Source organism: Heliconius melpomene, chromosome 11, assembly GCF_056956725.1.
Source record: "Heliconius melpomene rosina isolate 202511_hmr_F chromosome 11, ASM5695672v1, whole genome shotgun sequence".
Lineage (NCBI taxonomy): Eukaryota > Metazoa > Arthropoda > Insecta > Lepidoptera > Nymphalidae > Heliconius > Heliconius melpomene.
Window position 1 is genome coordinate 8,136,534 of NC_140399.1, and position 105,758 is coordinate 8,242,291.

Genomic DNA, 105,758 nt, shown 5'->3' on the forward strand with positions numbered 1-105,758 from the left:
GGTCTTCAATGTCAACTTCGACATTCGGTGACAGGACTTTCAAATATTCGTTTTATGCTGTCCATAAAATGCTAATACAACTCGTTTGGAATTTGTTCTCGCTAAATTTATGGCCCGCGGCGTTTAGAGACGTAAGCTAAGCGTACGTAATTAACACTAATTAGCACCTTATAAAACTTTTATAGGAGACACCAGTGTGACATTTTTTAAAAGTATACGCTGTTTTTTTTTAAATTTTGGTACGATGATTAAAAAATAATTAGTTGACAATTTTGTGGCGTAGGAGCATAAGGATGTGACAGTAAGGCGTAATGGGTTCGATCTCCATTCGAGGGAATTATTTATTATTTATTAACATTTTCATTTTTTTGCTCTGGCACCAAGGCAAAAGCTTGTTATTGCTGCAGAGTTTTTACGAGTATAAAATAAATGTAATCTAAAACGAACCACACCATCTTACATACAATCAAAGATAACATAAATAAACTTTTTTCAACTTTTAATTTATTTCTTAATCACAAGCAAAGAACTCATAAGCAAAGGCCATCTTTTTGCTTAAGACAACATGCCTATCTAATGACGTTTAAATGTATTCTTTTGCCTACATAAGGTGTTAATGGATTCGAACCCATTTTCTCTTGGACTTAATCAATCTATAGAAGACAAAGCTATATGACAGTAAAATAGAAAACGGATATTCAAATTGATACAATAAAACGATTAGGCCGAATAGTTTTATCACGTCCACTTCCTAAAGCGCTAATAACCAAAACAAACAATCACGACGGACAAAGGGAGGCCAAATAAGCCTAAAAAGCGCTTATATAAAAAAGTGTGCCCGTTTTTATGAGGTCTCGTGTAAGTGTGAGGTCGAGGCGAGGAATGTTGGCGCCGGTCTGAGTACGTATACCTGTCCTTTTATCAATGGACCGTGGGCAATAAGATGGAAAAGAAACAAGAAGTATCAAAAAAGCACTTCATCAATCCAGCGCAGCGGCCGGAAAGACTTGTCCCGTACACTTGCTGGTATGATAGCTTTATCTCCTTTGCACGTTACTCTCTTATCATCCAATACAATACGGAGAGTCAAAACTTACCGTTAATGTTCACTTTGAACACATTGTTATTATAAATACTTTTTTTACTGTCATGCTATAGAAGGGTTGGCAGAGGGAATCTAGTGTTAATACACTCCGCTCCAAGTTTTTCAACAAATTTTGGAGGCATTGCGTGTTAAATGGCGGAATTCAACACCGCGCTTTGAACGACATGACAGTGAAGAAATATTAATATAAATTTAAATAAGTATTTAATTTCCTCAAGTGGGGATCGAATTTACAACCAATCCATTTTACATTCATATTATGTACCTCTGCTCCACGACTGGACTCTAAAGTTTTTATAATTGTTATTAATACATAAATTGAAAATATTAAGAACAAAATTTTATTTTCCAATTCTGCAATGCTAATACAACATGCTAATAACAAATATACTTATTCCATATTAAAACAGCATCAAAATGGGCATACCACCAGTTAAAGCAATAAGTTTCCGACATTGTCACACGTAGGCCCACCACCCAGCCACGGTGGGACGTAAATATCCCGACTAAAGCCTAACAACTCAAGATGAACACGACAAAACTGATAAGAACCGCCGCGCCTCGCCCGAGACATCCCAATTTAGTGCCGGGCCTCAGATAAGGCTATTATACAGCTTTTAACTATACTGACGATACGCTAAATGTGCTTAAAATCATCTCATTGTTGGGTTTTTACGATAAAAGAATGTGTTTGTGGGCTTCAATATGACGTGGTTAGTCATTTAATTTCAATTTTCATATGTTTTTGTATTAACTCGTAATATATTTATTAAAGACTAGGATTTGAGTTTTGTATTGAAAATATTTTATGTCACACCAATATGTTTGTTTCTTTCAATAGTAATCCACAGATAATAAAAAAAAATCATATATTAGAAACACTTAGGTACTTATTTATAAGTTTAATTTAAAATAAATTCTTTATTTTAATATTTTTAAATTAATAAACCGATTCAATATTTAATAAATATGTTACTTATTTTGAATATAGAATGTATTTTATAATTATATAATCTGTATGTAGCATACAAATCTCTTGATAAGCTATATATTTTTTTTATACTTTGCTATAAGATATATAAATTATAAAATTGATATAGATTTGATAGCAAAAGTTACTGTATTTGTGAAAATTATAAACTTGCAGCTGTCAGTAATAATATCTGATCTGATCGCCTACATGCTGTAACTACAAGGTCTGAACATGCATCCTCTACACTGTAAGGATATTTATGAGAAAATAAATATCCATATTTATTATATTCTTGTTAAAATTCAGCTAACAGTAAAGTGAAACATAATGTATATATAATATATTTTTTAAAATAATAAAGTTGTTTATCTATTACAAAGCTTAGTAGACATTTAAATACATTAATTCTTAAATTTAATATTAGATAATCATATATAAAAATTAAAAGGTTGACCTCATGTTACCTATAAAAATATGAGATCAATTATAAATATAATACTTAAATAATTAATTTAAAAAGTTTTCTGTTTTATATAATTTTACTAAAAAATGTTTAAAAATATAAGAAGTCAGATTATACAATCTGTGGGTTAAATTGGAGTACATGTTACATACTGTAGTAGTGTAGTACATGCTTGGTACCGGATGATCGGCCCGTACAGTACGGACAACAAGTCGTGGCCACTTTAAGTTAACTATAGATAGCTCCTCAGATATAATTTTAGTGGTTTTCTTACTTGTGATTATTATCTTTCCGACTGACCAATACGCAAAAGTTATGAAAACCTAAGTTCAAGCGGCCACAACTTACCATCCGTACTGTACAACGCACTCGCAGGTTAGACGCCACACCGTGTGCGACCCCAGCCCGATTTCCGTTTAACTAATTGAGCGAAAACGACACAACACACCATTCAGCGTCGAACTAATGAATGGTCCACGAAAAAGCCAATTTGTAGTTTTTTTAACTCTTCAATTTGTGCCTCAAAACCCAAAAAGGTCTGGACCGAAACCACAATCGAATTAGTGTCCCTTGTTCCGGAGATTACAGCACTGTCCGTCTGTTATCTCGGTCGTTCGTTATTTTATTGGCTTGTAGAGAGTAAGACGATAAACACGACGCATAATGGCCCATAATGAATCGTCCGCTAGAGGTTTGACTAATCATAAAGGTTTTATGGGTGACGTTTCCGAATACTCGCCGTGTCAACTATTAAATGCTTTTTAATCTATTAAAGGATGTGGCGAACATCGTTTTTTTTTCTATAGTGATGTGAATATAATAATGTTTTGGTGACTTTATTAATCTGTGGTAATGTTAAAATATTTGTTCATATTTGATGACAATTACAACTTACGTGGTAATTAGATACTAATGCATAAAAAAACATAGATATATCAAATTTTTAATCTGTGTGTGGAACCAGTGGTGGCGCAGGGAAACATGCGCGCAAATGTAAATGCAACAGGTTGTAGGTTCGATTTCAACTCATGGAATTGATATATTTAATAGTTTCATTTCTCTGCTCTGGTAACGAGGCTAAGCGCGAAAATGAGTTCCACTAGTCCACATACATTAGTTCCAGAATTCGGTGGAAAGAGAGAATCCGTCTGTCTATGTCTTAACACTAAGTTTCCTCTGGGTACCCTGCTATGTGCGTGAAACTAAAAATCTACAAAGTTGTTTGCAATTGTTTTTTACGAGATATACAGATACCACACGTCATATATGACATAATACACAAAATTAATCTTTTTCCATTTAAATAGTAATATAAATTCAAATATTGTATTCAATTATTAACAATGGAAGCCACTTATAATTCCCATTCTTATTGTATAACGGATTATAGATATTAAACTAATAAATGAAATAACACAAACTACGTAAAAAGCAAAAGCGAATTAAAAGTAAATTAAAATGTCTAAAATGTCAAATTGCGAGGACAAGTGCCGCATTAGCAGTAACTATTACGGACGCCTATTACACCAATGTGTAATATGTATATGCATTGTTCGTTCGTACAAATATATTTATTTGTCACGCTGTATCCCGCACACAGCAGAGTGAGAGGTTACCTAGAGTTAAGACACTCCGTTCTCTATTTTCCGCCGAATTCTATTGGGATTGAGTGGCGGAACTCTACGCCGGGCTTTGCCTGTACAATGATACACCAATAAATTTATACCAGTATTTTAAATTTAGATATTTTTAGATGTTGAGGGATGACAACACCGCGCTACATAGAACCATCTATCTCTATCTCTCTGTCTCATCTAAATCTATTTTTTTTTTATTTATTAAATAAGACAGTGTAACAAGCAATTTGTGCCATGAAAACATTCCGCTGTTGTGACATAGACGCTAGTCGTTTTGCCACTAATGACTTCCTGTATTTTTCTATAAGCCAATTATATTTCCTATGAGTGAGCATATTATGTACAAGACAGAAAAAATTACTGTCAACTTTAATTTTTAATAAAACGTCCTTATTATGTATATTTAAGAATATTTACGCTATATTGTAATAACTGCTAGTAACAGAATTCTTTTGATAGTAGCAGGTAAAAATGTAATTAAGATATGTAAGTTATCCTACACATCTTACCGTTATCGGTTTAATAGTTTTTACGACATAAATAAATAGTTAACGGCCATTTTCTTTTTATTTTGAATGAGAGAGGTTTTAGTCCATCGACTATACGCTAATCGGTGTTATAATTATGTTAAATAAGAATCTTTTTGAGCTGATGCTATGCTCTATATGTCCCGCACATAATAGAGTAGGCAGAGGGAACCTGGGGACCTTCTGTTCCCCGCTTTCCGTCAAATTTTTGAGGCATTGTGTATTTAGTGGTTGACGTTAAATTTCCTATAACAAAATTTCTACATTCATATATACAACCCAACTCTATCCAATTATAAACTAATCGCGTGTTAATTTTAAATGCCATCCTACCGATACTTTAATGCCTTACTTATGATATTATTTGCAGTACACTGTCTCGTGTTGGTACAAGCTAAATGAATTATAATAAACCGCGCAAGACGTCACCTCAACAAATGGGCTGGACGTGTCGCCGCCCACGCCGCCTGCGCCTGCGCAGCTCGCGCGACCCGCTCTCCGAGTTTCAACGATGCTAAAAGATAAAACTTTTGAACAAACATTTATATTAAATTATTTGTATGTAGTACTGTCTATAGGTGAATCATTTTATTTTATTTTTTCATTGTTTTGATTTGAATGATTTTTTTTTAATTTTAAAGATTAAAATGCTTATGATTATATATTTTGTTTTAAATAACAATCCAAGAAAAACGTATCCTATTGTAAGCTTCAATACGTATTTTTTTCTATTTTTAAATAATGTAAATATTCTTATGACCATTCTCTAATGTACCTAATACCCCTGGTTCATCCCCATAAATAGTAAATTTCATACATAAGTACTTTATCCTATAATAACCGTGTCTATCAAATATTTTATAAATCAGGTTAATGTAAAAGAGACCGTAGTTCAACCCCGCGCTCGACACCAGAGCGAAGAATTGAAATATAACTTTTAAATAAATATTTAATTTTTTCGAGTGGGGATTCAACTCAGAATTAGTTTTAAATGTAGTTTCCACAAAAACCGAACTACATTTAAAGCTAAATTGGTAATCTTTTGAGTGTAAAGAAGAGAAATGAGTCGTAGTCATAGCTCGTAAACACGATGAAAGTAGATCTAATATGAATTTTATTTTCTCCCATATTTAAGAATAATATTATTATTTTCAAATCTCACTTTATCTAAATAAAAAGACCGTACCCACCTAAAAAAATTGCTTATATCTATGACCAATGTAATAAAGAATCTTTAAGGAACCGTAGATCTAGAAGCTTTTACAGTAATAACTATTGCCAAAAAGAATGCGCGCGTTTCGCTAACCATTTAAAGTGGATGGAAACCACAGACAATTACGTTTTATTGTTGCGAAATGGGAAAATAATCATGCAGTTAATTTAAATTGCTTCGCCAAATGACACATACGTACTAACATGTGTTTATATTTATACTAAAATGCTTAAGGTAAACGAACTAAGCATAATGATGATAAAATTTTATACTTATTATATTTAATAATAGAAATTCTGTGACAGTTGTCTATGGTATTTATTTTAAATGTTATAAACTGTGCTAGCTATGTATAATTTATTTTACGTTTATAAGATGAGCAGTCTAACACTTTGAAGCATTTTTGTCTCTAGAATTAGACGGCGTTAAGCGCTAAACTCAGCACGCGTTAGATCAAGAAATTGTAAACTAACAAAATATAAATACACAGATTGTATTTATAAAACGATTTTTTTTACATTAGAAATCCCTATCAGTGCGCTGCAAAAATATATTTTATTTTTTAGTAGATATGACACTGGTCCCCTGGCATAACCAGAGATTTTTTGATAGTCGCGGCTTAATAATGTAATATTTATTTATATTTCCTTTTTTCGCTCTGGTGTCGAAGCAAAGTGCGACGTTGAAAACCGCCACTCTACACGCAATGCTTCCTGAATTCGGCGGAAAGTGGAGAACGAAAGATTTCCTCTACCTATCCTGGTGTGGGCGAGATGCAGCGTGAAGCTGCCTTTTAATTTATAACAGTAAACTAAAATTATAATAAAAATAATATGTGTTTTAATTTGTAAAAAAACCTGTTTAAAAAATTTAAACAATGACTTATATAATAATTATTTTTAAAAAAATGTTACAGCCTACACATATGTATATATGTAATGCATGTCCTACTTGTGCGCAAGCGCATGTGACATTTGGTGCGACAGTTCTGGGACGCATTTAAATTGAGACTAATACCACAATAATGCCAGCAATTACGGTGACATGTATTTCCTTCTTATTATGTAATGCTTAAAATCTACCTATAATATTTTCTCATGGGTTCTTGGACAAAGCGTCGTTAATAATTTAAAAGAATAATTAAAACTTGTGACGACTGCATCGCTAACTTTCTACAGTATTATTTCGTAAGCTTTTTCATAGATTTTTAGTGTGAATTATTTTGTTTAAAATAATGTTAGGTCTTAATTATTATATAGATATTGACATCAAAAATACATCATCTAAACGGTAGAAATTACCTATGCATAACGTGACCAGACGTCACGTTTTGAACGGGACTATCCCAATTTCGCTTGTGTACCGGGACACAAATATGCTACCGGGACGTACAAATGTTCCGTTTTTTCCAAATGGTATGTTAATGTGATCAGTCGAAAAAAGTTTCTCCGTGATTATCGCAGTACGCTAGTTTTCAAAGTATTAAATTATTTATTAAAGTATCTATTATACCTAAAAAACCAAAGCACCATGAGATATCGAGAAGAATGAAAGTTATCCTTAAAAAAACGGAAATACACCCTTCAATATCCCGTTTTTAGTCGACCGAAAAATGGTCACGTTATCTATGCACCTTGTTAAAATAAAACAGCTAAAATTAAGAAATACACTTGCCATAGCTTCGGCGACAAGAATACCTCTTGGGATTCGTAAGTTTGTAATGAAATCGGTGTACACCTACACAGTTGGTAAAGGATAAATTTGCATGTGCTTACATACTTACAACATAATTAACGGGGGAACGATATGCCCATAAACTATAAAGAATGAGTACCAACATTGCCAGATTTTGTCTCGGTGAAAAGCGGGATTTTTGAACATTCTAACTAAAAATCTTTCAAAAGCGGGACAAAATATAATGAGGATTTAATGAATTACTTATCCATAGTGAAATTTAATAAAGCTCTCAAAGGTGGTAGATATCAACATAAAATGTTTTTTTAATGAAAAACGTCAATATAATTAAACTATATTATTTTAGTTTACCATATCTAAGGCAGCTAAGTCTTCAGAATAATTATATCTACGTAACTTACGCATATTCTTATTTATATTTCTATAAAATGATTACTAAGTAATTAAAATATTAAAGTAATAAAAAAATTCTCACAGTATGTGGAATAATCCGTGATAAGTGGGATCATGCGTATCCCGATAGGGGCACTTAAGTTAAGGGGTAAAAGGCGAGACATCCCGCCAAAATCGGGAGATCTGCAACGCCGATGAGTGCCTACTAATATCAGAATGCTAGAAATTCTTTTTAAAGAAAAGTGTTTATAAATTATTAATATACCGCTATCAATAATTATTATTATTTAGCTATCTGTGAATAAATTAACCTACAATTCTAATTAGGTCTGTAACGAAAAAATACCCGCCGTTCGTTTTCCAGTCAAGCGGTAATCATTATTATAAAGTGAATTACCTTACCCATGTTTCTCTTAACTTCACGCAGTATCTTGCACATAACAGTCCTAGTGTCAAGACACTCCGTTCCCATTAAGACACTTTTGTTCTCCACTTCCCGCCGAATTCTGGAGGCATAGTGTGTTAAGTAGCGGACTCAACCATACGTAGGTAATTTCCCCCAGTGGAAATCGGGCGCAGCGTTGGGTACCGCCTTCAAACACGCAATGCCTCGAAAATTCGGCAAGTGCTTTATTGGGAACAGAGTGTCTGAACACTAGGTTTCCTCTCGTTTAGTTCCCTCTGCCTATCCTAAAAAAATGTTCATTTACATAAGTATAAAGCAATTTACACAAGTATACAGATATATAGTTACATAGGCAGCATTTGTTCGATCACTCATTATTTTAATGCATTAGGTGCATTAAAATAATGAGTGATCGAACACATGGCGCATTTAATGCCCTTATCTTTAAAGGATACGAAGAATCACGTACGAATAAATGAATAAAATCGAGCTAGGCAAGATTGGTGGTACGTGACCACGTACCCACAATCTAGGAAACACTGTACCTGGTACTCAGGTGGACCTTCGAGAGTGACACATCGCCTTAATAGCCGAACTATACTTATTTACATATAATAACAATGCTAATAATACACAATGCTATGGATAACTTCCTATACCTAATATGATATTAGATTAAATTTTATAAGACATAAACAAATAAAACGAAAGAAATTCTAAATAGTCGCCCTAGAAGTCAGTTCTGGCGCTGTTCTGACTGGATCGGGATAATGAAATATTTAATGTGTATATTTCTTCGCTCGGGTATCAAAGTGCGACGTTGAGTTCTCCCACTCAACAGGCAATACCTTCAGAATTCGGTAGAAAATAGGAAACGAAGTGTCTTAACACTAGGTTATCTTTATCTTTCACTTATCAAAACCTTGTTATACCGTTTTCTTATATAGTAGTAAAGTTCAGCAATTATTCCATACTACATATACATAGTGTATCATAAGATTTTTGATAGCTGAATAACCACTCCTTTTGGATTCGAATCGACATTATAATAACAACCGTGAAGTTTCCGAACAAATCGTAGCTTAAGTGAAATTTAAAGCTTAATTTTTGAAAATTAGAGGATTAGGGCACAGCAATCATTGCTTGCCATAGCAATATAATTAGCTTATCGTCTGCAGATCGCCTAACAACGTTTGGGTCGTGCGCGCGCGCATTGGTGAGCGTTGCACCAATCGCAACGCAGCTATCGTTAGACCACTGATTCTTTTTGGTTATTACAATAATTCCAACACGATTGCCTCTAATTGCGCTGGTTTCCAACGATCGTGGAAGACAAAGCTGATCTGATACGGCTACATGTACATGGCTAAAACCATGAATCCTCGATTGAAATTATAATACTTCGCAATTATTGAGAAATCGATTCTTGTTGTGGAAATTACATCACGTCAATAATATTAACTTCGTTGCTTTGTTAGATGTTATTTTGCGCGTGTTTTCCGTACATCATTTGTTATGGGTGTCTAAATGATTAGCTACTAGAAGCGTGAGGGAAGCTTATACGGAGAAGTCGGTAATTGCTATTGATGCAAACTTCCGAGATTATCCAGCGTCAAAGGAGTCAAGAACGCGGTTGTTAATTAAGTATGGGCGGCGGGCTTGTGAACTTTCAAAGTGCCATCAGCTTCTCATAGCAGTTTGCGACGATCTATGATGCAACTATTAAAACTATAATGAACGTTTCATGCTTCTTACTATATATTACTTAAATTACACACGTCATATAAATAAGAAATACTTGCCCAAAAAAAACTACCGACAATCATCTAGCTAAGATTATAACAATAGCTCTTAATATTATCGTCAATTTAGCAACAGAAGCTTATAAACTACCGTCGACGAAGGTTTCAGTAATGTTTTTATTCACGTTTTATAGCCACACCGGTAGATGGAATGGAACCGTCGTACATAATCAAGCCACATGCGGTGCAGTAATTGCCTCCACATTCAAAGACCCGCTCACATCACGCCGTATAATGACAAAAATAGTCCAAAAAATACCTCATGCCGTATATGAGATATTTTTTTCTTTCAAGACTTCGCGCGCTCGCACGGAGCTAAATTACGAAATAAAAGATTAACTTAAAAGATCAATAAACTTAATAAATGATCTCAATAATTGTTGTATTACGGACACAATGGTGCGGCGTCGTGAAACGTCATTAAGGCGCGAACATCATTAATTTTATTCGCGGCCTCTCTGACGTGAAGGCAATGGCGTCTGTCAGATTTGAAAAGCGGTACCCCTGCCACCTGTTGGTAGCGCGGTGAATTAGACGTTGGACCCCGCTGGGTTCCACTTGATACTGCCACTGGAATGACTGGCCCAAATTTCTTTTGAATCGCTTTAATAAATGTGGCTTTGGATAAATCACTAATTAAAGAAATCGATGTGATGCGATTGATTATATTGGTGCCAGCCAGTCGGTAGATTGTGGGTTCTATTCCCACACGAGGAATACCTCCAGATTTCGCCGAAAACTGGAGAACGGGAACGAGTATCTTGACACTAGGTTCTCAGGTTCCCTATTGTATGAGTGAAACAGTAATTAATCCATACAAAAAAAAAATATATTCGTCTTACAAGTTTGCTTATAACTCGTTATAATTAATCTATAGTCCAATTAAAAGGTCCTTTTTAGTTTCTGATATGAAACAATCACAAAAATGACATGTCGCCTGATATATATACATTCGTAGACATGTCACTTCTATCGTAAGATAAAAGGCCTTTAATAACCTTCGCTCCAAATTTCCATCATATGAGCCGTCAAAGTGGAACGTATACCCAAAAAATGGGGGCTGCCAAAAAAATATTAGCTGCCTCTCGAGATTAGATTTCTTTTTGGTAGCTAATTGCGTTTTATCAAATTAAGGCAATTCCGCCCGCGGCGCGCCGCCGTGATTGATAATGTTTGACGTAGCATCGTTCCCACTAGTTTTACAGAATAAACTGTTTGAATTTATAGTAATGCTGGTCATTTATCTAATATGACTGGTAATTACATTTATTTGTAATATTTAATGTGGATGCTGAACAACGTCGGGTGTTAAAACATGTCTTATTACATGAAGTGATTGTAGAAATATTCGTTCTATTTGATTAGACTAGATAGGCAAAGAGAAACTAGTGTTGAGACGCTTTATACTCCATTTTCCGCCAAATTCTGGAGGCATTAGCTGATGAGTAGCGAAACTCAACGCCGCACACAGTCACACAGACTACGGCCCCATTACGGTCGATTAGACTAAGTGCGTTTGTAATTTCTGATGCTTGACAAAATAAAATTTATTCAGGAAAATTAGTTACATCCATCAAGTTGATTTTACATATTTAAGAAAAAATATTGTTATTAAAGAACTGAAACTGTTTTTCATTGATTTAGATACCTCGCGCCAGTTGTGGCGCAGGGGCACAAAGCGTGACTGTAAGCCGATTGGTTATGGGTTCGACTCCCACTAGAAAAATGAAATATTTAGTTATATTTATATTTCCATACGTTCCCCATTCTCGATCGTTCCCCACCTTCCGCCGATTTTTTTGAGGCATTGCGTGTTGAATGGCAGACCTCAATACCGACTTCTTGCCTTAGTTCCATAGCGAAGAAATGAAAATATTAATAAATAATAATTGATTATAACGCCGTCGTGGCGCAGCTTTACAAGGGTGTGACTGTAACGCGACGGTTGTGGGTTCGATCCCCACTCGGGGAAGTGAAATATTTATTTACGTTTATATTTCAATTTCTTCGCTCTGGTGTCGAGGCAAAGCGCGGCGTTGAGATCTGCCCCTCAACACGCAATACCTCCAGAATTGGCAGAAAGTGGGGAACGGAGTGTCCTAACACTAGGTTCCCTCTGCCTACCTGGCTGTGTGCGGGATACAGCGTGAAGCTGTATTTTTTTTTAATAATGAATTCCCCCGAGTGGCGATCCACAAGCACAACCCACAACCATCGCGTTACATTCACACCCTTGCACCACGACCTCAAACCAGCACTGAAACAATTTCCAAACCCCCATCCCACACTGCAGTCATCATTTCAATCATTAAGAATCCGGCGGCAGCTCAAAGAAGTGATTGATGCAGCGTTTACCGGCCGCAGTGGCATCGTACAAAAAAGCGAACGCTTAATTAACTCGTTTGGCACCGACGCTCATTAGAATTATTAATCGAAGCGAGGCGAAGCGAGGCGGAGCGATAGCGGGTATGATGTATCGAACTTTGATTACATTAATATATTCGGATCCAGTAATTAAAAACCACGCCGGGATGTCTAAGTCGGGGCACAAAGCTAGGCTCTACCACTTCGACGTTTCGACAACGTTAATAGCCATTAGCGTAGCCTATGAAATATTGTTTCGCTAATTTCTTATGGTTGGTATTGGGTGGGATGAGATTGAATGTGGTGTTAGATAAAAAATGAGCACCTGCAGTTTTATTATTATAACTAGGTCTAAATTATCGATAAAAATTATTTGAATATTTAAGTAAAACATTCAGAAATCGTTTTTGAAAATTTCACAAGGATAATGAGGAAACATCGATGCTTAGATGGTCGAGAAGAAAAGCTAATAATATGGCATGAATATTATAGTCTAAAAACTCTTGCAAAAAGAAACAATAAGATAGAACAAGCACCTTATGGATCAATTTTCTTTTTTTTTTATCTTCACGCATGAAGCAGGATAAGCTGGGGGTGCCTGGTATAAAAACACTCGGTCCTCCATTTTCTGCCTATTTCTGGAACTCGACGCCACGCTTTTCCTCGACACCAGAGCGAAGAAATTAAAATATTAAACACGCTTGGGACACCACTAGCTTTAACTAAAACATTTTTATAAAAGACTAACAAAATATAAGAAATCTATAAACTTTTTTTAAGCAAGATCAACCCTGGATTCTCATCTATATAAAACAAACAAAATAAATAATGGTTAAACCCGTACTACCTATAGGTGTAGTTCGGCGCATGTAAGGCCAGCGGTGGGCGTGCGCTGACGTACTGCACGATCTAATCTGGAAAGATAGCACTTTCGCATAAACTAAAAGCAACACACCAACTGAATATTTTTAAGATACTCAAAATATATTAACATTTCTACCTATTCTTGAAATATTTTTTTGTTTAAAAATTAATAAAATAAAAAGGTATAAATTGTAATAAAAAAATATGAAATAAATGGGGAAGCGGGGCGTTTAATCCCGCCACTGAACTGGCAATGCCTTAGGAATTCGTCGGAAAGTGGAGAACGGAAGTGTCCTAACACTAAGTCTGCAGGTTGCCTCGCCTACCCTATGTGCGGGATAAAGCGTGAATCAAAAAAAAACAAATATACTTGATTTTTATTGCGCTTCATACAAAACCAGCATCTTTATTATTTTTATTACTTCATAACTAATATAATTATATACATATTATAAATAAATATATATTTTTTTTACTCGAACGTGCTTTGGCTAAATCGTGTATATTTCCTTGAAGTAATTACAATTATTTACAAAACTTAAGATGGTTCTTCAATCTATCATTAATGGAAAAACCTACCATAAATTTAACATAACTCCACATAATATTGATAATTATAAAATATATTTATATACATTCAGTATGATTACTAATTATACTGTAACAATACTGTATATAAGTACCTACTTCATACTAATTTCAATCTAAACATCAATTTATTTTTAGCTTCCTGTTTTATCCCACACATAGCAAGGAAGGCAGAGGGTACCTGAGAACCTAACACATTCCGTTTCCCATAAAGGCTCTTTCGTTCCCAACTTTCCGTTGAATTTTTGAGGCCTCTTTTTTGCCAATGAGTCCATAATTCAGCGGAAAGTGAGGAGCGGAGTGTCTTGACACTGGGCTCCCACTGTCTATCCTGTTATATTGGGGATACAGCGTGAAGCTAAAATAAAAAAATGTTCAAGCAGACGAAGCCGCGTTAAGTTTGCAATATTTTGCAAAAAATATATTAAATACTAGCGGACGCGCGCAGCTTCGCTTGCGTAATTAGGGATGAATTAATGAATTCTAATAAACCACGAAACATGTGTTCAATGAAATATTTAAAAGAGTCTAAATTTCAAATTTTATAAAAATCGGTGGCGATTTAAAGATTTTTCCATACAAACTTTCAACCCCTTATTTGCACCCTTAGGGGGTGAATTCTGGAAAATCATGAAACACATGTTCAATTAAATATATTTAGGAGTCTAAATTTAAAATTTTATAATAATCGGTGGCGTTTTAAAGATCTTTCCATACAAACTTTCAACCCCTTATTTGCACCCTTAGGGGGTGAATTCTAGAAAACCATGAAACATGTGTTCAATTAAATACTTTTAAGAGTCTGAATTTCAAATTTTATAAAAATTGGTGTAGATTTAAAAAAAGTTCTATACAAACATTCAACCCCTTATTTGCACCCTTAGGGGGAGAATGCTAGAAAACGACGAAACACGTGTTCAATTAAATACTTTTAAAAATCTAAATTTCAAATTTTATAAAAATCGGTGAAGATTTAATTTTTTTTCCATACAAACTTTCAACCCCTATTTCACCCCTTTAGGGTAAAAATTTTTCAAAATCCCTTCTTAGTGGATGTCCAGATTACGAAAGTAAACACCTGTCCAACTTTCATGTTTCTACTGCGTGTGCGTCTTACCTCAGTCAGTGAGGACAAGTCCTTTTATATATATAGATTATTGCCACTAAACTTATTACATTTGCCATAGCTTTTATAAGTACAAAGCTTGATTACACAAAGATTACTTATATTACTCCTTTGATAATTAAAATTTCAAGATAGTTTAAGGGTTGCCATATAGATAAATAGATATAAGGTATTTAAAACCAATTTATAAGTTTAGACATCTATATATATAAAAGGACTTGTCCTCACTGACTGAGGTAAGACGCACGCACAGCCGTAACCGCTGTGCGTAGAAATGTAACATTTGGACAGATGTTTACTTTCATAATCTGGACATCCACTAAGAAGGGATTTTGAAAAATTTTAACCCTAAAGGGGTGATATAAGGGTTGAAAGTTTGTATGGAAAAAAAATTAAATCTACACCGATTTTTGTAAAATTGTAAATTCAGACTCTTAAAAATATTTAATTGAACCCGTGTTTCACGGTTTTTTAGAATTCATCCCTAAATAAGCAAGAGAAGCTGCGAGCGTCCGCTAGTTATCTATATATCTACAAAAAAGAGACATAAACAACAGATTTAATAGCAGGTAATGTTTATTGAGGAAAGACATTTACTTGTAAATCAAATTAACAACAGGTGCGTTCAAAATAAAAACCTGCAATAACATATCCTTATCCCTAACAATAAACACGAGGAGCGCGTGCGCCGCAAACCACAGTTCCTTATTTATTATCAACAGACTCAAAGAAAATCCAACTTTATATCTTTCTCATAAAGTTAATTTCGCAATTGTTGAAATTATTGTAAAAATTAAACATTTAATACTTAAAACAAAGACAAGAGTCACCCTTAACCGCACAGGACGTCTAAAAAATTGTGGTCCGAACGTACGTACATATGTAACGCGATACCTGCGCTGTGCACATCGATCCCATATTATAATGAAGTTAAGTTTAAATTTTTAAACCTGAAAAATTATTAATATTATGTTTATATTTTTTTAAAGTTGTAAAGTGTTAAGATAATATCTGTACCGTGAGGCAAATGAGTGTGCCTCGAACGCGTTGTGAGTTCGATCCCCACTCGAGAAATTAAATTATTAGTTATTGATATTTTTATTAAATCAGCCAAAGTAATTCTTTTAAGATAGATTTTATGCATTAAGATCTAAGTAAATAATAAGCAATTGCTTTCAATTTACTACTGCTTTCGATTCAATCGCAATAATAATTAATCAAAGAAAACATTAATAATAATAATGCCAAATCATAATTGAATTAATTATAGAGGGTAGGTACGTATTTTTTCAATTGCAGAAGGACATCTTGCAGGATGTTGCAGATTATTCAGTTATCGTGCACTTGTCTTCTACTCCAACGCATTATTCGTGGAGTCGCGAAATATGGATATGTTTTATATTTTGTAGATATATATATTACTAGCGGACCCGCACGCGGCTACGCCTGCTTGAAATATAAGAATATAATTTCTATAAAAATATAATTTCAATCTAGATGAAATGCTAAAAGTGACTATTATATTTATTTTCATAAGGATGAATATCAAAATGACGTGGTAACGAACGCGGTCGCGTAGCGACGACGGTTGTTATTAACATGGCAGAATAAATTGCATGTCAAATTAGAAAGTATTTTAATTTATTAGTACATATTTGTAATGTAATGTTATATAGCCTATAGCACTTCTGAAGAATGCAGCTTTCATACAAAACAAAAACAAAGTAAATCGATCCAGTAGATCCAGAGATCTTAGCGTTCAAACAAACAAACAAACAAACTCTTCCGCTTTATTATATTAGTATAGATTGATATTTTTTTAATAAACATTTTATAATAAGTAAATTTCATCATTAGAAACGGCAAATATCATGAAATGGCAATATTGTTTAGTGATAAAAAATTCAGGGTGATTGAATTAATATTTTGTTTTGTCACTATTATTATTATATCAACAGAATCTTTAAAAAAAATAAAAGTTTTCTAATGATATACTTACTTAATTCTAAAGCCCGTATTTATAAGCAAAATATTGATCTTGAGATGCCGTTTTCATTCATAACTTACGTATATGTGATTGAAAACAGCACCTCAAGATCGATCTCAGGAGTCTAAGTCTGGAAATATATAGTTGATTCCAAAAAATACCTACGTGAAAAATAATTACAGCATTATCATACCCATCAATTTCCTTCTCTTTTATATGCAGAAAATATTTATTTATGAAAAAAAATTGCCATCTCCAATATTTACGTTTTTTATAATAACCGTTTAATACAGTTATCCTTTCGACACAGTTAATCAAGTCGTTCAGTTTATTACCGCAAGTCATACTGTGGACCTCGAGATGTTGTCATTTTGGCGTCTTTTCTTTTTTGGTAAGAATCTTTCCTTTTTTCCTTTTTTTATTTTTATCTTTTGTTATATATTTATTAGATATGTTATATCACTAGCAATATTACACCAGTCAGTATACATTGTCTCTAAAATGTGATAGATATGGACTATAAAATTGCTTCTTTATGTTTTATTTAACACAATAATAATAATAAAATTTTATTTTTTATTTCTTTTTTTAAATATCACATTGTATCCCGCACACAGAAGGGTGGGCAGAGGGAACCTATTGTTAATCCGCGTGTTAATCCGTTACCCACTTTCCGCCGAATTTTGGAGGCGTTTTACTTTTAAATTGAATTAATATTTAATATTTGATTTCCTCGAACAGAATTCGAACTCACAATATGTCACATTAAAACTCACACGCTTGTGCGCAACGACTGACCTCGAATCCACACATTAACTTATATTTTACAGCTTTACTACACATGCTGGTCGTAGTAAACGCCAAATCAACCGCCAAGACTACGAGCGGTCCTAATTGCCAGAGCTTCTCCCAAGGAGTAACCTTTAATGAGTCCCAGGCAGTTGGCGCGTGGCATCTGCTGCATTTCAGAACAGAACAAACAAAGGGTACCGGTGACCCCCACTGTGTTGAGTTCACTAATGTTAATGAAAAGGTAATTTGACTATTGATGATAATTTTTTTTTTATTATCTAAGGGATAATTGAGGCGAAAGTTCTTTTTTCAGCTTCACGCACTTTTAGGTAGGGTGGGCGAGAGGGAACCTGCTAGTGTTAAGAAACGCGGTTTCTATTAAAACAATTCCGTTGCTCAGTTTCCACAGAATTCTTAAGGTATTTTTGATTGACAGAACTCGACGGAATGCTTTGCCTCGTTATAAATGAAAATATTAATTATTTTGTTTCCTCGAGTAGGGATTGAATCTAAAAAATATTTAATGTCTTAGGGAACACCAGAACAAATATAAAAACAACAAATATTTAAAAAAATAAAAAATAAGTCTAGTCTACTCTTAATAACCACAAAAACAAAAAAAATATTAACAATTTATTCTATAGGTAGGTCAAATGTCCAAATTCATAAAAATGTACTTTGTACTGTGTATTTACGATAATTTAAATTTTAGGAAAGAAAAGATCTACAAGATCAAATCGGCAAATATGTAGAGAATCTGAATTGGGAAACTCTTTCATTGAAAATGCAAATTCCTTGTAAAACCGTAAACTCGAATAGAACAAGAAATTATTTTTTAGAAAGATTACAGGATAATGGTTCTTACAGAACACTGCAGATGCCGGCACCTACAGGTAAGATTTTATACTTCCAGGCTCACTATCTTTTTACTCTCGTTTATTTTGAAAGGATAATTATTTAAGTATTTAGTTAATTATCAGATATGAATCAACAAAACTAAAGTAAAAATTTCAAAACTTCTTTTTGAGGTTCCAACGTTTATTTTATGCAATACTAAATGTATACCTAGTGCCTAATCTATATATATAAAATCGAAAGGATATATAAAATCTCATCACGAAATCTCAGAAACTACAGGTGCTAGGAATCTCAAATTTTGCATAGGAGTTACTTATAGGACGTAGGTGCTCGCTAAGACGGGAATTTGCAATATTCGATTTTTGGGGTCGAAAGTTTGTATGAAACTTGGTTACTACAAATGCTAGGAGTCTCAAATTTTGCATAGACGTCACTAGGACGTAGTCATGGAGACAGAAATGAATAATAACATAGTTCACGCGGGTGAAACCGCGAGCGGGCCGCTAGTTCTTCTATATAGATCATTTGTAATAATTATTTGTATTTGTTTATTTCCCAGCAAAATTAGACTTAGCAGAGTTTCACCGTTATCCAATGCGTTTAAAGATCATAGAAGGCCAGTACCTAGGCATGATGGATTGTCATGAAAAGTTTGTGTTCTTGCTAGGAAAACAACCGCCAGAAGGAAAGGAAATTGATGAACGCCTTGAAAAAATGATCGAGACGTATTGGCCCGAAGAGTAAAAGTGTAATACCTTCCTGTGTGAACTAATTATAATATAACAATTTGTTAACAATAAAATCAGCAATTTTGTTCAGTGATATCTTTGAAAATCAATTAATAAAAGAATTTTTATACAACTTTACTTTAATTCTCAGTTTGGATTTTATCGTATGTAAATTTATTAATTTATATAACTCTTCATTTATCCAGTTGTTTCTGACAATTTCAGAAACATTGCAAAAGATTACCTAAAAATATGTAATATGTCCATTTTGGGTGAGGGACTTGAGTAAACGAAATCAACACATATATATTCAGAAATGTACACAATATATATACTTCAAAAATATGCCAAAATTGCAAATTTCAAGCACGATTACATAAGATTTTAGCTGAGAGGGATGTTTCGATATCAATTTTGGTCGCATATGACACTTTTATTCCTTAAAATTAAACTCGTAAAATATATTTTTTTAATAATAATCTGTATAATGTATCTTAGCAACACGTTAAAACAAACAATAAACACTCAAATTGTCATCATTTGTAATATTACGTATTCCACAAAGTTAAATGACGCAAATGAGCAATTAAAGTGTAATTTTCCCTCTATACATTAAATAAAGGGAAGGGTGTGAATGTAAACTAAGGGTGTGGTATTCAATAGGGCAAAACTATTAACAGTTTTGATTATTTTAATGTTATACGAATTCCTATTGTTGAAAGTTTATAGCTAAAGTTATAACTTTAGATTAAACGTTCAAATTCAAATTTTCTAATAAATATATTATATTTTCAAACTAATAAACTTTGAGGACTTTGAAATAAATAATTTATATCTATATATTTTAGTAGCCAGTCATGGTGCAAGGGCACAACCGTAAACGAGACGGTTGTGGGTTCGAATCCCGCTCGAACTCGAAATGAACTATTTAATATTTTCATTTCTTCACACTGCTATCGAGGCAAACCGCGTCGTTGAGTTCCGCCACGCCACTCACGCGCACTGCCTCCAGAACTTGGAGTGGTTTAACACAAGGTTCCCTCTGCCTACACTGCTGTCTGCGGGATACAACGTGAAGCTGATTTAATTTTATTTATAAGTCTTATAGAAAATCAATATTTGTAATATTGAACAAAAGTGGTAATAATTGCCATAGCTTTTCAATTAATATTTGTATAATTCTAACAAACAAGTAGTAGGTATATAGAAAAAGAATAACACTTAATAAATAAGCCAAACATACCTTAAGTAAATGGATTTTGTTGTCGACATCTTACGTCACTTGGGGTCCCTACGTCACTAGAGTGCCTTTAACATGAAACACCTATTGCAAGCATAATTGCGAATTAATTTTGTCTTATTAAAAAAAATGCAACTAAATTACGAAATTCACTCTCAAATAAATATTTAATTAAATCAAATATATGAAAAAAAAATCAAACCAATTGCAACAAAATGTTAATTATAATAATATAACAATCCAATTACTCCATATCCTGTATACAATATATATACAAATATCAAATAATCATAGAATGAAGTGAACCATTTCTTTTCACCCCATCGAAGCAGCCCCTACTACGAGTAAACCACTAGAATTAAGTGTGGTTCGATCAACAGTAATTTTCGGTTACAATTAACCACACATTTGAGTGAAAAGTCAACTACCCACTCCAATTGATTTATTGTGTTCAAAGTTCCGCTATTGTACGGCAAAAGTTTTATTGTATTTAACTCAGACGTAGCTTACTGGAAGAACCATTGAGTGTTTAGTTAGTAAGTTAATTGTAAAATTAAAATCAGCTTCACGCTGTATCCCGCACCCCGCACTGTAGGCAGAGGGAATCTAGTGTTTAGACACTCCGTGCCCCACTTTTCGCTGAATGCTGGAGGGATAGGGTGTTGAGTGGCGAAACTCAACGCTGCGGTTTTTTCTCGACACCAGAGCGGAGAATTGGAAATATTAATTCATTCTCTCGTTTGGATATCGAACCTACAACCGTCGCGTTACAGCCACACCCTTGTGCCGCTGCGCCACTACGCCCTTAACATAATTTAGTTTCGCAAAAAGCTTTTTATTTCAATCCTACACGTGTCGTGATGTTATTCTGTGGGTGTACTTTGAGTGGTTAATGTTAGACGATAAGAAATTCTACCTGTTTAACGATTTCTGTGTGAGACGTGGTTTTAGAGATATTTTTTGTTTAAAATTTGAGACCTTTCTAATGATAAATAATAATAATAATGATATAAGAAATTATTTTCCTTATAATAATAATTAACGTTCACGTTAACGTAACGTTCTTGAGTTTTTCCCGCCACCCAATAAACGATGCCACGAAAAATTTGGCGGAAAGTTTAGAACGGAGTGTTTTACCACTAGAATTCCTCTGCCTACCGTGAAGCTAATTTAAATTATATCATAGTTTACAGATTTAAACTTATTTTATTTTATATAGAAAACATTTCTAGTTCTCGATATATCGACGTTCAATGGCGTGTGCCATCAAGGGTGTAGCGTTGTTCATTTGTCTAAACGCAGTACATGTTTGAAGCACCCTCCAAAGACTGGGAAAGTGTTGCACTACACAAAAAGTTAAAACGGATCTCGAGTACTAAAGTATTCGCCGACCATTTCGTTAACCGCTGCCGGCCTTTCCTTTGTTTTTAACCTACAATTGATGATTTCACGATTGACAAGTACCTATATAATTAACTTTCAGATATATTTATAATAAGTGGTTATTACATACATTGTCAATGCTGCCCTCAATGCTAGTCATTTGTTTTTTTTTAAATAATCTATATATATAAAATCGAAAGGTCACTCATCACGAAATCTCAGAAACTACATGTGCTAGGAATCTCAAATTTTGCATAGAAGTTATTTACAGGACGTAGGTGCTCGCTTAGACGGGAATTTGCAATATTCGACTTCTAAGGGGTTGTTTTTGGAGTTAAAAGTTTGTATGAAACTTCGTTACTACAAATGCTAGGAGTGTCAAATTTTGCATAGACGTCACTAGGACGTAGTCATGGAGACAGAAATTAATAATAACATAGTTCACGCGGGTGAAACCGCGAGCGGGCCGCTAGTAAATGTATAAAAATCACAATATACATACAATGTAATAATTTTGTAACTTTTCGAATTATGTTTTCGACTGTCATTACCTACCTACTGTGTCGAGAATTTCACGTAATTACAAAAAACTTCATGGCCGCGTCGTGTTAATACTTGGAACTGCTTTAACCGCTCAAGTAAGCCGATACGAATCTATGAAAGGAGAAAATATCAAAGCTAGTGGTAATTTTGGCATCTTGATGACTTTCGATAAAAACTTTTTCAATTAGAATCGTATTTACTGAAACGTGTTTTCTTTTTTTTGTTTTTGCTGGTAACTGTGCACTGCAGTGCATGTTATTATTATTAGAAATATGTACATTATACATATGAAGAAAACTTGATAATATTGTACTTCTAATTCCACTTCTATAATATCTTGTAGATATTTCCGTTCCGATAATAAGTCAACGGAACGGATGGTAATAAGTCTACGGAACGGAAATATTTACTTATTACCATAGTCGTGTAAAAAATTTGTATATTTTACTTAATCTTGTGTAAATATGTGGGGCCCAACCCGGCGGCACTGCGATGCCAGGGCGACCCGCGACAGGAGTGAAGCTGGGGCGAACCCTGCTCTTCCCGTCAGCTTTCAAAAATCGGCACCTAGTTCGGCAGGAAAATGAGGAGCAGAGTATCTTAACACTACGCCCTCTCTGCCTACCCTGCTACATGCGGGATGCAACAAGAAGCCCAAAAAAAACCAAAAAATCCTTAATTATCCATCAAACACCATACAAACTTAGCAAAAGCAAAAAAAATTAAACAGCTGTCCTCAACGATTGAAATGATTAAGTCGACGTTTACAACCTACACCTGTAATTACATATATATGTGGAGTTTGCATGTTAATTGCTGGGAGAGTTCCACTTCCACGCAACCAGCTAGGGTGACTTTTTGACTTGTGGGAACCTGCCTGTTGCTAATTAAATTAGACAAATGCTTAATTATACAGAAAGAGAGGGAACACCAATTTTTGTTAGCACCTACCTAATTAAAGATATATTGGAGAAAATTAAAAAGCATTTTTTTTACGTTTCAACTGTAATAAGTGGCGTGATTTATTTGAAATTGTTAGTTAGGTAATAATTATTGTATAATACTTACTTGTTTAATTAGACACCTGGTATATCTTTTGAATGTATTGAAATTATTTCTTAAATAACTTTATTATACTTTTTCCAAAATTTAATTATAAAGTAAGAACATTATTCACTCTGCTTTCACACGTCGGATGTTATAAATAAAATAAATAATTATAGGTACTTTTTAATTAAACATTGTTTCAAATATATTCGCTCTCATTGTTATTTATACAATAAAAACATATATAATCCATACCTATATTATAAGTTCGAAAGTAACTCTGTCTGTCTGTCTGTCTGTCTGTCTTTTACGCAATCAGGGCCAAACCGCTAATTTAATTGTGATAAAATACTCATATAGCGATACTTGAGGGTCTCGGGATGAACATAGGATATTTTTTTTCTCATATTTGTAATATTATCGATATAACCAATATATTAAAATACTTATTAATTTAACATGCAATTTATTCTGCCATGTTAATAACATTAACCGACGGTCCGGTGTCGAGGGAAAGCGCGGCGTTGAGTTCCGCCGCTCAACACACAATGCCTCCAAAAATTCTTCGGGAAGTGGGGAACGGAGTGTCTTAACACAAGGTTCCCTCTGCCTATCATGCTGTGTGCGTGATACAGCGTGAAGCTCATTTCATTTGATTTGATTTCATATAAAAAAAATATCTAATATTTTAAAATATATTTTTTTATTTAAATTATTAAGACTCAAGTTCCTTTGTCTCGTTCTCTTCTGAAATATTCTTAAATAGCGGTTCAGCGTCTAGCTGTAAACGTAACGGCTGCGGGGTCGATTCCCACTCAGGGCAATGAATTATTTTCAAATGAAACCAGGCAACTAGGCTAAGCACGTCGTTGAGTTACACCACCAAGCATGCAACGTCTCGAGAAAAGTGGAGAAAGGTAGCCCTAACACTAGGTTCCCCTGTCTAACGTGCCACGCGGGATACAGTGTGAAACAAAAAAAAAAGAAAATTTAACTAAGAAATTTGCATAGAACTAGCAATTTAATGCACGTTAGGATACGGAAAATGTGTTCAAATGATTTATGCACGAAATTACACCTATTAACTTTATTAACCCTATAGGAGGAAGTAAATCGTTCGTTAGGCGGTAGGAAACCTCGATTAATGTAAGAACAGTTAATGTAGTGAAGAATGGCCGCAATTCGGCTTACCGTTACCCAGGTACTTATATTACAAACTAGTGGACGCGCGCAGCTTCGCTTGCGTATTTAAGGGTGAATTCTAATAACCCATGAAACATGTGTTCAATGAAATGTTTTTAAGAGTCTAAATTTCAAATTTTATAAAAATTGGTGGCGATTTAAAGATTTTTCCATAAAAACTTTCAACCCCTTATGCACTCTTAGGGGGTGAATTCCAGAAAACCATGAAACATATGTTCAATTAAATATTTTTAAGAGTCTAAATTTTAAATTTTATAAAAATCGGTGGCGATTTAAGAATTTTCCCATACAAACTTTCAACCCCTTATTTGCACCCTTAGGGGGTGAATTCTACAAAACCATGAAACATGTGTTTAATTATATACATTTAAGAGTCTGAATTACAAATTTTATAAAAATTGGTGACAATTTAAAAAAAACCTATACAAACTTTCAACCCCTTATTTGCACCCTTAGGGGGTAAATTCTAGAAAACGATGAAACACGTATTCAATTAAATACTTTTAAAAATCTAAATTTCAAATTTTATAAAAATCGGTGCCGATTTAAATGTTTTTCCATACAAACTTTGAACCCCTATTTCACTCCTTTAGGGTTAAAATTTTTCAAAATCCCTTCTTAGTGGATGTCCAGATTACGAAAGTAAACTTTTGTCCAAATTTAACGTTTGTACTATCAGCGGTTACGGCTGTGCGTGCGTCTTACCTCAGTCAGTGAGGACAAGTCCTTTTATTTATATAGATTAGGTATTTATAATTCCACGCTATAATATATCTGTGAACGAAATTTAGATCTATTTAAAAGTAAAATAATTAAAAATCAGGTTCACGCTGAATTAATGAAAATAGGACATATCTATGACACTGTATAACGTTTTTAGCGCGACCATGGACTATGGTTTACCATCAGGTGTGAGAATCATCAAAATTAATTATAGAATAGATCCTTTCCAGACCTAATAAAAAGTTTTACAATATAAAATTTCATTCCAATCGGTCCAGATTCGATATGGTAGGATTTCATTATCAAAAACTGGTAGGAGATTATAAGTGACAAAAAAAAATAATAAAAAATTGAGGTTACAATTATTATATTCAAATTGTTTTTTTTTTTTTATTTCTCCGCTCCCGTAACACAGAGCGTGACTCTCAACTCTACGTTATCTGTGCTTAAATTCTTCTGTCTTATTATTTGTTTTTTATTTTATTTTTTTATTTTATTTATTTTTATTATACTATAAATATTGCTGAATTAATTTTATATTTTTATCATAATACACTATTATTATCATACAATTTCAAGCAATCGAGAAACGTATCCCCAAAATTTCCGCCGCCAATTCCAGTAATAGCATATGAATTACAATCCATAGAGTAACAAACCGAGACTAAGTGCCCAAATAGACTCCTTACTACATACTTGTCTAACATCATTAAGAAGCGTACGAAGGCGATATAAGAACGGGCCACCGAATAATTTAATATTAGAAATGATTGATACAACAATCACGTGTAATCAGAGTCGTGCGGCGGCCATTAGGCGAAGCGAAGCGACAGAGGACCCAGCAATTGTTCGCCCGACCGACGATTTAATCAAGATTCACTTCCTAATAGCCTCTTCTCTTCATTAAATTGTAATAATGGGCATTGTTTTTGTGGACGTAGGTACGGGGCGTGGTGGTAGATTAATGCTCGCTGTATATATTATTTAAACCAAAGAAATAATATCAGCTACGTCCATTAATGAGTTATAAAATAAGTTTTAAATCATTATTACTGTTGTTGCTTTTCTATAAATCGTTTTTTTTTTTGAATTTGAGGTTAATGAAGTTGGTCCTATTGACTTTTATAGCTACGCCTGGTGGGAAGGTAAGAGGGTACTCTGCCCCTATCAGGGACTGAGAGTGTCATCAGGGGCAAGAGTGTCTTCTGCGGGATTCGAATCTAAGCTTACGGTCGTCGATCAAACCGGAATTCTATAAGTCATCCGCTACTAGCACTACATGTAGAAATCTTTGTAGATATCATTGCCTAAGCAATTCTATTTTAGATAAACTCTTCAGTATTCAAATTATTAGATTCCTTTTTTAATGTCACCATTTTTATTTTAATACTTACTAATTGATAAAAATTGACATAACTCCTACAGCATTGACCCCTACGGTACCTTCAGCTCCAGAGTAAATGAAGGATATTTAAAAGATAATATTGATTGATTCTTCATGATACAAACAACAAGAACCTAAGCCTAACCTACCTATTGAAATTATTCAATCAACCTCTTATTTGCTAGAATAATAATATAAAGGTATGATTTATTCAAGAATATTAGAATAACATTGCCTATAATGATCTTAATGTATGGAATTAAGGATTGTTGATACTCACGCCGCGGAATTATGCAATTATTTTAGAAATATAGAATAAATAAGAGCTAGATATATTTTTCAAAAACTTTTAAAGCTTGTAAGTTATTAGACGAGTAGGTATAATGTCTTGTCAGAAATATCCAACCGAACCGGATTGGCAGAGGGAACCTAGTGTTAAGACACTCCTTTCCCCACTTTCTGCCGAATTCTGGAGGTATTGCGTGTTGAGTGGCAGAACTCAACGCCGCGCTTTGCCTCGACACCAGAGGGATGAAATGGAAATCTATATATATAAAAGGACTTGTCCTCACTGCCTGAGGTAAGACGCAAAGTGAAATTTGGACAGATGTTTACTTTCGTAATCTGGACATCCACTAAGAAGGGATTTTGAAAAAATTTAACCCTAAAGGGGTGAAATAGGGGTTGAAAGTTTGTATGGAAAAAAAATTAAATCTGCACCGATTTTTATAAAATTGTAAATTCAGACTCTTAAAAATATTTAATTGAACAACTGTTTCACGGTTTTTTAGAATTTACCCCCTAAGAGAATAAGGGGTTGAAAGTTTGTATGGAAAAATCTTTAAATCGCCACCGATTTTTATAAAATTTGATATTTAGACTCTTAAAAATATTTAATTGAACATGTGTTTCATGGTTTTCTAGAATTCACCCCCAAGGGTGCAAATAAGGGGTTGAAAATTTGTATGGAAAAATCTTTAAATCGTCACCGATTTTTATAAAATTTGAAATTTAGACTCTTAAAAATATTTCATCGAATACATGTTTCATGGGTTATTGGAATTCACCCCTAAATACGCAAGCGAAGCTGCGCGCGTCCGCTAGTATAATATAAACGTAAAAAAATATTTCACTTCCTCGAGTGGGGATCGAACCCACAACCGTCGCGTTACAGTCACACCCTTGTGCCGCTGCGACGCGACGAACTAAGTAACATAAGAATATTACCTATAATTTTTTGGGTACCAAATTGACTTCAAACATTTGTTATGTATAAAATCTCAATTAATATTAACTTTTACAATTAATGTTTAATATAAAGCTGACATAATTAGTTACTTACTGGTTGTTATAGTTAATTCGCTGAGAAAAATGAGCTTGTTTTCGGAAACGTTTTCACATTGTTAACCGCTCTCCATGTGTCATGCAATATAACAATTACCTAGTGGCGAGGGGTCCCGCCGATAATGTCCATTAACGTAATATTATACTTACATACTAGTAAAACCACCCAGCACTTATATTAAAGTGTAAGTGACATTTGATTTATCTTATTGATTATACCATGAAATGTAAGATGGAGTTATCTATATATATTAAATCGAAAGGTCACTCACTCATCACGAAATCTCAGACTACAAGTGCTAGGAATATCAAATTTTGCATAGGAGTTATTTATAGGACGTAGGTGCTCGCTAAGACGGGAATTCGCAATATTCGACTTCTAAGGGGTTGTTTTTGGGGTTGAAAGTTTGTATGAAACTTCGCTACTACAAATGCTGGGAGTCTCAAATTTTCCATGGACGTCACTTATAGGACGTATGTTAGGTACTCATGGAGACAGAAATTAATAATAACGTAGTACACGCAGGCGAAGCCGCGGGCGGACGCTAGTATAGAAATAAAGATTCTGATTACACTAATTAGCATTAACATTTTTGAATTAAGTACCTTATTTCGTTTCGTGCGTGGGCGTTTATGATCCTTGCCATGGTATTTAAATTTGCCACCCGTTGTTATTGAAATTAGCAAAAAGCAGGCAAAGAGTGTAACCAGTGTCCAGTCTTTCCGTTCTCCGCTTCGCACCGCAATTCGATACGTACTTTACGTTGAGTTACAGCTCAATATCATGCTGTCTTACTGAACTGGGGGGACAAAAATCAGTTTATAGGTGCTATTAAACGTTTCCTTAGTAATTAACCTTTTCCTAGAGTAGAGGTTTACTAGTTATTTTTTTTTATTGTTTTATATATTTTAGTTAGAAAATTATAGTCCTTGATCTGATGTTCCAGACTGTTTGTCTTTTATATCAATGGAAATGCCTATCACGCTGAACAACTTTAGCTAAGCTTTTACTTTTACTCCGTACAATATCGGTGATAACGTATCAATACTTACTCTTCTAGACTTTTTTTGTAAAATTTTATTTTATTTATTTAAAATTTTATTAATACGAAAATATAAGATTTAGAAATGATTTCATGATGTTAGATAATACGATACAATACGAAGCATTTGACCAATATCTCGGTACTTATATCGATATAAAAAGTTCTACGGAAAGGGGCGTATCGATACGCACCTAGGTACCTTCTTCTATTTACTTAATAAAATGTATTATAAAGGAAAAACAATTAACAAAAAACGTAAATCAGCGATTATATTTTATTTACACATTTATTACAGTCTGCATCACAAGTACACAATGTATAAACAGGTCACAGCTATATTACATCTATATACACTTTAAAGGTACAACTTCTCTGCCGCGTGAACACCAAAGGAATGTTAGGGTTGTAATATACATTTTTCGATTTATTTAGATACATACGTAAACTAATGTATTGTTAATAAATTTATTGCCTATAAAATATAGTTCCATTTGATTTCTTTACTCACTTTTATTCATAATTAATTAAAATTAATTATTCAATATAAAAAACATATAAGAATATGTTCTTACATTTTTCTTTTAAATAAGAAATACTACGTTCTGTCAAAATATGTATGTATAAAGGAACTATTTTGTCGCGTAACACACGCGGCAGTATTAAGTAAATGCCACATCAATTATTTATTAATTAATTCAGTGTAAATCTCACAAAAGTGCATTTTTGAAAAGCACCTTCCTCATATCACAAACGATTTTAAATTATCAATTTGACTAATTTTATTAATTTAAAATATCATTCATATTACATATCTATAGACATCGAAAATACAATAAGATAAATTGGCTAACTATTATAATGTAACTAATCAACATATATACACTTTTACATTGTAGTTAATACATCAATATTGTCCAAGATTTATTCTAGAACGAAGCAAAATACATTATATTATTACAATATAAATATTATTTGACAAAATTCGATTACTTTTCTGCATATAAAATGTCGCATTAGATATTTTGAAATGGGAGCAAATAAATAAACTCTTAGTTTCGCATAAATAGCACTAAAAACGTGATATCGTTTCTAATTAATATACAATAAATATTGTAAATAATCAATACATGTATGAGTACAAATTATATTTACATAGCAGCTTAACACAAAATGGCGGCGGGGGGCGTTCAATATGGCCGTCCGTTCTGCGGTCTCTCGGGCAGCTTTGGTGGCACGTTAGGCACTGGTCGGCTAGTAACATATGAAATTGGCATTATTATTTATACATTTAAAAATAAATTACATACTTATTTAAGGTACAACTTTGACAATGAACATTAATGCAGTGAATAAGAACATTTACAATGTGCGTTTAAGCAATTTAGAAAAACAATTTTACAACAGAAAACGTAATACAACAGACAAAATATATTTTTAAAGCAGCTATCTCATGCTATAAAAAAACAAATGTAATGTCAACTATATACAGATAAAACAAAACGATTAAGATATTTTCAATATAACAACATCCTACACAGAATGAGACGAATATTTAAATAAAATGTATATAATGTTAAAAATCTATTATTAATGGTTAAAGCAATATATGTCCGATTACCCATGCACAACGTAATGTTTTAGGCATGCTTCATTCCATATTATAATATTTATATAAATCAATAAGATACAAGTACAATACACATATACTGTATTTAAGCTAATAAAAAAAAACTGTAATAAAAAAAGATATCCTGAGTTACACGAGGATTTGTTTAATTCCACTATTATTATTACTTTATAGTAATAAAGGTAAAAAATAAATAGGTCGTATCTTATTGAAATATACCAAAACACTGAAATATATCTTACCTAAAAAAGATGTCCTTTTGTTTATTATTTTACTCAGTAAAGATGTTAAATAATATTAAATGTAAGTACTTATTGGTCTAAATCAAACTGCCTCGTTACACATATAGCATTTAATTATTCTATTTTTACAGCATAAGATTAACAATATTAATAAACTATATCAAATCCAACAATCTCCTCCTATACCTTTTCGATGGTACTAACGCTATTAACGAGAGAGCAAAACTTTATGAATCGATTATTATTATTATTTTTTCATACAATTTCGTCAATGTTGATAAGAGCAATGGAATTTAATAGCTAGAGCATCGAAATTATGTAGGAACTGTATACGATGACGTCACTTCTTAGTACTGAATAGAAAAATCGTACTGACGCCATGTGGGAATAAAGGAATAACGATAGAATATTCAATGGAGAGAAAACTGCGCAGCTAATAACTGTGGGTTTGGTCAAACAGTATGATACAAGCGAGACTACGTTATAACACGATAACTCTCAAGATTAAAATTTATATTTATATTAATGTTTTACATATTTAATAACGTTTTATAATGTATCACCACAGATGAAACATCTAATAATTGACCAAAGATGTTGCTGACAGCAACATTCCGAGACGAACGCTTTGGTCTTAGCCATCCATAAGTACAAATAATTTACATAATAATTGTAATGTTAACATTGTGATTATTTCATACAAATGCAATAAACGTCGCTATAGACATCGATTAGTAACACTGATTCAATCGTTCATTATACAATAACAGACAAGCTGGATTATATTCATTGAATAAATGCATTTAACTTTTATATACTTTAGGTACGCGTACGTCACTATAAGACGGAAATAGAAATTTGAGTGTTAGTCCCTAAGCTACCGAAACACCTAAACACCGAGGTGAGAACGCTTTGTAATTACTTTAGACCGATTGAAATCTAGAATTGGAATGCTTATATATTTTAGGCCCTAAAAAGTGCACATTTTAATTAGAATTTGAGTTTGTAGCAGCTATGCATTAATTCTTTATTTGCTTTAACCAATTTCATTACATATACTATATAGTTATTGTTATAAATAGCCAAATTACACAATCTTTACATAAATTGTAGCCTATGTATTATTCTGAGGTATAACATACGTTGCTGCAAAGTATCATCTAAATCTGTCCAGCAGTTTTTGCGTCAAAGTGGAACAAACATGCATCCTAACACACTTTCACATTTAATAATATTATTAGGATAAATCGAAATAGATTTTAAAAGTCAGTATATTTTTATCAAATTAATAGTCCCATCATTCAAGCGGTCAATAGTAACGACAAAACGGCTAGTTTCCTTGCTACGCAGCTAAACTACAAGATCGTCAAGTGCAGTAAACATCAACAAACTTCTCGAGTCTTTATATTACGAATTCAATCCTAGCAAATATACAAAAAAACAATACGGTTGATATGCATATTTAATATTAGATGCAATCCGGAACGTCGTAACATTGACAAACAAACGAACTCCCATAATATCTAATCCTGAGCCGTTGAACTTTCAAAAAACTAAACCCAGCCACGTCGTGGAATACATCTCGCATACAAATATAGGTAAAGGATCAACATGGTATATTTATTTATAGCCTAAAGCACTGCGCAGGATTTATTCGCAGTTAATACTGAATTTATAAAGTTTTTTAAATTTCTAATATTATTATAACCTCAAAACGTTATCGTCATTTTTAAATTTTAATCTAGATACATTTTTACATATCAAATGAAATTAACGTAAAATATTGTGCAAGTAAAAATTAATTTCATATTTTAAATTTTGGCTCAGTAAATACTTTTAATTGTAGCAATGTTGGATTCGATTTGAATATATGAGATCTAAAAGGAAAGATACAACTAAAATTATTCAAAGAGCCTTACCAATAGTAATAAAAATAATAATGGTTAACATCGTGTGTGATCTTCATTCTTACTAAAAAATAAAAGAAATATACAATGGTTGTTGCTATGGTAACAACAACACAAAACTGACATCACATCAAACTTGAAACAAAGCTCGAGGAAATCTATTTAACAGTTTGTAATACATAGTGCTATGCTATTGTATTTAGCTAAAACTATTATACGTTTGTCAATTGAATCAATCAGGTTAGGAAATTTGTTAATATTAGAAATTTGACATAAAGCACAAAATTCGGATAGCCATTCGTTTCATGTATAAAAAAATAAAACATAAAAATACTATTTCAGTTATCATATGAAATATATCTCAAGTATATTATGTATAATACATAATTTCATAGAATATACAGCTTGTTGAGTGACGGAACTCAACGAACGAACAATATTCGAATTTTCATCATTAAAAGTTAACAAATAGTTTGCAACTTACAACACAAAGCTGTTAGACGACAAACACAGGACAATGTTAGACGACACTTTCCAGTTACTAGGCATAAGCGAAGTCACTTTGCAGAAATGTAAATATTTAATTATTACACTCATTTAAACATTCTGTAACATTAACGCACAAAGGATATGTTTGGCAACAGTTTTGGGGTAAACAATTCCATATAAAAAAATATATGTACGAAGTCGCAGACCACATAAGAATATTAGGCTGCCTTTTTATTTATTTACAAGTAAATTGGTAACACAGTCATCAGCTCAGATATAAAAATGAAACACAGAGAGAGATAGAACATTACTAATTATAAGTATGATAAAATATCATATTTTTAAAATATTTCATATCCAAGCTGACGGTTGACAATGCGAAAACTAAGTTACACGGTGGTACGAAACCGATTCAATATTCAGTGCATTCTTACAATTATTGATCTAGTGTTGCCAGTGTATCAAATCACAACAAAGTTTTTTTTATATTTTTTTTTATTACTATCCTTAACTGCCCTTTCTGAGCATTGAGCTAATGGTTACAAACATTTCGCGTCAAACTCTAGCCATAGTATACAGTATACACCCAGTGGCATAAATATTTATTATATATGGTAACACTAGATCGCATATACACCCAAGGTTGCGTTGCATTTACTTGAATCTGGCGAAGGCCGATCCGAGCTCGTTGATGGCGGCGTTGGTGACCGCCTGCCCCACGGCCTGGTTGATCTGCTGGCGCATGTGAGGCGGAAGCTGCCCCATGGCGCCCACCGCCGCCGCGCCCGCGGACCCCGGACGCCTAATTTTTTTTTATTTTATTATTGTCATTTACTTCATTTACTATTTATGCTGTAGTTGTGTCGGAACGTAAACGTAGTTCAAATTAGATAAACTAATTTTATTTTTGTTATCATTTGTACAATCTAAAAAAATAAAATTTTAATGTATAATTACATTGTACATGACCTATTTTCGTAAGTGGATAAAAAACTAATCAACAAAATCAAAAAATCTCAAAAAATGCAACATTAGTTCTCACAGCTTCTCTGTAAGACTTCCTGATGTAACTGCCATAATTGATAATAATATTACATTTTATATGCATTGAATATTTGAAGTGCATGAAACTTCTTACAGGGCAACTGTGAATGGAATAAACCACTAAATCGGTTAATAACTAGATTAAATATAATTTACCTATATTTGTAAAAAAAAATACGAAAGTAAATTGTGATACATGTATCTAAATTATAAAAGTACAAATAATGGTACTTAAAACAATTTTGAAAACGCTATACACAGAAGACCACACACAGATTGATTAGTGACATCTATATCATGCAGTGCATCCATTATCGAAACACAAAATATTATTTTAAAACAATAATTATAAAAACAAAAAAATTCTAGAAGTTGCATATTAACATTAATTGTAATCGATTGAAATTTATTATAGTGCATAACATATGATATAAACGTAATTTATAAATATTATTCCACGGACAGCCCTTCGATGAGAGCACAACCTTGTAATTTCTATAAAAAATATAACTGTCAAAAATTAGGTGACCTCATAAAAAAAATATTTATTAAACAAATTAAGTCCTTGTGACGGCTGCCCGCGGTATAAAGGAGCGGTAATTTCGCATAATACTTCTAATCCCTACATATTATATATTTTTTTAATATTTAAATTTTGGAAGCAACATTCTTTCAGACGTATCATAAGTATCTGTGGCTCAATCCACATATATTGTATATAACATTTTGTATAAATACTTCACCGCTGACAAATTGTTAACTTATTACAATCTGTTGATAAATAATAAATTACTTTAGGTAACATAAAGAATAATCCACTATGATCCAATATATTGTGAATATTTAATAACTAAAATTTTGGTGTACAATAAAAAAAACGACAAATATGATATTTTCGTGAGAATTATGATATTATTATAAACTGCACTAAGTCAACATGCTCGTCAGTTAGTACCTCGTGTTCGTAACTATGTACGTAACTTATGTTAATAACGCCTTCAGCAATTAGCGCCGTCTGTGAACAACCATATACTCGTTTGCAAAACCTTTGCTAACATAATATATCCGGCATGTTTCTTAAAATGTGTTTTTTTTTTTCAATAATATTAACAAAGGTACTTGCAGTTAGTAAAATGTTTTTGTTATTTACTAAACGTTATAATAAATAAAGCACAAATGTTATAAAAATTAAATAAACACCAGGCCCACACAAAAATGCAATTATGGCGGTTACATCACCCACAAAAATCTTGTTTATTTTATAGAAGCAAGCAGACAATATAATTACATATATAGTTAGGATATTATTACATATATTTGAATACAAAAATATGCCACAAACAGTAATAAAATAAGTAACTTTTTAAATTCTGTGTTACACAAACAATATATCTAAACTAAATACTCAAATAGTAACTGTCTTCAAAACCTTGTAAATGCATATAATACTAAAATATCTAAAAATACCTTGTTGTCAATACATTGGAAGAGAAAACCAATTATTATTATATTGAAAAAAAAAATAGTTATTTCGTCGACGCTAATACTACTGTTGATTAGAATCGTTTTGAAATTGCAAATATTTGCATTCGAACATAAATGTAGTTTAGATTAAACTATTTTTATTTTTGTTATCATTTGTAAAATCTAAAAAAATAAGGAAGGAACAAATTTAGGCACGAGACTAAATGCACGGGTTTGAATCGTGTATATTTTGTCAGACATACGCGACATAGGGAGGATCTACACTATAGTGTCGGCCACGATTCGTTCTCGGTCCGATATCGGATCTCATGAAATATTTTTTTATATTAGAAATAATGTTACATTTGTGTTGAACCGGAACTTAACCGGAACGAGAGTAAGAATGTTCTTTTTTACTAAAGTGTGAATCCGGTCTTACACTTGTTTTAACAGAGAGTACTCACGTCGGTATGAGCGGCGCGGGCAGGCCTTGCGAGGGCGTGGGGCGGCCGGCGGGCGGCGGAGGCGCGGCACCTCCCGGCCGCGACGGAAGTGGGGGCGCGGGCCGGCCCGCACCACCGCCCGGTACCGGGGGTGCGCCGCGTTGCCCCAGCGATCCTGCAAATGTTAACAAGAAATTGAAGGCAGCGTGACTAGAACCCGTGCTTCTTGGAAACCATCCAAACGCCTTGTTGCAACTTATTTATGTTTTTAGCATCTCTTGAGGGAGATTTTTACAGTATCCGTTAAAGTTACATTTCATTTTTATCTGTGGACAATAGCTGTACCTTCTTTTAAGATTCGAAAATTTATTTATATAGCATGTAATGCAGCGTGGGAGGTGGGTACCTTGTTGCGCGGGCGCGGCGCGGCGCGGGCCTCCGGGCGAGGGCGGCGACAAGCGCGGGTTCGAGTCCAGGCGGCCCTCGAGCCAGTCGTTCTTGACGGGCGGCGGCACGGGCGTGCTGACCGTCGCCATGGACACGTCCCCGATGATGTGGAGCGCCTCCTTGCACGCGTGGTACATGCGCAGCATCTCCTCGCGCTTCAGCGCCTCTTCGGGCGACTCCTCCATCATTTGGGACTGGGGACAGATGTGATATTTGATAGTTGTGTGGTAAATGTATTTTTATATATATACATAGGCTTTAAACTCTAATCAATGTCAATAGTTTACTTATTTTTTAGATTTACATTCTGTTTTATATATAACAGAAAAGGCAAAGGAAATCGCCGAGAAAATGTAACTAATTCATTCGCTCTAGTGGAAATAGAACCCATAACCAACTTGAAAATAACCAACACAAATTACATAATTACCTAAATTGAAACTTTAGCCTACAATCACCTATTTATTGAGATAATACAAAACAACCAAACAAACCTGATCACCAGATGCATACAAATGAGCGAGAAGCTCGCCATTGATGAAGTCCTTCGCGTTATTGATGATCATCATCATGATTGTCTTTGGTACAAGGTCACGGGTTGTCTTGGTCACTATACGCATGTAGGAGTCCACCAGATTGCGGATGGTCTCCACTTGCCGTTCCAACTGCGGGTCCATGCTGCTTGTGCCTGACGTGTCAGAGCTCTGAAAACAATTATTTTCAAAATAAATATAATGTCTATAACTATCTATGTATTTAGTATAGATCTTCTTGATCAAAATTTGCCTTCGTAATCGGTCCCTCATAATTTTTATGTTGTAATTTCATATCGGATTTGTTTAAAGGAAAAAGATTTTAAAATGAAAAAATATTAAAATTAAAAACAATTTTTTTGTTGCTAACAGTATTTTTAAAAATTGACCAGAATAATTCAACAGTTAATATAATTTTGACTAAAAATTATCTAAAAGCGTACTATAACTAACTTGTAGCCATCTATTAAAAAATATGATTATTGTAATAATGGAATGAATATTGTTAGTACTTTAGCATAATCTAAAGTAATTTAGCATATTATTATCAGCCATCTACTAAAATTTTGCGTTAATTTAGTACAAACAAATCGGGTAAACGTATCATGCATCACAATATAGCTATAAGACCTATATTTAAGATTTTTAACCATTTATAAAATCCTGATCTTCGTAGCTAAAAAAACCTACAAAAGAACCAAACACGCCTCAAGTTAGCATCATACTCACCAATTCCAATAATGCAATTAGTAATAAAAAAAACAATATTTTATCTTTTATATATTTGCAATTGCAATTCCATATTTGCATTCTGTACAAAATTTATACACCCTACATTCAATAAGAAGCCATTTTTTAAATCAAAACCACAAACCTCGAAAATACTAACGACTTACTCTCTTATTTCCACCCAACCCCGGGAAAGGCAGAAATAACTAAAAATAAAAAAATAACTCTTAAAAAACACAAAGCTAAATTGTTTAATTTTAACAACATGCTAGGTAGAAAATAAAAAAATATGAAAAAAAAGTAACGAAAAATTATAAGCACTTAAACAAGAATAAAAACATAAAAATGCTATATAATCTACACACATATTTATAATTACATATTAATATAATACAAAACTACATATTAAGAAGCGTGTGAAGGAAAAAAAGTATTTTTGGCGTCAGTGTTTCAGGTGGTTTCGATACAATCAAGTGTTTTACATATTAATTTCTAAATAGTTAGTATTAATGTATTTGTTATGGTGTAGCGTGATATTTGCAATGCACCGCACACAATTAGTACACTACATGCTTTAACACTATTATTATTAACACAAATGTACTTCAAGAAAATTTCTATTAAAGAGAATATTATTTCATGAAATTATAATTTCCACCAATACCCACTTCATCTTCTTGAAATTCACTCTATGATCTCGTTATGTGATTCATGAGAACATATAATACCAAATCAAAAAGCCTTTTTTGACAAACCTCGTTTCCTTCGCTCTGTATCGCATGGCAAAACAATAAATCATTGGATAACTCAATTTTCACATATACATTGTATAGAGAAGTATATGTATATAATATATATTTTTTTTAAATATAAAAAGCAATACACTGCTCGGATAAGCTACATTTTATAATATAGGGAAAAATGAAAAAACGAAGGTTAAAAAGTATAAGAAAGAAAACAGGCAACACTAACGTTTTCAGTATTAATTTACTCACCTCATCTCCGTTAGCTGCTTCGGAAGTCTTCTCGGGATATACGCCAGCTCTCAGGAAGGACGCCTTCCACGAGTCCACATCGTCCTGAGTTTCACAAGACAATTCTAGTTGCTTATAGTCCTGTAAATATATTATTTATCCTTTAAAATATATTTTCATTACAAATTATTGTCTAAAATCGTAAATCAAGTAAACATTTTATTATAAAAGTTACTTATACAATGAAAAAAAAAATTAGATTTAAACCTTTTTAATAATATTATATCCTCAAAACAATAATGACAATTTTACAAAGAATATTATATTATATATAATGTTCATATAAAATTATCAAACCTTATAGACATTTCGGCCCTCGGGGTTAAATAGCGCGAACATATGACGACGCGACATGAAACCCTGTTCCAGATCGCGTAACTTGAGCCCGTCGAGAGGCAGCATGTACTTCTTCTCGCGTTCCTCCTCGTCCTTGAACCAGGAGATACTCTCCGATGTGAGCACGAACCAGTAGTCACGGGAACCACCTGGAAACAACATGTAGCAAAAATTAGAGTGTTAGGACACTACTCCCCACTTTCTGCCGAATTTTCGAGACACTGTTGATTGGCAGAACTCAACAGCGCGGTTTGGCTTACTACCAAAGCGAAGAAGTGAAAATATTAAAAATCATTTCTCTAAGGAGTTTACAGTCAAATTCATTGCACCACTGCGACATCAATTGAATTTTTTAGAAGATTTTTTTTATATAGTATAAACAATATTTCCTTATAAAAGATTTGCATAAAGTATTAATTAGTTAATTATTAGCTGATAATAATCAATTGTATCTATAACGTCACAGATACTTATTAGATGTTAAATATAATACTAACCCTTCATAATTCCCAAATTATGAATGCACATATATCCCTTCCTGATCACCTGGTTTCCAAGAGCTCGATGACCAGTCTTAGCTGAATTTTCCGATTGATTCTGTGCGCTGGAAAGAATACTGTTTTCTTAATATTACTGTTAATTCGAAAGTTAACCATTATTATACGTAACTATAATATGATCTTGTAGTTTCGGAACGAACTAGCAGAAGATTTACGCTTACATGAAAGACTAAAGTTTACAAGAAGCTTAAATATATTTGTTAAAAAAAAACATAGTGTCAAATATGTATAAATTAAAAAAAATCGACTGTTAAATTAAATTGATTGAAGAATGAACCTCAACTGTTAATCTTTCAATTTAACAATAAAAACATAATTTCTTAACACACATACGTAAACACATTACCATCATTAATTTGGATCAAGCAATCGGTTAAAAAAACAATCAAAAGTATAAATCATACTTAGCAAAACCAATAAAGTCCTCATGGTTGGTGTTCATGTAGGCCAGCTCGCAGTCCACGAGCAGCACGAGCTGGTCCTTGCACTGGTTCTCGCGCGAACGCACGTGCGTCATGATGATGCGCTCCGTCTCCTCACGCAGGCGGGGGTAGCGGGACATCTGTGGATGGGTAGACAGGAAGCTGGTTATGACGTCGATGGGCTTACTAAACTTTGTACAGGATAACGTCATTGGCCATACTGGGTAGACTCTATGCAGGTGGTTAGTAAAATAGGCAAGCTGATACAGATGATCAAAAGGTAATTTCCAACTGTATTTACCCCTTATAGTATACAATGAAACTTTACCCTTACCGAGATATTGCCCATTTAAAAAAAATATCTAAATACCACATACACAGCCGCGAGTAACGGGACATGTGGGGATACAGTATAAACTTAATATAACGTCATTGCACAGAAATCGAACTTACCCTTTCAGTACAAATACGCACTACATTCGATAGTTCTTGTACGACCAAATCGACACACTTGAGACAGGGCTCCTTAAGTCGTGAAATTTGTTTCTTTACTATAGCTTCAAACGCCATATCAGGGGTAAACAGACCAACCTATTTAAAAGAAAATATTCATTTAAATGTTAATTATAGATAATATATACAATTATACAAACTTTACTTTATAGCAATTTGTTAGCTACCAATTTATGACATAAGTAAAAAATCTCGATTCACTAAGATCATTTGATTTTTTAGAGTAATCTTAATTCATATTAGTATTAAACTTAAAAATTACTTACTCGAATACCGTGAATATTTCTAATAGCGAATGCGATCTCCCGTCGCAATTCCTTCTCATCAAACTCCATTTTAACAATTTCAAAGGGAAATCTCTCATGAAAGAGTCTATTGATTTTGGCACCTCCTGATAGCTCGTTGGTATTGATCTGAGCTGATCCAGAACCTTCGATGGTACGTTCGAAATCTGTTTGTAACGTCTGGATCATTCTACAAAAAAAATGTATTATATCATTATTTGTAAGTTTTTAATACTGCACCTATCATATACATAAGAATAAATAAAAATATTATGGCTAATAATAGTGTTATTATTTAAAAATAGACTCCCTACACTTTCTGCCTTATTTTAAAAACATTACATGTTGAGTGGAGCAACTCAATGCCGCACTTTATCTTGTAACTAGGGCTAATTCAATTCCCCGAGTGGGAATCGGACCCACAACCATCACGTGTACATTCACACCATACTGCGCCATTGCCCCGCTACGGCCTCCCAAAAACGAAAATAAAAAATTAAAAAATAGAACGTACTGCAACATAGCCTTAGTCTTGATAGATGGATCATCAGGTCGAAAGTGCTTATACTGTTCCACATCCTTCTCCAGAGCCAGCAACTGCTTCTGCAATTTGTCTCTGAGACCGGGGAGGGTATCGCGAATGTGATTCGTGAGCTGCTGGTTGAGGACACGCTGGAGATAAGGGGTGCCGAGACGGTCCGCAAGATGCCGGTAAGAAGGATGGCTGAAATAAAGATACTAAATTTTTTATTTTGTATTTTTTTTAGGTTCACGCTGGTATACCGTATATAGCAGGATTAGGCAGAGGGAACCGAGTATTAAGATCCTTTCAAATTTTCTGCCAAATTTTCGAGACATAGTAAATTCAATGTGAACCTAATATCCAACTACTAATAATATGTGTAATAAATAAAATTGACACCGATAGAAAAACAGGAAAATAAAGTACGCTAATTTTATTTACTCTATCTTCATCAAGATGACTAAAAGATAAGAACTAGTTATTTTTCCATAAAACTGTTTATACCCCATATTCTGAAATTACTTTAAACTTTAATAAATTTATATAGACATTAATATAATAAATATTACCAATAAAGTCACATTATTTTTCCACTTGTACAACGTCTAAAAACAACATTTTTAGCACGAACAAGAAGCAGATTTTGAAATATAAAAACAAGAGCTGAAGGGATATCACTATAAGATTTATAATCTGGATTATGATTGAAGTAAATGAAGAAATGAATATTTTATAAATTTATCTTCAAACATGCATTTTTCGATATTATTTCAATACTATTTAAATAAAACGCCAGTAACGTAGAGAAAACAATAAATATATTTATATAAACATAACAATCAACGCATTCTTTGATAAGTAAATAAAAACAATAATGGTCGTTGCGTCTACTGATTCAATTAATATACGCACGTAACAAGCCAGTAATCAGCTTCACACATAAATTTAAATATATTTTATTTTTCTCGACTGGTATCAAACCCTCAACCAGCCACAACTAGCCTCAAAACAAGCCACATTCCTTCTCCTTCATGGCACTCACCTGAGGAAGAACTTTCTCTCAGCACCGAGGGCGGCGCCGATGTCCTTTCTACCATCAATATCCTTCTGTGAACGGTTGACTACGCCGATGTATCCTCGTCGTAAGGGCAAAAGCTTATTCTCCAAAACATCCCGCGCATCCGTGCCTTCGTCCATGAGATCCAACTTGGTAATTACACCAATCGTACGAAGACCTACATAATTTATTTATTAACATAAAGTATTAACAAAACAACAGTCAAAAGTACTCCTCCTTTTGGAGAAGTCGGTTAAAAATATCAGCTTTACGCTGTATCTCACATATTGCAGGGTATGCAGAGAGAACCTAGTGTTAAGACACTCCGTTCTTACTTATATTATTTCCGAGCTATATAAAATCCACAAATGCATTATTTGCATAACTTTCACATCATCACAAATTTGAATCAGTAACTGACCTTGTGGGTCAACTTCTTTGGCAAGTTTGAGTGCATCGCTGTTCGCCAAGTCAGTGTTAGCTGGGGTCACGGCGAGGATGAGGCACGACTCGCGCCTAATGAATTGAAAGATCATCCCCTTGATCTGCTGTTCGATGTCCGCCGGCTGGTCTCCAATGGGTACCTTTGTCAGACCCGGTAAATCGATCAGGGTCAGGTTGAGCACTGGAAAAGTGATTGAGATAAATAAATAATTATATTTCATAAGGGTTAAAATGGTTAATATAAAGATTCACAATAAAAAAAAGTTAATTTCCTCAATAGGTTGACTATAGAATCACCTCGTAGGCTTTTAGAATTTGATAACCCAAAACGGAAATAAATATTAACAAACGGACTATCTAAAAGTTTGCCTACAAACTACCTATACCTAACTATGTGTTTGTTTATTTTTACATACAATTTTTTGCGCTACTACGATAAGTTTTTTTATATAGCTGTATAAAATTAGAATGACACCTACTCGCAAGCATCGATCATTTCATTATTGTAATTGATATGCAATTTTTCATTCATAAATAAAATGGCATAACATTATTCGTATTTCGAGTGGACAGACCTGAATGATGGTGGAAGTGAGTCATAGGAAATCACCGTTACGTATTTATTGTTTTTAAATATTTAACTGCAAAGCGACCTCTTTCAGTGATTGTAAATTGTTAAAATTTACGCTGTACGGCCCGTCTTTATTAAATCATTCTCACATCTGAGATCGATCTTGAGATAGCGTTTTCATTCACAAATTATATGTTTATGAAAGAAAAAGGCATCTCAAGATCGATCTCAGACTTGAAAGCGGTGTATATCAGCCTATATATCACAAAGAACCAATAATTATAGCAATTGTTTTAACAGAGATTTATAAACTTAAAGTGACCAGTTAAATGCTTTGATTAGGGCATTGCCTTTCACGCGTCAGTGGCGCTAAAATTGGAGGTCAACTATGGAACTTTAAACATTTAAGATTGGTACACGGAATATAATCATAATAAATGTAACAAGAAATAAACTAAATAACTTTTGAAGAAACCTAAAAAGAAATTAAAAAAATAATAAATTAAAGATAAGTTTTCAAAAATATAACAACGTTTTCATAAAATCTTTTTATTGACAATGTTATCGGACATTGTACAACATTATATTTTCAATCTATCATTTCTTCTATAAAGATAAGAATAGTAACATAAAAAACTATAATTATATTATTTAATGGTGGTAACTATGTTTGGACTTACAAATTATAATTTACCTATAGATAACATAAGCTGTACTGGCACAAACGTGTGACTGTAAATGCGTCGAGTGTGGGTTCGATTTCCACCCGGGGACAATGCATTATTATTTATTAACATTTTCATTTCTTCGCTCAAGTATCAAAAAATAACGCGGCGTTGACGTTGTCGTTGTCGGAAATTGGTGAACGAAATGTCTTAACACTAGGTTCCCTCTGCCTACCCTGCTATATGAGGGATACAGCGTAAAGCTGTAAACATATAAAGGCGAACAAAGAACGCGCGCCAAATAACCCTGAATATGTGAAAACACCTCGAGCTACTTAACAAACTATTTACGCGCATCATACGAATAAAACAGGTACGAAACTGATAAGATAAACTAGGATTTACTTGGTCATGAAATTAACATATTATAATTCAAGCTTTACCAATTAATATTTTTGATACGGCAAATTAAATAATTATTAACATTTATTAAAATTTAATTCATCTACATAAATGTTATGTAGATCATAACATCGAAATTTAAATTATTGAATTGAAATGAATTTAAATTATAATTTAATATCAATTCTGACATTGACAATTTAATTTTAATAGTCGACATTCATTGTGTTCATTTACAATTGCCGTTCATTTTTTTTCAATGGAAAAACTAAAAATAATTTATTCTGTTATCACTTATATCACTTAATATTTTTATATTTTTGTTTACAATAAATCTCCTACAAAGCTAATTTCAGTTAGTAATATACATGTTTTTTTTATTTGCACATAAGCATTATTAATAGTGAAATAAAACAGAGTATGTTTAATGTTTGAACATTCGCTCTTTTTTCTCAATTGATTGCTCATGCGTGATAACATGAGGTAACTTATGATATCACTACATGGAGATAAAAATGATAATTGAAGTATAAATAAAAACTAAGAAAATTAAGACATATTTTATTTCTAGCTTCACTAGCTGATATCAGGGTAATCTTGGAAACTAGTTCCGACACTTTGTTCCTCTCTTTCCGTCGAATTGAAAATATTAAATATTCCATCACCTCGAGTGGGAATCGAACCCACAACCTGTCGCGTTTACTATCACACGCTTATGCCCCTGTGCTCTACGACTGGCCACTAAAATTAGGACAATATTTATGTTATAAAAAGAAAAGAAAAGTTTTAATTTTCCTAATTTCAATATAAGTATAATAAAATATATTAAGCACTTCATTTAGACTGTAATTCAGCAAGATCAAACAGACATCACTTGACAGACGTACGCTTGCTTACTGTTATTACTTGTTGTATAAACAGTGGTATATATTATTATCTAGTTATAGTTGTTGTTAGGTGTATTATTAGGTATTAATTGTCATTGTGGAATGTAAGTGTTTTACTCACAAATAGCAATACAAATCCAAACAAAGCAAAATAAACAAAAAATTGTCCAAGCAGATATCAAATCTATTCTTTAAAATATTTTATTTTATAATTTTTCAGCTCCATTCTGTATCCCGCAGGTAGGGAATGGGGGCCTAGTGTTAAGACACTCCGTTCCTCAGTTTCTCCCGAATTCTGGAGGCATTGCGTGTTGAGTGAGATATTGAGAACTCAACGGCGCGCTTTGCCTCGACACCAGAGAGAAGAAATGGAAACATAAACGTAAATAAATATTTCACTTCCTCGAGTGGGGATCGAACCCACAACCATCGCGTTACAGTCACATACTTGTGCCCTGCGCCACGACTGGCCTCTCTTAATATTTAAGATGAAAATTACACTGTTAAGATTACAACATAATAATACTACAAGAGATTAATTAACAAACAGACCGGTAGATAAGTCTCATCTCAATAATAAATTATGTGAAGTATGGGTATATTAAAAATTATTCTCATAGGCTAAGCATTTAATTGCAATGCCCACGCACGTAGTAAAGGTCAGTGAGTCCGTGACGTACTCAAATGCATGGACCTATATAAGTTCGCTTATTCTATCAAAGGAGATTTGATTAAGCAGAATGATAATAAAATATCCAGTGACATGAAAAGTACAAATATTTAAAAATATTAATTTTGAATATAAACTTTATATAAATGTGAAACCTAACAACGTATCATAAAAATTTTATATAAACTGAGGCTTCATTTTTTCTCTTCACTTTTCATAATTGCATTCACTTTAAAAAATGTATAGGAACATACATAATATTTATCCTGTAAAGCAATGTAGAGAGAACTCTAGTATTACGCCCCACGTCTTCCGATATTTGCCGGAATTCAAATGCCGGGATTCGGTGCGTTCGTATGGGAGGATATCAAAACGATTTCTCTCCAAAGCGAGGGGATCAAACCTACAACCCTCAGGCACAGGCAGACGATATTCCTCTGCACCACGCTCGCCTACCTTTTCAATAGTATATCAACTAAGATTTGTCATAATGACAAACTGTTTATTATAATAAGTTACCATTAATATCTCATTCTCATTCTCATTTTTAATGACCCAATATTTAATAAAACAACAATATGTAAAATTTTAATGTTATCACAATGTAATTGTTGAACTTAGATTGAGTTCAGCTGCAATTTCCGGACTAAAATCGATATCTCCATTTGTTTTATAAAATATGACAACTATAAAATATGAAATTGAAAACAGCTTTTTACATTTATCGTATTATTTGCGACCATTAATATTTTTAAGACTTCTTCGAGAAAAATCTTTTAGTGTTATTTACATAACAAAGATTATACTAAACTATAACGTAATAAAACAGTAAAAATATAGTGTCTGTACTTTGATTATTTGTGAAAAAATATATAGCTCAGTGGGATAGAAGTTCCTACATTCAACACAAAACTGTTGACTTTAATTTTAATGATAATAGGTAGTAAATGGAAGTAGTATGGACATAGTAATAAAGTCCACTATATAAAAATCCCAGTCCATTATATAAAAATGTTTAAATTGGCACTTCTTTGATACTGTTTAAGAGGCACATTACAAACCTTGAATCATGTATTTATTATACATGATTTGATGATGTTGGTTGAATGAAATATTTAATTGAATTGAACAAGAAAGCAACAATAAATTATTTCTTTAAATATTTAATAAACTTGTTATAGTGTATACACAAATAAATATTTTTAATTAATAAATAAAGAATACACAACACTTACCATTAGGAGAATACACACGTAAATTGATAGGCACAGGAGAGATTCCCTTGTTAGAGCCTGTAATGCGATCAGTCTCTGCTTCAATCTCCCCTCGCACTTCATTGAAGTCAGTAAACTTCTTGCCTTTGCAGTGCAGAAACTCTGCATATTCTATTAGTAATAACATTGTACACTTAAAATTACTGAATACTAGAGAATGACAAAATTTTAAATATTTAGAGTTTAAAACTAGTTTTATTACACAAGGGTTACAAAACAAGTTTTATTATATAAAATAATAACATAATATTTGTTTCTTAAATAATTTAATTCTTTGTGAATTCAATTAGAATACAAAACTAAACATTATACATACTCAATTCCTTTTCAAAACTCAAATAGGATGGTAGTAATTAAGTTAATACACAACAGTAATTACACAGTTGTTTTTAACATTCAAATTATAAATGAAGGTTAATTCTTATATTACTAGTATATAGTCATACTTTAAATGATTTTAAAATTGGTAATATCATGTATTGCAATGTAAAAGTTGTATACAAATATATATATTGTAGCAGATTAATTTATTACGTAAAAATTGTTTCTTACCTGCATTTCCATTAATGAGTTGGAGGATAAGAGGCCGACGAGTCACTATACCAGAGCCCCGAGGCAAAAAATCTCTAAAACAAAAAATATTACTTACTAATACCACACTATATATCTTGGTAGGACTGGTTCAAACAGAATTTAGCTTATGTAATTATCAAGGATAAGAATTAATATATTTTATAATAAAATATTTTAGCAATTACTTATAATTCGTAAATATAAAGCACAGTGAAATAAATATTGTAGTTTGAATTCTAATTAAAAAATGAAATTTTTTATCATGTATTTATTTATGCAGCTTGATTATGAGCACTTGTTTTAACATATATAAAAAATAACACTTTTAAATTTAAAATATAACAACCATGAATCATATGTAATCAACAAGAAGTACTCAATCATTTCTATGAGTCATTAAGACTTACAATAATAGTAATATTAGTGTTTAATAGTCTTAATCAGTGTCTTAGTTATAATCCTTTCAGAAACAGAAAAATCATGAATTGAAATTGCTTGGAACAATAAAACTCAGCTAGGAACGAAAATTTGCTAATTATCCAGTTGGTTTCTGATAAGTTACAGAAAATAATATATAATAAGCCAAATTGTAAAAGTCACTAAACAAAAAATAAACAGTTTAAATTTACAAAGAAGATTAACTTTGATCTCCAAAGATATTTGTATTATTCATAACAAACTGTGAATATTAATATGGTCAAATTTAAAATCATTATATCTTTAGGACTACAAAAAACTGTAAAAGATGCACCTATTGAAGAAATTCTTTTGTCAGATAAACAACACAACAATAATCTATTAAATTGCAACTTAAACTCTCGATATAAGCAATTATAAAAATCCTTTTATATTAGATACATTTAATAAAGTTTTAATTTTCACTTATTACATTTTGAGAGTTCATCTCACCTGCCTACAAAATTTTCTAGCACTGAACTTTTTCCAGCAGATTGACCACCCACAACTGCAATTTGTGGAAGATCTAAGGACATGTGCACGCCCATTTGAACAAATGCATCTTGCAATTTGTTCACAATTGGGATCAATTGTTGCATTCCAAAATTTCCAGGCATTTTTGCTTATTTACATTAACTAAAGACCACGAAATCACTTAATACTTGCTCATCGTCTATACTTCACATCATCGATAAACTAATTTATTTTTCAATATGGTGGTTGGTGGGTGGTTATGGTAACGCTACGTTCCGTTTTTCGTTAAAATGATAACATCTTAACTGTCAGTTAATAGAAAACGTTCAAAATAAATCCTTAATTTATAATACAGACGAAATATATGCTCCACATTCATATGCTCTTTTCTTTATTGTAGCTTCATAATAGGCAAATAGTCCGTACTAGTTTTTTTATCCTTACATTATCTTAAATTACTAATCATTTTATAAAATATCCTTAGAAATTAAAAAAACAAAAAGAGTATACTTCTATACTTGCTTATAGTAAATATATAAAATCTGGTGAATATATAAAACTATAACCATTTAATCCTTAAATAAATTTCAGTTTTAATTATATTAGTTTTAGTTTCATTTTTATTAGCCTAATATATAAATAAAAACATCTAGCTCAATCGTTTGTAAGATCAATACTGCGTGACATGCGCACAAGATATAGGACACTTATACGTTAATATTATGACATGAAATACTAGAATAATAAGAAATAAAAAGAAATCACCAAAGAATATGAACGAATATATTAATTGTGCTGTGTATTTAACTATGACCGAACATCAATTGTTATGTAATATTTTTTCATAACTTATATGCAAAAACGGTTTTTTAAAGTTAAGGAAAGACTAATAAAAGCCATAAAAACATTTTCTTCTAAAAAGTATAAATTCTATACCTATATTATTTTCTTTGCTTTTCATAATTATCTATTACGCAATTAGGTTCCAAGTCTATTTCCTGCACTTTAAGCTACAGCACTTTTGTACCATTCTATATCTTTTTAAAATTGTTATTTTGGAGAAACCTTACCTGCCAACAAAATTTTCAAGAACAGAGCTCTTTCCTGCTGATTGACCTCCAACGACGGCTATTTGAGGCAGGTCCAGCTGCATGTGCACTCCCAGCTGCGTAAAAGCATCTTGCAGCTTATTAACAATTGGTATCAATTGTTCCATGCCCATATTCCCCGACATGGCTGCCGGTTTTGGGTAATACTCCTCGATTTATGAACTTCCTCGCTGATCGCTGCTTACTGATTTTCCCTCATCAATATGGTATTAATTCTCCTTGCGCATGCGTAAACTTAGTAAGTGATAAAGAATATACCCATCTCAACAAAAATGGCTTTGAATAAATCCATATTCCCGCTGTCATATCAATAAGCAGTTTATATATAGGGCGTTTTTTTTATCAACCTTATTATATTTCAAGACAAAATTCCATACCATTTCTCATTAAATTATCTATTTTTACATGACAATGCATGTTGGATATAAAAACGTTAAGTATTGGGTCACAAATGAATTGTACTTTTTATTTATTTATTTATTTATTTTATTTAAAATGTTATTTGTAAATTACTCTATCTGCGTACTATGATGCGTGAAATAAGCGAAAATATTGATAATAAGGACATTCAATTATGGTTAATCCTTAGTATAAGATTATATGTATACAATGTATCCCGTTTAGAGCAGAAAAGGCAGAGAGCACCTAGTGTTAAGACACTTCGTTCCTCATTTTTCGCCGAATTCTCGACCCATTGTGTTTTAAGCGGCGGAACTTAATGGCGCCCTTTGCTTCGGTACGAGATTTTTTTATAGTATTAAATAGAAAGCAATGATAAAATAGTTTCAGCTTAGCAACTTTTTAAAATTATTATTAAATAAAAATGTTACACCATCAACTATATTAACAAAGCATGGGTCGCTATTATGTCGTTATATATTAAAATATCGTTTATTAAATTACTAGAGACTCCAACGCGGCTTCGCTCGTTTAAAATTATTTGTATATTATAACCAAAGGTTATTTTTAATAAAAGTTTTTATATAACTTTTGAGAATATGCACAAAAAGATGATGGCTAAGTAGTTTTGGTATGAAAGTGTAATAAACAAATTTACATTCACATTTATAATATTAATATAATGATGTATAAAATTTAATCAAACAAAGTGCAGTTTTGAGTTCAATCATCCTACGTACATATTAGTATGTGTATTTAAATATTTAATTATATATAAGATGTGACGAGGATGTAATTGAGGATAACCGAATGGTGTCACTTACTTTTAAATGGAAATATTGTGAATAATATGTGAACGCGACCAAATATTTGTATTAATTTAATACATTAATTTAGAACGCAGCAAAACTGGTTTCTCAATGTTTTCCAGCAGAGTGCGTTAGATCGCGTCTTTGTGACGTCACACTATTGATTGTAAAGGAGATCGTCTTTTGGAGACGCCATCTTAAAATAAAGTGATATAAGTTTTGGTAGTGTAGAATATAGAAAAAAATCTGAAGTAATCTTATTTTATAAATTAGCATTTGAGGTTAATTGTTTTTATTATATTTATAACAAGTGTAACGGACCAAGGTACTGATGTATTTTGCTTTTGTTATTTCTCTAAGCTATTAAATTTACTTTGTTATTTACCGTTCCTTTGATATATTTTCTTAGTACCGTTATTGGCGAATATGTTGTTACTGCTAACGAAGGATTAACAGTTATGAAAGTGTGGTAATTTTTAAGAGTAAAATTAGGAGTCATCGATCCAGCGTCCGTTCAGCCTACGGATGTAACACGTCAATATACTTCAGAGGGCAGGGCTTAAAATTGTCCTATCACCAGTACCGTGAAAGTGTTTCTAATGTTATGTGTACGTTCCAGTGTTATATAAAATAGAACACCAATTGCTACCACCAATACAGTGTAGTGAAGTAAAGAAATTATCGTGTCTTTGTGATAAACTATAGTTTAGTGCGATTTTTACGGTTGAATTAGTGCACATAGTGAAGGTCCTACTGGTTACAGTTGGTGGTTGGTGAGAGGGTGACCTCCTGATGGTGTGTACATCGCAGCATGTCTGCACTCTCGACGCCGGGCGGCGGAGGCACTACGGCGCAGAGCAAGCCGACGTCCGGCAAGCAAAAATATCAGAAATTGGACATCAATAGTCTGTATTGCGCCAACAGGGTATGTAAATATTTCTAAATAAAACAATGATAGCAATCACTTCCTTTAAATTAATATAATTTTTATAACGTAAATTAGTATCACTCAAATATGTAGTTTTTAGTTTGTCAATATAAAATGAAAATAGATTTAAATTTGTCAAATTATAAAAATAATAAGGAACTATTTTCTTCTTTGAAATAAATTGCTATATAGAAGAGATAAAAATGTCATAATTCATACTTGTGAAAAAGTATTAGTGAGCTGACCTTCATGAATCTTACAGAGGCCACTAGATGTTGAAACTGCATTCTATTTTATACTATTAACTTCCTTAATATAATGGTGCAATTATACATTAACATTTGTAATTTTCATTATTTTCTTTGTTGTTGAATGGAGGTCAATGACCTGGTAAAATGACCTTGCCATATTCTAGATTATTGATTATTTTACAGTGAGACAATTTTATTCTTTGTAAATACAAATTGTATCAAAATAAAAACATGTTTTTTCTATTATAAATGTAAATATTTATATGTAATATGAATTATTGCATAACAAAATCAAATGTTTTTGTTGCCATTACATATATTTTAATTACACTAAAATTATAAGTTATATATAATTATAAGTAATATACTTAAATTATAAGTTGTAAATTATTTTTTAGAATGAAAACTCAGAACCGTCCTCTGTAAAATCTCAACTTAGCCGTAAACATGGAATGCAAAGTCTTGGAAAAGTACCTTCAGCTAGGCGACCACCAGCCAATCTTCCTTCTTTGAAAACTGAAACTGGTCAAGATCCTAACGCAAAGTAGGTTTTATTATCAATAAAATATATAATATTCTGAAATTAAAAACTGTATTTCACATTTAAATGTAAAATTGATAATTTCAGCTCTATATCAGCTGTAACTACAACAGTATCTACTCCAGCAACATGCACCTCTCAAACTATAGTAAGTATTTTACATATTTGCTTTTATTATCAATTTCAGATGTAACTTACAGAAAAGTGAAATCCTAGCTGTATGCTAGTATATGATTGCTTGATATGCTGTCAGGAATCTGTGTAAATTTTAGTTAAATCTGAAATATAAAAAAAAGAATTGAACATCTCTAGAATACTATATGTGCTATTTAACAGGGGGTACTATCTTTTATGACCTGAATTTTGCATATTATTAAGCTTGTTGTACATAAAATAATTAAGTATTAGTTTTTATTCTGTACCTTAAATTCATTAGATATAGAATGCAAAATTGTAGTTAAAAGATGAGTCCCCATAGACATAAGTAAGTTTTACAGATTTATGTTATTTTAATAATATTTTCTTAATATAAATTTATTATTATTAGAAAGAAAATTTGTAATTTGTTTTCTTTTAGATAAGTTCTTCGAACACCAGTGTGATTGCGGGAACAGGTTCTGGGGGATGGGTTCCGCTGCCCCCACCTTCATCACCTCACTTCAGGACAGAGTTCCCTTCACTAGAGGCTGCAGCTCAACCTTCACACCGTTCTTCAGATCATTCTGTACCCCAACCACAACTAAGACCACAAAGTAAGTTCGTGAATTTATAAGCAATGTAAGTGAAAGCTCAACAGAATTTACTATAAAAGTTCATTCATTTCATTTATAAAATATTTATATGGAAAATAGCTTCATACCTACTTCATAGCAGGGCACGTAGTGTTGTTAATTGTGTTCTTCACTTTTTGAGACATTGCATGTTGAGTGGCAATGCTGCTTCCCTATGGGCGGGGATAGCATTCACTACCGTCATGTTCACTGTCAGTGTCACATTGTCATGATGACCTCAATATTAGATATTAAATAAATAAAATATTAGTGATTGATAAATTTTATGATTAAAACCTGTTTGTCATGTACTATTTGAGATATTTTTCACAATATTTGTTATTGGTAGAGACAGGAGCTCTGACAGTAGAGTTGAGCATAAGTGTGCAATTAAAAAGCCATCTTTGACTTGCACTACGGTAGAGAATCCAAGAGTTCCTTACCCTACAACGTGATGAGCAGCAGCATGATGAATCCATGAAATGCTAAGCAATTTGTTCTCATAGCAGAAGGCAGTTGGACGTGCGGTGGCACGGCCGGCGCTCGGCAAGAACCTACATCCTCACCCGCCGCCGCGCCTGCCTCCACGCCCGCTTCACAGCAAACACCCGCTTTCCGTGCTATTCTACCACCTTTCGTGAGTACAACATATATAATAATGAATTTGAAAAATGTAACAGACCCTTTATTCATCAAAGATATCTCATCTCTTTCAACGTCAATCTTGTCACCTTAAAAAGAGATGAGATATCTTGGAAGCATTATGTGTTGAGTGGCAGAACTCAAATCCGCGCTTTGCCTCGACACCACAGCTAAGAAATGGAAATATGAACTTAATAAATATTTTATTTCCTCGAGTAGGGATCAAACCCACAATCGTTGCGTTACAGTCAATGTCAAAATATGTATAATTAGATTATGATATTAAAAACACAACTATTTTCAAACTATTTATGTCCCCCAATTAGTTCCGATAATGGATGTCCTATTTTATATTATAAAATGACAAACAAACAATTATTAATCATTACTCACAAATTAATTTTTACACAGCTGATGAAAGGTAGCAGTGGTACTGGAATTGGATTGGGAACTTTAGGCTCACTTCGTGACAATAGAAGTGGTAATAGTGGCGGTAGTAATAATTCTAGTAATAATATGGGCTCCAGGCCCGGGCCACGGCCCCCTGCCACACCCAGAGCCGTCGAAGTGTTGACGGCGCGTCCCATTTTACGCGAGGAACAAATCTCTTCCCTGGACGATATTTCCCGTGATGCAGGATGGGCGCAACATGACGATATAGATTATGAGTAAGTATGAAAATATTGCTTAAATTTTTTTATTTGTAGACATTTTTTGTTGAACTTATTGGTAAATTTGATATAGATATATAATAGTGTATGAATATTACGCTTATTGAATATTTATTTAAATTAATGAATCATATTTTGTTTAAACTGATGGCTGCGTTAATTATTTTTTCTTTTTTCAGCCAGAAACTTGACTTCTCTGATGGTGAGTCATCAACTCCAAATACTAAAGCCAGTAATAAAAATAACCGGGCCAATATTGACAATGAACGCTTAGATTCAAAGATGCAGGATCCTGGTGATGAGGAGCAGCTATGGGCGGAACGCCGACAAAAGCAAAGTAATGAAGTTGCCCAAGTGGTCGCGCGAGCTCGTCAACGTAAAGAAGAGGAACAGAGGCGGCAAATGCGTGATTCGCCAGCCTCACAGTCTAATAAGGATAATCGTGATAAAGGTGACAGAGACCGGGACCGCAACGATAATAGAGAACGAGAAACAGAATCCAGGGAAAAAGAAAAAATAGATCACAGAGACAAGGAAAGGTCAGAAAATAAAGAGAAAGAAAGAAATGACATACGCGATAGGGATTCCAGAGAAAAGGATCGTTCAGATAATAGAGACCGTGATCGTACAGATAATAGGGATAGATATGATCGCGATAGAGAGCGCGACCGCGATAGAGACAGGCCAATGATGGAGAATAAGGATAGAACACGCTCAGATAATAGAGATCGTGTTGATGAAAAAGATAGAGATATGCGAGATCGTGTTGACAACCGTGACCGCAATGATAACAGGGATCGAATGGACCGCGATAGATATGACAGAGATAGAGATCGAAACGACAGAGATCGTGACCGCCTCGACAGAAACCTCGAAAGGGCTGAACGTGATCGAGAACGGGACCGTGATCGCGATCGTGACCGCGACTTCAGGGACAGAGACCGAGAAAGAGATTATCCTCGTGAACGGGATCGTGACCCCTCAAATCCTCCTTTTTCGAAAACATTTCAAGCAAATATACCTCCACGCTTTTTAAGGCAACAGCAAAATAGGCAACAAGAGGATCCACATAAAGCATGGGCTTTTACAGGGAAACCTGCCCCAAGGAGGCAAGAGCCACCCCCTTACAATCCTCCCCGGCATACATCACATAATGGCCGCCGTTCATACTCAAGGTAGGATTTAATATGAAATAAATATACCACAATGTTCAGATACCGACTGAAATACAGGTAACATTTTGTCGACAAAATTGTCGAAATGCAATCTTTGGTAGTTCTAGTTTTCACTAGGCAATTTTTCACAAATCTTTGTTTTTATTTTGCGTATCTTGAACCACATATACAATCTTTTTAGGGATATTAAATAATGTCCCTAAAAAGATTATATTTAATTTTATAATTTTTGTTATAATAACAGAGCCTTTATTTAAATTTTTGCAAATCTAAGATGATTCAATCATGATCCATTTCTGCTTAATTTTTTATTAGTTTAATTTTTGTTAAGTGTATCTAAAAAAAACAGCTTCATGCTGTATCCCGCACACAGAGTAGGCAGAGAGAAGTTTTTGCAGAATCCCCATTTTCTGCAGAATTTTTCAAGGTATTGCATGTTGAGTGGTAAAACTAAATGCTGGACTTTTCCCTCAGTACCAGAGCAAAGAAATGAAAATATTAATAAATAATCATTCATTCCTCATGGGGATCAAAGCCACAACCGTCATGTTACAGTCACACCCTTGTGCTCCTGGGCCACAATAGCCTCATGTATCAAATTTTTATTTTTTTAATTTTAGTATACTATTTTATTATCGTAAGTAAAACATTTTTTTTTTTCATTTCACTTTAAGGGACTACTCTGACCGTGAAGATGATGTAAGAAGAGAAAAAGATGGTTCTGGTCCTCAGTGGCGATCAGAAATGCAAGATTATGATAGATCTGGTCGAGAACTAGATAGGTCTAACTCTAAAGAATCTTACAAAGACTTCAATGATTATAAGGATAGAAGAAATGATTCTGACAGAAAACCTTTAGATTCGGCTATTGAACAGTGCAGTAGAACTGCTGCCGATAAGTTAACTGAAGTTTTCGAGAGGAAAAGTATTGGACTTGTAGAACCATTTGCACCCAGCAATGATGTAGCTGCAGCAACGCAACCACCTGAAAGGCGAATAACTCCGCCCTCGAATAATTTACAACGGGAAACATTTGACAAAGATTTTAGCAAAGCCTCATGGGCTGAAGTAGCACAAGAAGAACAATTAAGTTCTTCATCTAAGTTATCTATAGACAAAGAAAGTTCGCCAAAACAAAATGAATTTAAAATGAATGATGGCTTAAGTTCTGATACTACTGATGCAATAAAAACATTACAAAATACAATGAATTCCAATAGTAATATACACACAAATATCAGCACACAAAATCAATCCAACAATTTTCATAATAATCACCTTTCTAATATACAAGCTGTATCTCCACAAATTCAACAAACTCACATTGTAAACACACAAGTGAATATCAATTCTGCAACTGTATCTTCTGTAAACCAACCTCAGTCTTCAATATTTTCTGACCCTCATTCTATTTCTAGTTCTATTCAATCACCCTCTAAACTTACTAATACACCTGAAATGTCTACATCTCAAATGCAAAGACCTTTATCAGAACCAGTGACAAGTGCTGTAAAACCAATAGTTTCTTCTCAAAAACCAGAAAAAGAATTTTCTGAGTCTGAATCTGTAGCATCAAAATCTAGTACTGATCCATCAGTAATTACAGGAAATAAATTGACTGACCCTAATTCTATAGAAATTATTCAAGATTCTCAGAAAAGATCTGTTGACGATATAAAGAACGAAAGATATAGTAACGAACAATTAAATAAAATACCAGTAAAAGAGCCAATTGAAAGAAAGTCCAGTGGATCTGGATCTGAAAAGAAGGGAAGAGGTTATGCAGGGAGTGGTGGTAGCAGTGGCTATGTTTATAGTAGAGGTTGGGGACCAAGAGAATCTCGTGGACGCCGCTCACATCGTAGTTCCCGGTCAAATAATAGAGCAAGTGAGTCAGATGGCTCCACTGATGGTACTAACACAGAACGAAAGGAACGCCGACGAGCTCCTCGTAGCCCACGTGGACCCAAAAAACAAGATAGACCTGATGACGCTAATTTCACATCTTCGGAACAGGGTATTCAAATAACGGATGGCTTAGAAAATAGGGAGCCTTTTGCACCACGTGGGCAACCCTCTCGACGCGGAAGAGGTGGTTTCCAGGGTTCTAACAGACCCCCTGCACCAGCTAAACGTGTAGCTGGATATGGCCCACCTAATACGAAGAGTCCTTTTAGTCAAGCTAACAGGGTCAAGGACAATGAAGATATGAAGGATAACATGCAAGATGATAAAGAAAAAAACAATAAAATGCGTCCTGGTTCCTCTACTGGTAAGGGACGTGACCGTCGCACAAAAGGCCCGCATAGTGGCGAAGATGAAAACTGGGAAACAACATCAGAACATTCCGAAAATGGGGGAACAGGCCATCGTCGATCAAATGGGAGTAGACAAAGTGGTCAGTCTCAAAAAGGACCGGGACAAAATCGTACACTGAATTCAATGAATCGGCAAAATAATGGGCGTGGTCAACAGTCAGCTAAAAAGGAAGAAGAAAATAAAACTGAACTTGCAGAGGCTATTAGTGATCTTAAGATATCAACCGCTAAAAAAGATGAAGAATCTGCCGATGATGGATTCCAAAAAGTTTTAAATAAAAAGAGTTCTAAGGAAACTAGGGGACCAAATATAAAAGAGGAAAAGCAGCCCAGATCTCGTTCGAATCAAGGCGGTGGTCGAAATGGTTCATCTTCACGAAATCCTAGTGATAAATCAAATTCCCGTGGACCAGCCCCAGTCGCGAGTAAATCGAGTACACAATATGATCGCCCACGTCAAACTAACTTGGCGCCACGGTTTGTTAAACAAAGGCAAAAGCAACAAATGGGCCTAGTATCTAGTTTCGTTCCAGATACGGGGGCCGCTCCGCCTCCTCCTCCAGTAAACGCATGGGATAAACCGATTGCACAAACCTTACGGGGTAACATTGAGGAGCCCCCAGAAGTTATTGAAACTAAATCAAACCAATCCAGTCAGCGAAGTACACCTGGTGAAACACCCAATGAAAATAAGACTGCTGCACAACCACCTTGTCCTATAGCAGCTGACAAAACTGGAGTTTTGGATGGATCAACCCCTCCTGTGGAGACTATTATATTTGAAAATACAAACTATAAGACTGCTCCTCCAGCTGAAGCTTTAAAACAAAAATATCAACCTAGTGCTGCCACTGCCAAACCACAAGAAGAAGTTCAAAGTGAGATGGAACCAAGAACCTTGCCCTTCAATGGAGATGTTAGGCCCCGGCCTAGATCAATTCAAGAACTTATGGCTGATACTGGTAGACCAGTGTCTGAAGCTGAAGGTACATTGGGTCTTCCAATAACATTTGACACTTCTCAAAAGACTGAAGATTCCTCTGATATGAAACTTGACTTTGCATTTGACTCTGATCTTGGACAGCTCACGGAAGACAAAACTACAAAAGCTCTGGGATTACCGCGCGGAACGCATATGAGCACTTCCAATACTATTTCTCCGCTGGCGGCAGATCTCAACTTAAAGATCGCCAGCGTTAAAAAAGTATGGGAAATGCCAGCTGTTGCAGAAGGAAGTGAAGAGCTGCAATTTGCTGGCTTTGAAGAAAATAACACAGAGACTGGTGCTCCGCCTAATGTATGTAAAGTGAAACCAACTCAGCAATTACAGTCACCCCCACCCCAACATTACAACCATGTTAGCTATCAAGGGAGCTATGGTGGGCTTTCAGTTCCGTCACCACCGGCTGTCTTATTTAATTCCTCGCAACAAATACTAGGTTCCTCTCAGCAGCTCCCACAACAAGGAGGCTTATATGGAGCGTTTTTGGATCAAACACGAGGACAGTTTGGCGGATTCCCCGGTACTCCATATGGTGCTGGTTCAGCTACTCCATACAATTATCAACCTCCGCCAGATATGTTTCAGGGTTTACCAAGCCAGTACCGCATGGTAAGTAGATATATTTATTTGTACATATTATTTACATATAAACTGTCCCAGTGGCGTAGCTAGGGGGGTGCGAGCGGTGCGGTCGCACCGGGCATCAAAAGGAAAAGGGGCATCAACGTCGACGATCACGTTTTTTTTTAGAACTCATAAAAGTCGACGATCACTTTGTTTTTTTTAGACCTTAGACCATTTTAAAGGGCATCAAATCTCCTAAGCCGCACCGGGCAGCAAATACCCTAGCTACGCCACTGAACTGTCCATTAATTGAAACTTAATCATTTATGTTAAAAATCATAATAAAAAATGTAATACCCTTACATTTTCATCATTCTTTTTAAAGTAAATAATGATTATTTTTATGAAATATTAAATTTATCCTACAAATATTCATTAAATTTCAGGCCGCGGCGGCAGGTGGCGGTGCGGCTTTCGGACAATCTGGACAGCTAGGAAACAGTCCAAGCACTGTTTTGATTTCAAGTACATCAAATTCTCTCATGTCTGCTACGGTTAAGCCTTCTACTCAACAGATTGGTGCTATAGGTAAATTCATAGAATTTATACCAGAAATATTGAAGTATTGTTCAAAATGGATTTGTTCACTACTCAGCTCAGAACAATTATATTTTAATTATTTTTATTTTCTTGCTTTGATATACAACACCGAGTTCCGCCAGTCAACATGCAATGTGGAGGATATAAAACATTAGATTCCTTCAATCTCCTCTACAATTTAGACAAAAACGTAAGGTGTTTTTCTTAACAAACAGGAAGCAAAGGCGGCGGCGTCGGTGGAGTCGGCGGGGTGGGCGGAGTGAACACGTTCCAGCAGCAGTACCTGGGCTATTCGGGGCCGGTGGGCGAGGCGCCCTACTCGCTACCGGGGCTGCTGCCGCGGCCCGCGCCACCCGCCACGTCGTACTACTCGCCGTACCAGCCGCCGGCCGCGCCCGCACCCACCTACCCGCTGCAGTTCACGCAGCCCGCGCAGTCCAGCGCCTTCAGCTCGCAGTTCCTGTCGTCCGCCGCGCAGCTGCACGTCGCCGCCGCGGTGCAGCAGATGCAGGTAAACTTTGTAAGATTATTATATTTTATATACATTTCATTATAAATAAGCTGACAAATCTTCTTTAAATTAAATGATATTTTAATTTCTCTTGTATATTTAATTTTAGCAACAGTACCGGGCCCCACCGCTGCAGCAGCAATACGCGCCGGCGCCTGCGCCGCAGCCCCGGCCTCCGCCGCAGCAGCAGCTCAAGAGCCCGCTGCACGAGCACCCCAACGGGTTCCCGCTGTGCGAATCCGCATCGCCCACCCCCAAGGGTGTGGCCAAGCCGCAAAAGCCGCCACACTCGCCGCCGCAGCACAAGTACCACGCGCCGCCGCCGCACCAGCACCATCCGCCGCACCCGCCGCCCGCGCACACGCCGCACCAGCACCATCAGCAGCACCAGCAACACCAGCAGCACCAACAACACCAGCAACATCAGCAGCATCAACAAGTATGACGCACTATATATATTTTAATTGTTTATTAATGAATATCCTTGTTGTATGTAATTTTATTTTCAATTGTCGAAAACATATTAAATTACAACCATTAAGAGATTTGAATCACATAATATATTAATTAAATGTTTTAGCAAATTGTTGTAAATACATTATTCCAATTGAAAAAGTTTTTGTTCCAGCAAATAGTGGGCAACGGGAACAACGGGCGCGGCGGTAACGGCTCGGGCGGAAACGGCGGCGCCATGAGCCGCGGCGGGCTGGTTGCGTCGCGCTACCCCGCGCCCATACAGCGTCCGCCCCTCGCCATGTACCGCGCGCCCCTCGCCTCCGCCGCCGCGCCCCGCGCCCACCACGCGCCCCACGCCCACGCTCACGGCGCCCGGCCCAACCTGTACTACCACCACCAGCAGCGCAGTGAGTGTACACCAGATTGACTTGTAATGACGTAACGAGGCGTACTGCTACATGTACATGTGTGTGTGTTTAGACGGCGGCGGCGGGGGGGAGCGCGCGGCGGAGGGCGCGGCGTGCGAGGAGGGCGGCGAGGGCGCGGCGGGCGACGCGCCGGCCGCCGACGCCAAGGCGGAGTGAGCTCCTTCACCTCCACCCACTAACCACTAACGTGTCTGACTTAGTTTCTCGGTATTTTAAGTCGTAAATTATAAAAGTGATCTATTATTGTTTAAGATTCGTACGGATCGGCGCTCGCGTCGTTTGTTTGTTTGTATGTAAATATATCGATCGGACTGACATCCGGCTGTCTATTTGACTGTTATATTTTAAGTATATATGTATAAAGCGTGCGGTCCCCCCGACCGAAGCTGCCTCGAGACCTCTCACTAGCGAATATTTAGCCGCGTTTTGCATGTCCATGCAATATAAATAAATAATAATGTAATTCGGAACGAAGTAGCTGAGTGACGCACGCAGTCTTTTGACCGATGCGCAATCGCGCCCATGTATCATAATCAATTATTATATGCGAATAAAATTATTATGACCGAGAATTATTTTTTTTCTTATTTATATTTGTATCTCCCATCACTATTCCTTATTACCTTACCCAACCTTCATTATAGATTATGTAAGAAACCAAATACATCTATTAATAATGTGTTATTATAACATTATGATAATATCAACAATAAATAAAAATTTGTAATAATATTATAAAAAAAGAGAAGAGATTGAATAAGATGCTCTCTGTGTTGGTGTGAGAGCTACGTAAAGATGAATAATGATTGAAGAGTAATAAGATTTTTTAAAGTTATGTTTATAAGTTTACAGTTATGCAAGAAGTTTGGTTAATATAATTAAAAAATTATAATTTCCCACCCGTTAAAAATAATTATTTTCAGGTACAATAATTTATATATGATTTTATGTTCACTAATATCCCATATAATCCAAGAACATATCCAGGAAAACCAATTTTTTAGCTCTACCCTTAAGGGTTAAAGAATACTAATTAAATTGAAAATGTTTTCAGAAAATTAATATGTGAAATTGATACAATTTTACTGCGACGAAACTAAAACTACAGTAAATACGTATTTTTACGAGAAAAACAAAGTATATAACAAAATACAAAACATTTTTCATAATGTTAAATAACATGAGCTAGAGAACCCCCCGTTGGCACGACGCCAACTTAAACTACTAGGGCGGACATCGAATAACATGTAACGCCGCCATGGCGCCAAATAACTTTCTAGCCCGTATAAAAGCTGCAATAAGGAAAATAGTCAAGAATATATCATTTATATATACATTATAATACAAACTAGTCCAGTTGTAGAGCAGACGTAAACGCGACAGTTGGCGGTTCGATTCCCATTAGAGAAAATGAAATATGTAATGTTTTAATTTCTTCGCTACGGGATACAACATGAAGCTGTTACTATTGCATATTAATTAAACCAATATTTTAAAGTACTTTAGTCGAATAGAAAATTTTATTTTTAATGTATAAATCTATTGAAATTAAAAGTAATTCATGTTAATGGACGTTTACCAAACTACAGTAATGATAAATATATTTAAATTTGTATGCACAAACACACACACAGACGAAAATTTTAGGTCACTGTTTTGTGTTTAATTCTATTGATAAATGCCTCCAGCTTCAACAATAGATAGATAGACAAAGGTTTTATTTTATTATGGGTATTGATATACCCAGTACCCTCACGATGGTGTAGGTACCTTGAACATTATCGGTGTTTCAGCTAAAATTTAGAGTTGACCTTCCTTCCTATCAACCGGAGACTTTGTTTGTTCCTCCCAATGATAATTTACAATGTTATACTGAAATATTTATTTTAATAAAATATTTTTCAATGATTTAAGCGATAAAATGTAAGATTTACTAGTGTATAGACGTACCTAAGTCAAGAACAGTCGTGGTGCAGGGGCACAAAGTGTGACTATAAACGCGATAGGATGTGGATTCGATTCTCACTTGAGAATATGCTAAGTATTGATTTCTGCTCTGAATACACAATGACTCCAGAAGTCAGCGGAAAATGGGAAGCGGAGTGTCTTAACACTACGTTCCCCCCCGCCTACCCCAGTGGCGTAGCTAGGGGGGTGCGAGCGGTGTGGTCGCACTGGGCATCAAAAGGAAAAGGGGCATCAAAGTCGAATACCCTAGCTACGCCACTGGCCTACCCTGTTATGTGCGGGATACAGCGTGAAGTAAAATACAGATTTGCAATAGCAAAAAAAATTTTAATACAACTATTCTTGAAATGTAACAGTAATTTTATTGAAAAATAAAAAAAATTAAACCCCTATCTACCTACTAACATATAAACTATGTTTTTATCTTATTTTCTTTAAGCAATACATACTATGTCTATGTAATATAATATGTTCACTTTTAACATATCTCTATCCGCATTAGGTTGCTTCGTTTGTACATCGTGCTTAAGTATAATAATATACTTACCGGTATAATTATCTGATATAGTACTAAAAAGAAAAGATAAAAAACAGGAAGTCCAATATAGATTATTATATTGCACTTAATGCGTACTAAGAAAACGAATTTGTTTACTTTTATCAGTACGCTGAATAATGTTTATATATTGGTAGGTTCTTTACCTATGAAATATGTGTTGTACCTATTATTACTATATATTAAATTGAAGAAAATTATATATTTGTTTCAATAAAAACATATACAAAAAAGAAATTATTCTTTTAATATATTATACAATATATATGGCTATTTCGCAAGGGGAGATATCGGCGCCGTGGCTTAGTTGGTTAAAGCGCCTGTCTAGTAAACAGGAGATCGCGAGTTCGAATCTCGCCGGGGCCTTGTGTGATTCTAATTATTTTTTTTTCTTTTGTATATTTTTTAAGCTTAATATTTATTATTTCTAAGTCGTCATTACCAAATAAAGATTTTATTTCCTAATATTAAAAAAAAATAATTTTCCGTATTTTTACAAAGTAATTACAGGAAGCCTATCAGTTTTATATTGTAAAGCGATAATATCTTTTAATTATCAGTATATTATCATAAAAAAAACCGCCCTATGTTAAAGATATATGATAATAATATCTATACTATAAGATATTCCTTTGATCTAGCCATTACGCTAATATAACGCTATACTTAAAAAATTAAACGCTGTATTCCACACACAGCAGTATAGGCAGAAGGGACGTAGTGTTAAAACATTCCTTTTCCCACTTTTAGCCGAATTTTGGAGGCATTGCGTGTTGAGTGGCGGAACTCAACGCCGTGCTCTGCCTGGAGAGAAAAGGAATATAGAAAAGAAAAGGAAATATTTCGTGGGCATAGAACCCACAACCAGTCGCGTATACAGACAGTCACACTGTGCGCCTGCGCCACGACTGGCCTCACTTTACTTATTATATCAAAATAAAAGATTATTAACTATTACTAATAATTTTGGCGGTTCAGACAGGTATGCATTTCAGATATGATAGCGTAAGCCAGGGTCAACAGCCAGACAGGGATGCTGGGGCTTTGTTCCACCACTGACGCGTCGTCCCGGGACGTTTACCCCACACGTCGCCTTATCGGTTGTCAACTTCCCCAACTTGCGCATTTGAGAACAAAGAAATTATATAGACTTCATAAATATTCAGAGTTAAATGAATAAAATTACCTATATGGTCATATATGACCGTCTCTGATACATGAAGCGATAAAAGAATTTTAATTTGATTTATGGTGATAGCTTCTATTCAATTGTTTCTTAAAATTAAATTAAATTAAATTAAATTATATCAGCTTCACGCTGTACCCTGCACTCAGCAAGGTAAGCAGAGGGAAGCTAGTGTTAAGACACTCTCAATTAGCCTCGACACCAGAACGAAAAACATTAAAATATAAATTTAAATAAATATTTTATTTTTCCGAGTTGGGATCGAACCTACAACTGGCTGGACTGGCTTCTCAATTGTTTTTTTTTACCTGTAATGCAAATAGTAAGAGTTAATAAAGCGTAAATATTTTTTATTATGTATGAAAGTTGAAGAATGTCAATGATGCCCTTGCAGTTCAATGACTGTCCTTTACTTATAAACTGCAGGTTATACTTATGCGTAGCCTCGACTACTTTCACTATATTTCCTACTAAAGTTTTCATATAATACTATAATTTTTAATAAAACTTGGAATATGTATATTTAAGGTACTCGTGGGGTAGTACCTTTGTTGGAAGGAGTCGGATTAAACTCGATGATAACAAATTCGAATTTTATTCACAAAAAAAATAAAACTATGATATAAAATAGTAATATATAGCATTGCTATAGTAAATAATTTTAAACAAAGTAAGTATTGGATTTCTGTTTAGTGCTAATACTTGAAAGAAAAGAGGAAATAATTGTTAGTGTAATTATAAATAAATTATGTTTGTCTTATTAATATAACATTTTGTTACAAATGATGGTTTTTACCGCGCGCCCAGTCCATGAGTAATCATCGCTTTGTTTTACCTAACTGTAAACACTACAGATTTAAATGAATATATTAATTCAAGGAAATTAAGATAAGATAAAATTAATGATAGTATAATGTTTTGTTTGATATATGTGTCATTTAGAAAATAAGTTAGACTGTACATTTTAAAAGTAGATCGAAACAAATAGATTAAAAAAATAATTATAGAGATGATAATTGATCATGGGCGACGTACCTAGAGATATTTTCTGTGGGGGTGTGGATATGTCGAGGCATTTTTTAGTTAGTAAAATGTTTAGAATAGGCACAGGACTATTCTGGAGTTGGCACGAACCACCCAGCTCCTCCTATTCCTACACCCATAGTTGTCACGTATAAAATACTTAAATAATGATGAAGTGTGTGTTTTCCCCTAAATAACAAGGCTGAATTCCGACCTCGACACATACTTGTACCGACTTAACGCATTGTTCTAGTTCTAAGCATGCAGTGCTCAGTTTATAACGAACGCGGATAGTTTAAAGAAGGGCAAATTAATACTAGTTTTATTTAAATACAACTAGAGTATATTTAATATCTAGAGTATATTTAATATCTAGAATATGTAGTAATTGAACTACATAATTAATTATTTTCTCATCTGTAATTCTAATTCACTTTCGTGATGACAAACATGTCAATCAGTTTCGTGGTCTAACAACTGCGGTCACTACGGGAAAACCGAATTAGATAAAATCACATCTCAGGGACATAATATTTAAGTTCCTGTGATGTTGTTTTTTTTAAGCTTTTTCCTGCACGTACCAGGGTAGGCAGAGAGAACCGGTGTTAAGATACTCCATTCCCATTAACTCACTCGCGGAAGTGGCAGAACTCGAGTCTTTGCCTCATTACCAGAGTAAGAGAAAGAAAATATAAAATATTTCATTTCCTCGAGTGGGAATCGAACTCATAACCTATGGTGCTTATAGAAGGATGCTTGTGGTCAAGTTACAATAGGCCTGAAGTCTCCTTGTTTCCTGTGAAACTTGAATGTGATCGCAAAAAAAACCTGATGTACATAAAATTGAAGCCTTATCATTTAAAAAATAATAAAAAAAAACAAATTTATTATTAATTTATATAGATCTGTAAAGTGTAAATATAAAACAATAAAAATACCGCGCCGATTACTTTAATGGCCAATGTATTTACCCATTGATAAATTAACATTTAATCAGCAATCGTTTTTATTTTTCGTATTCTACGTATTCTTCTAATAAAGTATACTTAATACCTATGTAATATTTATTTACAATTATATTAGTAGTAATTGATGAATATTTATCTTTTGTAAATAGATTTACAGAGGTTATAAATTTATAGCATTTTTCCTTATCTAAGTTCGCGACAAATTTTAAAGTTACAATGATAATTATGGAATGCGTAAGTAAATCTGTTTTATATTTCTTTTTAATATAACATTTCAGGCCAGTTTTATATATATAACCAAAGGCCAGTCGTGGCGCAGGGGCACAAGTGTGCCACTATAAACGCAACAGGTAGTGGGTTCGATTTCCACTCCAGGAAATGAAATCTTTAATAGTTTAATTTCTCTTTGATTTCCGTCATTCATCACACCATGCCTCCAGATTTTGGCGGAAAATGGGGAACGGAAGTAATTTATCAGAACTAAAGTCAAAAAAATATTCTTAAACACTTTGAAATTTATGACACATACCTTACATAATAACATTTAGTTCGTCGAATTAAACGAGTTCGATTTTGTAAGATTGCAAGAAAAATCGTCACAATTAATTTGTGGTTTAGACAATAAAAATTTAAAACTGTATACAATAATATATTTAATTTGAATATAGGTACATATTTTTAACAAGATAATTTCAATTTCAAGCCGGTGTCGTCCTCGGGGACAGAATTGTCTTAATTGAGCTTATTGTGCTCTAGATAAGGCGTGGTTGGTGTTTACACTGTGAATAGTACATTGGAGTGTATAGTACGGTCAACAAGTCATGGCCTTAACAAAAACAGCTGTAAAAAAGCGCAAATTTAATAACAGGATTTTGTGTATTTTTTATTATTTCCTTCCCGAATGAACAATGCGCAGAAGTTCAAAAAACCTAACTTCAGAGCGACCACGACTCGTTGACCGTACTGTAGTTAGAGTTATTTCAATTCAATGTGCACTGTGCTTGTGCTGTGCAGTTAGCGTTTCATTGCTTCTTTGTCCAACACTAGTTCGAGTAGAGTGAGTCAGTTATAGTCGGTCTCTGGCTCGCGACACACGGTAGCTCGTCTACACACCGTACTTTGAAGTTTATATTCAAACGTAAACAAATTATAATATATTAGTGTTTATTTGTATTTACATGTGCGGAAAAATATTTGATTTATCGTTTTTGTTTATTTTAAAATGTATATCAATCAAATGCAAAATAAATAGTAGTGCTGGGTAAAAGTGATAATCGTCATTAATTATTGTTTTTCTCGTCGGTTGTTCGAAAATATCTCGAGCATATTGCATAGTGAAGGGACCAGTTTATTTTTTTTTCTACCGTATATTTGGGATTTCGCTGGATTAACAATTAACTATAATTTCATGCTGTAATTCCAATAGTTTGTGAACAATGGGAAAAGATTACGGTGAGTTGCTGATTTTTAAACTTAACTTATAAATCTCGCGTGCAGGTAATTCAATTAAGCTATATTTTATTTGTATGTTATATTAAGTGTAGGTATCTATATACAATTTCTTAATAATTCAATTTACAAAGCTAAACTGTATCAAATTATTTAAATTACTTTCATAAATGAGAAAAAATATGAGAAAGTAAGAACACATGACTATACATTATTTTTAAAAGAATACGAACGATATAATATGGAAGCCGTCGTGGTGTAGTGGCACAAGGGTGTGACTGTAACGACGGGTGTGGGTTCGATCCCCAATCGAAGGAATTAATTATTATTTATTAATGTTTTTATTTCTTCGTTCTGGCACCAAGGCAAAAAGCCCGGCGCTGAGCCCCGCCACTCAACGATCGTAAACTATTGTAGCATTGAAGGTAGTAAGTAACACTGAACTAAAGTACCTCGTTCATTTATATTCCTGTCTTCATCACAATAACCTGTAGAAGTTGATACTTATATCACAATTTTACATAGAATTTATGTATAAATAAATCCATACAAATCCACACATTTTTATGTAAACAATCAATTAAAAAATAGAAATAGTATTGATTAAATAGTAAATGCTTTGTGCTCGTATTGTGGGGCGAGTAATCCTATCCTAACCTTATCTATTACTTTAGAGTTCTGATGAATTGCTAATATTTAAAATATATACCTACTTACCTTATATCTTATATGAATTTTCTACTTTCGAAGCTCAGTGAGGCGGCGTTTGACTATATACGCGATGACTGTGGGTTCGATCACCACTAAAGCTAGTAAATTATTTTCATTAATTTATTTGCTTTAGTGAGGCAAAGTGTGGTGTGGAGTTCCACCACTAAACAATGGCTCGAATCCTGATGAAAAGCTTTGAACAGACTATTATGTACTATTTCTACACAAAGTTCCCTTTGTCTTCTATATTATATGAATAAAAAAAATTAGTCGGGCCTCAAAACTACTCTATTTATTTTTGGTCGCACACACAAATTTTACCATAAGTTTATTGATATTGCTCACTTTTAAGAGTAATATTTTTACCGAAATATCGAAACTTGAGTTAGTATTAAAATCCTTTAATCATAATTACTTGGCTCTACTGAGTTATTTAAAGCTACACTTTTTTTAGCAAACTTTTGCCGTCACCTTATTAGCATGATAAAGTATTTCTTCACTGTTTATATTTGTTGTTATTTTTTTAGCTTACACTGTATCCTATATTTATACATATAGGACAGTCCGTTCCTATTAAAATACTTACGTTCCGTTCCGTGCTTTGTCTCGAAATTGAAGAAATGGAATTATTAAACAGTTTCATTTCCTCAAGTGGTAACAGCATATAAAGAACTATATGTATTCCAAAACAAACGCTAATTTAAGAATTTGAGATCAAGTTAGGGTTATTTAGACAAATTAAAGACAAAAATCAAATTCTTCTTCAAGATCTGTACAGTAGGATAACTCCTAGCTGTAAGTTATGGGCTCATGCTCATGTACGGACACACTGACACTGGCTGACTGACTCTGACACTGGATCCACTCCTTATTATGTCTGTCTCTGGAATAACTAAAATATATCTAATAACAAAGGACGAACAATTTTATGTAAATCCGTCTGTATACTGTCCAGTACTGGTTCTCGTATTAATTTATTCTTATTACAAAATAGTAATCTACAATAGCTCTAGCTTATGTTGAACGGAGTGTGTTAACACTAAGTTCCCTCTGCTTACCCTGCTTTGTGCGAGATACAGACTAAAAAGAATATAAATCGCTTTAACTATATTTAAAATGATAATATATAAACACTATCATTGCAAAATATTTAGTGTTGAAAGAATGTGTCACAATATCGTCCTTGACCACACTCGATATTTAGTGACTACTGCCAACTGATTGCGGCAATTACGCAGCCCTGTGCGAAAGTTTACGCATTTTTATTAAAATTCAATTATTTTACTTAGAAATTAACTATGGTGCCCTTACATAATATACATAGTATCTTTACAAATATTTTTTTAATATATGGAGTACTTTAGTAAGTCACGGTTTATAGTATTTGATTGTATTAAATTAAATTCAAGTAATTTAATTAAATACTTAACCTTGTTTTGAATTATTTTTGAGGAAAAATCACTTAAAACTCTCCTGTGGATCCCTGACTCTAAACTCTACTGTTTCTATTTATTCTCTACTCTCTAGTTTTATACTAAATAAACGTTACGTGATGATTTGTCCCGGTAGTATTCCTCGATAACATACTATTGATTGCCTTTCAACTATAACCACGGAGGTTTTCATTCTTATATTTTCTTTAAACTTCGAAACTAGATCAGTTAAGAAATTATGTTTATTTTGAAAGCGACTGACGTACGTAAAATATAGTTCGTCATATTATAGGTTTAGATATATATATATATACATATAATATATTTACTCGTATGTCCGTCGTTCTCAGAGCAACATAACGTCGCGCACATAATCGCTATTTTTTTTCCTCATACACAATTCATACATTTCCAATAAGTACTTCTTGGAGTTCCAGTTCTAATTGGATTGACGTTTTACTCTTAATCTACTTTAACAAGGTACTTGTCTATATGTAAGTCGACAAGACTTACTTATTGCAGTAAACAAAGCTGATGCTATTGTTTTATTTCTTCATGATAATCAGCTATATTATGGTAGAGCAGTCGTAGCGCAGAAGCCCGGGAGTGTGACAGGTGGTGAGTTCGATTCCCCCATTCGATAAAATGAAATATTTTTCATATCTTCGCTTTGGTGTCGAGGCAAGGCACTCAACACTTAATAATAACGGAGTGTCTTAACACTACATCCCCTATGCCATCCTTAAAATTCAAGATACTAAATGCTTGATGTTTACTTGGAGCAGATGTAACATTTCGCATTATACGAGTTCGTTGTGATTTCAATTTCTATTTAAAAGAATTATTTTTTTAGCTTTACGCAGAGGGAACCTGGGAACCTAGTGCCAAGACACTCCATTTCCATTAAGACATTTCCTTTACGCACTTTCCACCTACATTCTGGAAGCATGGCGAGTTGAGTGGCGAAACTTAACGCCGCAGGAATCAAACCAAGATCAAAACCAAGAATGGGTTGATTCTTAAAATAAATGTAAGATTATGATATTTGGCTTTAATTAATGCGAGTCTTAAATTTCTTAAACGACTTCCTACGCGATGTATATGAAATAGTCTTTACTTATATACGACTACGAGTTAAACTAAAGACAGTGTAGTTTAGTGACGTTATCTCGCACACATATTTGTCGTGCTCGGTCGGTTTCTTAATCTCCTGGTTAAATTTACCTATATAAAGAAAAGTTTAAAATGAATACCTAACTATCTATATAATTATTAATAATGAAATTTACTTTAAATAATAGAATGGTGGTTGTTATTAATATTTTGATTGTTTTCTGCGATATCTAAAGTTATAAAATATTATATAATATTAGTATTACCAGAGTTAAATAATTGTTGTGTTTTGAAATTTAAAATGAATTGATATTACTAAATAACAGATTTATATGAAACAATCGCTTAGGTAATTTAATCTGGCGTGTTAATGTTTTTGATATTATGATGCATGAAAGGTATTGTATAAACCGAATGTATTTATTTAGATTCAATTAAAAAAAAAAAAAGTAATAAAATGCTAAAATTTTATTGTCGATTATGATTAATAGATTACTGCCTTTTGTTTTTTAATATAGGATTAAGTATTTTTTAAATATTGCAATTTAAATTAAAATAGGACATCGAGTAGAGGAAACATTGCTTCTAATTTTATATTGACATCATCGTCATGATTTTCCAAAAATACATTTACCACATCACGTTTACGTGGACTGTTTAAAAATAAATAAACTATAAAACTAGGGCCGTTTTGGCGCAGAAGCACAAGTGTGTGACTATCAACGCGATGGTTGTGGGTTTGATTTACGTCCGGAGAATTTATTTTTTTAATATTTTCATTTCCTGGCCCTCCTAACAAAGCTAAGCGAGACGTTGGGTTTCAGCACTAAACACGGGTAGAGGGAAACGGAGTGTCTTAACACTATATTTCCTCTGCCTACCTTGCTAAATACGAGATACAGTGTGAAGCTAAAAAAACTGTAAAAATGTATAAAGATAAACCGATTATTTTAAAAGAAAAACACTATTGAAATACTTCATGAGCACAAACTCTGCTTAGTAACGCCAAGAGTTACATCACCAAATGTAAACATACTTGATAGGTACTTGCTATAAAAAAACACATTATGTCATTTCATTCATAGAAAACATTTAGTTAAAGTAGTAATAATAATAACCTAGCGTTAAATCACTCCGTTCCCCACTTTCCGTTGAATTCTGAAGGCATTGCGTGTTGAGTGACGGAACTAAACGCTGTGCTTTACCTCGACCTCGAACCCGCAACTAGTCGCTTCTACAGTCACGATTTATGCGCCTGCGCAACTACTGGCCTAGGTTAATCTTCATTTAAATTTTCACTTATAAATCGAAACCACTGCTTTACTTCGGTGATTAAATTTTACATATGACCTTGTCCCAGTTGATTCGAAGACGATTCATTGTTTTAAAAAAGTAGAATGATTTAAGATCACGATTATTTATCTTTGTTTATCGTAAATCGATATTTTTTGCTAATAATTTTATTTTTCTAAACGTTATTTTTGTAATTATCCATAGAATTAGCTAAGTTGACTCTAAATAAATAATAAATGTTTATTTGCTGTTGCATATACTTAATTAAAAAAATGTAACAGGTATGTGATTCACCATATTTCTGGTTGGCTATGAAATTTATATTTTTTTCATATCGTTTATTATATTAAAATCGAATGTGCTTATCAATCGCTCGACAAAGATAAACAAGCACTGGTGTGCTATCAGCCATATTTAAGTCACTTTACTGAAGTGCGTGAAAAGAAAATCCAGTGAAGTATGATTACATATCAAAATTTACATTATTTATGGAAACTTTTGAAAATTGGATGAAATATGGGTTGTTGCGGTAATTGTTGTGTTCCACCTAAAGAGTCAAGTAAGTTTTAGGAAATGGTCTCTTATCGCTTCCAAATATTTAACAAAATGCTTGAAGAATTTATATTTGTAATTTCGCCTCCATGGAATTATATTTAATTGAAATCTTGTTTTACTTAAAGAAGAAGAAGAAAACTTAAAAGTTAACCTTTAACCTCATTAATTAACAATTTCCTATTAAATTAGCGGTTATAACCGCCACATACCTTTAATTTTTTAAGAAAAATATTACTATGCATGTAAACAAAATATGTATGAATGTGTTGTATTGTTGGAGAAACGCGTCCTTCAATATGATATGGTGATGATTATTTAAATTTAATTGAGATTGATATATTGATTGATTTAGAAGAAATTAAAAAGATTTTATTTCTTTACGCAATGTAATCATTGCCTCGTTTTAAATCATTAACCCTTACAAGAAGGAAATGGAATTTCATATTTAATTAATCACGTAATAGTAAACATTAATTAACATTATTTATTTAAATAATTGTTAGTTAACTTTCTTTACACCTGTCTCCTGCACATTGTGGTATAGACAGAGAGAAGTAAGTAAATGACATGGTTAACCTACGGTTCAATTAAAGATTACTTTGATCTGCAGAAACTAAACGCACTCTGATGAATAAGATGAAGAAAAAATCTTAATATTCTCCCAAAAAAAAAAATTCACCACGTAAATTTTGAAACGGTGGCATCTCATACTTATTTATATTTTGTTTTTAAACCTTACATTTCTAATATTTTTTACAAATACTTATATTGTCTTTTATATAATTCCAGGAGAGCCAATACGATATGATCCAGATTTCAGTGGCCCCACACGCAACCGCTCTTGCACGGACATCGTCTGGCTAATCATCTTCATCCTCTTTTTAGGAGGATGGGGCTACGTCGGATATTACAGTAAGTATTACATAGATCTTATACATGTAATCTAAATATAACTATGATTCTTAAATGAAACTATTTATATATTTCCATGAAAAGTTACTGCCTGTAATTTCATTGGCATCGACTTTATGATGCTGTTAAACTACTTCTATATCCCACTCGCTGTTCGCATATAAAAATCTCCACTCAATAGGAGAATGAAAATGTTTATTCGAGAGGTTTTCCCGTCTACACGTACACGGAAAAAAAAATCATAGATCGATATCGCTATTACCATTTATTGATTATCCAATTTTTAGATATACTTTTTTATCCAAAATTTTGGAAAAAAAAATCTACAATCTTCTTATAGTATAGATTTCGACTACAGTTTTTTTTTTCATTATATTTAATGTTATAATACCAAATCTAACACACAAACTAATGTGTATTTTTAGGTATGACAAAAGGCAACGTTGAAAAACTTTTAGCCCCAATTGATTCAAAAGGCCGGCGCTGTGGACTAGACTCTGGACTGGAAGACAAAAAATATTTGCTATTCTTCAATATAGTAAAATGTCTTTCACCTGGCACACCTATAACGGGATGTCCTACCACTCAAGTAAGTATATTTATTTATTTTAATATTTCTTCTTCTTCTTCTTCTTCAGGCAGAGGGAACCTAGTATTAAGACACTCCGTACCCCACTGCCTGCCGAATTCTGGAGGCGGAGGCGAGGCGGAACGCGGAACTCAAGGCCGCGTTTTACCTCGTTACCAGAGCGAAGAAATTTCAATATAAACGTAAATAAATATTTCACTTCCTCGAGTGGGGATCGAATCCACAACCGTCGCGTTACAGTCGCACACTGGTGCCGCTGCGGCCTTATTTTATTTTTTTATCTTTTATACCAATGTGGGCAATTACTTATCATGACCTTACACATTCCGAGTTTATAAATTCAATTATAATTAATCTTATTTACAACATTGATAAGTGTGGTTTTTCTCGCGTGTTTTTAAACAAAGATAAAGTAATTACTTGTTTTATTTACTGTCCTACTTGACCTACATAGAATAATGTACCTACCTATTTACCTATACCTATTAAATAGGTAAAAATCGGTAGAATATCTTTAAGCTTTTAAATAAAAAAAGCAAAATTTCTTTATTATACATACTTGTAATATCAGTGTTGATATTTAATTAATTATTTGAACGTATAATTTATTTCATATAATCAAGGAGCTAGCAAAAAAAATCTTTTTACTTAATAAAAGTGATCATTTAATTTGAATATGTGTTTGTTTCTTTGTAGGTTTGTGTATCCCAATGTCCAAGTAAAACAATATTGTTTGAAAAAGAATTACGCTTAAATCCAAATTCATTTGAGCTCATTCGTAAAGACATGGTATGCAGCGACGAAGTAGAGAATGTCCAAACAATGACTCCCGCTCAAGCGTTACAGTACATTCAAGAAGAAAAATGTGCTAGTTTTATATTACAAAGTCAACCAGGTGAGTTCTGTAGTTAATATCATCAATTTTTTAATTTGTATTATTTTACCTAACTTAAGACCACCACCCAACATCCCCCCCCCCCCCCCCACCTACGTTTGGTTGATATATTTTGTTGTTAAATAAGTGGCATGATAGTGTTCAAAGAATGATTGTGCCGCTTCATCTAACACGTGCAAATAGAAACAAATAATCGCGCTTTAGTGTTGTACCGCTGCATCGGGGACCTATCGAACCTGCAGTGTAAAGACACTTCTAAATCTGGAAACGGACTAATCAGTAGCGGGAATAGCGGAGATACATGCGTTCGTGATCCAAAAAAGGCGCAGAAGTCTTTGCTGAACAGCGCCACCGCCCTCGACTCCTACATAGGCTGGATAGCGGCCAGCTGGGTGACTTTCTTCACAAGAAATGAAAGAGAAACTCATATTGTAGGTAGCACGCGAATATATTGTGCACGTATATGACTTGTCATTAATATTGAGACGATAATCGCATGCTCTCACTGTCACTACTAATTTAAAAGATTTTGTATAGACAAAATTTACAAAAACAACGTCACCTAACCCACGAATTGCTTAAGCTTACAAAAAACACCAATAGCCACTATTTTCACAATAAATTTGAACATTAATAAATAGAAATTTGCGAAATTATAATCCTAATGATAATAAGCATAAGCTAAATCGTATAAGGACCCTATATGTGCCTGAACCAATTAATGCTTGCTTGGTATACGGAACAGTGCTGGGTCGGTGCTTTATTAACGTCACCGCAACTATGGAGGTGATACGGGACGTATCCAACGGTACACTAGACCTGGTGGAGGAACAGGTGGTTCAGCAACTCTCCAACTTAGTTAAATTCAATCAGGTAGTGTATTGCCATTATTTTTGTTCTCATTTTATGTTAGTCCTGTCATAATTAATAGTTTTATGTAAGAGTATATTCCTTTGTGATATGTAAATAAATATTATAACATTTCTAATTATTAGAGTAGAATTTCCATCAGTAGACTATAATAATTTTTATCTGTGAATTTATTTATTTATTTTTATTTTAATATTTTATTACACCATAATTGATATTAATTAAATAAAACACAAAACTAAAAAACAAACATAAATTAATTTAAACAAAAAACAGAATAAAAATATTTAAACATTATAATTATTATTAAAAAAATATATATTTGCTTATATCTAACAGGTTAAAGAGGTTTTTTAATACAATTTTTGAAATAAAATACCACAAAATGTATTTTAAAGAATGTTTTCTGTATTAGCTCTCGTCGCAAATAGTGCAAGACCTAGTCCAGTCGCGATGGTACATGGCAGGTGCCCTAATAGGAGTAGTAATCTTATGCTTCATATATATCTTACTGCTACGATGGGTGGTGACGCCCGTGGTTTGGACTTCCATTGCTGGTTTATTCGCGCTGTTGGGATTTGGTGAGTACCCCACCTTATTTTCTTTTAACTCTTGAGTGAATAAATATATTTAAATCGACAATACCTCACCTACCGGCAACACCTACGTCGCTATTATTCTTAGAATTTATCTATCCATTTTTTTATTATAACGATTATTGTAATTTTAAATGACGTCATTCCCTAGTTTCTATTAAAATTCTTTTGTAATCGCACAAAACACATATTTAAAAAAGTTTGAAAGCAATCTTTTTGATATAGAACTGACAGTGTAAAGACAATTTTAATCATTAAACACACATTGCGTTTTACATTAAACGTAACGTTAGTAGATACTTATCTCATTTTTTGTTTCCTTGCTACTTATATAGAGACTACTACCTTTATATAGAGACATATTTATATTAACATAGATAAATAAAAACTAAAGTTTTTTTTTTTAATTAAAAAAAAATGAGAAATGTAAAACTTAAAAGCACTCCACGAACTATAGCAGAATAGGCAGAGGAAACTGGATTCTTGTGTTAAAATACTCAGTTTCCCATTAGAACACTTCCGTTCTCCACGCTTGCGCCACAACTGGCCTAAAAATATGTAGATAATTTCACTAATACCTAATATTTTAATTTCAGCTATGTACCTATGTTACAAAAATTACGAATATTACAAAGCTAATCCTGTCAGTTTGATACAAACAACAAATCTAAAAGGATACGCTCAAAGCATCTTCGCCAAACACGAGACATGGCTGGCGCTGCTCATCATACTTGCGGTTGTGTTCCTGATTCTTTTCTTGGTTATAATATTTTTGAGGAACCGCATAACTATAGCTATAGCATTAATACGTGAAGGAAGCAAGTTAGTAACTATTTTTTTATATAAATATTGAGATTTTTTCTTATATTATTTGTATCATGTGAAGGCTGTCGCGGTGCAAAGGCGCAAACGTGTGACTATAAACACGACAGGTTGTGGGTTCGATTTGCACTCCAGGACATATTATATTAATATATTCATTTCTTCGCTTTAGTGCTCAGGCAAAGCGCGGCCTTAAGTTCTGCCACTCAACTCGCCGAATACAGTGGAAAGTGGAGAACAGATGAATCTTTAACACTAGATCCCAGGTTCCCTCTACCTTCCTTTGTTATGTGCAAGGTACAGCGTGAAGCTAGAAAAAAAATATAATAAAAGTCACCGCCGTAGAGCCCCGACACGTAGGTACACAAGGACACGTACGTATCTGCCTAAACAACAATTATAGCTCGTATTCCACTAAGACTGGTATTTATATTATCATAAGGATGTTAATCTCCACATAGTCAAAAATATGCAGTGTTTCAACATCCAACATTACCTTAGAGACTGCAGTCTCTAAGACAATAGAAAAATTAAATTGTCAAAATTATTTAATTTAAAATATAATTAATGAATTTAATACAAAATGACCACAGATATTATTATACATTATATTTCTCATATTAGACATTCATGGCACGAAAAACAAAAAATAACAACGAAAGGTCGTTGTTATTTTTTGCCTGTCGGTATTCTATAGAATGCATTTCGAAGAGTGTGCAGCAGCGCTGCATGACCTGGTACCCTCTTCTCCATTTCATCTGCGGGGCACTAGACGTAGGCTGGGATTTCACCCTTATGTCATCGATATTCCACCTTTACGTACGCAGCGCTTCGCCTCCACTTTCTTAATGCCAACAGCAAAGTAGTGGAACTCCCTGCCTGCTGAACTGTTTCCCGCCATGTATAACCTGGCCCTCTTTAAAGAACGAGTGAATAGGCACTATCTAGGCAAGCATGCTGCTCCTTCGTTCGCATCGTCACTTACCACCAGGTGAGATAGCGGACAAATGCTTGCCTATCTACAATAAAAAAATAATAATAATAACAAACACTAGGCTGTTAGTGCTGTAGACAGAGAAATGCATTATATAATATTGAGCCATATTGTTTTTCAGAGCAGTCACAGCCATCAAATCTACAATACTATTCCCACTATTCCCGTGGATATTCCAATGCGCTATAATTGGTTACGGTGTCATAGTCCTCATGTATTTGTTATCGATTGGAGACTCTGTGTTTCAAGTTGTCAATATGAAAAACGACACTTCCTGCGACTGTGGAGGACTTTATTCTGAGGTATTTAAATATATAATATATAAAATAATAAATATTATACATTTTTTTCAGCTTAATTGTTGTATCCCGCATGTAGCCGCAAGCTAAATAGGCAGAGGGAGGGGCTAGTGTTATAACACTCCGCTCACTTTCAGCCGGATTCCGGTAGCCATTGCGTAGTGAGTGGCGGATCTTAACGCCGCGCTTTTTCTCGCCAAATTTTAATTATTTAATTTCATCTAATGTCAACCTGTTACGTTTACTGTCACACGCTTGTACCCCTGCGCCACGATTGGCCTCTCGTACTAAAGCATAATATTTTTTCATTGATTTGACATTATTAATTTTTAATAACTTCAAATTAGTAATATATCGAGATTAAATTTTAAATCACCATTTCTTACATTCTAGGAAGGAGCCACTTGCAACCCTACAAAGTTTATATCAAGCTGTCACGACACCCAGTCAGTTGGTGGGTTGTTGCCCTGCAAGCTAGCATCGTGTCACTTCACTGGTATCGATAATCCAAATAACGTGGTATACATGCATCGTAAGTATAACTTTTTTTTAGCCCAACGTTATATCTCTACACATAGCAGGGTAGGCAGAGGGAACATGGGAACTGGGAATCTAGAGATAAGACACTGTTCCCCACTTTCTGCCGAATTTTGGAGGCATTGCGCTGACAGTTTCCACCTATCATAGACGAGAAGAAATTGTTTAGTTTTTTTTTAAATGTAGGTAACTATTGCATATACGTTAAGTATGTATTGATAAAAAAAACAACAATAATTAAATACACATAGCACAATCCGTATTTTAGACCAAATAATTCTATTAGACTATACTAAATCCAATTTAATATATTAAATTGTTTACAGTCGTCAATCTTCTTGGATTTTTCTGGACAATGTTCTTCATCAGCGGCGTCGCAGACATGATGCTCGCGAGCACCTTCTCCACTTGGTACTGGACTTTCCACAAAAGAGATTTACCTTTCTTTACTCTTACTTCAGGAATTTATAGAACAGTTCGGTAAGCGTGTCCATTCTTTATTGTCTTCTTAAATTTACTGTGCAATATAACTATTTTCCCGTCTTGCACCAATAAATATAACGTAAGGGCAAGGCGTATTATTACTTAATTGTACCGTAAATCATTGTACTACTGGTTTCTCTCTCGGTTTGCGCCAAGAGCATACTATATTTATCAATACATATTTCATAAAACATATAAACATGTCCAAGATAATACAAATGTATTTCCACTTAGCATTTTATAAGCTTATACGACTGGAATAAATTATATATTTTTAACGGAACTTTAGTATTAAATAATTACTATTAATTATAATTATAATAAAAAAAATTATTTTATTTTTAGATATCATTTAGGAACAGTCGCATTTGGAGCTCTTATAATAGCAATCGTTAGAGTTATAAGGGTCATACTCGAATATATCGATCAAAAAGTGAAAAAGTTCGACAACCCGCTGTCAAGATGCATCATGTGTTTTTGTAAATGCTTCTTCTGGTGTTTGGAGAACTTCTTGAAATTTGTAAATAAAAATGCATATATAATGTGCGCGGTGCATGGAAAGAACTTCTGCAGAAGTGCAAACGATGCCTTCTCTTTACTTATGAGGAATATTATAAGAGTTGTGGTCTTAGATAAGGCAAGTATTCTTTTTTTTGTATAGGTTTTTTTAGCACTTCTTACCTCCCACGTTGTGTGTGACAGTCAACGAAGAATCAAATGAAACATGACTTAATTTCTATCTTTTATACATAGAATTGTCCAGTTTAAAATATAAAATTGGTATTTATGTTCATAAGATTCTGTCTTATAAGAAACAATTTGGCCAGAATAAATAGTAAACCTACTTGAACACCTTTCCAATGATTACTTAAAACTCTCTCTAATTAGATTAAAACTCTCCTAAATCAATAATTTCCAATTACAGGTAGCAGATTTCATCTTCTTCTTATCGAAAGTATTAATTTCTGTCGGCGTTGGTTTCGCCGTATACTACTTGCTTGCTTGGAACTACGTGTACGAAGTAACCCGAGGGGAACGCCTCAACTACAACTACGTGCCAGCCGTTATACTGAGTGTTGCGACGTATCTCATATGCACTATTTTCTTCAATGTGTACTCTATGGCTGTGGATACATTGTTTTTGTGTTTCTGTAAGTTTTCTTGCTTGTAAGTTTTTATTATAGTAGTGTAGGAAGCACCTGCAGCTCCTCTGGTGTCAGCGGTGATCACTTACCATCAGGTGCCCTTGTTTGCCTTGTTCTTTTCATAAAAATGAAGGAAACTTACTGTTAGGACACTGTTCTCCATTTTCCGCCCAATTTTCGAGTCATTGCGTGTCCAGTTGGGAAACTCAATGCCGCACTTTGCCTTTGACTAGGCGAGAAAATGAAAGTAATTTTTGTGAGGCAACCATGGAATAATCTATTACCACCACCACAGATCATCCATAAAAAATAAGTTTCATTAAAAAACAGACGCCTGCAATTTTTCATGTGTGGAAACACATGTGTGGATGTACCCTGGACTGTAGCCCAAAAACCTCTTTGGAGTTCCTCTCTGGACAGAAGGAATTAGTAAAGTTCCATTCCGTTTCCAACTTCTACGCTCTTTTTTTAATGTATTATAAATGTTCTATTCTTATTTCAGTGGAAGATTGCGAGAGAAATGATGGATCGCCAGAGAAACCTTATTTTATGTCTAAGAATCTTATGAAAATCCTTGGTAAAAGAAACAAAAAAGTAACGTAAATTCAACAAGTGCCAAATAAAAAGAACTTCACTGAGTGACAAACTTTACTTTACAAAGATCTTTTTCGAATATACCAAATTATTATTTTAGTATACTTACTAATTTTTAGGATTTAAATAAGGTGATTTATATGCAATTTATACAAGACAGTATTTTAGCATATATTTAAAAATAACGATAGAAACTAAAAAGCAGATTCAAAATAATATTATTATTGTAATATTATTTTCAATAAAAGATTCCTATCATAATAAAACTACATTTTGAAATTTTTAATACAATTTATACTTCGTTTGTTATTATATGTACTTTGCTAGATTTTTTCTAATATTTATGAATTATGATGGATATACAAAGTGTTCTAATGTCGGTTATATTGAATGGCATTATGATAATTATTTCAGAATCAAGTCATTTTCTACATTTTATTGTAATAATTTAATATTAAAGAGATTCTATAAAATACATAGTTTTACTAATACTATCCACTATAAAGACAATTCAAAGGTCATTGGTATCCCGTATACAGAAGGAACATAATATTAAGACACTTCGTTCTCCACTTTCCGCCGAATTCTGGAAGCATTGCGTGTAGCGTGGAAGAACTCAACGCCGCGCTTAACTTCAACACCAGAGCGAAGAAATTAAAATATAAATTTAAATAAATATTTCATTTCCTCGAGTGGAAATCGAATCCACAACCTGTCACATTTACAGCCACACTTTGTGCCCCTGTGCCACATCTGCACTCTGTATACATTTTAATTAATTAATTTCCAAAATATGGAAGGTAACTGTAAATTTTGAAATGTTATAGTAAAAAATTCACCAGCATAATAAAACAAGACTAACATAAAAAAAGAAATTAACAACAATTCAGTATAACAGTTTTAATGTTCATAAATTGAATGTAAAAAGAAAAAATTACTCTTCCATTATTTCATTCAATCTATGCTGTGTTAAAAATGCTACATCCAACATGGCTTCTGAATCAAGTAGTTCCTTTACATCACTATATCTTAAGCTTTCCTCGTAGGCAAACATTATGCTTGTGTCATCAAGCATCATTTTTGAGGCCACCAGTGCTGCTATACAATTTTTTAATCTAGCTATAACTTCCCTGTCGGATCTGCTAATTGGCTGAAAATTCAATTAAAATTAAAGTAAAATTCAAATTAAAGTGGCCGTCCTGGCGCAGCGGCACAAGGGTGTGACTGTAAAGCGACGGTTTTGGGTTCAATTCCCAACACACGACTGTGTCTTAACACTAGGTACACAACAGGGTAGGTGGAATGATCTGCCTACCCTGCTGAGTGCGGGATACAGTGTGAAGCTGATTTAATTTTATTTTTAATTTAATACATTAAAACATTTTAGTTCAAATTTAATTAAAGCTTAGAATAATTAAGTTCCAGATGTTATATTTACTTTTAGTTACTGAGAATAAAAAGTAATTAATTGTTTTGAAGTAACTTCCATTGTTTTTTTTAAATTAAATATTCAAATAAAATTTAATCAAACTAAATTGGCACCCAAATGAAGAAATGCAAAAAAAGAAATGGCCTATCTGAAAAATTAAATTTTTAATACGCTATATTTTATTTTTACCAAATATTTTACAATGCTAATAAATAAAAGAAAGTATTTTCACAAAATGCTACACTAACCTGGAGTTCATTGTTATCAATTTCATCATTATTTTCCTCAACAACAATGTTTTGTTCACGTGGACTGATCCATATATACCCGTTATTGCCAATAATTATAGATATGCCACATGGCAAGTCGTGGAAATGGTTCTTTCTTCTTTTAATGAGAGATGGAAAAACCTTTACTAGTATGCCTTGTGATAACTAAAATAAAAGCATTGTTTTAAAATTCTTGTATTAAACAAAAACCTACATATGACAGTGGAGACTATTATCTAGACTAGGATACCAAACGGATATCAGACACCAGAGAGATTCCATGAATATTGATTAATACATATATGGTGTTTGACTAAAAGATTATTTATAAAATAAAATATACATGCAAATATATTTTATTGTATATATTTTATTTCAGAATTTCATACTAATATATTTTTAAAACTCTACTTCATGCATTCAAATATATTCATATATGCAAATCTGGTTAATTGAGGTTCTACAGTATTTCACTTTATTACAGTTTAATTTAAGTGTGGTAACATCTGTTTATTAGCATGATGGTTGTGAGTTCAATACACAAACTAGCATTTAATTATTTTTATTTCCCTTCTCTGTTCAATTTATATATATCTCAGTTTATATTAGAAAGTGTAGATTAGAACAGATAGATAAACATAAGCTAGCACACACTAGCTTGTCTCTGCTCTATCTTGCTATGTGGAAAAAAAGTAAAGTTCTTAAAGAATATAATATAACAAAATATTATTGAGTCTTTCTGTAGATAATAATAATAATATATATAAAATTAAACTTTAGTACATGCAAATAACAACTATTAAATCTTGAAAAAGGTATAAAAAGCTTTAACTTACTTTGCCATACTTTAAACTTCTTGTGTGTAAAGATAAAGAGCCATCAGAAAAGAAACTCTGGACCTCTGCACTAATCAGATCACCTTCACATAAATGATCACGCATCATTTGTTCATCTTCAGCAGATCTACGTCTCTATGTAAATTAAAAAGATAACCATTATAGAAATGATGATGAGATATAAGGGAAAGATATAAAATGTTTGGTATAAACTTTTTTATTGAAAAAAAAAAAGAATAAATTGATTTAAAAAAAACAATACTTTAATTACTGTATTAAAATAAATTACAATTGAATGTTTACACATCTGTTGCATCTGAGAATTTAAACAGGAATTCATTTGTATATTCACAGAGTATGTGGAATATTTTGGAAATACTTCATACAATTAATAATAAACTCAATAAAAAAAGAATTTCTTACCAGCTCTCCTCCAGGTAAATTGACAGCTGATAATTGCAAGATGGAATCTAGACGAGAGTTTGTTTCTATTTTCCATCTTTTCTGCTGAACTTCTAAAACTCTGCCTACAACAACATCTCCTATTTCTCCAACATATCTACTTTTAAGAGGCTTCACACAAATCAATTTGTTAACTTTTTGCATTACTCCAGCCACTGAAGATTTGATACAGTCATCTTCCACGTAGGTACCATGGCCTCTAAAACCAGATATTAACCAATATACTACATATAATTATAGGAAATACTTGGCAGACATTCTAAAACGACCACCAAGTTAAAACCAGCAAGTTCAAATAATTTTCATATAATATACATTTAGTTTTTACGAAATGTTTGTTCCACAGGAAACCAAAATTTGTAGTTGTTTTAAGCTTACCGCATAAAATCTTGCATGCCACTAATAACCTCTCCCGGTGTATAGAACCTCGGTACTTCATTATTAGGATTAACACAATGATTAACTCTTTCAGAAGCTAGGCGTATTGTTACATGTTCCGTCATTCTTACCTATAGAATTTTCGCTTAATTTTTTTACAGAATTAATTGCAATTTATGAATATAAAACTTGTATATAAAACGTAAATAAATAACATAGACAAGAATGGTAATTGGTAAGTACCGACTACCGAGTATAATGACAGTGACAGCGTGAATATCTATGGCTTGAATAGAAAAAAATAATTTATTTTTATTACTTATGGTTTTTAGGCGTGCTTGTAGAACACAGTTTACTTCATCGAACACATGAATCACGATGGAGGTTAGTTGGTTATAGACACAATTAAACTTTAGGGACTAGATTAAAAAATTTGTAAGTTTAATATTGTAAATTAAAATACGTTTTTTTACGTCACAATTACATGATTCTTGTTTTCTCCCAATATTTCCAAACGCCATAACAATTAACGAACTGAAAAAAAAGGTGAGTAGATAGTGTTAATGTATACAAAAAGAGACCACGATATTTTTCGATCTGATAGAAGCTAAATAGAAAATTTTACAATGTGATTCTTTAATATTAAATTACAGCAAGAATTTTTTGTCTTGGTTTTTCATCAAGATAAGATATTTCTTACAACAAAACTGTCTGGTGCTTTAATTGTTGTGCAAATTAAATGTATTTTGATTATTTTTAATATAGATGTATCGATATTTCTTCGATATCATTTGACATCAGTACAGCATTCTTTGAATAGCTGTCAACTGTCATTTATTAAATTTATTCTTGTCAATGTCATGGACCATTATTGTGTTGTGTATGTGTTCTTCCAATCCAAACATAGAATTTAAACTTTAGAAAATAGACTGTAAAATTTCACCTGAATTTAATTTATCTCTGATTTATTTATTGCCGTTATAAGGAACAATAATTATTTGTATAAGTATAATAATGGCAGTTAACGCTGCTCCTATAACCGCCACTGATAGTTTATCACAAGCTTTAAAAGCTAATATTATACCGAATCAAGAATACCTGCTTCAGGTAATACTAAGTGAACATTTATTTAAGCTTTTGATTACAATATTATAAAATTAACTTAAAATATTATTTTTTCTAAAAATTATTGTTATTTTCTTTTTCTGTAATATAGGGATCTGTGTTAGATTCAGCTGTTGAAGTCTTGCTTCATAGACTTCGTGGTCTTTGCGATAATGTCGATGCTGGACCGGAAACATTTGACGACCAAGAAGTGTGTTTTATATTAAGGGACCCTAATCAACAGGTAACACAATTGTTAAATTTAATGAACTAAGTACTCAATGTAATAATTACTTCACAGAGACATTGAAAAATGTTTTTGAAAGAAGAAACTACTCAGTATTTCATGGATTTCCCATACCATGCCGGTCATTGTCTGGCCATAATTTTATAAAATAAATTTTAACAATTATATGAATAACATTTGATAACCGTTAATGTAACCAATTGTGTTATTTTCATATAAATTTAATTATTACAGGCGGCACCACTAATGTTAAGAGTAAGAAAGGCACTTGATGCTAGAGATATGCCATACCAGCTGCGATACATTGGGCAACCTGACCTTGGAGATAAAAACAGGCCTACAGTAGTGAGATCTAGCTTAGACATAGCCTGTAGTGGCATGCTTATTGAATTCTTGAATGAATTAGGTTGTAGAGTTGATTTTGAATATAGTGTAAAAGGTATGTTGAATTTGATCATTATTAAATTTTAGTTTATTTTCATAGTATAAGTATTGGGTATCTCATCAGCATAATAATGCTTACTAATTAATAATAATGTGGTTGTAATTTATATGTTAGAATCTACTGGACCAACTGATAATTAGAATTTGAGAAATCTTAGTAGAGAAAGAAAAGAAAAATATAAATATTTCCTTATTTATCCAGAAATAGCAAATTCTTTTTTGCCCTTGTGGCTGTAGTGATCAAATAAGAACTATATAAGAAACTTTCATAATTAATAAAAGCTTTAAATTGTAAATATATAATGTTTGTTAATTTCTCCTCAAATTACAGGTTACATGTTTAGAAAAGGAAGGATGAAGATAACTGTGGCAAAAGTTTTCAAAATATCCCAGAGCTCAATGCCACCTGAACCAATTTCCCAAAGCTATCTAGTGGAATTATCAGTATGTATCAGATAAACATAGTAAAAGAATTTTCTGTATGTCTATCATGCCACAGCACCTGACTGTTAATTTGATGGTTGTGGATTTAATTCCCACTCAGAGGAAAAAAAAGAACAATCAGATGCTCTGCCTCCGTGCAATCATCTCAGTTATTTTTTATAGGGCATTAAAAATACAGTATACATTATCTTATAACCCAATTTTATCATAGCTGTTAAATAATTCCAATTTAAATATAAAATTTGAATCTACAGCCATGGAGCTTCCAGTCTTACAAGGTCCTACTGTACTATCGCTTGTTAATATTTAACTGTCACTTACAATAAATATTTGCCCAACTTTAATGGGTGAAATTTAAGGGGTGCGTGAGGAACTAGACTAACTAGATTTTCTTTGTCCACCTGCTGTATACGAGATACTGCGTGAAACTAAAGATATATATTTTTACAGGTTTTAGCACCGCAAGGTCAAGATGCAATTGGTGAGGATATGCGCGCTTTTGCCGACCAATTACGACCTCTCGTGCAGCTTGAAAAGATAGATTACAAGAGGCTCGGACACATGTCCGTCACATAGCCCATGTTTCTTACTTAGACTGGATTTACACTTACTGTACATGTATTAAAATTGGAGTTGGCAACTAGTCACAATACAGCTTTAAAACAGTATGTGTTAATTCTGTCTCATGTGTGTATGTTCCCATTACACTGGACTCTTAAACTTTCTACTGCATAATTTAATGAATTTATGTAGTTTTCAAAATATATGTAATAGCTTTCAGTATTTCTCATGATATTGTGATGATAAATAAAAACAATATAGCTATCATAACATAAAAAATATGAAATAAAAATAGTCAAAGTTGTGTTGGTTTCTTTTCTTTACCATAAGATTAAAACTTACATAAAAAAATACAGTCTTTTAGGGTTTAAAGTTCATAACTATATTATGTTTTTTAAAATATAATTTGTAAATAATAGACTCACTGAGCAATATTGTTATTTAACATCTAATGCAAATAATAAATAATTTGATTTTATAACTTAAATTACAAAATTCATATAACAAAATCTGGATTCTTTTTCGAATTTATAATACTGAAGTGATCTTCGCCATAGTCGTAGTCTTCATATTTCAATCCATGGACGTAAGCAAAATTTCCGAAATAAAGACAATCTTCGTAGTTTAATTGGACAAAATCTGAAAAAAAATCTACATATAGCTTAATATCCCTTAACATTTTCTATTAGGCCTCGTAGTCAGCACTAGTGGCTTAAAAGAAAAGTTTTTTTTTATCATTTTATTATACAGATTTAATAAAAAATATAAGAAATAATAAAAAATATAGAAAAATATAAATGCAGAGAGAACCTAATGTTTAGACACTGTTGAGTGGCGGTACTCAACACCGTGCTTTGTCTACCAGAACGGAAAATGAAAATAATTATAAAATATAATTTCGTGTGGGGTTCGAACCCACAACCGTTGCGCTTACAATCAGATGAGGGATATGCTGTGTCACTGCGCCACGACTGCCTAAAATTTAATATGAAATCACGACTTACATTGAATTATAACTTTTTTAAGTTTTTTAAATTATATTTTCAAATTTCTTTATAAACTTCATTTTATGAAATAAGAAATCGATTTGTTACTTTTTAATGTAATGAAATTTATAAGAGTACAAGTCCACTAGTTACTCACGACTTCGAACCTCTATAACTCCTAAACTAAACGCCATACTGTAAAAATAATTAGTGATTGTGCTTCGGATCCATATACATCTAACTATAATATAAAAAGTAATAAAAATCGGAAACCTCGACTATTTTTACTTCCCGTGGAATGCAGCATATTAATTACCTGTTCCATGAATGCAATTATATAATTGCATAATGCATAGATTGTCGAATATGTAGGTCTCATTTGTACCAAAGTTAAATGCGCACAGCTTCTCAAAGTACGTTGGGCAAATTCCGCATCTAAATAATTTGGAAAACCATTTGTTATATATATAATTATTTACATATTTTATTGAGACCAGTTTTAGTGAGTTTAGTTGAATGGCGACTCTGTCTCGGCAAAAGGAGCACAGGCCGCCCTTAGGCGAGGCCTATGTCCAGCAGTGGACGTTGAAAGGCTGATGGATTGATGATTGAGACCAGTCGTGGCGTACAGGCTGTAAACACGATCGGCTGTTGGTTCGATTCGCACTCGAAGAAAATAAATATTTTCATTGCATCTCTGTGGTGTCGAGGCCAAGCGCGGCGTTAAGTTCCGCCACTCAACACACACGGATAGTGGAGAGCTGAGTGTCTTAATACTACCTTCCACTGCCTTCCACACCCTGCTACATGTGGGATACAAAGTGAAGCTAAAAAAAATTAAAACTACAAACAAACCTCTGATTGTCTTCAGGTGGTTTTTTAAATTTTAAGCCGGTTTCAAACGCAAACGTTTCTTCCCCAGCTATACAATAAGCAAATTAAATGAGAATTAATTGTTAGTGTTAGTGATAATATTAAGTGACTATAGTATTTCTAGGTATTCTCAAATATTAGATGGCAAACATTGTTATAGTATCGCGAAGACGTTAAAATATCGTATTTCACCCATCTGATACAAAGCAACTAAAATCTTAGCCCTATCATATATCTATATTGAGCATTAGGCTTATTTATGTTAATGTTGCTTATTATAATTTATTAGATGTATATTGTACATGTTTAAATTAAATAGAATTAATATAAATGGCCAAAGCTTTTTCGTGTCTTCAATAATAAAATAGTATTTAATAATTAATAAAAACAATAATAATGTACCAATTGATAGCAAAATTTTATTTTTTTAGTTTATTGTATTATTTACTTACTATTAAGCAATAGAATATAGGAATTAATAATTATAGTTTGTAATATTTAAACAACCTATTAAACATAGATGGCGCTGCGAACAAGTGGAAAACTTTAAAGTTGTTTTTCACATATAAAGATAATTATGTTGTTTACAAGCGAAGTAACAAATCATGAATACACCTATCGGTGGAACGACTTGATAATTTATTATCCTTTCTTTTAAATTTTCCTATACGGCCCCACCATTAGGACAGCTATGAGACCTATTCATATATTACACAAGAAAATGTGGATAGAAGCTACTTGTTTAAGAAAACAGAGCAATAAATCTTTATAAAACTCAAACATTTAATGTTTTGCTAACATTTTTTTCTTAAATAAGCAAAGGAAGGTTATCAAAAAGCAACGCAAAATGTACTTACAAAATGCACAAAGCAATAACAACTCTACCAGCATGATTGTAATAAATAAAAATAAAAAATGAAAATTGTAGTTAACTTCCTTATCATTTAATTAAATTCATTATATTTTCTGCTGTTCGACATTTTAAGGACAAATCACATGTAGCATTTTACTTTATGTTACAAAATAAAAAAAGAACGACTGTCAATTTAATTAAAAAAAACTCATGTAAATAGAAAAAAAATAACCAAGTGCATTTGAAATATCTAAGAAATATAATAGCAGTATAATAGTCAGCATCCTGGTTACAGAGAATTATAAGCCTGTAATTTAAAATCACTAGGAAAAAGAAATAAATGTGTCGAGAATAAGATACGTGAGAGGCATCTATGAGCGTCCATGAGTCATTATGGATTATTAAATTTAAAACCTGTCGCCGGCTCGTGGTGTTTATCGTGTGTGTATGTAAATTAATTTTAAAGATGTACCTATTGAATTTTGAAACAAGTTTGTTAAATATAAATAAATATTATTCATTATTATTTATTCTTGTTTATCGAAACGTTTCTTCTTCTTTACTCGTTTTTGCGCGATTAATTAAAATATATTAATAATAGATATGTCGAAAACTAGCTTCTTGTAATTTAAAGAGTAGGTACCTATAGGAAAATTCAAGTAATTAATAAATTTCGTTTAGCAGGTCCAAACTGGATATTGCATCACCTATGCATATTTAAAGTACTACAAGAATAACTTGTTTTCAAAAATATTTTAAGTATAACTTATGATATATCTTTCATATTAATATTTATAATAGTTTTCTAGAATACATTTTCTTAGTGAGTTAAATGTCAGTAACATAATATTGTTAATATCTTTGAGGATTAAATTCACTTACAAATTGTCTAGTTTTAAACAATTTATAGTCAGTTTGTACTGTAAATGTTGGGATCGTAAATCTTGCAGTTCTCCTTTTCCTCTCTTCTGTCCAGTTTGGCGAGCTAAACGACTTTGCCTTATAGCTACCGCTATATCCTTATCTCATTTAATGTCGTATGACAGTTTTTTATAATTTTACGACACTTTTTTGATATCTTAATTTTAGTTATAACCTCAAACAAGTTCAACGCTCAGTTTTTTCAGTTATTTCTTATTTTAAAAAGGATATTTCAATTTTTGATTCCTTAATTAAGTATATGCTTTTTACTTTAATCTTTATTTTTGGCATGTAATACATGATTATCAATCCAGGTCTTTGGTTATAATATGTTAACTTGAAACAAAATGCCACTCCATCCTCCACTCCATACAATTAAGTACTTTCGCAATGACAATGAATTAAAATTTACTTTAAAACCTTGTATATGGGACAGCGTATGTACGTAATTATTATTCGGTGTTTGTGATTCACTACGCGTAGAGTCACAAGCGTAGCGCACACGTAGGCAGATCGCTTAGTGGGCGTGCTTGCCGGTGTCGGTTTGCGTGGCTGATGAAAACCTATAGCTAATATAGATATTTCTTTTTTTATTTATTATTATTTTTCCATTTGTGTTTAGCTTTACGCTATATCCCGCAATCAAAGAGAAATCAAAGGGAACCTAATGTTAAGACGTTTTGCCTCGATACCAGAACGAAAAAATGAAAATATTAAATTTTCAATTTCCTCGAGTGGGAATCGAAGCCATAACCTGTCGGGTTTATTGTCACACGCTTGTGCGCCTGCGCCACTACTATCCTCCAGCCAGTCTTATAAGTTATTTACTCAACAAAATGTCCATGTTTTTTGTTATTAGTTTGTATATGAAAACAATGTGTTAAGTGAAAACAAAGCATATTTGTTTATTCATCTTTTGTTAAGAAAAATGTATATTCAAGGAATCCGTTTTTATATGAGGTAACTTACCAAATTACATTTTATTATTATTATTATATTTTTACGACATATTAAAATTATATATAATAAATCAGCTTCACGCTACATGCCGCACATATCAGGGTAGGCAGAGGGAACCTAGCATTGAGACACGTTCCCACACACGACATATTCAGTTTATAATATCTTGTTTCTAGTATAATATGTAATAGGAGCCGTTACTCGCCCGCTGGCAGACTTCGCGGCGTTGTCGACTGTCGCCACCCGATCACCTTGAATCCTATCCATTCACTCCACGGAAAATCGTCAAAAGCCAAACATTGTTAAATTAATATAGATTATAGATATTATACAGGAGTAAAATATGTGCGCAATAGAATATTTATCTTTTAGAGTCCTTGTAATTTATATAGTGCATGGTAAATGTTTATTTATTTATTTATTGCAATAAAATTTTCTCTGGAATGTCCTTTCTTTGTAAAATCTTAAAAAGTGTTATCCTGTTTTCTTTTTGGAAAAAATATAGTTAAAAGACTGTCATGTTTTTAGCTTTACGCAATGTACTAGAGCGGAGTAGCTAGAGAGAACGGAGTTTGAAACGCTACGGGAATATTTTATATTTTCGATGTTTTTGCACACTAGGCAGAGGGTGCCTGGGAACCTAGTGTTAAGACATTCCGTTCCCATTATTACACTTCCGTCTATTAGTTGGGTTTTGTACAGTTAAAAGGCGTAATATGACAATAAATAATTTATTTATTCTAGAAGACTAGGTCAGTTTTTCCTTAGTCTATGAATAAATAATGCAATTATTTTTTCAATGTGTTACTGGAGTGTAATTACTGTCACCTTCGACTTCGCGTAAACAAGCTGTGGCGATTACAGTTTACCTACAATAATTTAATATTTAAAATATATACATAAAGTATATTAATACCTACCTAATTCAAGGTAACTTGTTTTGTATTTTATAAAACACAAACTTTGGGAAACTTTATTTATTTGTCATCAGTTATTTCCAATTCTCAAAGTGACCCAGAACTCATGTAGAATAATTATCGTTCCTATATACTTATACCTATTAATATAATATATAACTTAGTATATAAATCAATGATGTATTAGTTACTACGTTAACATTTACCTGTTAGCTACTTTAATATTAGTTCGTCTTTGCTACTACTGCGTGAGGAGTTGCCAAGTATAAAAAGGCTATCAGATGTGAAAATTACCTAAATTGAAGCCTTTAATTGAATATGGTGTTATAGTGAAAATTAGTAACCCCCGTGTGGCTTCGCCCGCTTGTACAACACAATTATTCATTTTCTCATCTCAATTACTTTCGTGATCTAATAAACATTATCATTTTAAAAACGATATTCATAGATTAAAGCTAAAGTTTTAGCCAATTCAGTAAAACCAAAATCCAATAGTGAAAACTGCATTTAAATCGGGTAAGCCGTTTCTGAGATTAGCGAGAACAAACGCACCGACAAACAAATTAAAGTTAAAAATCATTGTTTTGGATACTATTACATTAATAAAGGCATTTTCTCTTCCGATTCCGTTTCGTTACGATTTTATTATAAGGTATATTTTTGAAAGTGGTTTCCAATATCATTTACGTTAAATTTAAACAATCACGTCGACTAAATATATTTTCAATTTTAATTAAGCCTCACATTATATAACTAAATTTAACATAATTACAATAAAATTATTCTCGCATGTTGGATATCGATCTACACTTATCGTGTGCTACACCCATTTATTATTTAAAATTAGTAATCTGCCATTAAACCGCGCGGATGTAATTTATATTTTTCTACATAGATTTTAAAATTAAGTTTAAATTAAATACTTTAGTCATATATACAATGTGGAAATTAACAACATAATATATTAGATTTTACAAAATATAACCGCCAAAGCATAATAGAAATATGCAGTGCCGGTCATCGTCAAAGACATGTCTTGGATTAACCGCAAATGGCGACTGGCGGAAATACCAGTACAGTAATTGCTTACAGTCAACGTTTAACAATTTTATGAAATAAACTAATAATTATTAGTATTACATCACTATTATGCATGTTTTGTTTATTTTATGTATTTAGCAGAATTATTTACACGCATTAACCTCTATATGCTGTTATTGTAAATGTTTTAATTTTATCGACATTTTAAATTTATAATATTAATAAAATAAAATTATAATATTGATATTGAAAAGAGCTACTGTTGAATTTTTGCCGGCTCTTCTCAGTAGAACTGCCTTCCGAGTAAGAACTTACATTTATGTAGCTCGATGTTGCAATAAAAAAATATCATATTGACATTTTTAAATTGCGCATTTTTTATTGCAATTGTGCATTGTGCTATTTATTATTAAAATACCTATAAATATTTTAATTTTATTGTAACTGGTAAGTTATAGTTACTTAATATGGAATATTTAAAAAGAAACTATTTTCAGCGCATTAGTTGCGTATGATAGTCATATATTTTTTATATTAACACGAACGCCAAAGGTTTTATTATATAAAAAACAAACTAGTTGTATTGAAAGTCGGTTTACGGACGATAATCGTGATAACGTCTTAAGAAAAACATTGATGAAAAATTTCATAATTTTATTAATTGAATAAAATTATTATTGCTGAATTATCATTATTTTGTATAACAAAGTAGGAACGAACACATTTAAAGACATTAAGAGATAACTATATGAAGCATATCTTTAAGTTACTTTTTAAGTGTGACCATCATTTCTTTAATGGAATTTATTATTATATAAAACGTATTGTACATGAATTAAAATTATATAACATATTTACCTCCCCCCCCATTTCTTCTGTTCTGGTAGCAATGCGTGTTGAGTGGTGGAACTCAAAGTAGAGCTTTACCTCGAACCAGAGCAAAGAAATGGAAATATATTAAATAAATATACAATTAAATAAATATTTAATTTCCTCGACCAATCCTAATCCATAACCTGTTGCGTTTACAGTCGCACTTAGTGCCTCTTCGCCAAGATATCAATCTGATCCAATCTATATCTATAATCATATAAATACAATAGAAAAAGTAAAACGCGCATCGCAGTAGCAAAGTCGATATATCTAATAGGTATGCAATTATATGTGAACATGTGAACATGTGGCATTATCTTTGAATGTAATTAAGATAGGAATGCTTGCTTCGTACATCCTATCCCTTAAGGAGGCAAGGTCAGATGTTTACATTGCAGATAAACTGACGGCTCGCGTAGAATTAACAAGGCAAGTTTAAACGCAATTTACTTCTAAGTACTTAGGTACTTTATTTGTAATTGTTTATGTGAAAAATGGTTGAAGGTGGTAAGATAATATAGTGTTTCAATTTTAATCCCCATTATCAAACACTTAACCTGTTTTATTATAACGTTTTCTGTGTAATTGTACAATATTAGGTCGGTATTTAATTAGCATTTTCTTTTGTTTTATTTTTTTTTAAAATACTCTATTGGCGTCACGTCATTTGTATTCTACAATAGACAAAGAAAAAAATTGTGTTAGGTGATACTTTGTTTTGATTTTAGACTAGTTTTCTGCTAGTGCAACAATGGCAGGCTATAGTCTCCACTTATTGATTTGTTTCACAGTAATAATTCTTAATTTATGCATTTAAAACATGGGTTTGTACGATTAAAAGAGTAGTTTAAATTAATAAGATGGTATATTAAATATTTTCTTGATAAACTTTACAAAAAATTAAAAAATATTAGCATTTTGTATGCATCCTTAAAATAATTAAGGTTAACCAACGACCATCCTAGAATATTAAAAGAAATTTCTTCCTAAGTCCCACTCCTTACTATTATAGAAATTGTCCGATCTTACAAATACGCAGGGAGAAAAAAACGTTATGTTTATAAACATATCTTTATATAGTTTATATATTCTTCAAAATTTGACTAAGAAGTACACTAAGGAAAGCGTGTCAACATAACACAACATAATGTTAATTATTTCAATCCATCTCCATTCATTATTCAGTAGAAACTTAGGTATATTAGATTTATTCAGTAAAAGACAAGTGTCCATATAAAGTGTGACCCACCTCACCAGCTCACCACCACCACCACAGCCAAGCGGCACTCACCGATATATTATCTATACCCACGCACACAGCGTAGAGCGGACCCACTTGCGCGTGCGTACACGTGCTGTCTTCGTGTGCGTACGCATGAACCACGGGCGCTTATTTCCTTTGTGGATGATTATTCATAGCGTCGATTTATATTATCTAGAGGCCGGTGTGGCACAGGGGTGTGACTGTCACGCGACGGTTATGGGTTCGATTCCCATTCGAGGGAGTGAATTATTATTACTTAATATGTTCATATAGTAGTCACTCTGGTGACAAGGCAAAAGCCAGGCGTTGAGTTTCGCCACTAAACACGCAATGCCTCGATAAATTCTGTGGAAAGTGGGGAACGGCGTATCTTAACACTAGGTTCCCTCTGCCTACCCTGCCGTGTGCGGGATACAGTGTGAAGCTGATATAATTATCTATACAATGGCGGCATAATTATAACGGCTATAAGCCATATGTGAGCGCCGTCCGTACGTTGCGTCGGTCGGTATCGCTCGTCTTGGATGCAAACGTATCAAATGACAGGAAAATAATCTTGCTTAAGTTGATTGAGTTCTATCTGATAAATGAACCTATTTGTTTTATAAGTTTTTTTTTTTTTTTGTGTGTTCAATTGATTTTGTGCTATATTATTAAATATTTTAATTTAAAAACGCGTTTTATTTAATTTTATAATATATCTAAAGGTTATCGTCATATCTAAAGATCATTAGTAGTTGTTCATCTCTAACATAAATATTAAGATTTTTACACTTTTTTCCAATCTTTCAGCTCTTTATTTCACAAACTTTAAATAAATAATGGAATTTATAGTCACACACCAATATAAGCTAACTTAAATTATTCCAGCACAGCAAGGTTTTTGAGTCGTCGTATAGCTAACGAATCATAAATTAAATTTCGTTCGAGATATCGACATATCCGTTAGTATTTTTATACAAGTGTGTGCGTCAGAATGAGCTTGGTATCATTTTCTGAGAAACGGCAGCGCAGGCGCACGCGGCGTGGAGTGGGGGGGCAGGGGGAGGGGAGGCGTGCGCGGCGTCAAGCCCATAATATAATCTTGCTGCGGCAGGAGTGATGGGGAGGGGGGAGAGGGGGGAGCCACCGGGCGCCGTTGGCCCTGCCAGACAACTTGTCGCTGATTCTCTGTTACAACTTACAGCTATACATTGCATCTATTATTGAAACAAATTGCTATAAATATTCATACTTAATGACATAATATGATAGTTCAATATGTACTTTTTTAAATTATGTAAAAAAAAAATGTTCTTGTTTGTAACAGATTATTCAATTATACAATAAAGATGGCAAATTTACTATCAGTGCCAATAAAATCTGTATGACATGTTTGATTTTGTCAGAGAAAATTTAACACCGAAATGATTTTAATATGTCTCACAAAATAAAAGACAATATGCTTCGCTGCTTTTTAAAACTTAAAATAACATATATTATAGGTAAGTTATACTTTTTTAATAATAAATAAAGAAAATAGTACAAACCAAAATCAAGTTATTAATATTTTTTTACAATTAATTCAAATATTAGAAATACATATTAGATGTAGTCATACATAGTCATACTACAATAACAAGAGACTGACTAACTCTTTGTTCAAAAACTAGGTCGTCTACTTTATAAGGATTTTGCAACTATTACTAATGGCATATATATAACTATACTTTAAAGGAAGTAAATAACTATAAATGTTAATAAAATAAAATGTCTTAGCCATAAATAAAAATATCCATTAAAAACGAATAGATAACTTTGAAATATCTCCAGACTATAGCTTAAGTCTTAACTGATATGGTAGGTAACGTAACAATACGGATTAATAAAAGTCAAACATTCTGTTGTCACGCTAAGCTATCACAAGCATCTCTGGCTTATCAGGGCTTAGGTGGCACGGTGAGGATGATCCCATTGCGTCACGTATATTTATGACACCGATTACACGCTTTCGGGTGGTCCAGAAACTCGGGTGGCCGACAATCAAGAGAAGTTTATCAAGAGGCCAACCGCCGAAACCGCATGGAAACTTGATATGAATGATCAAATTAAAACACGAATAAAACCAGCTTCACGCTGTATCCCGCATTTAGCAGGGTTACCATAGGGAACTTAGTGATAATACACTATCTTACTCACTTTCAATTTACCGAGAAATAATCTGTTGAATGCCTTGGTGCAAGAGCGAGCGAATTCATTTTTCCGAGTGGGGATCGAACCCAATGCCGTGTCGTTACAGTCACACCCTTGTATCCCTGCACCAGAACGGCCTCAAGACACGAATAAAATTTAATTACACGAAATTCATATTGCTACATGTAGGTAATTTAGTCTTGGCGAGTCAAAAATAAGAGCAGGTGCCTGTTAACAATGATCACTCACAGGAGCTAGTTGAGTGACTTGCGCTTACCTTGGCAATGGATTTATTTGCGTCATTGTGGTTGTCGCACTGAAAAACCGTATATTATGTGGATGTCGAGCTGACGAGTGACGACATGTTAGAAATGGTTTCCAAGTTCAAGTCTTAAAATAGCTATAGTAGGTATGCTATTAATATTTCATAATAATTTTTAACGTACTTTTGTTCTTATGCAATTTTCTCTAGTCATGATGTATGCCGCACACAGCAGAGTATCATACTATATGCAGGATACAACGTGAAGCTGAAAAAACCGGACAAGCGCGAGTCGGACTCGCCTACTGAGTGTTCTGTGGAATAATAAGGAAAAATTGAAGATTTCGAGCTTTTTCTGAAATTCAAGCTCAGCCAGAGCTCATATGACACCTCACTTCAACTAGAGGCTTTCATATCAAATGTTGGCTCCCTTTTTAAGACTATTATTTTTTAAGATTTAACCACAAATTTCCTGAATTTGTATTACCCGTAGATGCTAGCTACCAAATTTCATAATTCTAAGTCAACTGAAACTATTAATTTTGATTCTCTTTATAGTGTTAAAATACGCGTTTTTGCGATGTAAACGGCCATATCTTTTTTTAAGTAAATGTAGAAATAACATTTTTTCTGTAAATCAAGGGACCGTATATGGCTTGAATTTCAAATCAATATCTCTAAGCGTTCCTAAGATGGCTCTTGACAGATAAACAAACAGACAGACAGACAGACGGACGGACAACAAAGTGATGTTTGGGTTCCTTTTTTTCTTAAAAAGGTACGGTATCCTAAAAAAGCTTCATTTGCTTGCTTGCCTTTGTTTAAATCCTTTTGATTCGAAACTATTTTAAGTTAATTATTTTAATAACAAAAACTGCAAAACATACTGGGTATAATCAATAATTTTAAATATAATAGGAGTTCAACCTCTATGTGATACTTTATTAAATTAAGCCATAGTGAATTTCTAGTTTAATTTGTAAACAGTTTAATTACCTAAATATGACTTAGAAACGTAATATCCATAGATTTTTTATATTTCTAATGAAAATGTACGTGAAAATTAAGGCCCGGGAGACGAGGTGCTCCATAAATTATTTATTTAGCAGCTCAGTCATTTGTCCGCGTCACAAATAGCTCAAGTCATGAGACGAGAGACACGGCGGCGTGGCGGCGACCGGGGGACAGAGCCGAGTCCGGAGAGCAGCGTGGGGCTCCGCGATGGCCGCTTGGCGCCAACGCCACAGGCTATTTCCGACACCATTACTCACGCTGGCTTAGACTAATTATAATATGCAAGCTCGCACTCACGTCACTGACCGATCAAATAAGCTCTCGTAGAACTAATTTACATATTTGTTTTATTAGCTTCACGCTGTATCCCGCACGCAGCAGGAAAGGCAGAGGGAATCTAATGTTAAGACATTCCATTCCCCACTTTCCACTGAATTCTGGAGGCATTGCATGTTGAGTGGTGGAATTCAACGAATTTAAATAAATATTTAATTTCCTCGAGTGGGGATCCAACCCACAACCAGTCGAGTTTAGTCACACTTCGTGCCCCTACGCCACGGGGTCTGGCCTCTCATCTACATAAAAGCTTGCGAAATTATTATAATGAACGTGATAGTTAATTAAGTTGCAGAATGTTATTCTATGATTAGAGAAGCCGGCTCGTTTCTTTTAATCGTAAGAAAGATGTGAAACGCCGACAAATTCACAAAAGTAAACAACGCTATAGGAACGGAACGTAATCAGCACTGAGCGCGCCCTCTGACTCTTGGCACGACGCTAGTGATAGTGAACTGTGTTTAACGTAATGTATTCGATTCGTGTAGGCATTTCATTTTTATTTACTGCGCCATTATTTATTTACTTAATATACTTAAATTAAAGTTAAATTAAATGATTTTGATTGATATAATTGTTTTTTTTGTCATTTAAAAATATTAACATTAATATTGATTGTATTGTTAGTATATACATACATAAATTTTAATTACAGGTACAAATGATACATTATATTTTTTGAGGCTAGTAAGTAACGGGCAAATCGCGAAGTTCCGCCACTCAACACGCAATGCCTCCAGAATTCGGTTTGGGCGGAAAGTGGGTAACGGAAGTGTCTTAATGGGAACAGTTCCCAGGTTTCCTATGCCTTGCTATGTGCGGGATACAGCGTCGAGCTAAAAAAAAAAATTTTAGTTGGACAGTATACAATAATTCAATCCCACATTACGTAACTAGGTATATGTTATTTTATCTTATAATGTTACCTACATTACATGCTTAATGATATTACTTCTACGAATTTAGATATGCTTGTTTTTTTTTTGTTAATTAAACAATTTTGTTAACTAGATTCAAATATTTTTACAAAGTACCTAAAATGGTTGTAGATATGCTATTTAATTATCAAATAATTTATTTATCAAATATTTTCTTATATCAAAGGTGCTTAGATTAATATTTAGAATTAGGTAACCTTAACATACCTACGTGACAAATTCTATGAACTTATCTACAAAAATTTCAATGAGTCATTTAAATTTTGTGATAGCTTTTTATTTTACCTTATTCTAGGAATTCTTTACACATCTAAATATGCAATTTTAGAATAAATTGTAACATAATTACGTAATATACTCTTTTCTTATGTTTTATGAAAAAAAAAACAGCTTCACGCTTTATCCTGCACACAGCGGGGTAGGTAGAGGAAAAATAGTGTGAACACTTTTCAAGGACGTAGACCGACCGTGACGTAAAAGTCTACTGTGGCAGAAAATGTGGGCGATCCACCATCTGTCCCTGGCTCCCTGCTGAAGATTAAGAAATTAGTTCGCACCTATTGTTTTCACAGCGGAATATTTTGAGTTGCCAAGACACAAATATCGGTGGCGGCAAGGGACTTACATCACTTCAGCTTTGACGAGAACTTCAGAGCTTAAAATAGTAGTAGGTATGACTGTCCAGTGTCCAGTATATGTATGTATGGCTGTGAAATATAGTAATATTTCTCATTAATTGTTACAATCATTATGTTAAAAATTGAGAAGTAACTGGTGAAAATGTATATTTCGTTCTATATAACGTCTTATTAATTGTATAGAAAAAAAAAATATTGAGCTTTCATTTTACAGTCAAATAGATTGACAAAAATCGTTTTAAATGAATGTTTCAAGAATGAACTGAAAAATATCATATGAGGCCAGTCGTGACTATAAACACTAATGATATATTTAATGTTTCCTTTTTTTAATTGTGTTTCTGCACACAATGTCTCCAGAATTTGGCGGAAAATGGAGAACGGAGTGTCTTAACTAATATGTGGGGAATGGAGTATCCGTTCCCTACTTTCTACCTAATTTTCAAGGCATTACATGTTGAATGGCGTAACTCAACGCCGGAAAAATCAGTCGTCTATATTAAATATTCATTGTGAGCGGAGTCGGTGAAATAAGAATAGGCAAAGAATCTTGAATGAACCAACAAAGACATCACGGTAAATTATTTTCTATTTGCAGCAAGGAAACAACTTAGTTGAAGGACCCGACTAACTTAATACGCATTGTCCTCTCAGGTAACAGATATGAAGGAGTTACCTTTACAAAGGGCATTGTTTTGTTTAACGTAGGTACTTACATTAAATATTACCTTTCAGAAATTTATGAATGAACACAATAAGAAAATTCGTGCTCAAAGTTACGTTATTCTAGTGTGTGTAATGTAACTCAAGCTCTACTTTTTATATCATTCATAAATTTTAAATTTAGAATAAATTTTGAAAAAATATGATTTTGTGACAGATTAAAACATTAACTTATTATGATTTTGTAATAAGTCGATATTTATCTGTGGTGTGTAGAAGAATATTAAGAAATGAATATAAATGAAACAGATTTATAATTCATCTTTGTTAGAATTTTTTAAAATTAAATCTTGTATAATTTAATAATTTCAATTAAAAACACATAAAATTATTCGAAAAAAAATAAATATAAAAAACTTTCTAAGTTTTCATACATCAGGTTTTCTCTGTGGGTTTTTTTATAACATATAAGTAGAGTCACATTTCAGAAGAGTCACACGCAACACCTTTAATGACCCATAACCCAGGGCTGTCGCTCTGCGTTCGTGCCAAGAATATATTTGACATCATCGCCAGTGCTGTGCCTATGCCTATGCCTGAGTTTTACGAGCCATCACATCCTCCGGCTGTGAGTCGTAAATGTCGCACAATATCTGCATCTGCAAATGCAGATATTGTCCTAGGTTAAGACGATTTTGTTATTATATATGAACTAAGGCTCTTTAAAACTTTTATTTTCCGAGTTAATATTTATTTTTCAATAAATTTGTATAAGTAAATCCATGACGCTATTTTCGAATATCTTTAAAATATTTCAAATCTCATATCACTAGGTTCCTTTTATGATTTTATTATATTATATGGTGATACAATTTTAAGAAGGTTCCCTTATTAGTCTCTTTTGAGTTCCTTTTGTATAATTATGTAACATTCACATTCAAAAAATATGATTACAATAAGTACAAAACGGTAAATTAATAGCCAATTAGAAGTTACTAAACATAAATAACAAGAACAAGAAATATCTCAAAAAATATTATATAAAAACATTTATGTATCTACTTCTATATAGAGTTACAAGTATAAGGTAAACATTTATCATTAAAATTGACTAAAGTAAGCCAAACGGAAAAGAAATGAAATTCATCGTGATGTTGCGACTGATTTAAAACCGGTGCAGGTAGTCAGTAGATTATGCATTTA

The 105,758-nt window shown here is 33.3% G+C and overlaps 7 protein-coding genes and 1 non-coding gene across 29 annotated transcripts; 5 read left to right on the forward strand and 3 right to left on the reverse strand.

Moving 5' to 3' along the window:
• The first annotated feature begins 17,417 nt into the window (after positions 1–17,417).
• On the forward strand, positions 17,418–19,654 carry LOC146534718 (uncharacterized). The gene is made up of 4 exons (XM_085193111.1): positions 17,418–17,534; positions 17,974–18,176; positions 18,648–18,828; positions 19,353–19,654. Exons 1-4 carry the CDS (start codon positions 17,504–17,506, stop codon positions 19,535–19,537), a joined length of 600 nt encoding a protein of 199 aa, XP_085049237.1. The 5' UTR covers positions 17,418–17,503; the 3' UTR covers positions 19,538–19,654.
• A 10,040-nt stretch (positions 19,655–29,694) lies between these two features.
• shi (dynamin-1 shibire) lies at positions 29,695–50,813 on the reverse strand. 15 transcript variants are annotated; one of them, XM_085193691.1, is made up of 19 exons: positions 50,575–50,813; positions 48,554–48,627; positions 47,963–48,112; positions 43,510–43,713; positions 43,074–43,266; positions 42,023–42,232; positions 41,491–41,698; positions 41,165–41,302; positions 40,694–40,851; positions 40,227–40,345; positions 39,691–39,878; positions 39,355–39,474; positions 39,115–39,129; positions 38,527–38,565; positions 37,592–37,801; positions 37,057–37,291; positions 36,672–36,825; positions 34,358–34,501; positions 29,695–30,685 (listed from the first exon to the last, which is right to left on the reverse strand). In XM_085193691.1, the coding sequence occupies exons 1-19, from the start codon at positions 50,736–50,738 to the stop codon at positions 30,622–30,624; spliced, it is 2,787 nt and encodes a 928-aa protein (XP_085049817.1). In that variant the 5' UTR covers positions 50,739–50,813; the 3' UTR covers positions 29,695–30,621. The 15 variants fall into 15 exon arrangements, with proteins under 15 accessions (XP_085049817.1, XP_085049819.1, XP_085049818.1 ...); XM_085193693.1 differs by having other exon boundaries at positions 40,227–40,333; positions 50,575–50,812; XM_085193692.1 differs by lacking the exon at positions 50,575–50,813 and adding an exon at positions 49,484–49,786 and having other exon boundaries at positions 40,227–40,333.
• A 1,152-nt stretch (positions 50,814–51,965) lies between these two features.
• LOC146534720 (uncharacterized) lies at positions 51,966–63,251 on the forward strand. 6 transcript variants are annotated; one of them, XM_085193540.1, is made up of 14 exons: positions 51,966–52,146; positions 52,585–52,746; positions 53,399–53,544; positions 53,629–53,689; positions 54,119–54,293; positions 54,818–54,948; positions 55,365–55,621; positions 55,804–56,799; positions 57,474–60,729; positions 61,131–61,272; positions 61,500–61,804; positions 61,905–62,234; positions 62,412–62,658; positions 62,732–63,251. In XM_085193540.1, the coding sequence occupies exons 2-14, from the start codon at positions 52,633–52,635 to the stop codon at positions 62,833–62,835; spliced, it is 6,264 nt and encodes a 2,087-aa protein (XP_085049666.1). In that variant the 5' UTR covers positions 51,966–52,146; positions 52,585–52,632; the 3' UTR covers positions 62,836–63,251. The 6 variants fall into 6 exon arrangements, with proteins under 6 accessions (XP_085049666.1, XP_085049670.1, XP_085049669.1 ...); XM_085193544.1 differs by having other exon boundaries at positions 62,424–62,658; XM_085193543.1 differs by having other exon boundaries at positions 61,500–61,795.
• Positions 63,252–65,495: 2,244 nt separating this feature from the next.
• TRNAT-AGU (transfer RNA threonine (anticodon AGU)) lies at positions 65,496–65,569 on the forward strand. Its single transcript has one exon. It is a non-coding gene; the product is annotated as a tRNA-Thr (tRNA).
• A 3,855-nt stretch (positions 65,570–69,424) lies between these two features.
• Positions 69,425–84,143, forward strand: Ctl2 (Choline transporter-like 2). 3 transcript variants are annotated; one of them, XM_085193548.1, is made up of 13 exons: positions 69,425–69,832; positions 75,724–75,846; positions 76,272–76,435; positions 77,132–77,330; positions 77,535–77,761; positions 78,616–78,781; positions 79,393–79,618; positions 80,734–80,914; positions 81,305–81,443; positions 81,775–81,928; positions 82,277–82,572; positions 82,861–83,082; positions 83,579–84,143. In XM_085193548.1, the coding sequence occupies exons 1-13, from the start codon at positions 69,817–69,819 to the stop codon at positions 83,677–83,679; spliced, it is 2,214 nt and encodes a 737-aa protein (XP_085049674.1). In that variant the 5' UTR covers positions 69,425–69,816; the 3' UTR covers positions 83,680–84,143. The 3 variants fall into 3 exon arrangements, with proteins under 3 accessions (XP_085049674.1, XP_085049672.1, XP_085049675.1); XM_085193546.1 differs by lacking the exon at positions 69,425–69,832 and adding an exon at positions 74,767–74,938; XM_085193549.1 differs by lacking the exons at positions 69,425–69,832; positions 77,535–77,761 and adding exons at positions 74,770–74,938; positions 78,076–78,203.
• A 412-nt stretch (positions 84,144–84,555) lies between these two features.
• On the reverse strand, positions 84,556–87,290 carry Rrp4 (exosome complex component Rrp4). The gene is made up of 5 exons (XM_085193550.1): positions 87,045–87,290; positions 86,628–86,865; positions 86,205–86,339; positions 85,348–85,533; positions 84,556–84,820 (listed from the first exon to the last, which is right to left on the reverse strand). The coding sequence occupies exons 1-5, from the start codon at positions 87,167–87,169 to the stop codon at positions 84,605–84,607; spliced, it is 900 nt and encodes a 299-aa protein (XP_085049676.1). The 5' UTR covers positions 87,170–87,290; the 3' UTR covers positions 84,556–84,604.
• Positions 87,291–87,909: 619 nt separating this feature from the next.
• On the forward strand, positions 87,910–90,146 carry MED18 (mediator complex subunit 18). Its single transcript, XM_085193551.1, has 5 exons — positions 87,910–88,151; positions 88,261–88,392; positions 88,630–88,834; positions 89,171–89,283; positions 89,734–90,146. The coding sequence occupies exons 1-5, from the start codon at positions 88,059–88,061 to the stop codon at positions 89,857–89,859; spliced, it is 669 nt and encodes a 222-aa protein (XP_085049677.1). The 5' UTR covers positions 87,910–88,058; the 3' UTR covers positions 89,860–90,146.
• A 72-nt stretch (positions 90,147–90,218) lies between these two features.
• Positions 90,219–99,731, reverse strand: LOC146534725 (uncharacterized). The gene is made up of 3 exons (XM_085193346.1): positions 99,537–99,731; positions 91,147–91,396; positions 90,219–90,483 (listed from the first exon to the last, which is right to left on the reverse strand). Exons 1-3 carry the CDS (start codon positions 99,729–99,731, stop codon positions 90,341–90,343), a joined length of 588 nt encoding a protein of 195 aa, XP_085049472.1. The 3' UTR covers positions 90,219–90,340.
• Between the last annotated feature and the right edge of the window lie 6,027 nt (positions 99,732–105,758).

What these genes read in the sequence shown, in the direction of transcription:
- Rrp4 (XM_085193550.1), bottom strand. Translation starts at nt 87,169, where the DNA reads ATGACGGAACATGTAACAATACGCCTAGCTTCTGAAAGAGTTAATCAT. An exon ending in ATTTACCTGGAGGAGAGCTG is followed by an intron (nt 86,340 to 86,627) that starts GTAAGAAATTCT and finishes TAATTTACATAG; the next exon opens with AGACGTAGATCTGCTGAAGA. An exon ending in GAAGTTTAAAGTATGGCAAA is followed by an intron (nt 85,534 to 86,204) that starts GTAAGTTAAAGC and finishes CTTTTATTTTAG; the next exon opens with TTATCACAAGGCATACTAGT.
- LOC146534718 (XM_085193111.1), top strand. Translation starts at nt 17,504, where the DNA reads ATGTTGTCATTTTGGCGTCTTTTCTTTTTTG. An exon ending in TTGGCGTCTTTTCTTTTTTG is followed by an intron (nt 17,535 to 17,973) that starts GTAAGAATCTTT and finishes TATATTTTACAG; the next exon opens with CTTTACTACACATGCTGGTC. An exon ending in GCAGATGCCGGCACCTACAG is followed by an intron (nt 18,829 to 19,352) that starts GTAAGATTTTAT and finishes TTTATTTCCCAG; the next exon opens with CAAAATTAGACTTAGCAGAG.
- shi (XM_085193691.1), bottom strand. Translation starts at nt 50,738, where the DNA reads ATGTCGGGGAATATGGGCATGGAACAATTGATACCAATTGTTAATAAG. An exon ending in GAAATATTCACGGTATTCGA is followed by an intron (nt 41,303 to 41,490) that starts GTAAGTAATTTT and finishes TCTTTTAAATAG; the next exon opens with GTTGGTCTGTTTACCCCTGA. An exon ending in TGCGTATTTGTACTGAAAGG is followed by an intron (nt 40,852 to 41,164) that starts GTAAGTTCGATT and finishes ACCCATCCACAG; the next exon opens with ATGTCCCGCTACCCCCGCCT.
- LOC146534720 (XM_085193540.1), top strand. Translation starts at nt 52,633, where the DNA reads ATGTCTGCACTCTCGACGCCGGGCGGCGGAGGCACTACGGCGCAGAGC. An exon ending in GTGCTATTCTACCACCTTTC is followed by an intron (nt 54,949 to 55,364) that starts GTGAGTACAACA and finishes ATTTTTACACAG; the next exon opens with CTGATGAAAGGTAGCAGTGG. An exon ending in CTACCACCACCAGCAGCGCA is followed by an intron (nt 62,659 to 62,731) that starts GTGAGTGTACAC and finishes GTGTGTGTTTAG; the next exon opens with ACGGCGGCGGCGGGGGGGAG.
- MED18 (XM_085193551.1), top strand. Translation starts at nt 88,059, where the DNA reads ATGGCAGTTAACGCTGCTCCTATAACCGCCACTGATAGTTTATCACAA. An exon ending in TAAGGGACCCTAATCAACAG is followed by an intron (nt 88,393 to 88,629) that starts GTAACACAATTG and finishes TAATTATTACAG; the next exon opens with GCGGCACCACTAATGTTAAG. An exon ending in GCTATCTAGTGGAATTATCA is followed by an intron (nt 89,284 to 89,733) that starts GTATGTATCAGA and finishes ATATTTTTACAG; the next exon opens with GTTTTAGCACCGCAAGGTCA.
- LOC146534725 (XM_085193346.1), bottom strand. Translation starts at nt 99,731, where the DNA reads ATGCAATGTATAGCTGTAAGTTGTAACAGAGAATCAGCGACAAGTTGT. An exon ending in CCGCGTGCGCCTGCGCTGCC is followed by an intron (nt 91,397 to 99,536) that starts GTTTCTCAGAAA and finishes TGCTGGACATAG; the next exon opens with GCCTCGCCTAAGGGCGGCCT. An exon ending in TAATTGCATTCATGGAACAG is followed by an intron (nt 90,484 to 91,146) that starts GTAATTAATATG and finishes ATTTTTTTTCAG; the next exon opens with ATTTTGTCCAATTAAACTAC.
- Ctl2 (XM_085193546.1), top strand. Translation starts at nt 74,896, where the DNA reads ATGGGTTGTTGCGGTAATTGTTGTGTTCCACCTAAAGAGTCAA. An exon ending in ATTCGCGCTGTTGGGATTTG is followed by an intron (nt 78,782 to 79,392) that starts GTGAGTACCCCA and finishes TTTTAATTTCAG; the next exon opens with CTATGTACCTATGTTACAAA. An exon ending in TACATTGTTTTTGTGTTTCT is followed by an intron (nt 83,083 to 83,578) that starts GTAAGTTTTCTT and finishes TTCTTATTTCAG; the next exon opens with TGGAAGATTGCGAGAGAAAT.